The 106,572-nt window shown below is 59.0% G+C and overlaps 2 protein-coding genes across 2 annotated transcripts; one reads left to right on the forward strand and one right to left on the reverse strand.

The window, feature by feature from the left end:
* Positions 1–8,826: 8,826 nt before the first annotated feature.
* LOC125446177 (S phase cyclin A-associated protein in the endoplasmic reticulum-like) lies at positions 8,827–63,613 on the forward strand. The gene is made up of 10 exons (XM_048519730.1): positions 8,827–8,898; positions 10,369–10,419; positions 17,142–17,258; positions 19,896–20,125; positions 26,708–26,863; positions 32,428–32,665; positions 37,147–37,296; positions 57,384–57,575; positions 61,030–61,081; positions 62,806–63,613. Exons 1-10 carry the CDS (start codon positions 8,827–8,829, stop codon positions 62,907–62,909), a joined length of 1,362 nt encoding a protein of 453 aa, XP_048375687.1. The 3' UTR covers positions 62,910–63,613.
* Positions 63,614–72,759: 9,146 nt separating this feature from the next.
* Positions 72,760–105,776, reverse strand: LOC125446178 (basic proline-rich protein-like; the record flags this gene model as incomplete). Its single annotated transcript, XM_048519732.1, has 3 exons — positions 72,760–72,935; positions 76,130–76,334; positions 104,274–105,776. Coding segments are annotated over 3 exons (1,884 nt in total), but the record flags the coding sequence as incomplete, so codon positions are not given.
* Positions 105,777–106,572: the final 796 nt, after the last annotated feature.

Below are 106,572 nucleotides of genomic sequence, written 5' to 3' on the forward strand. Positions count from 1 at the left end.
GTCTGTCGCCAGAGAAAGGGCAGGCTTCTCTCCGCCTCGTGCGGAGATGGACCAAGAGTTCCCATAAGGGTAGCGAAGAAGAAGGAGAAGAAGAAGGAGAAGAAGAAGGAGAAGAAGAAGAAGAAGAAGAAGAAGAAGAAGAAGAAGAAGAAGAAGAAGAAGAAGAACGATGAGGAGTAGTAGTTTGGATTTATACCCCACCTTTCTTTCCTGTAAGGAGACTCAAGGAGGAGGAGGAGGAAGAGGAGGAGGAGTTTGGATTTATACCCCACCTTTCTCTCCTATCAGGAGACTCAAGGTGACTTACAAGCTCCTTTCCCTTCCTCTTCCCACAACAGACACCTTGTGAGGCAGGTGGGGCTGAGAGAGTTCAGAGAGAACTGTGCTTGCCCAAGGCCACCCAGCAGGAATGTAGGAGTGCGGAAACACATCTGGTTCACCAGATAAGCCTCTGCCACTCAGGTGGAGGAGTGGGGAATCAAACCTGGTTCTCCAGATTAGAATTCACCTGCTCTCAACCATTACCCCACGCTGGCTCAGAGGGACACTGCTGTCATTTTCCCTTCCCACTGTGGATCCCCACGCGGCACTGGAGGAAGAGTAGTTTCGCCCCTCTCCATTGCCTGCTTTTGTCGAGGTAGGAACTCCTTGCCGCTAGATATTCCCGCCAGTTGGCCAACTACATCCACCCCTTTGAAGAACCAGAGAAAGACTTCAGCATACGAGTAAAGTCATGCACGGCAAGAATACTATTCTCCCCCACCAATAGGACCGGTGTTTGGGACAGGAGGTCCGTGTTGTACACCTGATAGACAAGACTCGTTTTTGTACAGGTTGGAAATGGACACTCCCCCCGAAGAACTTCTCAAAACTGGAGTCGAGTCTTGCATTAAGATTCCAACGGCGGGACGTGTCCATAAAAGCCTCTATAAACCTATTCGTCAGCTGTCTGGAGATAAATAGCCAGGTCAGGCGGAAAGAGAGCCAGGAAAAGATCCCGAACCGCGGATGCCGTAATTTACTGGCCGCTCCGAAAAGGCAAGCGAAGCGCTGTTACTTACTTCAGAGGGATTCGGGACGCCGCACTGAGGCTGGTAGACGTGATCGCCACTTGAAGGATCTGCTCCAGAGCCGTAAACCCGCCGGCCGCGTGGAACGCCACCTGATCCGCAGCATTCTGGATTTGAAAAGAAATCAGGCAAAATATGTCACTGAGAAATCAAGCACAGGCAGGTCTGATTTCACAAAGTTCAACGTTTGATGCTGCTGCTATGGCAGTTAACAGGCAAGAGCAGGACGGCTACACCTTCAAAACAATGTTGAAACAAGAGGTCCAAACAAACTACTTAGCCAACCCTTCAACATTATGGGGGGGGGGGAAGGGTTATAATGACAGAAATACTTCTGGAAAAGGGTCACTAGCCTACTCTATGTCCCTATTTATTTAGGCAATTCGTTTGTTCAGGTTCTGAGATCTCTTCCATAGCTTATGTTTCATTGGTTGAAAAGCCCAGAGGCCGGAATGTGTTCCAGGGAGTGAAAGTCAGATTTGCAAAATTCTCGTCCTGCAATCCAGAACTTCTCTTTTCGCCGACTGGCTGAGCGCCCCACGGTGCTTTAATGTTCATGCGCAGGAGTGTATCTCCACCTCCACTGGAGACGATGCGCATGTCCACCCGGAGATTTCGCTTTGCGGGTAGGGTGGGGAGTCTGAATCAACGGCAATGAACGAACATTTCATCACAAAAACGGGGAGGGGGATTTACTAGGAAGAGCCAGAGTGTCTGCCTCTGTCTTTATAGGAGCATGTGAGATACTTGAAGCATAGATCCATAGAATCATACAATTGCAAGAGACCCCCAAGGGCCATCCAGTCCAACCCCTCCCTGATTGTAACCATTATTGTATTTTGAAAAACCTTGACCTGCCTTTAACAGCCGTGAAGTTTAACGGGGCCAGTTGGTTAATTATCTAGAACCTGGCTAGCTGTTATATTTATATTGAGATTACATTGCCGTGCCGTTCTAACTTATGTTTATATATATTACTCCAATGGGAGAATGAAAACCATTTTTCCAAAACATTTGGTTACTGTTTGTAAAATTATAAATTTATTTTGGTTACTTAAAAGTAAATTGCTACTCCAGTGGGAGAACTAATTTTTTGAAGTCTTTATTGTAGCCTGTTGGTACAAGTTTTCTTCATTTTCACTCTGTCTTTATAGGAGCATGTGAGATACTTGACGCATAGATCCATAGAATCACACAGTTGCAAGAGACCCCCAAGGGCCATCCAGTCCAACCCCCCGCAATGCAGGAACACACCATCAAAGCACTCCTGACAGAAGGCCATCCAGCCTCTCTTTCAAAACCTCCAAAGGAGGAGACTCCACCACTCTCCGAGGGAGTGCATCCCACTGTCAAATAGCCCTGACTGTCAGGAAGTTTTTCCTAATGTTTAGGTGGAATCTCTTTTCCTGCACCTTGAATCCATGACTCCTGGTCCTAGTCTCTGAGGCAGCAGAAAACAAGCTTGCTCCCTCTTCGACATGGCATCCCTTCAAATATTTTTCTCTCTTTCTCACAATACTAGAACCAGGGGGCATTCATTGAAAATGCTGGGGGGGAAGAATTAGGACTAATAAAAGGAAACACTTCTTCACACAACGTGTGATTGGTGTTTGGAATATGCTGCCACAGGAGGTGGTGATGGCCACTAACCTGGATAGCTTTAAAAAGGGCTTGGACAGATTTATGGAGGAGAAGTCGATTTATGGCTACCAATCTTGATCCTCCTTGATCTCAGATTGCAAATGCCTTAGCAGACCAGGTGCTCAGGAGCAGCAGCAGCAGCAGAAGGCCATTGCTTTCACATCCTGCATGTGATCTCCCAAAGGCACCTGGTGGGCCACTGCGAGTAGCAGAGTGCTGGACTAGATGGACTCTGGTCTGATCCAGCTGGCTTGTTCTGATGTTCTTATTTAAACATGGCTATCATGTCCCCCCTTAACCATCGCTTCCCCAGACTAAACATCCCCAGCTCCCCAAGCCTCTCTTCGTAGGGTATGGACTCCAGGCCTTATACCCTTTTGGTTGCCCTCCTCTGGACCCATTCCAGCTCGCCAACATCCTTCTCCAACTTCAGCTCCCATTGTATATTTTATTGTTCACATTTGACTAAACACGCAGATCTAAACTTGATCCCCAAACGCGCGCGGCTCACTTATTCCCCTACCTGGTACAACACCTTAACAGCTCCGAATCCCCCCCTTATCTTTCCTACTTTAGTCAGAACTAATAGGATTACAGGCTTCCTTCCAATAATACAGCTCAGCTCCATGCCAGGAACGGGGTGGGGGAAAAAAAAAGGCAGCCGAAAACCTGAATTACACGGCCCCGGGAACCCATCCAATTATTAACTGAAGTCACTGTTATTACCTAACCTAATCAAAGCAGAAGCAGCTGTTAATCTTTGGTGGCCCCGCGGAGCACACCCGGTCAAGCTGGATGAACCATCTTTGTACTTGACTGCTCTGCAGACAATAATTATGGCCTTTCTGATCAAGGAGGGAAGGGGCGGCAGATGGGGGAGCAGCGGCTCACGGGTTCACCGGCGGGGCCGAGCGGAGCCCGTCCGGGGGCCGGCACCTGGCGGCCCCTTCCGACAGCACCTTCCTGCGGCATTGTGCCTTGGAAATGTGGTTGGCCTCCAAGGTGCCGCTGGACTTGAATCTGGTGGTTCTGCTGCAGACTGACATAGCTACCCTCTGGATCTGACAACCGTATCTGATGAAGGGACCTTTGGCTCTCAGAAGTTTGTACATTTTGTTGATCTCTAAGGTGCTACGTGGCTTAAATCTGGCTGGGGCGTACCAACCAGGGGGACATATGGGGTCAAATGTCCTCAGGCAAGGGCCATTTAACCACGTGGGGGGGGGTGCAGAAAATGCCCCCATACCCCTCCTCCCCCCCGGGTCCATACACTGACTTCAAGGCCTGGTGCAAACCCCCCCCAGTTATTTGGTTGTGGTGGGGAAGGGGGCCGCCCATACGGGAGGGTGGGGGGGCAGAAAACTCAGATTTTGCACCGGGCTACATTTTCTCTAGATACGTCTCTGGCTGTCCCTATTGCATCGAGACTCATGGAAGATACAGGGACCTGGAAAAATTGGCTAACTTCCATTTCCTTTGGATAGTCTTGCATCGTCTTTAAGGAGTTTGCAAACCCAAACGCTAAAAATCGGTTCACAAAGGCTTCCCTTTTGACTACAGTTAGATCTTGCAGCAGTGGCGTAGGAGCAGCAGTGACGTAGGAGGTTAAGAGCTCGTGTATCTAATCTGGAGGAACCGGGTTTGATTCCCCGCTCTGCCGCCTGAGCTGTGGAGGCTTATCTGGGGAATTCAGATTAGCCTGGGCACTCCCACACACGCCAGCTGGGTGACCTTGGGCCAGTCACAGCTTCTCGGAGCTCTCTCGGCCCCACCTACCTCACAGGGTGTTTGTTGTGAGGGGGGAAGGGCAAGGAGATTGTAAGCCCCTTTGAGTCTCCAGCAGGAGAGAAAGAGGGGATATAAATCCAAACTCCTCCTCCTCCTCCTTCTCTGAAATTACAGGTAGCTCTGCGCTGGTCCCAAGCAAGATCCAAAACACAGAAGCCAGGGAAATCGTCTATGAAGAATAATCACTTCACACACTCACAAGTTTGCTGAACCGCCACGCTTTCCAAGCCAGAGCAGAGGACAATATTGCCAAGTCAATATATACAAGAGGCAAATAAAAAGCTTCCGGCAATATTTAGAGGTGTACGTGTATAAGGCAGTAAAGATCAGTGAGAAAATAAGAACGATAGATTTACGAAACGCTGCATGGCATGTTATTAATGCAGATAAATACATGCCGTCTTCTCTCCCTGACGCCATTTCTTTCCGCCAGACCTCCCGCAAAGTGAATCTTTTTGACAGATGGAAAAAAAACGAATACAAATATTTTTGGAGAACGCGGACGGATTTTAATTCCTTCTGGAAACGCACATCCTAGCTGTTGGGTGTTCTTTTGGGGAACGCACAGAGAAGAGACTGAACCATTTCACCTTATTAGCGTATCCCTGCCTGCAGATTAGTCCGCAGGTACAGTCAAGTTTTCTGTCTGTGAGCAGAAAAGAACCTTGGATGGAAATTTTTAAGACCACGGTCTTGTAGGTAAATACTCTTAACTTGTCTTGAGAAGCTCTGTTCGTTTTCCACTACAAAGGTGAGGGAAGGTGGAATGGGCTCCATCCTACCAGCAGGCACCAGAGGTCAGCAACAATACAGAGGAAATTCTCACACTTGCTCGCTTCAATGTTCTCCCCTCCGCTTTATTGCGTGGTAGATTTAACAACTTGGAAATGAGCGAAAGGGTCTGCTCTTGTGGTGAACAACAAATTGAAACATTGGCACATCAACTGCTTTGCTGCCCTAAATCTGCTAATATCAGATCAAAATATTCCAATATTCTTTCTAGGATACCTAGTGTAATGGGAGAATCAGGTAGACTTCCTTTCCTTCTGGACAATTCTGACAATGAAACTTGTGAATTGGTAGCACGATTTTTACTGGAGGTGATGCACAATCAATAATTTATATTCTATCTTAAACCTTTGTATTTGTGTACCTTTTATCTCAGGTTTTTTTATTGTGTTATGATTATTGTTATGCCAAATAAAGGCTTATTATTGTTATTACAGAGGAAATTTTGCTCAGAGGATCCAGTCTAATCAGAGTCCAGTTCTAAATTTCCAGTAGGAATTTGTGCCAATCTTGTTGGATCTCCGAAACTATGCAGGGTTGGCCCTGGTTAGTACTAGGATGGGAGACCACCAAGGTAGACCATGGTAGCTATGCAGAGGGAAATGGTGGCATACCACCTCTGAGTATCTTTTGCCTTTTAAAAACTATAGGGTTGCCATTAAATCAGCTGTGACTCGATAGTTCCTTCCATCACCATGCCTAGCATTCATCAGAGCTCTCATTCATTGAGAGTAGTGGTTAAGAGCAGGTGGATTCTAATCTGGAGAACCCGGTTTGATTCCCCACTCCTCCAGCTGAGTGGCGGAGGCTTATCTAGTGAACCAGATGTGTTTCCGCACTCCTACATTCCTGCTGGGTGACCTTGGGCTAGTCACAGTTCTTTCAGAACTCTCTCAGCCCCACCGACCTCACAAAGTGTCTGTTGTGGGGAGAGGAAGGGAAAGGAGCTTGTAAGCCACCTTGAATCTCCTTACAGGAGAGAAAGGTGGGGTATAAATCCAAAACTCTTCTTCTACAAATTCGGAGAGGGGAGTTCAGAACTTCTGGAAAGCAAACAGGGGCATTTGGGATCTTGGGCAGTCCCCTCCCCACGCCTGCAATGGTTTCCGACAGACAGAGAAGGTGGGGGATTTTTCTTACTGTTCGCCCTGCCCCGAGGAGACGATGAAACCCCAGATTTCTCCTCCGGGCCTTTAAAAAAAATGGCACGCGTCCCAAAACAGAATCCAACCTAGCATTAAGGTGTTGGCTTTTGGCCATCAGGAACAAAAGTCCCATTGAGTGCATGGCTGAGATGTGGGTATCACATGCTTATATCGTAAATATCCTGCATAAATAAAACTGCCTTCTCTGGCATGCTATTTGGGGGTGGGGGGGCTGTTACTAGAGTCCTTGGGGGAACATTCAGCAATAATGTCACCTAAACCGGTGGGTGGGACTGTGCCTAAAGGTTCAAAAATCACTCTAACCCCGTGGTGGTGAACCTTTGGCACTCCAGATGTTATGGACTACAATTCCCATCAGCCCTTGCAATTGGCCATGCTGGCAGAGGCTGATGGGAATTGTAGTCCATAACATCTGGAGTGCCAAAGGTTCGCCACCACTGCTCTAACCCCTACACAGCACTGTCTCCGCAGTACAAGACAGAATGGAATTGAGTATGTTTACAAAGGCAAAGTCACGCTAGATGGGGGATCTCCCAACTGGTGCTGAGTCAGAGTAAGGACTCTGAGTCAGAGTAAGGACTTTATCTTCAGCCCAATGTGGCTGAGCGTAAGTCGAGGAAGTCATTTTAGGTCTGGCTCCTCCTCCCGTGGCAGCCATTTTGTGGCTTCACCCCCACACCATGACCAAATTCCAAAGGTGTCCGCAGGCTCAAAAAGCTAGGCAAATTGCCTCCTTCTCCAGCAGTGGCGTGGTGGTTAAGAGCTAGTGCACTCTGGAGAACGGGGTTTGATTCCCCACTCTGCCACTTAGCCGTGGAGGCTTCTCTGATGAACCAGATTAGCTTGAGCGCTCCAACACATGCCAGCTGGCACCAGCTAGTCAACGCTCTTTGGAGGCTCATCCCCACCCACTTATTGGTGGGTGTTGTGGGAGGGGGGGGGGAAGGAGCTTGTAAGCCACCTTGAGTCTCCTTACATGAGAGAAAGGGGGGATATAAATCCAAACTCTTCTTCTCTTCTTCTCCCAGCCTAGGGTGACCGCACAGATTTTGGCTCAGGTGTCAAACAGGGTGGAGATGGGTGGATTTTTCCTTTGCAGCGAGCAGCAAACCTCAGCCAGGACCCAATCCGGCCAGCAGCCGAGCAGTCAAGCATATTAACACCCAATAAACACGAAGGAACCATCCACCGAGTTCGAGACATTTCAGTCCTTCAGTTTCTTTCTTTCTTTCTTTCTTTCTTTCTTTCTTTCTTTCTTTCTTTCTTTCTTTCTTTCTTTCTTTCTTTCTTTCTTTCTTTCTTTCTTTCTTTCTTTCTTTCTTTCTTTCTTTCTTTCTTTCCATCCCCAAGGCAGACTTTCCCCTCAGACGTATATCCCTACTGCTTGGAGGCTCGAGGATTATTCTTGGCAAGGATCCTAGACCAGCCGTGTTCTAAATAAAAAACTAATTCAACACCGTCACCGCAGCCAGTAATAAAACCACTTATCCTCGGCTTCTCTGTGCCAAGAAAGACGGGGGGTGGGGGGGTGGGAGGGGGGGAACTCAGCCCAAAAGAAACGAGGCCGAGCCAATCGTGTATATTCGGCAATGCTTATTTTACAAAGAACTACCAATGAGGCACATTATGTTCAGGGCTTATTTCTGTTTGGGCGGGCTTTGGAGCTCCCCTGCCCCCTACCAAGGGGTAAGTAGCTCAGGAGCCGGGAAGACACATGGGCAAGGGGCGTTGGGGGTATATTTAGGTTCTGTATTGAGAGATGATGAAAATTGACATCGTTGGGGAGATACAGACAGGGATGCGGGGGCGGAACACGCTGCCCCAGGACCCCACAGAGCTGGGGCCCCCCGCCCCCATGGATTGCTCTTGAGCAATGCATGGAGCCGCAAGGTATTCATTACAGTTCATGAGTATTATACACGGTGCCTTCACTCCCATGGCTTTCCTCCAGATGTTCATGGACTACAAATCCCATCGGCCCCTGCCAGCACGGCCAACTGGGGCTGATGGGGATTGTAGTGCACGAACATCTGGAGAGCCGCAGGTTGCAGACCCCTGATTTACACCCTGCCTTTCTCCCCAACAGGCAGCCAAAGTGATCCTCGGTGAAGTAGACCAGGCTGGTGGAGCGTGACCGGCACAAGGTCACCCGGCGAGATTCTACGGCCCAAGTGGGAATTCGAACCCAGGTCTCCCAGATACCAGTCCAACACTCTCAACTGCTACACCACACTGGTTCTAGGGGGCAAACATGTTTGCTTTTCATCTCTGATTTTCAGGGTAGTAGCTCACAGGGTAGTATTCCTGGGGTTAGGGGAGTGGCGCCCCCGCCATCTGGAAATCTGCATTAAAAATTTTTTCACCCTCCCAGCATGGAGGAGTGGTTAAGAGCAGGTGCAGGTGAACTGATGGATCTAACTATCCTGAGGAATGTGTCGCCCAAAGTACGTAGCCTCTGAATTTGGCAACTTGCATGTAAGATAAGATTCAAAATTATCAGAGCAATTGCTGAATGATTCCCAAAGGAATGGTTCCCAAATCCAACAGGAACCGCAACACTGCAAGACATCATACAAACCTAGGTGAAGACATGGCAGCCAACACCAAACCTGGCATCTTTTCCCATATATGTTTTGCCTGGATTTGGGTACCAAACTATGGCAATCCCCACCCACCCCCAAGCCAAGTTAGTGTGAACTCTCTATCAGCACTCGTCCTAGAATTTAGGGCCCGATGCATCTCGGGTCCCCTGGCACTTAAAACTCCAACTCCGTTTAAATTAACAAACTGCTACATTAGAGAGAATGATAATTTTAGTGTTCTGCCAATTCAAATAAGGAAGCCTCGAGTTAGGCAGGATTTGGGCGTGCATGGAACAAAAGCAACCCCCCCCCATGCAAAAAAAACCCCTTCCCACCTTCAACAATCCAAGTTTCAACCCCAGCACAAAGAAACTTTGTCGCACGCAAACTTTCACCAAAGTCACAGCAGGTGACATTGATGCAATAATATATACAAGATTATGGACATTGTTGGTTTAACAAATACATGATTATGGACTTGAGAGAAGGTTGTCTTGTAATAAATTGTGTTGCATGAATTGGTTTGAAAAGTGGAGATATATAGATTAGATAGACAGACAGACAGACAAGACAGACAGACAGACAGACAGATAGATATTTTATTAGGCTTTTATACCGCCCCATCCCCGAAGGGCTTTGGATAGATAGATATAGATAGATAGATAGATAGATAGATAGATAGATAGATAGATAGATAGATAGATAGATAGATAGATAGATAGATAGATAGATAGATAGATAGATGTGTGTGTGTGTTATGGAGATATAATAGTTTGATAAGTCTAATACCCAACAATTTGGCATACTTTTCAAGTAACTAATAGGTAAAATAAACAGGGCAGGCATTTAATTCTTTTCTTTCTCAACATGGCCCCATCTAGCACTGTTTTTGCACCCTCTAGTGGATAACGTGGCGATTTTTTTCCAAAAAGAAACCCGACGTTTGGATGTTGCCCGGGCAGACAACAACTTGCATTGCTTTGTTTAGGAATCCCACTCTGTTCCGGCATTTTCAGCTAAAACAGGGGTGACCAACTCTGGTCCTCCAGATGTTCATGGACTACGATCCCCATCAGCCCCTTCCAGCGTGGCCAATTGGGGCTGATGGGAATCGTAGTCCATGAACATCTGGAGGGCCACAGTGGGACACCCCTGAGCTAAAAGGATCTCCATTAACGGTAACTAGGGAAGACCGGAGACCTTTTTAAACTGGAAATGCGGAGGAGTCATCCTGGGATTTTAAAAAAATGCACAGCACTAAGAAACCGGTTAATTTAGAAGCAGCTCAGGTTGAGGGCCCGCCTGTGCTACCTTTCGCTGGAAATGCTGCAGATTGAATCAAAGAACCTCTACCTGCAGAGGCAGAGATACAAGGGGGCTGGGGTGCGCACGTTGCACCGGGCGTGCGCCTGGGGGCAGCAAACGTTTCAGGTGTGTTTTTTGTATTTTTTAGTGTTTTCCAGCTTTTGGTCTGCAGGGGCACAGCTTTTAGGCTAGCAACACCACAATTTCAGGGAGTTTTCGGGGGACTCTCCTGATGATACCACCCAAGTTAGGTGAGGTTTGGGTCAGGGGATCCAAAGTTATGGACTCCCAAAGGGGGTGCCCCCATCCCCCATTGTTTCCAATGGGAGCTAATAGGAGATGGGGGCTACATCTTTGACAGTCCATAACTTTGGACCCCCTGAACCAAATGTCACCAAACCTGGCTCATATTATCAGGACAGTCTCCTAAAGATACCCTGAAATCTTGATGCTGCTAGCCTAAAAACTGCGCCCCCTGCAGGCCTGAAACTGAAAAAAAAACACTAAAAATACAAAACACACACACAAACATGGGGGAGGGGCAGCAAAACTCAGATTTTGCACCGGGCTCCATTTTCCCTAGCTATGCCTCTGTCTACCTGCCTGGTGATAAATGAAGGCCCCTTCTGCACATGCAGAATAATGCACTTTCAATGCACTTTGCAGTTGTGGGGAATAGCCAAATCCACTTGCAAACAACTGTGAAAGTGGACTGAAAGTGCATTATTCTGCATGTGCGGAAGGGGCCCAAGGTCCCTTTCCCTCAATAAGTGCAACACCTCCCATGGCCACAGCTGTGCTGATACAAGAAGCTGGGCCTGCTAAAATCTATCGCCTTTCCTGTATATTTCGAAGCAGGCAAACGTTGAACGCTGCCATTAATGTCAGCCGCTTGTTTTCGAACACTTAGCCCATCCTCAAAACCTGTTAGTCAAAAACCGATTCGTACATGTCAGAGTCAGGCATCCCCTGAAAAAAGAACCAAATTTATTTCAACATGAGCTTGCATGGAGTCAGAGGTCATTCCTTCCAATGCAGAGAAGGGGACAGACACCCTTTTAAAGGTAAAGTTTCCCCTTCGGTCATATCCGACCCTGGGGTACCCCTGCAAGCAGTGATTTCATGGGCAAGCCGTTTTTGTGGGGTAGTTTGCCATTGCTTTCCCCGGCTATTCTTTACCCCCTAGCTATGAGCTAGGTACTCATTTACAGACCAAGGAATGGATGGATGGCTGAGTTGACCATGAGCCAGCTGCCTGGATATCTGACCCACAGGGGGCTCGAACTCCTGACCGTGTGAGGGGCAGTGCAAGCACTTAATCACTACGCCACACGGCTCTTGACACCCTTTTAGGCCTTGTTAAATACCTAGTATGCATGTGTGGTCGGGGGTGTTGGAAAGGGCTGGTGCCAAAAAACCGATCCAGCTTCCCGACTGGTATGGAACCAAACCTAATCGATATATATTTCTATGCATCTGAGGAAGTGAGTTCTGCATCACGAAAGTCTGCACAGAAATAAATTCGGCTCGTCTTTAAGCTGCTATCACACTCCTGCGCAATTTTGCTACAGTGGACTAACACGCTGACCCCTCTGGAACTCTCTAATTCTGAGCTCCCAAAGGCACCTGGTGGGCCACTGCGAGTAGCAGAGAGCTGGACTAGATGGACTCTGGTCTGATCCAGCTGGCTTGTCCTTATGTCCTTTTTTTTTAATTAAATGAGGTTTCGTATACCCCCAGCTGTAAGAGATCGGATGAAATAAAGTTTTTCTTCCTTCCTAGTTTTCAAACGCAAACCTCTGGCGCAAAAGCCGCACGCGTGGGACAGTTGTGCCACCAACGGGTCGCTTGGTATGCTGTAAACAACATGCCGATCTAATGTAAACAACAGAGACGGACTCTACACTGTTGAGGCCAGCCGGTCTTGACTGTCTCTGGGTTGCGATAAACACTGTCTGCCCGGCGTCCCCCCAGTATTTGAAAGCTACGACAAACACTGGCCTGAAATGTAAATAGCCAACGTCAGGACTGGAACGGCAGCGGGCTGCAAATTTATCTAAAAATAAAAAGAAAGCCCCCAAAATGTTGTTTGACACGTTAAAAAGAAAACCATTAGCGGCCCCAGAGGGAATGGCTGTTAGAGCTGAGGAGTGCGGTGATACAATCTTATAAAAATATGCACCGAGGAAAGATAGCAAGGTCACTTAATGGTTTTTTTTTCCTTGGGTCTGAAAAGCTGTTCTTTTCCTCTGTTGAGCTTCTGTGTTAAGAAAGTATCACGTTCCCCCCTCCTTGAAAACTGAAACCATACTGGTAAGGCTAGTTGGTGGCATCTGAAATATTTCTACGCTTGCATCCCGAAGATACATGAAGTGTATTTATTTCACGTGTGTGAAATGTATTTATGTAAAATTATTTCGCGATGCTTCCAGAGCACGTACCGTGTTTTCCCGAAAATAAGACAGTGTCTTATATTAATTTTTGCTCCCAAAGATGCGCTATGTCTTATTTTCAGGGGATGTCTTATTTTTCTGTGTTCTGTTCGTCGGGCATGCTTCCAAACAAAAACTTTGCTACGTCTTACTTTCGGGGGATGCCTTCTATTTTGCACTTCAGCAAAACCTCTACTACGTCTTATTCTCAGGGGATGTCTTATGTTCGGGGAAACAGGGTAAGAGCGGTTACGTGGGATCGAGCCGAGACGTGAGTCCAGAACCAAATTAAATAACAGCTGGATTTCCAGGCCGTTGAATAAGATTTCAATGCTCCCTTAGATATCAAAGGTCCAACTTCTCAACAACGGCCAGTCAGGCTCACATACAAGACCAGCTGACTGCTCCTGATATTCGTAGAGATTCTTCTGCTGACCATTAAGTTCCCTCCTAGACAGGCCATAAATCTTTCCAGGCCCGTTCTAAAATCCGTCTAAGCCCGGAGCCATCCCTATGGGTGGGAGTTCCACAAGTCACCTATCACCAGGTATGAAGGATAATTATGGCAGATGAGACACAAATATTGCTTGACTGCAATGCAATTTCAAAACAGAAAGCGCAGGGCTGGATCGCTCAGATCCATTCTGCTATTAGAATCCGGGGGACCGGGTTTGATTCCCCGCTCTGCCGCTTGAGCGATGGAGGCCTATCTGGTGAACTAGATTAGCTTGTGCGCCCCAAAACATTCGTACTGGGTGACCTGGGGCTAGTCACGGTTCTTCGGAGCTATCTCAGCCCCACCCACCTCACAGGGTGTTTGTTGTGGGGGGGCGTGGGGGGGAGGGAAAAGAGATTGTAAACCCCTTTAAGTCTCCTTAGAGGAGAGGAAGGGGGGATATAAATCCAAACTCCTCTTCTTCTTCTCAAGAAGAAGGTTGGGCCCTAATTCCATCTTGGGCCCTGCCTACCTCCTCCCCTTTCTTTCTTTTTTTGGCCTTTCGATCGGGCGCCTGTGTGTGTGTGTGTTTTACACAATCTTGTAGTTTTAATGTATTTATTGTTATTAACTGCTGTTGAGTTTTAATGGGTTAAGTTTTTGTGTTGTATTAATTTGCTGTTTGGAAACAGCCATGGTTGTAAGCCGCCTCGAGCCCTTCGGGGATGAGGCGGCCTATAAATTTAATAAACAAACAAACAAACAAACAAATAAATAAAGATGGATTCTTGCAACGCAACTGTGGACGAAGGCGGGAAGCGCTGTTGATAATAGAACAGACCCACGCAGACCTTAAATTTTCTCCCGCCATGCCTTGAATCAGAGCACCTGCCCTGCAAATATTATTGCTCTTTTCAGAAGACAATGTTTTCGCGAAATATAAGTTTGGAAAGGTTTTCAGTAAGTGGGATGGAGCTCCTGCGCTGAACTCTGCCCTCCCTTTGGGCGATGCCTTCTCCAGACCGGGCCATTAGCCGAGTTAAATCAATTGTGAGCCCCCCACCCCACGCTAACAGCCTGTGTGGTTCCTGACCCCCTCCCCTCTCCGGCTTTTGTTTTTTATGTTCTCCGGGGAAATTCAATTAACGGTGTCGGTCTCCTCCTCCCAGGCAGCGAGTGAGGCTATCAAGATCCTTTTTCACCGCCCTTCGACAAGCGGAGATGTGTCTGCTGATTTTTTGACTGGCGAGTTAACAAGAGCATTACGGGCCTCCGTTCTAGAAGTGACTGGATGTGATCTCTGTCATAAACAGCGTGACAGTTACGGGAATCAATCTTTCGTGACCCTATTGATTGGGACGCTCGGAAATAAATGAGACTTCGCTTGGAGGCGGAATAAATGCTTCGGAAAGGGGGCCGGAGAAAGAAGAGGAATTCCGCCCTTGTGAATTTTACTGTATTTGCCTTTCTTTTGTTTTTCTCCTGATGTGTTATCTATTAGGCCAGTGATGGCATACCTATGGCACGGGTGCCAGAGGTGGCACTCAGAGCCTCTCTGTGGGCACATGCAAACAGAGTCCCCCCCCCCCCCCCAACATCTAGGCTGGCCTGGGCCGCTGGGCTCGATTATTAGCATTAACCTAAAACCTAGTTTTGAGGAAGCAGTGTAGGTAACCCTGTTAAGCGCTGTTAAACCCCACTGATTTTCATGCGAAGAACTAAAGCTCGATCCTTTACCTGGGAGTAAGCTCAGTTGCTGGCAGTGGAGCTTGCTTCTGAGTAAACCCTCGTGACTCACCCGTTGGAAGAGTTGCACGGTTGCTTCAAAGCAAAGCCATCGACTACCACCAAGCTTACTCCTGAGTAACGCACACCTCGGAGCCAACCGTTTTTTCTAAACGAAAACCTCAGTATTCAGGTTAAATTGCCATGTTGGCACTTTGCGATAAATCAGTGGGTTTTGGGTTGCAATTTGGGCACTCGGTCTCGAAAAGGTTCGCCATCGCTGTACTAGGCGTTGTTGGGTTTCCGTCTCTCTCTCTCTCTCTCTCCCGCCTTCATGCCTTAAACACGATTTTAATAGCGCCCATTTTCAGGGAACAAATAGCGCTGAATGTAACAGCTCGGCATTTCAGTTGACAGACTTGGAAGATCCAGGATTAAAAACCGTCCCCTATGCCTGAAGATAAGTTCGGACAATTTTGATCTCTGATGAGTCACTGATACAGTTCAGAACTTAGATGATTTATTAATAAGTCACAGGGAAAAGCCAGGAAACATGTTTTCTGTTCGTAAGAATTTTTAAAGAAAACATTAACAACATTACAATGATTTTTTTTTTGGAATTCTGTGGAATTCTACAGCATTTTTGGCTGCTTCAAGTTGTTTATTTCTGTCCAGTTTTTATGCTACGGCTCGTTTACACGCTGCGGTTTTACGATTTCATTGCACTGTTCCGCTTGACAGGCACCTCGATCCAAAAGTGGCATATAAGTTTTCAGAATAAAAGAAGTGGCATATACATTTTTCAAGATACAAAAAAATATATCAAGCACTGCAGACACTTACCAGGGGTTCTGCAATCTAATCTGTCGTTTGCTTGTGTGCTCACAATTACAGATTATTATTATTATAAGAAGAAAAATTTGGATTTATACCCCACCTTCCTCTCCTGTAAGGAGACTCAAGGTGGCTTACGAACTCCTTTCCCTTTTTCTCCCCATAAGAAGAAGAAGAAGAGTTTGGATTTATATCCCCCCTTTCTCTCCTGCAGGAGACTCAAAGGGGTTTACAATCTCCTTGCCCTTCCCCTCTCACAACAAACACCCTGTGAGGTAGGTGGGAGCTCCAATAAGCTGTGACTAGCCCAAGGTCACCCAGCTGGCGTGTGTGGGAGTTTACAGGCTAATCTGAATTCCCCAGATAAGCCTCCACAGCTCAGGCGGCAGAGCTGGGAATCAAACCCGGTTCCTCCAGATTAGATAACAGACACCTTGTGAGGTAGGTGGGGCTGAGAGAGTTCTGGGAAAACTGTGACTAGCCCAAGGTCACCCAGCAGGATTGTAGGAGTGCGGGAACACATCTGGTTCACCGGATGAGCCTCCGCCACTCAGGTGGAGGAGTGGGGAATCAAACCCGGTTCTCCAGATTAGAATCCACCTGCTCTTAACCACGCTGCTCTTAACCACTGCACCACACCGGCTCTCATCTACTAGTACTAGCTATAAATACACATATAACGCTAGTTCAGATCAAGTCTGACCATTGCTCAGTCTAGCTCAGTAGGATCTCCTTTGGCCAGTGGTGACTTTCTGGGGTCTCAGATGGACACGTTTCTTTACCAAATTCCTTTCAAGTGGAGAAAAAGGAGAACGAACCGGGGAACTTCTGGATGGCCAAGCGGGCGCTCTGCCACGGAGCCACAACAACCTCTCTTCTCCCACGTCATGCCCTTCCCAACAACCATGGTGACACCATCATAAGAACATAAGAACATAAGAACAAGCCAGCTGGATCAGACCAGAGTCCATCTAGTCCAGCACTCTGCTCCTCGCAGTGGCCCACCAGGTGCCTTTGGGAGCTCACATGCAGGATGTGAAAGCAATGGCCTTCTGCTGCTGCTGCTGCTCCCAAGCACCTGGTCTGCTAAGGCATTTGCAATCTGAGATCAAGGCAGATCAAGACTGGTAGCCATAGATCAACTTCTCCTCCACAAATCTGTCCAAGCCCTTTTTAAAGCTATCCAGGTGAGTGGCCATCACCACCTCCTGTGGCAGCATATTCCAAACACCAATCACACGTTGTGTGAAGAAGTGTTTCCTTTTATTAGTCCTAATCCCCCCCCCCCAGCATTTTCAATGAATGCCCCCTGGTTCTAGTATTGTGAGAAAGATCCCAGATCCTCAAGGTAAAACTGCCCTCCTTTCTGGCAGCTGATGGACTCGTCTCCCACAGAGAGCCGAAGAAACCTCGCACTAGAGCACAGTTTCTGGTATTCAACGGATTATGAATTACTAAAGGAAAGACACGGCTACTGGATGGGGAGGGAGGTACATTTATATCACTGACAGTTTATTTCCTTTCTTGTTATAATAAAGTGGTTGCTGTTGGCAGCATCGGTCTGGACGAGAAAAATAACGTGCTTAAAAATGTACGGCACTCTCTTAACTTCGCCGGTAAAGAGGGCGATGGGCCATCCGTCACGGAGCATCTTCCGTCGTGACAACAGTTATGAGGCGCGCTCTACTGATAAACTATCCATGAAAGCTTTGGTCAGAGCTCGGATGTGGGAGGGGCGCCCTTGGGAAAGGGTTGTTCCCTCAATGTACCAGCAGTATCTTCTCTGTGTGACTCTGAACATAAGACCATAAGAACTAGCCTGCTGGATCAGACCAGAGTCCATCTAGTCCAGCTCTCTGCTACTCGCAGTGGCCCACCAGGTGCCTTTGGGAGCTCACGTGCAGGATGTGAAAGCAGTGGCCTTCTGTTGCTGCTGCTCCTGAGCACCTGGTCTGCTAAGGCATTTGCAATCTGAGATCAAGGAGGATCAAGATTGGTAGCCATAGACTCTGAATCATGAACGAGCTACCCGTCAGTGAAGAATTTCTAATTAACTGGGATTCTGTTCAGGCCAGCATCCAAGTCTCAGTTCTCCAACTAGAATTCCAGTTCCTCTCGCTCCAAATGCAGCAGTGGCGTAGGAGGTTAAGAGCTCATGTATCTAATCTGGAGGAACCGGGTTTGATTCCCAGCTCTGCCGCCTGAGCTGTGGAGGCTTATCTGGGGAATTCAGATTAGCCTGTGCGCTCCCACACATGCCAGCTGGGTGACCTTGGGCTAGTCACAGCTTCTCGGAGCTCTCTCAGCCCCACCTACCTCACAGTGTGTTTGTTGTAAGGGGGGAAGGGCAAGGAGATTGTAAGCCCCTTTGAGTCTCCTGCAGGAGGGAAAGGGGGGATATAAATCCAAAACCACCACCACCACCACCACCACCACCACCACCACCACCCCTCCTCCTCCTCCTCCTCCTCCTCCTCCTCCTCCTCCTCTTCTTCTTCTTCTTGCTATGTGGGTTCTAATCTGGAGGAACCGGGTTTGATTCCCCACTCCTCCACCTGAGTGGCGGAGGCTTATCTGGTGAACCAGATGTGTTTCCACACTCCTACATTCCTGTTGGGTGACCTTGGGCTAGTCACAGTTCTTCGGAGGTCTCTCAGCCCTACCTGCCTCACAAGGTATCTGTTGTGGGGAGAGGAAGGGAAAGGAGCCTTGAGTCTCCTTCCAGGAGAGAAAGGTGGGGTGTAAATCCAAACTTTGCTTCTTCGTCTTCTCTGTGAACTTTTCAGCACTTTTTCCTAGCTGGACAGCTCCAAGTGGAAATTGAGCCGGTCCAGGGACTAGGTTGAAAGCCATCTTTTCCAATTCCAATTCTTTTTTTAATAAACGAAGTCCCCAAAGGTAAGACAGGTGGGACCATTCTGTCCCGGAAGTGTCTCGTTTTAGCGGACCGCTTTGATTTCTAAGCCACGGTTCATTTCTGAATTGGGATCTGTGGATCGAAACGATCCGACTCGACTCCACATGTAACCACACACGAGTCCTGTTCAGGGCCCGCCCCCCCCCCCCCCTGGTCCCGGTGATGAAATGGATGTCTCTTCCTTTTAAAAATTCCAAATGTAAAAGTTGGATCGAAGCAAGCGCTGAATATATTTACATTTGTGTGGCATTTGTGTGGAAGATGCTGCCACAGGAGGTGGTGATGGCCACTAACCTGGACAGCTTTAAAAGGGGCTTGGACAGATTTGTGGAGGAGAAGTCGATCTCTGGCTCCCAATCTTGATCTTCCTCGATCTGAGGTTGCAAAGGCCTTAGCAGACCAGGTGCTCAGGAGCAGCAGCAGTAGCAGCAGCAGGTCATTGCTTTCACATCCTGCATGGGAGCTCCCAAAGGCACCGGATGGGCCACTGTGAGTAGCAGAGTGTTGGACTAGATGGACTCTGGTCTGATCCAGCAGGCTATTTCTTGTGTTCTTACATTCTTATAAGGGGCTTGGTCAGATTGAGGGAGGAGAAGTCGATGTATGGCTACCAATCTTGATCCTCCTTTATCTGAGATTGCAAATGCCTTAGCAGACCAGGTGCTCGGGAGCAGTAGCAGCAGAAGGCCATTGCTTTCACATCCTGCATGTGAGCCCCCAAAGGCACCTGGTGGGCCACTGCGAGTAGCAGAGTGCTGTCAGTGGTGGCGAACTTTTGGCACTCCAGATGTTATGGACTACAATTCCCATCAGCCCCTGCCAGCATGGCCAATTGGGACTAGATGGACTCTGCTCTGATCCAGCAAGGCTCTTTCTTATGTTCTTACACCATTTTTGGCCCCCCCCCCCCCCCCCCCATGCAGCACATAGTCGACTCAAGATTTGTACAGGAAACCATGGTGGTCAGTGAAATGAATGGGTTGAAGGAAGGGCGTAAGAAAATTCATGGGATACCGGAGTTACTTGCGATCTGCCTGAGCTTTTCCTAAAACGTTTACCTGTCAATAGCTAGGATCCGATCGCAAGTCATGAAATACTCCTTTATCGCTCCTTGTGGTTAACTTTCCAAGTAATTTGGACTTTGTTCTTTTTTTAAAAAAAAATTAAGCATATGTTTACCCTGGTCTCGTTGTGTATGTTTGGTACGCAGGTTTACGTCCCGGACGACTTTAACGCCACTTTGGGAAGGACGGCCAACAAGCAAGTGTTCGAAGGCCTGACCACGGGCATCCTGAGAATCGTGGCCGTGGTGCTGGGGTGTCTGATATCCAGCGTGCCTTACGGAAACAATCAGACCTGTGCCCCAAAACTGCTCCAGGAGATGAAAAGCAAGACGTCGCCCGTTGAGGCCTTTAACACTAGGATACAAGACCTCATTAGGTAAGAGAAGGGGTGCCGTGTCGGCGATTTTCGAGTGTTTCCAAAGCTGAAAGAAAAGGCGAACAGTCCGGCCGCAGCATAACTACCTGGCCATAAATGAAATTCATCCTTCCCCAAATTGTGGTTGATGGTTGGGCCTTAAACTGGTCATGTGACAGAGTTTAAGTGTGCCTAGGAGACAGAGGCATATCGGGGGGGGAACGGTGCCCAGAGACAGGCCACGCCTCCCCGAGGCATGGCCCCAGCCTTAGTGCTTATAAAAGCAGGTTTCAGAGGTCGGGGGGATGGCAGTCGCTTCTGGCCTCCCCAGAGGGGAGGGCAGAAGGGACTGCCGGCTGGGAGCCAGGAGCAAGGGGGAGTGGCAGCGGGGGGGACGGCAGCTTGGCGCCCTCGACCCTGCCCATGTCGATGATTGAGGGCAGCGTCTTCCTGGTCATATGGGGGGCAGATATGGGGGGCAGGTCCCCCTTGTCCCTGGGTAAATATGCCACTGCTAGGAGATCACCCAGAGTACAGAAGAAGATGTTTAGGCAGGGGTGGATATCTCTGTTGGAATTCAAAACACTTAGGAGTCTTCTGTTCCAGCTGCAGCCGCCCTGGCGAAATTACTGTGCGCTGTAACCCGAGCTCTTTCTTCAAAGTCACTGACCCAAACAAACGTCCTCACCCTCCCAAGAATGTGCCGCGCACAAACCGGCCGCTTCCTTCCATGCTGTTTTGCGGTTCGGCGCAATCGCTCCATCTTTTAATACCTTGTCAGCTCTTCACTTGATCGAACGGGTCGCGGCTCTGCCACTCCCGCCGGCTTGATGAGATTGCCGTCTTGACACACCGCTCGGGTTTTTTAAAAATTGACTTCAGACTCGCGTCTGCCAGGTTTCTCCATGTCTCGTTCATTTTAGCAAACGCTGAAGGCATGTCTCAGTTAATAAAGAACCTCAAGGGGGTGTTTCTGCTGCTCTTTTGATTCTCTCATGCTGCGGCAGCTCCAAATGTCCAAACTCTTCGACTTTAATCCATGGGAGTCAAATCAAAATGGGCTTTGGCCATTGTCCCGCTCCTTGCACACCCATAAGGAATAGCAAAATCTTCCTGCCTCCATGGTCAGTAATGGAGGACCCTGGTGCGAATTCAGAGCCAAGAAGCTGCCCTGCAGTGCCTCTGTTTAGTTATCAGTGACTTAATCGGGAGCCAGCGTGGCGTAGCGGTTAAGAGCAGGTGCACTCTAATCTGGAGAGCCGGGTTTGGTTCCCTGCTCTGCCGCTTGAGCTGTGGAGGCTTATCTGGGGAACTAGATAAGCTTGTGCACTTCCACACACGCCATCTGGGTGACCTTGGGCTAGTCACAGCTTTTCGGAGCTCTCTCAGCCCCACCCACCTCACAGGGTGATTTTTGTGGGGGAAGGGAAAGGAGTTTGTAAGCCCCTGAGTCTCCTTACAGGAGAGAAAGGGGGGATATAAATCCAAACTACTCCTCCTCCTGCTGCTGCTGCTGCTGCTGCTCCTCCTCCTCCTCCTCCTCCTCCTCCTCCTCTTCTTCTTCTTCTTCTTCTTCTTCTTCTTCTTCTTCTTCTTCTCCTCCTCCTCCTCCTCCTCCTCCTCCTCATGGGGAAGATGCCGTACAGAGATTTTTAAAAAACTGTTTCTTCCCTTCGAATGTTCTCCCCTCCCCCACCTTTGGTCACATCATCTCTTTCCATCGTCTTTTCTGAAGGATATGAAAGGGGCACGTTCAATTTTTCAAGGAGATCTTAATAAATTACATTTTTTTTGTCTCCTCAGAAACCCCTCTTGCCCTGGTCCTGACACCGATTGTCCTGCCTTGACCTCTTTCACTATATATACTTGCGTCTTTCTCTTCCATGGGGGGGGAGCTGGACCAGGTCAGAAAGGGATGAAGGCAAATTATTCCTCCTCCACTACCCTGTCCTGTTGCAAGGATCTCTCAATTCTCAGAGGAGCTTCGGGACAAACAGCGGGGCAGGCGGGTTAAAATCTGCTCTACCAACAGCTTCTCTGAACTATCCAAGTCTCAGGCGTCCGTAGCAGCAAGCCCTGCCGTTTTTAAAATTGTCACCTGCTCCGTTGTTCTAAAGTACACCTTTTACATTTCTTCCCAGTCTCAGGAGTTCAGGCTTCTTAACTACCTAGCGAAATAGAAAATACTAAAATGCTATATTGAATTTGAAACGACCCCCATTAAAATTACGAGTTATCTCGCTTAACATCAGGGCATTGAAAGAGACTTCATTTTTTTAATGTTACCTTAGACAGGAGGGTTTGTGATCCACAAAGCAGTTGTATTTTACTTTGCCTTGTTAAAACAGCTATACCAATACTTTCTTGGGCTGGTCGCACTGGCTAATATCTCAGCCCGGTGGCCAAGTTCCCTGTAATGTCGATGTTACATTATGTTGCATGATAATCAAGATCACCTTACCCAGAGGTGGGATCCAGCAGGTTCTCACCAGTTCCCGAGAGTGGGTTACTAATTATTTGTGTGTGCCGAGAGGGGGTTACTAATTGGGTCTGCTTTTCCGTTAGAAATTCCATTAGGTCCCAAAATCATAAAGTCCTGTTGTTTCCTATGTGGCTGGTTAGCAAAGGTAGAAAACGGGATAATTCTCCCTGTTGGGCTGTTTTAAAAACATGTTTTAGAAATATGGTGAAGTTCCTTGTTTAAGGAAAGTCTCCTTCTTTTGATTTCTAGAAACCAAATTAAGTATTTGAAAGTATTAAGTATTGGACAGGCAGTCAATTAGAGGAGAAGTCGTTGTTTCTGTTGGCAGTAGACGACGATAGGACTTGCTATAATGAGTTTAAATTATGGACAGACAGATACCAGCTGGAAACTAGGAACTTTTTTTTTTTACAGTAAGAGTTTTTTATAGTAACAGAGAAATTATGAATGCCCCGCCCCCGGAATGCCCGGCCACGCCCCCGTCATGCTCCGCCCCGCCCCATTGGCGCTACGCCACTGTTTGAATCCCTCTACCATGGGAACCTGTTACTAAAATCCCACCACTGACCTTACCTCAGATTCAAATCTCTCAGAGCAAATTTCTGCTGCATAGGAAGAGATTCCCCACGCAACGATATTTCCGTATCCTATGAACGTGCCCATTAGTCAAAATCAGCATCAGTGGCCTTGTTCCGAATGCCACCATTGAGGACCACATGAGTAGAGACCAAACGCAGGGCCTTTTCTGTGATGGCTCCCTGACTGGTTAATTGTCCTCCCCACAGCGGGTTGGCAGCACCTAACCTGTTCACTTTTAAGTGCCGAGTGAAAACTTTGTGATTCCTCCAGTTACCCCCGCTGGGTGACTTCTGCTCTTCCCTCACACTTGATTACGATGTTTTGGTTTTCATTTACTGTTGTATTCATTATTTTATCATATTACTCTTCTGATAACTTGTCTTTTTGTTTCTAATTTAGTGTTATGGGATTGTGCTTTAATTGCCTCTTGTGAGTCACCTTTTGTAGATAGACTAGCGACCAATATTTTGAATAAATAACTATAAACACCAAGGATACAAAATAGAAAGCAGGAAGTTTGGGAGGAAGCTCTCTTGAACACGTCAAGGGGGATCCTTTTAAAATGAGCGCGTTTCAATATTGGGGGGCAGGTCTGGTATAACGAAGATGAATCCTAGAGGTGGAAGAGACCCCAAGGGCCATCAAGTCCAACTCTCTGCCATGCAAGAACACACAATCAAAGCACTCCTGACAGATGGCCATCCAGCCTCTCTTTTAAAACCTCCAAAGAAGGAGACTCCACCACACTTCGAGCAGTGGTGGGATCCAAAAATTTTAGTAACAGGTTCCCATGGTGGTGGGATTCAAACTGAGGCGTACCGCTAATGGGGCTGGGCGGGGCATGACGGGGGCGTGGCATTCTGGTGGTGGGGCATTCCTGGGCGGGGCTGTGGCAAGGACGCAGCCACTGCGCCGGTCCTTGGGCGGGAAACGAATGTACGCAGGCGCAGGCTGCCACGCACGCCGGTGCACCTCCTGCTAGACTGCTTCAAGTTCTGCGCCCTACTGCTGAGAGGAGAGGCGTAACTAAGGCAAAAATCACGTGGCAAAATCACCAATTAGTAACCCCCTCTCGGCACACACAAATAATTAGTAACCTACTCTTGGGAACCTGTGAGAACCTGCTGGATCCCACCTCTGACTTCAAGGCAGTGAATTCCACTGTCGAACAGCCCTGATTGTCAGGACTGTTCTTCCTAATGTTTCGGTGGAATCTCTTCTCCTGCCCCTTGACTCCATTACTCCGTGTCGTAGTCTCCGAGGCAGCAGAAAACAGGCTTGCTCCCTCTTCGACATGACATCCCTTCAAATATTTAAACACAGCTATCATGTCCCTCCTCAACCTTCGCTTCTCCCGACTAAACATCCCCAGCTCCCTCAGTCTCTCTTCGTAGGGCCTGGATTCCAGACCTTTGACCATTTTGGTGGCCCTCCTCTGGACACGTTCCAGCTTGTCGCAGGCTAAATTAAGAAGGCGACAAAAACCAGAAGCAGACACCTGGTTATCAAGACCGGCGACCTTTTAAAAATCCGCACACATCCACACACCCAAACAGGTTTTTCAAAGAGTGTGGAATTTCAGTCTGCTGCGTTTTCAAATTGGGAGGTCCGCGGCTGGATATTTTTGTGCCGCTGACACCCGACACCGGCCGAACCAAGTGCAGGCGTCCCCCTCTGCGCTCAGAATCAGGCCGGGCCTCTCACCGGAGGCATTTTCACGGATCTGATTCTAATGGAGGAATGAAAGGCAAGATGTCACGGGAATAGGACAATTAGGTGGCTTTTCAAACGGGGATTGTCAGCAAGAGCCATTTGCTCCGTAGCCAGTTTGTTTCGTGTTTTGGTGCCAGGCTGACGGAAATCGGCACATGCCGTGTGAGTTGGACCACCTTACAGCCGTGGAGGGAAGCGACCAATCGAAGGAAAGATTAGAAAGCCACGCTCATGCATAATTACAGACATTGTAGTCCGGATTTTTCAATATCTTCCCCTAAAATGGAGCAGCAGTGGCGTGGGAGGTTAAGAGCTCGTGTATCTAATCTGGAGGAACCGGGTTTGATTCCCAGCTCTGCCACCTGAGCTGTGGAGGCTTATCTGGGGGATTCAGATTAGCCTGTACAATCCCACACACGCCAACTGGGTGACCTTGGGCTAGTCACAGTTCTTCAGAGCTCTCTCAGCCCCACCTACCTCACAGGGTGTTTGTTGTGAGGGGGGAAAGGCAAGGTCAGCCCCTTTGAGTCTCCTGCAGGAGAGAAAGGGGGGATATAAATCCAAACTTTTCTTCTTCTTCTTCTTCTTCTTCTTCTTCTTCTTCTTCTTCTTCTTCTTCTTCTTCTTCTTCTTCTTCTTCTTCTTCTTCTTCTTCTTCTTCTTCTTCTTCTTCTTCTTCTTCTTCTTCTTCTTCTTCTTCTTCTTCTTCTTCTTCTTCTTCTTCTTCTTCTTCTTCTTCTTCTTCTTCTTCTTCTTCTTCTTCTTCTTCTTCTAAAATAGCATTTATTTATTTATACTTATTTATTCCAAACCTGTATTAGCCACCTTCCTTCCTTATGGAGCTGGAGGTGGCGTATAACGTGGATAAAATACTACACATACACATATACCATTTAGGACCACTCAAATCAAATGTAGTCCTAAATAAAACTTGTTTTAAGGCACCCTGAGTCCATCATTGGGAAGGGCGGCCTATCCATCAAATAATTCAATTCAATTCAATAAGCCTTTATTGGCATATACGATAGTATAAAAATATATACACAATAGTATACACGATAGTATAAAAATACAGTTCCAGTTAAAAAGTGAATAGTAAAAAACTTCGCGTTTCAGTTTACAAACTTCTGACAAAAACTTTGCCACTATAAGGCAACAATGAAAATCCTGACAATTTAAAAGCGTAACTACTTTATCTGATTCAGTATAATCAATCATAGAGTCTATAGCTTGGGATAACAGGTTGGATCGGAGTTCTTGGTATAATAAGCAGTTCAGGAGAATGTGTGGGATGGAATCCAGCTGTCCTATGCTACAGGTACAGAACCTATTATCGCTTGGAAGACCTTTAAGTCTTCCTCTATGTAGCGGAGATGGCATGATGTTAAATCTAGCCGGCATATAGGCTCTCCTGTGTATGGGATTTGTGAACGCTGTAATATAATAGGCTGGGTATCCCTGCGTGAAAGGAATTGACATATTTGTTGGTGAACAAGATTTATTTGCCAAGCTCTGCAGTTGTTGATAGTCCATTGCTAACAGTCTCTCTTTAATGAGGGCAAAAGTTTCAGTCAAGGTTAGCATATTGAAGGCGTCACTGTCATAACCCAGTTCCCCGATCTTTGCTGTAACTATGGTGCACCATTTTGAATGGTGGAGTTCATCAAATAATAAATAAGGAGCGGCCAGGTTTTAAACCAATTTAAGTCGGTCACGTTTACGTTGAAGTTGATTCTGTCGCTCAAATAGCAGAATTGGTCGCCGAAGCGGGCAAGGTGGCTGGCATTGATTCCGTCTGTCTCCCTTCCTCCGTCTCTCTCTTTGCCTAGCTACGTAGGGAACATTGGACTGATTGAAAAGCTGAGCTGCTGCTTCCTGTCGGTCCAAGGCCCGATTGACGAAAATCCCAAAATAGCAGCTTTTTTGCAGAACGCCACCGCTGCCTTGCAGGGCTTGTGCCAGCTGTGTTTTGCCGTCAACGGAAGGTAAGTGGTTTTTGCCGCGATCACGTCAGATTGATGCCGGGCGCGTGTAGAAGAAGCAGCGGGCACCCGCCTCACAGAGCCCGCTGTGCAAAGCTAGATCAGAAGCAGATTAAAAAAAAACCCCTCAGCATTGCCTGTTAAACCCTCACCTTAAAAAAAAAAATTGCCTCATAATTAATTATGAGCCCCGTGGCGCAGAGTGGTAAGCTGCAGTACTGCAGTCCAAGCGCTGCTCATGGCCCGAGTTCAATCCCGAAAGAAGTCGGTTTCTGGTGGGTCATCTCAAGGTCGATTCAGCCCTCCATCCTTCCGGGGTTGGTAAAATGACTACCCAGTTTGCCGGGGATAAAATGTACATGACTGGGGAAGGCATTGGCAAACCACCCCGTAAATATAGTCTGCCCTAGTAAATGTGATGTGACGTCATTCCCATGAGTCAGTAATGACCCAGTGCTTGTACGTCAATTGATCCCAACGGTTTTATCTTTTATTTGCCCGCGTGGTGTAGTGGTTAAGAGCAAGTGCACTCTAATCTGGAGAACCGGGTTTGATTCCCTGCTCTGCCGCTTGAGCTGCGGAGGCTTATCCGGTGAACCAGATTAGCTTGTGCACTCCAACACATGCCAGCCGGGTGACCTTGGGTTAGTCACCGTTCTTTGGGGTTCTCTCAGCCCCACCCACCTCACAGGGTGTTTGTTGTGGTGGGGAGAAGGGAGATCGTAAGCCCTTTTGAGTCTCCTTACAGGAGAGAAAGGAGGGTAGTTTACCATCTAGGCTACCATTTACTGTGGCTCGCCTCCCTCCCTCTCCCCCAATTTCCCCTGGGAGAATTTTAATGAAAAATGGGGTTGGTCGGACGCCTTCCTATTATTATATTATTAGTATAGTGTTACCGCTGTTTTAAAGATTTTAATAACTTATTTATTGTATTTTAAGTTGTTGTACACCGCCCAGAGCCCCTAGGGGATGGGGCGGTATAAAAATGTAAACAATAAATAAATAAATAAATATAAATCCAAACTCTTCTTCTTCGTTTCTCATTGGCCTTTTTTATTGAGACTGTAGTTGAATTAGAACTATAAAAGACAATGTGGAAACAAAGTGGGGCCGCCGTCCCTTTTTGTCACCCAGGTTTTTATGAATTTTAGAAATTGCTTCGCAAAGAAGTTGAAACGAAAGAGCCCGGGGGACCCTGTATAACAATCATGTAATAAGAACGAAGAGGAGGCCCCAACTAGGGTACAGTGAAGCCCTAATTAAGACATTTACAGTCAAGTTAGGATTTTGATTCCCATGGCAACCCTCAAAAACGACGATGGTGCCGTCAGATGTAGCTAAAGGACCTTTGCACTAATCTGACAGCATAAATTCCAATAGTGTTATAGAACTGTTAATATTTGGCTATTGAACTGAAGGAACCCATAACTGTGAAGATCGGCGTGTTCATCATGAAATACAAGCTTCTTTTTTTTTTTCCTTTTATTGGCGTGGTCTTAAATTAGATTTAACGGTATCTTGCCTTTCAGTTTTTTAAAGAGAGATATTACCAACGATAACGGTTCGATTTCTCTTTCTCGTCCCCAAAGAGGGAGAGCTGCCCTTTTCTAACAGTTTTAGTAATTGGAATTTAGTAATTAAAATGTTTAGTAATCAGAATTAGAATTTAGTAATTTAGGAATTAGAATTTAGGAATTAGAATTTAGAAAAGAGAGAAGAAGAGAAAGAAGAAGAAGACATTTAATTCATACCCCCTCCTTTCTCTCCTGTAAGGAGACTCAAGGTGATTTACAAGCTCCTTTCCCTTCCTTTCCCCACAACAGACACCTTGTGAGGCAGGTGGGGCTGAGAGAGTTCTTGAAAGAACTGTGACTAGCCCAAGATCCCCCAGCAGGAATGCAGGAGAAGAGTTTGGATTTATATCCCACCTTTTTCTCCTGCAAGGAGACGCAAGGTGGCTTTCCCTTCCTCTCCCCACAACAGACACCTTGTGAGGCAGGTGGGGCTGAGAGAGTTCTTGAAAGAACTGTGACTAGCCCAGGGGTAGGGAACCTTTAACACTCAAAGAGCCATTTGGACCCGTTTTCCACGGGAAAAGAAAACACTTGGAGCTGCAAATAATTTTTGACATTTAAAATAAAGATAACACTATATATATAGGGGTTTTTTTACCTTTTACTCCACTCATTCTGAGAAGCGCATGGATGTGCCCGGCAAGGATGAAGCCGGTGGCTCAGCCTCGCCGACCGCCGGGAAAGCGCCCGCCCCGCTCCAACGGGGCGGGCGAGAGGGAAAGCCCGCAGCGTGGCCCAGCCGACCGTGGGCAGTTGGTGCGCCCGCCCTGCTGCCTGCAGGGTGGGCAAGGATGGGGCCGGCGGCTCGGCTTGTGGAGCCACAGTGCAAGGGCAGAAGAGCCGCATGCGGCTCTCGAGCCGCAGGTTCCCTACCCCTGGACTAGCCCAAGATCCCCCAGCAGGAATGTAGGAGAAGAGTTTGGATTTATATCCCACCTTTTTCTCCTGCAAGGAGACTCAAGGTGGCTTTCCCTTCCTCTCCCCACAACAGATACCTTGTGAGGCAGGTAGGGCTGAGAGAGCTCCGAAGAACTGTGACTAACCCAAGGTCACCCAGCAGGAATGTAGGAGTGTGGAAACACACCTGGCTCACCAGATAAGCCTCTGCCACTCAGGTGGGGAATCAAACTTGGTCCTTCAGATTAGAGTCCTCTGCTCTTAACCACTACAGGCCAAGCGGGGCTCATCAAATCTTGGAAACTAGTTTGGGTCGGCCCTGTTTCGTATTTGGATGGGGGACTACCGCCCAGCATTGCTATGCAGAGGCAGACCACCCCTAAATGTCTCTTGCCTTGGCAACCCCCTGAGGAGTCTCTTGCCTTGAAAACCCCCAAGAAACAAGGGCTGCTGGGCCAACCTCACCGGAGAACTGCAGCCTGTTTTTCACCCAATAAGTCAAAAAGGCTGGCGGTTTCTCAAGAGCCTCGGATGAAGAGGTGGGATTATACAGCAGACCAAAAGTGTTACGGGCTTGACAACTTCTTGGGCTCGGTCCCAAAATCATTGAAGTGACCGGGAACTGTTCCAAAGGCGTCAGCGGCTTTCACGTCCAGTCTTCTACGAACGTCGCACCGGTGGCTATAAAAGAGGCCTAACGGGAACAGGCCTTGGCAGCGCCGGACAAAATCTCCCCAGCTAGCCGCACACACACAAAACATCCCCCAAACAGTATATCTGCAAGTCCACCCCTGCTTTTGAGAGCAAAAACGCGACTCGGCCGCTGCCTCTTCTTCGGAAAGGGGGGGGGGGGAGGACAGCGCTGGAATCTTCGTCACCGGCCAATTAATCTCAGGGTTGAATTGTTGGCTCGAGTATCCTTGGAATACGCTGAGAGTTTTGTGCACAAGAATAAGGGGAAAAAAGAGGTCAGGTCAGAAAGATGCTATGGACGCGGGCGTCTTTGTGTTGTATTTTATTGCCGCAATTAAGATAATGCCCGTTTTGGCCGCTAACCCAGCAAATAAAACATAAGCAGTGTATGCTCCGGGGACAGGCTGTTCTAGTCCCTTCTGCCAGTGGACGGTATAATCAGTGCACGATGAAGACTGCAAGCGAAAGGGGAATTCGGCAATTGGAATAAGACCTCTCTGTTCCCATCTGTACTTGGCCCGCACGGTCCGTCGCCCCCCTCCAGGGAAATAACACATGTCGTGTTTACGTACCTTGGGTCGGCCACAATACGACATGTCTGCAAGTCTGTTATCGGAGCATATTTGGTATGAAGGCTCTGACTAGGGCCGTGGTGGCGTACCTATGGCACTCCAGATGTTCATGGACTACAATTCCCATCAGCCCGTGCCAGCATGGCCAATTGGACTACAATTGGCCAATTGGACTACAATTCCCATCAGCCCCTGCCAGAATGGCCAATTGGACTACAATTGGCCAATTGGACTACAATTCCCATCAGCCCCTGCCAGAATGGCCAATTGGACTACAATTGGACTACAGTTGGCCAATTGGACTACAATTCCCATCAGCCCCTGCCAGCATGGCCAATTGGACTACAATTGGAGTACAATTGGCTAATTGGACTACAATTCCCATCAGCCCCTGCCAGCATGGCTAATTGGACTACAATTGGACTACAATGGGCCAATTGGACAACAATTCCCATCAGCCCCTGCCAGCAAGGCCAATTGGACTACAGTTGGACTACAATGGGCCAATTGGACTACAATTCCCATCAGCCCCTGCCAGCATGGCCAATTGGACTACAGTTGGACTACAATTGGCCAATTGGACTACAATTCCCATCAGCCCCTGCCAGCATGGCCAATTGGCCATTGGTTTGCCACCACTGGACTAGGGTCTAGGTTTGAGTCCCCACTCTGCCATGGAAGATTGCTGGATGACGTTGAGCCAGTCACCTTCGCTTCACTTAACCTACTTCACTGGGTTTCTTTTGAGAATGTTGTTTTGAAAGCCGGTGTGGTGTTGTGGTTAAGAGCAGGTGCACTCTAATCTGGAGAACCAGGTTTGAGTCCCCGCTCTGCCGCTTGAGCTGCAGAGGCTTATCTGGGGAACCAGATTGGCTTGTGCACTCCAACACATGCCAGCTGGGTGACCTTGGGCGAGTCACAGTTCTTCGGAGCTCTGTCAGCCCCACCTACCTCACAGGGTGTTTGTTGTGAAGGGGGGAAGGGCAAGGAGATTGTAAGCCCCTTTGAGTCTCCTTACAGGAGAGAAAGGGGGGGGGGATATAGATCCAAACTCTTATTCTTCTTCAACAGGGATGGAAGAGTGGGATAGAATTTTCTGCCCTACTTATGACCCCCCAGGACTCTAGATCTGGGGCAGACCAATTTCCCCTTTCTCCGTTTCCCAGCTGCTCTCAACAGTCCAAAAACAGGCAGCATCCTCAGTCCTCATCATATACGTTCAATCCGTCTCTGTCTCAGAGAACTGCAGAAGAAGAAGAGTGTGGAGACTCAAAGGGGCTGACAAGCTCCTTTCCCTTCCTCTCCCCACAACAGACACCTTGTGAGGCAGGTGGGGCTGAGAGAGTTCCCAAGAACTGTGACTAGCTCAAAGCCACCCAGCAGGAATGTGTTGGAGTGCACAAGATAATCTGATTCACCAGATAAGCCTCCACAGCTCAGGCTGCAGAGTGGGGAATCGAACCCGGTTCTCCAGATTAGAGTGCACCTGCTCTTAACCGCTACGCCATGCTGGCTCTCTCCCTTTCCCCCACTTGCCTGTTTATCTGCTTGTATTCCAGTCAACTGGTTTACATGCCAGGAGGTTAATGCCGGACAACATCTATTTATTTTAATTGTGGAAGATCACTGCTGCTAGTGTTTTAATGTTTAATTTATTTATTGTTTTAATTGAAACTATTTGCTGTCTTCAAATGTTGATTGGTTTGTAAACCGCCCTGAGCCCTTCGGGGGTAGGGCGGTCTATTAAATGTAATTAATGATGATGATGATGATGATGATGATGATGATGATGATGATGATGATGATGATCCTTCATTGGCTTCTTTGGCAGATCTTGGAGTATATTTGATAACTCCCACCAGGATCCTACAGGATTCACAGTGGCTCTCGCGGCCACGGACCTGGTTGGGGTTCTGCACATGCTCTACTGCATCCTCTTCCACGGCACCATCGCGGACGCAAGCGCAGCGAGCCCAAAAGAGAGTTACGTGGAGAATACCATCCAAGTGGCCCTTCATAGTTTACGCCTCTTTAATAGTTTCGCCGTCCTCGACCTGCCAGCTTTCCAGGTAATGCGCCTGCACCCCTGTTGAGAATCACAGTGTAGGTTGTTATGCTTCTGTGAACATGGGCTCAAATCCAATAGAATTCCACTTCGCCAACGGCTCTCCCGACACAAGCACCCTCTCCAAGTTCCCAAGAGTCAGGGGCCCCTCTAGGACAGTGGTGGCGAACCTTTGGCACTCCAGAGGTTATGGACGACAATTCCCATCAGCCCCTGCCAGCATAGCCAATTGGCCACGGTGTCAGGGGCTGATGGGAATTGTAGTCCATAACATCTGGAGTGCCAAAGGTTTGCCATCACGGCTCTAGGACAGCGTTTCCCAACATCGCTGGCCTTCTGAACCCCTCTGGAATTCTGACACGCTGCGGCAGGGGCGGCCACAAAATGGCTGCCGTCAAACAACTGCACGTTAGAAGGTGGTTGCCACTCCGGATCACGTTCAAGGTTCTGGTTTTGACTTAAGGCCTTGAGTGGTCTGGAACCCTTGTACCTTCGAAGCCACGTCTCCCCATATTGTCCACGGAGGACACTCCAGTCCTCCAACAGTACTTTACTGGTGGTCCCTGGCCCCAAAGACATTTGGTTGGCCTCGACCAGAACCAGGGCTTTTTTGGCTCATGGAACTCTCTGTCACTTGACACCAGGGCCCTGCGGCATCTTAGTTGATTCTGTAGGGCAGTGATGGCGAACCTTTTCGAGACTGAGTGCCCAAATTGCAACCCAAAACCCACTTATTTATCGCAAAGTGCCAACACGGCAATTTAACCTGAATACTGAGGTTTTAGTTTAGAAAAAACAGTTGGCTCCGTGGCACACGTTACTCGGGAGTAAGCTTGGTGAAGCAACCGTGCAACGCTTTGAATGGGTGAATCATGACCCTAGGAGGGTTTACTCAGAAGCAAGCCCCATTTCCAGCAACCAAGCTTACTCCCAGGTAAAGGATCATGCTCAGGCCAGCCTAGGTGTGTGTGTGAGGGTGATTTTCTGCCCCCCCCCCCACAATGAACTCTGTGAACGGGTGCCCACAGAAAGGGCTCTGAGTGCCACCTCTGGCACCCGTGCCATAGGTTCGCCATCGCTGCTGTAGGGCCTGTAAGACCAAGATGTTCCACCGGGCTTTCGGTTGATGAGTCCAGTTAACTCATTAATCTGATGAGTCATCCCCTCTACCTTGCGAATTTCCCCTTGTAGTAACAGAAGTAAAGTACCCCTCTTCCCCCCCCCCCCAATTGCTAGGACATTATTTATATCAAGAGGGGGGCCCCCGAAATAATTTTCAGGCTTGGATTCTTTATTAAATAGCGCCCCAGAAATAGCGCACCAGAGAAACGTCTGATTTTAGCATCAGATCCCCATTATATTTTGATCCTGTGTTTTAACCTCACCGTTAACCCCTGAGCCCGGCTTCTGCCAGGAACGGGCAGGGTATAAATACAATAAAATAAAATCTTCGGTCACACGGCGAAGAGTCTGGCGCTGTGGCGGCAGCTGCTGCCGATGCAGCATTTTTTTAAAAAATTGCACAGCTGCTAGTTTTCCTCTTTTTGGGAGGGTCGGGGTGGGGGAGACTCGGTTGAATAGTGGAGACAAATTAATTCGTTCACAGGAGGTTTGGGAGCTCGAGCATCGCAGTCTTACGCCGGACAGCCGGCGTGAGAATTAACATGCGCTCAAATAGTCCCATGGTCCGGAGGGTCCGTATTCCATTTATCTCGACAGTCTAAACACATTGGAAGGTGTCAGAGAGAAACAGTGCAGGATCCCAAACCGCCAGAGCCGTTTGTTAGCGGAGGAAATGCTGTTCGGCCTTGAAAAATGGTTTTTAGGTTTTATGTATAAACTTCGTTTGGCCCGTGTTGTTATCGGAGAAGGTTAAATGCAGGAAGCGTAGGCCAGGAGCATGCATGAGCATGGGGGGGGGGGGGGGGGCGTTGAACTCAAGAGGGTGTTCCCACATAATATAATACCCTGTTTTCCCTAATATAAGACATCCCCGAAAAATAAGACATAGTAGAGGTTTTGCTGAAGTGCGAAATATAAGGCATCCCCCGAAAGTAAGACGTAGCAAAGTTTTTGTTTGGAAGCATGCCCGACGAACAGAACACAGAAAAATAAGACGTCCCCTGAAAATAAGACATAGCGCATCTTTGGGAGCAAAAATTAATATAAGACACTGTCTTATATTCAGGGAAACACGGTATCAAGTAATAAACGATGGCGGGACGCAGCCTTCCACGACAGTCAGATCCCAACAAAGCGAATGGGCAGTCTGTACTCACCTGCCCATGTATTCCAACAGCAGTTGTGTAGGTGTTTCTGAGAGGTGTCGCCTATGGCATTACGCAGCAAAGACTGAAAATTATTATTGGGATGCATTCGGGACAGCTACATTTCTGCCCTTCCCCGTAATTTTAAGAGCATCTCTCGTACGCCAGCCCCAAGGCAGGGAGCCGAGGAGACGTACGCAAATGACAGATATTTTTTCCCACAGTCCTGTAGAGTCGTTTCGTCCAACGGAGTCGACTTTGATGTTCGTTCCTCATGCATCACTTTTCCCCTCTGACCCCGGGCCGCTTTTTCTGGCTGACATGTTTATTAAATAGAGGCTGCCGGCCGCATAGATAAAATGGACTTCTCTGGCATCTCCCCACGAGAATCGGTTGGTCTGTTTTCAACAAGGCAGTCCTCCCGCTGCCAAAAAAATATTACAGCCCGGTGGCCAATGAGGATTCCCCCCCCCTTTTGCAATATATCTTACCAAGCAATTATTTTTAAAGGATTACTTGTTGCAGGGAGATGTCTATGCAGAAATCCAAGTCTGAGGTTTTGGAGAGCAGGGATTTGTGATGAGGAGCCGGGAAAAGCCCGGGGGGGTGGGTGGGGGTTGAGCTATAAAATCCTCCAGAATTGGGATGTCACTCCCACTGCAAAACCACAGGAATATCAATGCATTGAGGCGACGCTCTAGCATTCACCCAAAACTCTATGGTAAAACCTTAGAATTTCAGGTGCGTGTGACAGCACTGCCCTGATGCTTCGACGTCACTTCCTGTTCATGCCAGAAAGTGATATTGCAGTGCCAGGGGACATCGGGCAAGGAGATCCCCTTGGTTACCAGCCTGTTTTCCTGTCACATGACCGTGGTGTCATATTAATTCCGTTCACTTAGTTTGCATTTCAGTCGACAAGGTGAGCCCGAGGTCTGGAAGGGTTAAGGAAGGCAGAACTAGGAGCTATGCTGTTTCCCACAGAAAGATCTAAGTGGAATTGTGAATCCATCCACCGCTAGTTCCTCCTCCAACCCTCCCCCCACCCAAAACACCAAGCCACAAGCCTAGATTGCATGAGAAACTCTAGGCACGTGTCTACATAGAAACTTCAGCGTGTCACCCTGCTGATACCCAAGCTCCCTCCAGTCCTCCCCCCTCCCCAAACACCAAGGGACTATTTTTAACTGTGGAAGCACACGGCTCTCTCTCTCTTCTGCTGAAGCACTACTGACCGCACTTAGATCTTTCTGTGGGACAGAGTACATCCTTGCAGTGGCCCCGGCAGCCAGCAGAGGGCAGTTGTTGGATGTTGCTTACCCCACCCTAAAAAGATTCGGGAAGTTTGCCTAGTTTGGTACAGTTTTAATGTTCTAATTTTTTACTTAAGAGGGACATGCAAGAAAAATCTCATAAACTGGCAGCCAATAGTGGCATAAAGTATTTAAAGTCAGCCTAGACCAGTGATGGCGAACCTATGGCACAGGTGGCAGAGGTGGCACTCAGAGCCCTCTCTGTGGGCACTCGCAAACAGAGTTCCCCCCCCCCCCCCCCCATGCACATCTAGGCTGGCCTGGGCCACTGGGCTCGATTATTAGCATTAAACCTAAGACCTAGTTTTGGGGAAGCGGTGTTGGTAACCCTGTTAAGCGCTGGTAAACCTCACTGATTTTCATGCGAAGAACTAAAACACAATCCTTTACCTGGGAGTAAGCTCGGTTGCTGGCAATGGGGCTTGCTTCTGAGTAAACCCTCCTAGGGTCGTGATTCACCTGTTGGAAGAGTTGCACAGTTGCTTCAAAGCAAAGCCACCGACTACCACCAAGCTTACTCCCGAGTAACGCACGCCTCGGAGCCAACCGTTTTTTACTAAACTAAAACCTCAGTATTCAGGTTAAATTGCCGTGTTGGCACTTTGCGATAACTAAGTGGGTTTTGGGTTGCAATTTGGGCACTCGGTCTCGAAAAGGTTCGCTATCACTGGCCTAGACCATAGGTGTCAAATTTGTGGCCCTCCAGATGTTGTGGACTACAGTTCCCATCATCATGGGAACTGTAGTCTATAACATCTGGAGGGCTGCGAGTTTGGCACCTGTGGCCTAGATGCAACAATTCTCAGATGGCAGAGCCTGTGATTCATATCTTCAGCTCCCAGTGGCTTATCTAAGTCCTTGTCTACTGTGAATTGTAATCATTCCTGTGTTTTCCACCTCCCCAGTCAATCGTGGGCGCCGAAGGGCTGTCGCTGGCGTTCCGTCACATCGTAAACTCTCTCCTGTGGCACTGTTCCCAGCACACCTGCGAAGCCCTGCTCCACGAAGTCATCATTTGCGTCGGGTACTTCACCGTAAACCACCCGGATAATCAGGTAAGGCTATCCCGCGGAAGGGAATCCCGCAAGTGCTTGCCTCATCTTTCCCACCTGGATCTCGGAGTTCTTAAGACTCTTGGCCGTGCGGAGCACGTCTGGTTCTCCAAGCGCCGTGACGATCCATTTGGGTTGGCAGACGGTGCAGTGAAACCATCCATTTTTGCAGATTTTTCTGACTTGTTCTCCTTTAGCTCTAGGTATCACCTACATTGGTAATAAGGGGGCTCAATATCTGCACCAGATAACCGTGCCCAGGCTCTGTAGAGCAATGATGTTGGCCCATTGCAATTCCTTTCCATCAGCCGTATCAACAGGGAGATTCACTAAAACCCCTTGCCGTCAACGGCTATGCATATGCAACAGGAATTGTGTTGACTCTATAGACCAGTGATGGCGAACCTATGGCACGGGTGCCAGAGGTGGCACTCAGAGCCCTGTCTGTGGGCACACCCACCCAGAGCTCATCAAGTGGGGGGCGGAAAATCACACACACACCCCACACACACATCTAGGCTGTCCTGGGCACGATCCTTTACCTGGGAGTAAGCTCGGTTGCTGGCAATGGGGCTTGCTTTTGAGTAAACCCTCCTAGGGTCGTGATGCCCCCATTCGAAGTGTTGTACAGTTGCTTCACCAAGCTTACTCCAGAGTAAGGAGCACCTCGGAGCCACCCGTTTTTTTCTAAACGAAAACCTCAGTATTCAGGTTAAATTGCCGTGCTGGCACTTTGCGATAAATAAGTGGGTTTGGGGCTGCAGTGTGGGCACTCGTTCTCGAATAGGTTCGCCATCACTGCTATAGACCATATTTCACTTTATTGTCTACTTTACACAGTACCCAGAGTCAAATACTTGTCACCCCTGCTACTCAAAAAAGAGCATGCATCTGACTTGCAAAAGATTACCTTTCTGTTGGACAGCCCCAGTAGTGATGCAAACGATGCAGTCACCAAATTTTGGGATTTGTATATAAAACAGCGCTTTAGGAGCAAATCCTCAACATCAGCCTTCTCTACCTGTACATTTATTTTAGCTTCCCTCTACTTGGTTAAGCGGATCTGCGTATATAATGTTGTTAAGAGAGCAGCAGTGGCGTAGGAGGTTAAGAGCTCATGTATCTAATCTGGAGGAACCGGGTTTGATTCCCCGCTCTGCCGCCTGAGCTGCGGAGGCTTCTCTGGGGAATTCAGATTAGCCTGGGCACTCCCACACACGCCCGCTGGGTGACCTTGGGCTAGTCACCGCTTCTCGGAGCTGGTATTCAGCCGCTCTCCGGGAGTTTAACCGGAGATGTTGGGGACAGAACCTGGCACCTTCTGCACGCCCCCGAGAAGCTCCTCCCTGACCTCCCTGAGCCATCATCTTGGGGGGGAGAAAAGACTGGGGGGGAACGGGTGATGAGGGGCGCTTGCCTCAAGGCTCTGCTAAGATGTGCTTTCTCAGATGCTGCACTGGGGCACCCAGCCATGGTGTGGTGTCTTAAGAGCAGGTGCACTCTAATCTGGGGAACCGGGTTGGATTCCCCTCTCGGCCACTCTAGCTGTGGAAGCTTATCTGGGGAACCAGATTAGCCTGTACACTCCCACACACGCCAGCTGGGTGACCTTGGGCTAGTCACAGCTTCTCGGAGCTCTCTCAGCCCTACCTACCTCACAGGGTGTTTGTTGTGAGGGGGGAAGGGCAAGGAGATTGTCAGCCCCTTTGAGTCTCCTGCAGGAGAGAAAGGGGGGATATAAATCCAAACTCTTCTTCTTCTTCTTCTTCTTTTTCTTCTTCTTATGCCAATAAAGGTTATTTGTTGTTAAAGACCTGTGGGTTCTACTCGGGAGGCAGCTTGAATAACATCTCAGAGCTGCGAGGCCGTGACGCCTTCGCAAGTAACGTTTTCCAGGGGGGCTTTTGTGGGCTTCTGTACCGCTGCGGCGTTGATATTTTTAAATCCACAAAGGACAGGGCCGGTTGCGCGGAAGCCCCACTGAACCCAGCTGCTCCCCGTTCCAAACAAATGCGAGAAAAAATCTAGAGGAGGGAGTCCGCGCCAGAAAAATATAAGGCACGGTCGTAACGCAAGACTTGGCGATAACAGTGCAAAGGGCTAGAAGAGCCATACAGTCTGTGGGAACTTAATGCAGACAATTTCAGCTAAAACTTGATCCCATTTATTAACTTCTTCTCTCTTTTTTGGGGTAAGGGATTGCTGACCGCGCTGTTCAGTTCTCTGACACCACGGATCAGCGGCACGTCTCGTTCCAGTGCAAACTGGCATTGCATTACCTTATTTGCTTATTATTTGGGGCAGCTTATTTTCTCTTAAGAAGAACATAAGAACAAGCCAGCTGGATCAGACCAGAGTCCATCTAGTCCAGCTCTCTGCTACTCGCAGTGGCCCACCAGGTGCCTTTGGGAGCTCACAGGCAGGATGTGAAAGCAATGGCCTTCTGCGGCTGTTGCTCCCGATCACCTGGTCTGTTAAGGCATTTGCAATCTCAGATCAAGGAGGATCAAGATTGGTAGCCATAGATCGACTTCTCCTCCATAAATCTGTCCAAGCCCTTTTAAAGCTATCCAGGTTAGTGGCCATCACCACCTCCTGTGGCAGCATATTCCAAACACCAATCACACGTTGCGTGAAGAAGTGTTTTGCAGAAGAAGTGTCTTGCAGCGCATACGTCTCTGGGTCCTTTTCCGCAGGATGCTTTTCTTACTAATGCCGAGTTTGCTTTACGAACATCGAAGGCGGTGGTGTTCTGTCCCCCGCGTCAGTGTCAATCAAAAGGCGCCTCTTGAGCCGAGCTGCTGTCTCCTCAAGAGTTGTTCCTTTTGTTGTGGTTTCTTCGAGCATGTAGCGGACAGCGCTTGGAACGGCTTTCCTCCTTAATTATGTCAGGTCGGACAGCAGCAGTGGCGTTGTGGTTAAGAGCAGGTGCGTTCCAATCCGGAGAAGCGGGTTTGATTCCCCGCTCTGCCACTTGAGCTGTGGAGGCTGATCTAGGGAGTTCAGATTAGCTTGTGCACTCCCACACATGCCAGCTGGGTGACCTTGGGCTAGTCACGGTTCTTTGGAGCTCTTTCAGCCCCACCCACCTCACAAGGTGTTTGTTGTGGGGAGGGGGGAAGGGAAAGGAACTTGTAAGCCCCTCTGAGTCTCCTTACGGGAGAGAAAGGGGGGATATAAATCCAAACTCCTCCTCTTCCTTTTCCTTTTCCTCTTCTTCTTCTTCTTCTTCTTCTTCTTCTTCTTCTTCTTCTTCTTCTTCTTCTTCTTCTTCTTCTTCTTCTTCTTCTTCTTCTTCTTCTTCTTCTTCTTCCTCCTCCTCCTCCTCCTCCTCCTCCTCCTCCTCCTCCTCCTCCTCCTCCTTGGCGTAGTGGCGTAGGAGGTTAAGAGCTCGTGTATCTAATCTGGAGGAACCGGGTTTGATTCCCAGCTCTGCCACCTGAGCTGTGGAGGCTTATCTGGGGAATTCAGATTAGCCTGTGCACTCCCACACACGCCAGCTGGGGGACCTTGGGCTAGTCACAGCTTCTCAGAGCTCTCTCAGCCCCACCTACCTCACAGGGTGTTTGTTGAGGGGGGGAAAGGGCAAGGAGATTGTAAGCCCCTTTGAGTCTCCTACAGGAGAGAAAGGGGGGATATAAATCCAAACTCCTCTTCTTCTTCTTCCTCCTCCTCCTCGATACTGCATGATGATTTTTTTTTAAAAAACCACTTCAAAACTTCCTTTGTTTTGGCCGGAGGCCCTCAGAACGTTGTCCAGAGAGAGAGCGGCCTTCACAGGGCAGAGGTTAAAACGCTTGCTGGAAGCTTTAGCGGGATTTCGCTCCACTGCAGCCGAGGTCCCGGAACCCCAACTGAGTTTTGGTAATGCATTTCTTTCCCCTCCCGAGAGGTCGGCTGGAGCTTTTTGGATTCCCACTGCGATCGGACCAGCCTTCTTGGCACGTGGAGGCGCCCGAGAAAATGCACTTTTCCTCTGCAGTTTTGCCATTTTGCGCTTGGCACAGGTTTCGAGACAGATGGGGGAACTCCTCGGAACGGTCCGGGCAGCGTTTGTGTGCCAGCAACGGCGCGTGGCAAGTCACCTGCCTAGCCTGTGGGTGCGTCAGCGAAGGTCTAGGCCAGGGGTCTGCAACCTGCGGCTCTCCAGATGTTCATGGACTACAAATCCCATCAGCCCCTGCCAGCATGGTCAATTGGCCATGCTGGCAGGGGCTGATGGGAATTGTAGTCCATGAACATCTGGAGAGCCGCAGGTTGCAGACCCCTGGTCTAGGCTTATCGTAAGAAGCTGACATAGCTCTCTTATTAATCCTCCCCCAAAAAGGATCCAAATCAAAGGCGCGACCAACACTGGGATCCACGCAGTGGCTAGGAAATACCTAATACCTTGATAAGCAGTGTGAGGGTGCCACTCAGATGAAAGATATAAAACCAGCCACTCATCTGAATAAAGTGGGGTCTCTGAAGAAAACAGACCCCATGGTACCACAGAGGGGCACATAAAAGGAGAGCGTTGCAATCAGAATAATGCCCTGATTAAGCCAGTCGGGGGGGGGGGGTGGGCAGGGGGGGGTCTACTTTAGGATTATACTTCCCTAATTAAAATGTTTTTTTGTTAATGAGCCTTCCCCTTTCAATCGTCTGGGTCTCTTTCCGTTTCCTTCTCTCTGCCCGATCTAATTAATTATCGTGAACCCAATTAGCATGCGTTGCGGACTGCTGGGCTCATTTGCATTTTATATTGGATAATTGAGTGCGGCCCGATTAATTAAATTAACATGAATGACGGATGAGTTGGCGTCCTCCAAGCTGCCAGGCTGAGAATTTAAATTTTTAAAACCCACACACACACCCAAATCTTTGCATATTCATTGTTGCGTGTGGATATTTTTAATTTGGCAGATCTTTGCAAAGGGAAGTGTTTCAATCCACGGCCACGTGTGGCTGGATGCAGAGTTATTTGGCATTTTTCGATCATTCCATGTGTCTCGAATCGTAACTGTGATTCTGTTACTTCCCCCTAATAACATCAGTTGTTTTTTTTGCCTAATTTTTTAATCTATTCTTTTACGCAATTCAAGAAGGCTACTGACAAGCTGGAACGGGTCCAGAGGAGGGCAACCAAACTGGTCAACGGTCTGAAATCCACGAGGAGAGACTTGGGGAGCTGGGGATGTTTAGTTTGGTGAAGAGAAGGTGAAGAGGTGACAGGATAGCCGTGTTTAGATATTGGAAGGGATGTCATCATGTTGGTGAGGGAGCAAGCTTGATTTCTGCTGCTCCAGTGACTAGGACCAGGAGTCATGGGTTCAAGGGGAAGGAAAAGAGATTCCACCTAAACATCAGGAAAAACCACCTGACATTAAGGGCTGTTTGCCAGTGGAATGCACTACCTCGGAGTGTGGTGGAGTCTCCTTTTTGTGAGGTTTTTAAATAGAGGCTGTGTGGCCATCTGTCAGGAGTGCTTTGATTGCGTGTTCCTGCATTGCAGGGGGTTGGACTTGATGGCCCTTGGGGGTCTCTTCCAACTCTGATTCGATGATTCCATTACTCTTAAATTCCGCTGCTTTTAAAATATTGATGGTTTTAACTATCAGTCCATCTTAATATCCATCCAGTTACCTTCATGTCAAAACCCAGCCAAGTCAACTTTGTCATTTAACCCTATCTTCGTGTTGAGGACGATGAACTTCGATCCGCAGCCATTTTGAAAATCATCCTTTGGAATATCTCAGGACAGGGACAGAAATATCCCAACTGTGATCTCCTTCAGAATCGCCGATGGAACGATTTAGTTCGTCGACTGGGAACATGGTTTACAAAGTCAAGGAATGTCCACGATTATAACTCATATTCTCTTCCTGCATGCAAACAAAAGGGTAAAACCCAAGACCGGATTAGCCTTCTTTTATCTTGCAATCTCTGGATTTACTGGTTACTTTGCCACTTAATCCTGTTCGGCTTCTCAGTTTCCATCTGCGGTCATTTTGAACGCAAAGAGCCAGCATTGTGTAGTGGGTGAGTGGGAAACCTGAGAGTCCCTTCTCTGTAGTCCAGCCTCCAAGGGAACAGCGACATCTCAACCCGTGGTTTGATGGTCTGGTCTCAACAATAAACCGTGGTTTGGCAGACTCTACCTTGATGCCCGCTGGTACTAACCTAAGCCATAAATTCTGCTGCTGATTTAAACCAGAGTTAGTTAAGGTTGTTTCCGCACGGCAGAATTATGCCTGTGTACCACCGGTTTCTTAAAATCCAGGTCTGTTTTATCCTGGCTTGTCCGTTCGCATGGCTGCCCGTTTTTTGAAGGAATCCAGTGAAGACCCGGTGGAAATTCTCCGGCAGGACTCCTGTATTTACATTGCAAGCATATCTGAGCATGCCCGGTGTCTCGCGTTCTGATTAGCTGTTGTTTTTGAGGGGCAGCTGCAAGCACATCTGAGCATGCCCAGTGTCCCGCATTCTGATTGACTGTTGTTTTTGAGTGGCAGCTTGAATGAACGTTAGACAGGGAGATCAGGCAGCTGGGCGGGAAAAATAAACTGGTTCTGCTCCCGATTGGGTTTTGCACAGTAGCAGGCTCTAGCAGGCTCAGCCCGGGATTTTTGAAAAACATCACCAAGCTGGTGATTTTTGAATACCCAGGGATGAGGGAAATATCGCGGGGCAAACCAGCTTTAGGACTGGGAATCGTGCAAAATTCTGGACCTCACAGGGATATTTTTCTTGCTCGATCCAGAAAATTTTGACCGTGCAGAAATGGCCTAAGTGTAACTTTAGTATATCCTTTGCCTGAAATACCCCAGAAGAATTGAATGTGGCTTTTGACAGCCGGAATCCACTTGTGGGAAAAGTCAGGAATGCATCAAGCCTAAAGTTATGCAATTTTTTAAAATAATAATTGCATTCCAACCATGTAAATGAACACAAAGAATAATGACGCTCAAAAGACCCTGGAAAGATAAGGCAGGAAATTAGAGAAAGAAAAGAAACGGTGTTCTCACAAAATACTTAGAGCTATGCGGGGCCGTACACTCATTAAGATTTACAATACTTCTTAATCCACTGTGGTTTTCAGGAAAGAAAAGGTGTAGAAGAAGAAGAAGAGTTTGGATTTATATCCCCCCTTTCTCTCCTTGTAGGAGATTCAAAGGGGCTTACAATCTTCTTGCCCTTCCCCCCTCACAACAAACACCCTGTGAGGTAGGTGGGGCCGAGAGAGCTCCGAGAAGCTGTGACTAGCCCAAGGTCACCCAGCTGGCGTGTGTGGGAGTGCACAGGCTAATCCAAATTCCCCAGATAAGCCTCCACAGCTCAGGCGGCAGAGCGGAGAATCAAACCTGGTTCCTCCAGATTAGATACACGAGCTCTTAACCTCCTACGCCACTGCTGTGGTTTAACGTGTAACTCTGGATTGTTGCCGGCATATCAGCTTCTTAAAATAATCACATGGGTCGCAAAGAGATCATTATTTTCAACCCTAGAAAAAAATCTGAAAACTGAATCCCAGCGATGGGCAGAGAGCTGGGAAGGCACAGAGCCCTGAGGAGTAGCTGATGGGTCCTGTTAAAAATGGATCCGTTAGGTGGCCCCTAATTAGTCCTTCCCAGAAAGGCATCCATATTTGAATCACCAATTGTGTTTCTGTACACGTCTGTTTAATAGGTCAGCGTTAGCTAACTTCTTGGGCCCAGAGCGTTAGAGTTTCTGCCATGAAATAAATCTTCGGGGCCCCGCCTCTGCTTCGGTTCCACCTTTTTTTATTCTCAAAAGCGCTCGGATGCCACCCGGTAATTTAAAACAAAACCAGGAGTCTTCAAACTGCTGACACTCACGCAGAGAACCACCATCTGCCCCCCCCCTTTCTGCAGCTTCGTAACCTGTAAATCATGCTCTCCGATGACAGCCCCTTCAGCATGAATAGGAAGGCAGCGGCTTCCTCCATAGCTCGGAACGTTCTGATCCTACGGTCAGTTTGTGGCCTCGCTGTCTAGAGTCTCCGAGTGTTGATTGATAGACCGACAGCTTCAAGGAGAGCCCTTCTATTCTGTACACGGAGTCCTTCCAGGTTGAATTTTGGGCGCCTGTCTAGTTTTGGCCAATTTCTACGAAGCCAAAGGATGTGGAGGGTTGTTGTGGATTTTCCGGGCTGTGTGGCAGTGGTCTAGTTGCTTCTAACGTTTTGCCCCATCTATGGCTGGCATCTTCAAGAGCATGTCACAGCAAGATGTTTGCCACAGAGAGAGAGAAGGAGTTTGGATTTATATCCCCCTTCTCTCCTGTAAGGAGACTCAAAGGGGCTTACAATCTCCTTTCCCTCCTCCCCCACAACAAACACCCTGTGAGGTGGGTGGGGCTGAGAGAGCTCCGAAGAACTGTGACTAGCCCAAGATCACCCAGCTGGCATGTGTTGGAGTGCACAAACTAATCTAGTTCACCAGATAAGGCTCCACAGCTCAAGTGGCAGAGCGGAGAAATCAAACCCGGTTCTCCAGATTAGAGTGCCCCTGCTGTTAACCCCTGTACCACGCTGGGGTCGTCTGAACGCTCCCGTTTCAAATAAAGCACAAACAGCTGGTATTTTTAAATCTTTTTTTGTGACGCCTCCTTAAATCTGGTCACGGGGAGCGTCCGGACAACTATTCGCTCGTCCAGTCCAGAACCGAGGGGAGGACAAGATCGCCTTAGATGGGGGAAAAATGCAAACGAGGCCCACGTGAAATCTATTTCGCTTGAGAAAGCTGTGCAACCGAGCACATTTCACACGCTCTCAAAATCCTGGACGTATTTATGCAGCTCATGGACCTCATTGGAAAAACATGGAACGCAACCACACTGTTTGATAACAGATATGGCCGTGCCGGACGCGAATTCACCCTAATCGTCTCTGCAGCCCTGCTGCTTTTCTGGTGGCATTTGCGCAAGAATTTAGAAAGCAGGACATCTTTAAGCAGGCTTCCTGGGTGCATTAAAACTGGCCAGCCGGAGGGCCTCGTTCTTTCTTTTCCGTTTCCAAGCGCGCGCTCTCTCTCCCTCCCTCTTTTTGTTTGCTGCATACTTTCTTACATCTGTTACTTATATATCCCTTTTTCTCAAACCGGTGTATCTGTTTGGAATGCGGCGTTTGTTTATCCTTCCTAAAAATTCTATTAAGATGGCTATCTAAAGGACATTTGAAAGGTGTCGCCGTTTTCTTTCGTCATCCCGTTTCGAGGGCTCCGGTCCTGCAGGAAATGCAGCTGTTTGAGGTCAAACTGAGCACTTCAGTTCCTCTGAAGATGCCAGCCACAGATGCAGGCGAAACGTCAGGAGAGAATGCTGCTAGAACACGGCCATACAGCCCGGAAACCACACAGCACCCAAACTGAGCACTGTTTGGGCAAGGTCGCATGTTTTAGGGAGTCCGTGGGTTGGTCTGCAAGAGGACAGCCAGAACCGAGTCCACCAGCACCTTAGATTTTGGAGTATAAGTTTATGAGAGTCAACACTCCCACCCACCTTCATCTTTATTCCCTCCCGCCTTCTGACTGAGATCTAAGGCCTCACTTCATTCTGACTCATGTCTGACTAATCGAGACTAATCTCATCCTTGAGAGCCAGCATGGCGTAGACCAGGGGTCTTCAAACCATGGCCCCCCAGATGTTCATGAACTACAATTCCCATCAGCCCTGCCACTTAGCCATGCTGGCAAGGGCTGATGGGAATTGTAGTCCATGAACATCTGGAGGGCCATAGTTTGAAGACGCCTGGCGTAGACGTTAAGAGCAGTGGATTCCAGTCTGGAGAACTGGATTTGTTTCCCCGCTCCTCCACATGAAGCCTGCCGGGTGACAGCTTGGCCCAGTCACCGTTCTCTCAGAACTCTCTCATTCCGACTTACCTCACCAGGTGTCTGTTGTGGGGAGAGGACGGGGAAATGTTTTTAAACCCTGTTGAGTCTCCTTACAGGAGAGAAAGGGGGGATATAAATCCAAACTCTTCTCCTTTGTGTACTTGGAAGGAGGTTTCGTGTAAACTGAATTTTCTTCATAGAGCTCAAACACTGCTTCTATAGGATTGTTAAAAATGCAGAGAACCTGCTAACACCACCGCCACCCAAATTAGTTCTGCAGGAGCAGCAGTGGCGTAGTGGTGAAGAGCAAGTGCACTCTAATCTGGAGAACCGGGTTTGATACCCTGCTCTGCCACTTGAGCTGTGGAGGCTTATCTGGAGAATTCAGATTAGCCTGTGCACTCCGACACACGCCAGCTAGGTGACCTTGGGCTAGTCACAGTTCTTCGGAGCTCTCTCAGCCCCACCCACCTCACAGGGTGTTTGTTGTGAGGTGGGAAGGGCAAGGAGATTGTAAGCCCCTTTGAGTCTCCTGCAGGAGAGAAAGGGGGGATATAAATTAAAACTACTACTACTCCTTTTCCTCTTCTTCTTCTTCTTCTTCTACTTACTCAGTAGTAATTGTTCTTCGGATAGCAGTCTCGACGAAGCAGCACGTGGCATTTAAGGGTTTGGTCAGCGTGTATATGAGCAGGAGCACTAGGAAATGTACATTTTAACATACAGGTATTCCGTTTCATTTGTAACCACCATCCGTGTGAATAAAGTCAAGACAATTAGCCCCCTGCCCTTCTGTCTGAAATTTGTCACAGAGGACAGCGCTAAAGAAGAGATTTGTTGTGAGCAGCCCAGTGGAATGAAGATCAGGTACAAACTTGACTTTCAGTCACATGCTGTGGCAACAACCTTTAAATGTTCATTCCGGACCTTTAAGAGAAGACTGTAGTGAAATGTTATCACAGCCAAACTTGAAATTACGCTTACATCCGCTTGGAGGGGGACAGTGCTCACCCGGAGTTTTAAAAGAGACCAGATGATCCTTTTAAAACTTGAAAATAACCTTTTTTTTTTCCTACGGGAAGGCTGCTATCAGTTATAAATAATAGAAGAAAAGTACTTTTTTTCTCTTTTGCCTGGAAGATCCCTTACTAATGGCAGAGAAAGAAAAACGAAAGCCGGTTTTGCCAGAGTGATGACATCCCCTTCTGATTAAACGCTTACAGTCTGGGATTTGTTTATAGAGTAACAAAGAAATAATGCAGATCTGGCTGGACGGATCGCGAAAGAGGGACGGGCGTCCAGTGCTCTTATCTACCAAAGGACCGGGTTCTTTTGTGTGGTTATAAATAGCCTCCCGTAAACCCAAGTATTCGAAGCATCCCACGGGGTATCATACCTTTCAAATTCGCCTGTTGCCGAAGTTTCGTTCCCACTTGTTTGAAACAGTTCGCCGCTTTACACGGAGCTGAATTTGTCGAATAAATGGAAGGGTACCATCTGGAGTCCCCCCCCCCCCCATGGCAGAGTTCTACCCGCCAAAGTGTTTCTAACGGTCGCGTTCCAATTTGTACGGGAGAATTTGCGGAGCGGCGGCGCGCTGCCTTTTAGACCCATTAGCTTTTTAACCTACGTGTTCCTAAGAGAGTTGGATCTGGGTAAAGAATAAATGGTTGCGGAAAGGTCAAACAGAAAAGAGCAGGATTTTCACACGTCACTTAACACAGAATTCATCTTTGTTGGAAAGAAGACCTAGCTGTAGTAGTTTGCTTGGCCCTCGGGGACTAAGTAGCGTATTTCACATTGAACATCTGTGAGAGAGCCCTAATTGTCTATGATTCTCCTGTAAGGATAAATACACACGTTTATAGTCCTGGTCTAAAGGCATTTCATGTTTCTGATAGGGCTTTTATGATAGAATACGAGAGGGAGAGAAAGCATCCGCAAAGTCCAGTTACTACAATGTCAGTTGCAAAATTTAAATTACTGTTTGTAGAATCTAAACGTCGTTCAAAGTTGTACTATTGCGGTAAGTTTGCCTCCTGCATATTTCTGTCCAGACAGGAAAATCTAAGCTGTGAACAAAGATCTCGTTCATTTAGAAAATTTACAACTGCACCATATCTGTGGATCTCTAGTCGAATATTTGATTAGATGATATAAACAAATTCGGGGGGGGGGGGACTAAATTTGAACTTCATCAAAACTTTATCAAAACTTCTGTCCTCCTTTACATCTGGGGTCCCTTAATATGAATGGGACCCACCATTCCGCCCCCCTTTTTTGTGGGGAGGGTTTTTATGTGGGTTTTAATTGCAGGACGCTGCTAATTTCGCACTAATTGCTGTATTTTAAAGAGTTTTTAGCATTTCTAGTTACTGGAGCCTATATTATTTATTCATCATTTTATTTGGTTTATTTGCTCCATTGGGTTTTATTATCGTATGTTATGTTGTACACCGCCCAGACCCCTTCAGGGGAAGGGCGATATATAAAATTAATAATAAATAAATAAAAACGCGTACATGTGGTTCAGAATCAAAAATCCCACTTTCTGTTGAACCCTTCTCCGATCAAATCACCAGTAATGTGTTTCTATTGTTTACCCTCTGTCATTTGGTGACAAGTTACATTGTCTCTGTATTTGTCCCTATATTTCTGCTGCCTATAGGACAACCCCAAATGGACATAGGGGCTTTTAATAATGATTTCCTTCCCCACAGCTCAAATCTGTGTCAGCCACCTTTCAGGACAGAATGAGATAAAAATGGAAATGCGAAAGAAAACAAAACTGTTGACAGCAACGGTAGCCACTTTATTTTGAAATGGAGACCTCCAATAAAAGTCTGTAGTTTTAGGGTCATAATTGTCCATTTCGCAGGATCCCTGTACCATCTCCCTCTGAGTTTATAATTTTTTTTTCTGAACGTACTTTAAATATTTTCAAATCTGTTCCTTAAGAACGCTAGAGTAAATTAACTTCCCTGGCGCTCCATATTCTATGTCAGTCTGTTCCAGCTGCCAACAGATCATTCGTTATTGTTACTTTTTTTAATGCAGATCATTTCTCTTAAGTTTTAATGGTTTGTTTTTTTAAAAAAAACCATTCATTATTTATCTGCGAGCCATTTTGAAGGTTCTGTAGTGGGGAAAGTGACAGGTAAGGACATAAAATAAAGGTCTACCTCTTAAAGGAATCCAAAGATAACAGGCTACGTTCAGTGTGAGCTAATTTATTCTAAATGTAATTAATATATCACATCACATGGACACACACACTAAGACGTACATGTATTCTCAATATGAAGGTATCAAAATATATTGTGTATATATTGAACAAATGCATCTCCTGTTCTAATGAGGTAGAGAAAAACGGTAGGTAGGTAGGTAGGTAGGTAGGTAGGTAGGTAGGTAGGTAGGTAGGTAGGTAGGTAGGTAGGTAGGTAGGTAGGTAGGTAGGTAGGTAGGTAGGTAGGTAGGTAGGTAGGTAGGTAGGTAGGTAGGTAGGTAGGTAGAAGAGGAAGAAGAGTTTGGATTTATATCCCCCCTTTCTCTCCTGCAGGAGACTCAAAGGGGCTGACAATCTCCTTGCCCTTCCCCCCTCACAACAAACACCCTGTGAGGTAGGTGGGGCTGAGAGAGCTCCACAGTTGTGATCAGCCTGTCACCCCTAGAGTTGTGTGGGAGTGCACAGGCTAATCTGAATTCCCCAGATCAGCCTCCACAGCTCAGGCGGCAGAGCTGGGAATCAAACCCGGTTCCTCCAGATTAGATACATGAGCTCTTAACCTCCTACGCCACTGCTGCTCTCTTTCCTTCCCCTCAGCTCAAATCTGTGTCAGCCACCTTTCAGGACAGAATGAGATAAAAATGGAAATGCGAAAGAAAACAAAACTGTTGACAGCAATGGTAGCCACTTTAGGTAGGTAGGTATTGTGTATATATAGATATCGAGAAAGACTCACAAATCTCTCATATTGCCCTGTTTGTATTTCCAAAGACCAATTCTGCAAAATTGTACATTAAAGGAATTATGGGTAATGGATTATTGCCGCAACTGTTACTCCCGAAGATGAGCGTGATTTTTTTTATTATTATTAATGGACCATGGCGGATGGGAGGGAATTGTCTGGAGAGTTCTTTGATAGATGGGGAAACAACTTGTCTAATTAAGACCAAGCGCTCTTTGCAAATGGACTGTTTTGACCAGCCTCGAAAATCTTGTTTACCCTTTGGTGACATGAAGCACAGCTCCGGATTCTTGCAAAGGCCCTTTTCAGATGGGATTTAGCAGATATGTCCTGAGCAGGCAGTCGTGATGGGTAGCAGGCGACATATTTAGCTGCTCTCTCTGATCAGCGAAATTGCGCGACAATATTGTGCAAGGTTGCCACTTACAGGTGTACAAATAATTCCGATGGGACAACGAACCAAAGGCTACTCCCCAAGCTGGCGACATTTTCGGAGCATTGCAATTATGGGAGAGAAAGGCGACAATTCGCGGACTTGTGGCAATATATAAACCAGGCTCATGATCTTCACAGATTGTGTGTTCCTGCATTGCAGGGGGTTGGACTTGATGGCCCTTGGGGTCCCTTCCAACTCTATGATTCTGTGATTCTATGACAGTGGTGGCGAACCTATGGCACGGGTGCCAGAGGTGGCACTCAGAGCCCTCTCTGTGGGCACGCGTGCACAGAGTTCATCATGTGATAATAGTGTAATTATTTCAGGGAGATTATTAGCATTAAACCTAAAACCTAGTTTTGGGGAACCAGTGTAGGTAGCCCTGTTAAGCGCTGTTAAACCCCACTGATTTTCATGGGAAGAACGAGAGCATGATCCTTTACCTGGGAGTAAGCTCGGTTGCTGGCAATGGGGTTTGCTTCTGAGTAAACCCTCCTAGGGTCGTGATTCACCTGTTCAAAGCGTCGCACAGTTGCTTTAAAGCAAAGCCACCAACTACCACCAAGCTTACTCTTGAGTAACGCGCGCCTTGGAGCCAACTGTTTTTTTCTATACTAAAACCTCAGTATTCAGGTTAAATTGCCGTGTTGGCACTTTGCGATAAATAAGTGGGTTTTGGGTTTGCAGTTTGGGCACTCGGTCTCAAAAAGGTTCGCCATCACTGTTCTATGAGATTCCAGGTTGTTCAAGATGTCTGAAGGCTGCTTGTAAGGTTTCCGTCCATTGGGCTGGGAACCTTAGGTGGAGACAATAGTGGTCAGGTTTTTTTCCTGAGTCATCTGAAAGCAGAATAAGCTCTTGTAACAGATACACACAAGTTACTTCCCGCTCCCCTTCACCAAATTTTTTTCCCCCAAAACTTCTTTGACCTTCATATCCCTTTTCATTCTATTTCCTGGCAAGTGATCGGACAGAGATAGTTGGCCATTGCCTTCCTTCCTGTGCAGAGTTTTCCTCTGCAGTCTTCCAACCCTGCTTAGCTGTCAGGTCTGACAAGATCAGGCTAAACTGGGCTGCCTTCCCTCCCTGTTTCCCACTACTCCTTCTCAAACTTCCACAAGTTGCCTCATGCTCGACAAGCGTGGGGACCAAGCCAGCTGAGCTTAGGTACGGCACAAAAATTGCATATGAGAACAGGTTGTGTCAATGTAATATGGCCGTTGTTGAGACGTTGTTCAACATGTACTATTGGAATGTCCAGTATACGAGTCGTTACGCTCTATGTACGTCTGTCCATTGATAGAGAGCTCAAACGCTGTCAGGCTACCATCTGTTATGAACTTTCTACTCAACGGTTCCTGTGATCTCGTATGTGAGAATGTTGCAAGTTTCCTGAGGCACTATTTGGTCAGGCGCAATCATTGCCTACATAGTAGTAACGGCTAATTGTTTTATATGTGCAGCTTACAAGGCGTGGTTGTGAATGTTCAACGTCGTTTTAATGTATTTTAATGTTTTAATGTCTCAGTTAGTAGATAAATGCCCTTCTTACTAACTCTGTAATTTATAATGCCAATAAAGGCTTTGGAATTGGAATTGGAAATATAAATTGTGCAAACAAGCAAACCAGAAGTTCCCTATCAACGGGTCTACCTTCAAAGGTTGGGAGGAGGAGGAGGAGGAGTTTGGATTTCTTTATGGATTTATATCCCCCCTTTCTCTCCTTTAAGGGGCTTACAAGCTCCTTTCCCTTCCCCACTCACAACAAACACCCTGTGTGGTGGGTGGGGCTGAGAGAGCTCTGAAGAACTGTGACTAGCCCAAGGTCACCCAGCTGGCATGTGTTGGAGTGCACAAGCTAATCTGGTTCACCAGATAAGCCTCCACAGCTCAATTGGCAAAGCAGGGAATCAAACCCCGGTTCTCCAGATTGGAGCGCACCTGCTCTTAGCCACTACGCCACACTGGACGAAAGGGAAAGATTATTCTCAAAAGACCTGGGGAAACCAGTTTTCCTCTGTATCGTTCAGCTTTGCTGGGGACGTTTTGGATGTCCCGGGGGAGCAGTTGAGTTATAGAAGCAGCCAAAACGAAATGGCAGAGGTGCAAAATGGAAACAGGGGTTCGGGGCTTTGAAGAGAGACTCGTGGCGGAAGAACAAAGAGACTGAGAGAGAGAGAGAGCATAAAGAGAAGAGTGCGTTGAAGGGATGGTTTGGAATTTCTCAATAATGCTCCTGTTTGCCATATGGGGCTATACGATCCGGCGAGGCGGGAATGGATACATCTGCAAGCATTGTCTGATAAGAGGTCGTGAGCGGTCCAGGAAGAGGAGGCAGAGCTCAAAGGAGAGGAGCTCCCTCGAGCCGTAGTTCTCAACGTTTTTGAAGGAGAGCCCTTTTCTAAACAATCTGCAGTTTGGGGCGTGTGCCACAGGCCAAGCTTGGGCTCTTGTGGTATATCTGAGGCAGACAATGAGCGAGGGCTGTGCCCGTTGTAGGCTCACCAGCCTCTCTCCGTTGGGCATCTCTGCACAGAGTGACGGGGAGAGAGGATGAGATGAAATAGCGCTGGACAACGCCACAACACCGCTTCTGGCTTTGCCACCGGAAGCGACATCGCCGTGTTGCAGGGCACTCTAGGAATCGCGCAAAAACTCTACGGTTGTTCCTGTGCTGCTTTGGGGGAGTTCTGGATTGCCCCATGACATGGTGACATCGCTTCTGGTTACACAGGCAGAAGATGGGAGCCGTTTCCCTGCTATTTAGTCCAGGGGTGACCACCCTATGGCGCCCCAGATATTCATGGACTACAATTCCCATCAACCCCTGCCAGCACGGTGGCAGGGGCTGATGGGAATGGTAGTCCATGAACATCTGGGGCGCCATAGGTTGGCCACCCCCCGATTTAGTCTTTGAGCACCAGGCTCCCGAATCCTAGTATATTTAAATCAGGGGTCTTCAAACTATGGCCCTCCAGATGTTCATAGACTACAATTCCCATGAGCCCTACCACTTGGCCATGCTGGCAGGGGTTGATGGGAACTGTAGTCCATGAACATCTGGAGGGCCATAGTTTGAAGACCCCTGATTTAAATGGAGCAAATGAAATGAAATATAATCAGGAGCCGCTTAAAATTGGCCGTGTGCTATTTCCTAAGCCCGTGGTGGTGAACCTTTGGGTTCATCACCACTGTCCTAAGCCTTCTCTAGAAAACGTTAAACCAGGAGAGTTTCCTTTCTCTAACTGGTCTTTTTGGTCCATTGCCAAACTGCCTCCCCCCCCCCCCCCCCCCATAATCCCACCTGAATCTTGACACAGCTAGAGCAGAAGCGATAACCCCAAATTCTGCCATTCCCATTGCAGTAGAGCAAACCCAACACTGCCTCGCTTAGGAGCTCTTTGTTCGTATCCTAAGCAGCTAGATGGGGACCAAGGTGCCCAGTGTCAGGCCCAAACATTTTGTTTTTAGCTAAAGTCGTAATGCTGTTTGGATCACTTGGGGACGGAGGTGGGGAAACAGACGCTTTGAGGCACAAACGGTTGGTTCCTGCCGTGTGTCCTGCAGCTGGTTCCGTGGGAAGTGATGCTCAGTGCCCGATAAAATGCACACCCAGTGCCATTTTTGGAGGAAGGCGTTCTTCCTTTCTGACTGTTGTCTGAGTCCCCGTCGCCAAAAAGGAAGGACTGGAAATAACCTGTCTCAAAAAAAAGCCCTAAATGAGAGTCGTGTTGACTTTGCATTACTATGCCATAAATAATGAACTACGGGCATGATGTGTACAGACCACACGCCACTTTTCGCTGCCCTCCCTAACTTGGAATGTCGACATTTCATTGTTCCTCTTTGTTGCCAGCAAAGAAGGGGGTGGGTCCAGTTGCAAAGCACTGTGGGACATAGCAGTTTCTGTCGCCATGTTAGATACGAGTGTGACATAGCGGTTAAAATGTCAGACTGGGGTCTGGGAAGTCCCAGGTTTGAATCCTACTCTGCTGCGGAAGCTTTCTGGGTAACTTTTGGCAACCTAGCCTACCTCGTAGGGTTGTTGTACGGATAGAATGGAACAGAGGGAAATGGTGGTAGCTACCTTGTGTCCCCATTGGGGAGAAACAGAGGGTACCAATGGAAGATAAAGTATGAATTCTGGTACCCGGTGGCTTTGTTTTAGCTGACAGAGGAGTGAATCTTTAGACTCCAGGATAAAGTTATGGATTATTTATTATCAGCCCTCTCGCCAGCATGGACAATTGGCCATGCTGGCAGAGGCTGATGGGAATTGTAATCCATAACATCTGGAGTGCCAAAGGTTCGCCACCACGGCTTTAGGAAGATGCAACAGACAACATGTAGTGGAGTTCTATGAGAATTCTATGAAAAATTAAACACACTCCAAATTACTTTAATGGATAGCTTTTTCTCATATAGCTTGTACATCCTTTAAATCATTTTCCTAATCAACTCAGGGCAAAATATTTCCCTCCCTGCCAAAAAGAAAAATAAAGAAAATAATTGTAGTAAACAGAAACCACAACTAAATGATTAATTTTTTAAAAAAATCAAGCCGGTAACTTTTATCACAGTACAGTTTCAGGGGGAATATGCTTGAATACCTTAATGAAAATCTTTGCTCTTTTGACATCCTGGGGAAACAATGCGGCGTCTTGCCGGCGTGGCACACGGTCGCATTTTTGGTTGTCTTTAAAATTCCATTTGGATTTAAGAGAATTAAGGGGTTCCTAGCTGCAGCCACCGGCGGGTTTTCAATTTCATTTTGGCCATTGAACTGAAAAATGCGAATGATGACCGTGTTGATCTTGTTCGTGACCCGAACTGCATTACCAGCGGAGAATGTATTCTTAACGAATTGTTAAAAGTTCTTTGAAAACTTGTAAATCCCTGTAATTTATGTCCCCGTGGTCTCGGCCGTGGGTTTTTTTCTTTTTTGGTCCTTCTGGTTTTAATTTGAGCGCAGTCTTGTCAAGGGTGTGTGTGTACCTGTAAAATGTGTGTGTGGGTGTTCCCCCAAGTGCAACGTACGATCCTGACCTTTTTCTTAGGTTTTGCAGTATCCCGACGTTTCTGGGGGCTTCCTCCTACGTAGAGAAGCCAAGCTTGCGTCTAGCAGCCTTTATGTGGTTTTGGCCCAATCGGGCTTTTGACAGATGACTGGATGGTAAAGGGTGAAATTGTCAAAAAGGATCCAGTGGGTCACTTAAGAGTTACCCCCAGTCTGGTCGAGGCCTTTGGAGGCAGTCTGTTGCTTAAGATTCACATGGTTATAAATCCAGCTTACCTGACAGCAGTTCCATTTATATAAACAATTCCCCTTTTGAAGTTAGTGGCACCGATAGAAACACAGATAAAAGGACAAACGGGAGGGGGAATCTTTCAAAGCCTGCTTGCCAGGACTCCATGCGGCATACAGACTCCTTTATGTCTCCTTTTTCCTTCTAGTTCTGTGTTGATAGTTGCCGTTTGCCATCTAGGACTCCAGTTGCACACGAAGAATTACTTCATTAGCGCCTCCTCTTCGAGAATCCTTTCTACGGCTTTCTTTTCCCACCTCTGTCCGGGTCTGAAAACCCGTGTGCTGTATTTCTTTGTCTCTTTTGCAAATGGAATAGGCGCCGTCTCTGTTATTATTTTAACGTGCGCAGAATAGGACTTTAATATTCTTGGCGTTGCTGTGGTTGCGCGGTGAAACGAATTGTGGGAATCGATTGTGTTCTTCTCAACCCACGAGCCTGGAACGTTCAGCTTTTAATTTTTTCTTTCACTTTCCATCCAGCTGATTTGGGAGTTGTGTCACTGCGGCTCTAATGTTGGCCCCTCTGTATTTTTCCCTCCCAGGTGATTGTCCAGTCCGGCCGCCACCCCACCGTCCTCCAGAAACTTTGCCAGCTGCCCTTCCAGTATTTCAGTGACCCTCGCTTGATCAAAGTTCTGTTTCCAACGCTCATAGCCGCCTGCTACAACAACCCGCAGAACAAGATTATCCTGGAACAAGAGATGAGCTCCATTTTGCTCGCCACCTTCATTCAGGTATTTTCTTTCCCCGCAAATCGATCGCGGTCCGGCTGCCGAGCCGTCTCGACGGCATCGGAAGATTTTTTTAAAAAAAAAATGCGCTTGCTTCAAATCAAACTAGTGATCCTTTTCCCCAAATGAGACACCGCCCCAAAGTTTAGTCTCTAAGGGCAACAGTTTGCAGAGTAATTTGGGTCCGCCTAAACATTATGTCTTATTTCTTTTATTTTTATCTGTTATTAGACTAATCACACTGCCCGCCCCCGAAGGGCTCTGAGCGGTGTACAAAGAGATGAAAGCACCATCAAATCACAACGATTAAAACGTAAATAATCAACCACAGCATAATTGACATATTTTTAGTGAAACCAAGTGAGCTTTGTGGGCAGGATTTTTGAACTACATTTATTTAATACCGGACGACTTTAGAATGACGATAACATGGAGCCTTCTCCACAGACAAGCACACTGTTTAACAATATCACCCAGAACCAAAAGATTAATACGGCGTGGTATTTTCACCGAAAAGAGTCCTCTTTATATTACAGGTGTTCCCCCTGGTGTGGCAACCTATTCCAGATTTGACCGAATCCTACAATCTCTAGCAAAGCAATTCTTCCCAATTGCTTGCCTTTGTGCAATCTATTTATTATTTAAAACAGTTCAGCGCTGTGCGCTCAGCTTGGCCTGCAAAGGAGTTGCTTGAGTTTTTTATTTCCTCGTGCATTCGTTTGGTTTGTTTTGCCTGCCGGTGTTCGGTTTCGAGGCAATCCGGTCGCATCACAAAATCGCGACGGGACAAGGTTTCGCTGTAGACATTCTTGACGCAGTGAATTTTTTTCCCCCTTTGTTTTGTTGAGGTTCGTTCCTCCCCTTGCAGCTTACAACTGGGCGGCCCGGCAGTGCAATCAGCCATTGGCTCCTCTTGAGTAATTTGCCTCCGTTCCAGTGATGGCTGGGGAGCGGGCCCTACAGAACGACTGTCAACTGGATGAAATTCCTTTTAAAAAATTATCACGCAGAGCGCTCCAAAGAGACGGGCGTCAAGTTTGCTCCTGGCAATTTCCAGGAGGCCGCAAACGCTTCTTGTCACTCAGGATATTAAAAATATAATAATATAATGTGCTAATAACCGGGATATTTTTACCTCGGTGACTTGGTTTTTTGTGTATTGTCAAAGGCTTTTGCGGCCAGATTCAACTGGTTGTGGTGGGTTTTGCGGGCTGTGCGGCCGTGTTCTGGTAGCTTCTGTTCCTAACATTTCGCCTGCATCTGTGGCTGGCATCTTCAGAAGGAAGTCTGTTACACACTGTGTCCAGTGAGTAACAGTGTGTAACAGACACTGGACACAGTGTGTAACAGACTTCCTTCTGCAATACACCTCTGAAGATGCCAGCAACAGATGCAGGCGAAACGTTAGGAACAAGATCTGCCAAACCACGGCCGTATAGCCCGGAAAACTCACAACAACCAGTTGGGGGTTTGTGTTTTGTCAATAACAGGTGCTTGCAGAAAGCGCACTGCAGTGTTGCTGTTGCTAGGATTGTGGTAAAAGATAAGGACTGGATCCCCTGGATCCATTCTGCAGATGGTGGCATTTCTCAGACACACAAGGAATCTCCCACCGTTGCATGAGATCCTTGCCCCTGCAGAAGGCTACTTGTGCATGAGGGAAAACACCACATCTGGGACACACATCCCCAGGAGCCGTGATCCTTAGTGGCCAACAAATCATACCCTTCCTTTCCAAAAAGTAGCTGGCGCAGCGCCGTTAACATCAGAGCGCACGAGCATGTTTGATTTTACCGGGCGATCGGCGGAGCGCTTGGATTTCTGGTTCGCATGAACGGGCATCTGACCTGACAGCCCGAAGACATGCGCGTTTCCGCTTTTGGAAACCGTTCAGTTGTCAGATTTTATTTATTTTTTAAATCTAATATAATAAGATTAAACAAACAAACAAGCGGGCTGCTCCAGAGGCAGCGTCTCCCGCCCCCAGATCTTGCAGAATGAGAAACACATTTGCATTTGTACGTACATTTCCACTCGCTATCACGGAGAGACGCAATCTGGCTCAGACAAATATCCTATTCGTTTCAGGGAAGGGTTTTTCCTCCGTGGGGGAACGGTTGGACGGGACGGGAGATATCTGACCCAGGGATTGGAGAATAAATGTTTGCCATATGGGAAAGTGGGGGGGGGGGGTGGTGAGAGGGAGAGAAGAAATCGATGCTGTTGCCCGGAATGTAAGAGGTGTAAGGACGAAGCTGGAAAAAAATACAGAAAAGAACAGCTATTGTTATTTGTTCAATCTAACCACCCCGCCTTTGGATTCAAGTTCAGTAGCGTCTTAGGGACCGAGAAGATTTTTTTGCTGCAAAATATGTGTGCCTGTTGTGACAGAATTAAGGAAAGGACGCCCAAAGGTTGGGGCGAGGGGTTTGCCCAGCTATTTCTGCGTCCCTCTTTGTCCAGAGCCTTGCGTGTGGGGTGACATCTCACCCAAATGATGCCAGCAGGAAGCCGGAGGACGGCTTCTTTGAGCAGTGTGCCCGAGACAAAAGGGTCTTTGGTTGATCGGCCACACGGCGTTATTTGTGCTAAAAAGGAATTAGAACATAGGCGTTAAACTCACGGCCCTCAAGATGTCATGGACTACAGTTCCCATCATCCCCTGCCAGCGTCATGCACACCCCCTCCCATCCCCTTGGCGCTACGCCACTGGCAACTTGGCTCTGCAGAGGAAAGCAACTGGCAAACCACCTCTGCTTCTGCTTTGTCTTGTCTTCTGTGGTCGCCATAAGTCCGTGGTGGTGAACCTTTGGCACTCCAGATGTTATGGACTACAATTCCCAACAGCCCCTGCCAGCATGGCCAATTGGCCATGCTGGCAGGGGCTGATGGGAACTGTAGTCCATAACATCTGGAGTGCCAAAGGTTCGCCACCACTGCCATAAGTCGACTGCGACCCGATGACCCTTACATCGGTAGCTATTAAATCAGGTTGAGCCTCCTGCGGAACAGCCAAGCGCTCGTAAAACGCTTCCAAAACGTAAAAACGAGGCGTTTTCAGTTCATTTCCAAGGCTCGCCGAGATCTTTGGGATTGGGGTTCTCTGTGTGAGCCACAGCCCAGCCTCGGTTCGATTTGGACAGCTGTTTTTGCGGGCATCAAAATCACAGCTCGCTTACGGAGGCCCCGTGAGGCTTCCGAGGCAAGAAACATTCAGCGGTAGTTTGCCATCCCCTGCCTACGAATCAACCCAGCGGTCTTCTTTGGTGGTCTCCCATCCAGAGATCAACCCTGCTTAGATCTAACAGGGTTAGATCTGCTTAGATCTTCTGAGATCTAACAAGATCAGGCTAGCCAGGGGCGGTCAGGTCAGGACAATTGCGTGAAATGACATATTTTTCCAACCGTTCTTTCGAAACCTTCCGTCTCTCAGACACTGGTGGTTTTGTTTCCGTAGGATTTCACACAGAATTCCAACCAAGCAGACAGACAGCTTTCTCAGCAGAAGGGTGAGTATGTTCTATCTGTTTTTATCAAATCAACCACTGTGCGGACCTGGCCTCTGGGAGGTGAACCTGGCCTCTGGGAGGTGAACGGCACCTGGGAGGTGAACCTGCACCTGGCCTCTGGGAGGTGAACGGCCCGGCAGTTTGGTCGTATCCTGCTTACCGGTAGAAGGCTGTTCTTGGGAGGCAGTGCCATAAGGCTTGGGCGAGCTCCCTGGGGCGGATTAAATTGTGACGTAGGTAGAGAAAAGGGACTGTTCTTACATGTGTTTGATTTTGTGTGGGGAAATGTCCGGTGTTCTCAGCAGGAACGGGAAGAGATTTTTATCTTGCTGTCATCTGCTGAAGAAAGCAGACAACAGGAATTCAAACTGCCCCCTCCTCACCGTGTGCCCAAAAAAGGAGGAGTTCGGATTTATATCCCCCCCTTCTCTCCTGAAGGAGACTCAAAGGGGCTGACAGTCTCCTTTCCCTTCCCTCCCCCCCCAAACAACAAACACCCGGTGAGGTGAGTGAGGCTGAGAGAGCTCCAAAGAACTGTGACTAGCCCAAGGTCACCCAGCTGGCATGTGTTGGAGTGCACAAGCTGATCTGGTTCACTAGATAAGCCTCCAGAGCTCAAGTGGCAGAGCAGGGAATCAAACTACAGATTAGAGTGCACCTGCTCTTAACCACTACACCCTTCCTGGGCTAGGCGTCTCGGCACGAGGACCCACTTGCTAAGCGGAGTAAGACTAGTGGCGTCCCACTCATACGTGGCCCTTAATTGTCACTAAGTGAAATCACAGTTGATGAACCACGACTGAGCATGACGTCTGTGGTGTTGTGGTTGGGAGGGTCAGGCTAGGTCCACAGTGGTGGCAAACCTTTGGCACCTTTGGCCACTTGGCCATGCTGGCAGGGGCTGATGGGAATTGTAGTCCATAACATCTGGAGTGCCAAAGGTTCGCCACCACGGGGCTAGGATCTGGGAGATTCAGCTTTGAATTCCTGATTTGCCCTGCAAGCTCACCGAGTGACCTTGGGCCCGTCACCTACACAGTCCAACCTACCTCACAGGGTCGTTGTGGGGCTAAAATGGAGAGGTGGAATGATGGCAGCCTCTTTGGGTACCGGTTGGGGAGAAAGGCAAGGTTGAATGGGGTGGGTGGGTGGGTGGATGGATGGATGGAGCGATGGATGGAGCGATGGGGATGGAGCGATGGATGGAGCGATGGATGGATGGAGCCTATGTGGACTTCCAAATCAAACTGAATTTTGTAAAGCTCTTGTAAAGGTTTTTGTGAAGCGGCAGGCAAGGGCGTGAAGAAATCCTCCTCTGTCATTACTCCACACACTAGTTAACAGGGCAGAACTGGTTCTGCAGTAAAACCAATGCTGTTGTCCCATCAAGCAATCTTAAGGAATCACACATGAACATATTAGGGAGTTTTGCCTCCGTAAAGATGGTTTAAACTTCTAGGGGCACATGTTATACAATGCTTTGTGGAATGGTCTGTACATGGGTGGGGGTGGTGGGTGTGTGTGTGTGTGTGTGTGAGAGAGAGAGAGAGAGAGAGAGAGAGAGAGTGAGAGAGAGAGAGAGAGAGAGAGAGAGAGAGAGAGAGAGAGAAGAATGGAAAGGGTGTGAAAATACATTTTTAAATATCTGGCCCTTTCTGCTCAAATGTCTGGTTTCATTCCACCTCAAACCACTTCTGGGTGTCTTTTCTTTCTCTACTGAACAGAAAAGATCTTCCTCTTCCAAGATTACCTCGAGCTCGCCAACCGGTTCCCTCGGCAGACGTGGGAGGAAGCGCGACAGTTTTTCTTGAAGAAAGAGAAAAAATAAGTTTTTTTTAAAGAAGAAATTCCAACATATCTATCTTTGTAAAATATGACAAGGTTTTTTTTACGTTCTTTAAGCATCTGTTCTAAAAGCCTGTTTTATACTCAGAATGCGAATACTGTAGATATATATTGAGATACATATATATATATAATTTGCACTACTTGTGTTCATATGATGTGTACATAGTTAAGACTTGATGTTGTCATTTTGAAAAGGGTTTTGGGGGGTTTTTTTGGCACTAATATATTTGATATTACGGATCCTGGCACCTTCAACACCTTGAGGTATAACATCCCTTGCCCTGTAAAACTGCTGATACTCGGGTCTAAGGCTAGAGGGTAGGCCAGATCCGCAGGGAATTTCTCCTTCGTGGACTCCGTTAAATGGAGCGAGAATGCTACATGAGGACTTCCCTCTAGCTTGGACCGTCCATTTCACTAAAACGGTAATAAAATAATTTATTCTGTGTGTGGCTTCCTGCTTTTCCCCGACATTCCCCCCCCACACACACACACACACTACGTTCCGTTATACATTAAAAATTAATCTGAACACTAGAACATGTGACCTTGTTGGGACACGGCGTCCCGTTTAAATTTGGCAGGAAGATCTGTACAGGTTTACAGTTTACGGTTAGCTGTTTTCTTCCACCGTTAACCGGTGGGTCTCCACCGAATTTATTAAAAGAAAGCATTTCAACTTGCCGAGGCTGTTTCGTTTGTTGTTTCGCTGCAACGTTTGTCCGCGTTCTTCTCCCGGCCTTGCCGGGACTCGACCCGGAAAAGCCCAGAACGGGAACGAGTCGGAGCGAACTATCCTTCAGAGGAGCCGGATCAAAACAGACCCAATTGTAGAGTGTTGTGGGTTTTCCAGGTTGTGTGACCGTGTTCCGATAGCATTTTCTCCTGACGTTTTGCCTGCCTCTGCGGCTGGCGTCTTCAGAGGATCCGAATTGTACTCAGTAATGCGGGAAATGGGCACTGCATCCTGCTTCCACCTTTCTTTTTTAGCTACGGGGTGAGATGAGGCACCTACATCAAACAGCAAGTTAGCGCTGCGATAAGAACATAAGAACATAAGAAAGAGTCTGCTGGATCAGACCAGCGTCCATCTAGTCCAGCACTCTGCTACTCGCAGTGGCCCACCAGGCGCCTTTGGGAGCTATCCTCTGCCATTACCGCACAACACCAGTTAACAGGGTAGAACATAAGAACTAGCCTGCTGGATCAGACCAGAGTCCATCTAGTCCAGCATTCTGCTACTCGCAGTGGCCCACCAGGTGCCATTGGGAGCTCCCATGCAGGATGTGAAAGCAATGGCCTTCTGCTGCTGCTGCTGCTGCTCCTGAGCACCTGGTCTGCTCAGGCATTTGCAACCTCAGATCAAGGAGGATCAAGATTGGGAGCCATAGATCGACTTCTCCATAAATCTGTCCAAGCCCTTTTTAAAGCTATCCAGGTGAGTGGCCATCACCACCTCCTGTGGCAGCATATTCCAAACACCAATCACACGTTGCGTGAAGAAGTGTTTCCTTTTATTAGTCCTAATTCTTCCCCCCAGCATTTTCAATGAATGCCCCCTGGTTCTAGTATTGTGAGATAAACTGGTTCTACAGTAAAACCAATGCTGCTGTTCCGTCGAACAATCTTAAGAAATCACAAATGAACACGTTAAAGAGTTTGGCCTCCGTAAAGACGGTTTACAGCGATTTACAGCCTATGGAGCCCTGATTGTTCAGACCCACCTGAGATCAGGGTTCTCCTTTCTCTTCACAACAACCCTGCAAGATCGATTAGGAACAGGAGTAGTGATTGCCTCAAGCTGAGCTTTGTGGCTGAGTGGGACCTGATCTGGGGTCTCTCTGGGCAAAGCCTAGCATCTCCAAACCCACTACACCAGAGGTCTGCAGCCTGCGGCTCTCCAGATGTTCATGGACTACAATGGGCCGTGCTGGCAGGGGCTGATGGGAATTGTAGTCCATGAACATCTGGAGAGCCGGTTGCAGACCCCTGAACTACACAGCGCAAGCCGGAATCCATTCAGGACAATACAGCGATATACCCCAAACCACCGTGGCGTTTCCGCCTTGAGAAAACACAACAGGGATGTCTTGTGTTTGACTGCAGAGTTGATTTCCCCAGGAGTCGGCCCCGGGCATATTCTCTCCATCTCCCTGATGATGATGATGATGATGATGATGATGAAGAAGAAGAAGAAGTTGGATTCATATCCCCCCTTTCTCTCCTGTAAGGAAACTCAAAGGGGTTCACAAACTCCTTCCCCTCCTCACAACAAACACCCTGTGAGGTGGGTGGGGCTGAGAGAGCTCCGAAGAACTGTGACTAGCCCAAGGTCACCCAGCTGGCGTGTGTTGGAATGTACAGGCTAACCTGAATTCCCCAGATAAGCCTCTGCAGCTCAGGCGGCAGAGTGGGGAATCAAACCCAGTTCCTCCAGATTAGAGCGCACCTGCTCTTAACCACTACGCCACTGCTGCTCAGTTCGACAGGAACATCTCGGAAGTGCCCTGCTGGATCTCTTGAAAGGTCTGATCCTGCCCGTCAAGCTGACAGACAGCCAGGGGATTCATCTCTCCCTCCTTGAAAGAGAAATAGTACAGAACAAGTAGGGGCAGAGGATAGGGAAGATGAAGAAGAGTTTGGATTTATACCCCACCTTTCTCTCCTGAAAGGAGACTCAAGGTGGCTGACAAGCTCCTTTCCCTTCCTCTCCCCACAACAGACACCTTGAGAGGCAGGTGGGGCTGTGAGAGTTCTGAGAGAACTGTGACCGGCTCAAGGTCACCCAGCTGCGTCACAGCCCGTCCTGCATTTATTCTGTCCTCTTGTGAAGCAAAGCTGCCTTACCCTGGGTCAGTCCGTCAAGGCTGGTATTTCCTGCTCGGGCCGGCAGCCGCTCTCTGGGAGTTTAACCGGAGATGTTGGGGACAGAACCTGGCACCTTCTGCACACCCCCGAGAAGCTCCTCCCTGACCCCACTGAGCCATCATCTTGGGGGGGAGAAAAGACTGGGGGGGCGGGACGGGTCATGAGGGGCGCTTGCCTCTGTTAAGATGTGCTTAAGACGCTGCACTGGGGCACCCAGCCATGGTGCACTCTTAAGAGCAGGTGCACTCTAATCTGGGGGACTGGGTTGGATTCCCCGCTCGGCCACTCGAGCTGTGGAGGCTTATCTGGGGAACCAGATTAGCTTGTGCACTCCCAGCACAGGCCAGCTGGGTGACCTTGGGCTAGTCACAGTTCTTCGGAGCCCTCTCAGCCCCATCCACCTCACAGGGTGTTTGTTGTGGGTGGTGAGGGAGGGAAAGGAGATTGTAAACCCCTTTGAGTCTCCTAAAAGGAGAGAAAAGGGGGGGGGGATATAAATCCAAACTCCCTTCGTTCCTTCCACCGCGTGCCCCGGATCGTGGCCGTCAGCCGCACCCTGCAGAGGAGGCGCGGGGCTGCTTGGGGGGGGCGCTGTCCGTCCCCCGCCCTCCGCCCCCCCCCCCGATCGTGTGAACGAGTTACGAGCAACAAGCCCTACTCCTCAGCAAGAGCTGCTCCTTTGCGCGCACCGGAGCTTGGAGAGATCCGGGGGAGGGGGTCTGCCGGGGAGAGGCCAGGGGGACCCCGTGGGTGGGTGGGTGGGGAGCTGCCAGCCCCCACCTCGGCTCCCTCCCCCCCTCCCTGGCTGCCCCCCCCCCTTGCGCTCTAGCAGCCGGCTGGCTTGCAGGTGATGCCAGGAGCTGATAAGGCGCCGCCTCCGCCGTCTGGCCGGCCGCCTTTGCCGCAGGGAGCCCAGCCCGGACGAGGGGGGAAGCCCACCCCCCCCCCCCAGATCAGCGACCGGCTCCCCCTGGCCAGCCGGGAATGGATAGCCCGGGGGGGGGGGAGCAGAGCGCCCCCCCCCCCCACTCCGGAACGCAAAGCCTCGACTGGAGGCGCAGGGTGGGTTTGCGCCCAGGCTAACCCGGGGCCAGCTGCCAGCCGGGGTGGGGGGGGGAGCTGCTCATGGGGACCTCCCTGGAGGTATGGGGAGGGGGATAATGCCAAAAAGCCCCCTGCCAGCGTGGCTAGTCCCCCCACCCCCTTCCAGGGAACTGATCTCTGCTCCGGAGAGCAGCTGGAATCCTAGCGCTCCAGCTCCTCCCTGGAGGTTGGCAACGACGGGTTGGGGACAGGGACATATCAGCTTTGCCGCAGGGCCTTTGTTCATCATCTATGGACTGTTTGCCCTGAACTGCCCTTCTAAGAAGAAGAAGAGGTTGGATTTATATCCCCCCTTTCTCTCCTGTAAGGAGACTCAAAGGGGCTGACAATCTCCTTGCCCTTCCCTCCTCACAACAAACACCCTGTGAGGTGGGTGGGGCTGAGAGAGCTCCAGAAAAATGTGACTAGCCCAAGGTCACCCAGCTGACGTGTGTGGGAGTGCACAGGCTAATCTGAATTCCCCAGATAAGCCTCCACAGCTCAGGCGGCAGAGCGGGGAATCAAACCCGGTTCCTCCAGATTAGATACACCAGCTCTTAACCTCCTACGCCACTGCTGCTCCCTTTAACCTTTTCCACTGGGTTGTTTTTATAGTGTCAGTGGATTGGTTCTTATGGGGAATGATTTCAGCGGTTGTATGACTTTTATTATATGGGGACCGCCCCTGAGCCCTGCAGGGATAGGTCAGGATACAAACCCAACCAGTCAATCAATCAATAGCCACAGAGAGCCCCCCCTCACCAGCCCTTTATCTCCAGGTGAGCAGATCTCTTGGAGATCGGTGGTCAATTCGGAAGGATGGCCAGTCCTCCCCTGGAGGTTGGCAACCGAGCCTTGGGCCTCTCCCCCACGGCTACTGGGCAAAGGTTTTGTCCTCTCCCCCCCCCCCAGCCCTTTGACATTTGGAGTACAGGACTGGAGGGGGGAGTACTCACAGGTGGGTGAAGGAGACCAAGGGATTATTAAGCTGCAAATTTAGGATATTTCTTGGGGGCCCCCCCAGCTCAAGGTGCGCTGCAATTAGAAAACCACAGTATGTAGGCCTTGTGCGTTCTTCAAAGACGGCAATTGGCAGAGGGGATTTATCAGCCCCTCATGTGGTGGCGGTCACGGGCTTTTAAAATAAGGCGTGGGATCTTGAAGCGTGGCACGTGGCACCCTCCGTATTATTTATTTATTTATTTATTTATTTATTTATTAAATTTATAGGCCGCCTCATCCCCGAAGGGCTCGAGGCGGCTCACAACATGGCCGTTTCCAACAGCAATTTAATAAAGTATAAAAACTAAATCCAATTAAAACACAGCAGCAGTTAAATAACAATAAGTAAATTAAAACAAAAATTGTGTAAAACATACACATACAGGCGCCCCATCTAAAAGGCCAAGAAAAAAGAAGAAGGGGAGGAGGTAGGCAGGGCCCAGGATGGAACTAGGGCCCAATTAGACGCATGCGTCTACCTGCTAGTGCCTTCTGTGCCCTTCTAGGCCCCTTCCACACAGGCAGAATAATCCATTTTCAATCCACTTCCAACGCACTTTGCGGCTGTGCAGAACGGCAAAACCCACCTCGCGAACAAGTGTGAAAGTGGATTGAAAGTGCGTTATTCTGCCTGTGCGGAACGCTTTGCAACTTGGTGAGGTTTAACGCACAGGTCCGCTTAGATCTCAGTCGTGTACCTGGGATCATAAAATTACCCCCTTCTGTGGCAAAACTGCCTGGAACCCATCGCATCCTAAACAGATCTACCTCCTCTGATCTGGCGATCCTTAATAAATCTTTCCTCAGACCATTTTATCCAGGAATGAACTCCCCTCCCCCCCCCTCTTTTTTTTAAATAAAAGCAACTTTAGAAAGTCGCTGTTCTGGTTTTGCAAGCCATCAGTAGGTGCACAAATGAAAGCCCGTTCAGCCTCTCATGAGATTGTCCATACACCCCATGTGCGCAAAACCACTAAAGCTCGGGAAACCGTACTGCGAGATCTCCTCATTCCTATCTTGTGTAGACGAACGTGTGTGAGTGCAAGAGAGAGAGGTTACAGAGGGTGATATGATTTAAACAGGCGTGTCATCGAATCCTTCCCCGTAGCGTAAGAAATCAGACCCCGGGCTTAATTCAGCGCCGCAATTCACGTAGGCCAACCCCGGCGCAATTTATTTTCTTTGCACTGGCAGGCCCGGAGCAGAGCGCGGGGGGGGGGGGGGATTGAATGGCCGCTTTTTATAAGATGGGGATCAGCCAGGATTCTTCTCCCCCCGCTTCACCTTGTTACAGTTCTCAGAGGACCCTGGTATCTATGCCGGAGAAGAAGAAAACCGGACTCTTGCACTCCTGAGACCCCGGCACTGTACGGTTGGTGCAACTTTGCAGTTCTTAGCAAGGTGTTATTTCTGCCCCGGAAGGCGGCCCTTCATTTAAAGCAGTGGTTCTGAAATCGAGTGCCATTAATCTGCGTGAAATGCTAGGCAAGAATTGGCGCCCACCATGTTGGAAACGTTTTTAAAAGATCTGTAGGAATGAGGCCTTCTCCGGGAGTTTTTTCCGGTATTAATAGAGCTAATCAAATTCTCTATTCTGTCTTCCTTGCTGGGGAAAGCACATATCATGAGGAGCAGCATTTATTGGGGGGGGGGGGAGGAAGAGGAGCAGCAGCAGCAGCAGCAGCAGCAGCAGCAGAAGAAGAAGACGAAGACGAAGAAGACGAAGAAGACGAAGACGAAGAAGAAGAAGAAGACGAAGAAGAAGAAGAAGAAGAAGAAGAAGAAGAAGAAGAAGAAGAAGAAGAAGAAGAAGAAGAAGAAGAAGAAGAAGAGGAGGAGGAGGAGGAGGAGGAGGAGGAGGAGTTTGGATTTATATCCCCCCTTTCTCTCCTGCAGGAGACTCAAAGGGGCTTACAATCTCCTTTCCCTTCCCCCCCTCACAACAAACACCCTGTGAGGTAGGTGGGACTGAGAGCTCCGAAGAACTGGTAGTAGCCCAAGGTCTTTTTAAAATTTTATTTTATTTAGTAGCCCAAGGTCACCCAGCTGGCTTGTGTTGGAGTGCACAAGCTAATCTGGTTCACCAGATAAGCCTCCAGAGCTCAAGCGGCAGAGTGGGGAATCAAACCCGGTTCCTCCAGATTGGAGTACACCTGCTGTTAACCTCTACGCCACACTGGGCTCTCTTCATAGTCCAAGAGTGGTCCAAATACCTTCAGCTTGAAACGCTGGATAGCAGTTGCCAGCCAGAGTAGGAAATACAGCTCTTCACAGCCCGAGAGTGGCCCAAATACCTTAAGCTTAGGACTCAGAGCAGCCAGAGGGCCAAAGGGGAATCAGAGATTTGAGGAAAGTGCGTAAGCCAAGAGTCTCCGGGATCTGTGCGTTTATTGTGAAGCAATGAGAATCGGTTCCGGTTAAGACCAATCCACGGGCTTCCTTTTTCTCAGCCACAGCCTGAGCCAATGCTTCCCATTGGTGTCTAGCCTATTCTTTTTTCTTCAGCCGAAGCAGAGATTTATGCTGCGTTAACACAGTTGTTACTGGGCAGATTTTAACCGGTAGGGCTGTAAGCTGTGGTCTGTTTGCTTTGTTTTTAAAAAAAGGTTTTGATGGTAGATGAGGAACAAGGAGGTATTGAGGGGGACTCTAAACATAAGTGGATTAGGGGGGAGAGTTAAATTGACAACTATCAAGCGTTGCGTTGCTACTGAATCGGACTGTTGGGACTGTGAAGAGCTGGATTTCCTACTCTGACCCGCAGCTGCTATCCAGCGTTTCAAGCTTAAGGTATTCGGGCCACTCTTGGACAGAGAAGAGCTAGATTTCCTACTCTGACGGGCAGCTGCTATCCAGCGTTTCAAGCTTAAGGTATTCGGGCCACTCTTGGACAGTGAAGAGCTGTATTTCCTACTCTGACGGGCAGCTGCTATCCAGCGTTTCAAGCTTAAGGTATTCGGGCCACTCTTGGACAGTGAAGAGCTGGATTTCCTACTCTGACCGGCAGCTGCTATCCAGCGTTTCAAGCTTAAGGTATTCGGGCCACTCTTGGACAGTGAAGAGCTGTATTTCCTACTCTGACCGGCAGCTGCTATCCAGCGTTTCAAGCTTAAGGTATTCGGGCCACTCTTGGACAGTGAAGAGCTGTATTTCCTACTCTGACCGGCAGCTATCCAGCCGTCAAGCTTAAGGTATTCAGGCCACTCTTGGACAGTGAAGAGCTGGATTTCCTACTCTGACCGGCAGCTGCTACCCAGCGTTTCAAGCTTAAGGTATTCGGGCTACTCTTGGACAGTGAAGAGCTGGATTTCCTACTCTGACCGGCAGCCGCTATCCAGCGTTTCAAGCTTAAGGTATTCGGGCCACTCTTGGACAGTGAAGAGCTGTATTTCCTACTCTGACCGGCAGCTGCTATCCAGCGTTTCAAGCTTAAGGTATTCAGGCCACTTGACAGTGAAGATTGTATTTCCTACCTGATCGGGCAGCTGCTATCCAGCCGCTTCAAGCTTAAAATGTGGGCCACCTTGGACAGTGAAGAGCTGGATTCTACCTGACCTAGCTGCTACCCAGCCGCTTCGCTTAAGGTATTCACACTCTTGGAGTGAAGAGCTGGATTTCCCATCGACCGGCAGTCAGCTATCCAGCTGCCAAGCTTAAGGTATTCGGGCCACTCTTGGACAGTGAAGAGCTGGATTTCCTACTCTGACAGGCAGCTGCTATCCAGCGTTTCAAGCTTAAGGTATTCAGGCCACTCTTGGACAGTGAGGAGCTGTATTTCCTACTCTGACCGGCAGCTGCTATCCAGCGTTTCAAGCTTAAGGTATTCAGGCCACTCTTGGACAGTGAAGAGCTGTATTTCCTACTCTGACCGGCAGCTGCTATCCAGTGTTTCAAGCTTAAGTTACTCAGGCCAATTGTGCCTCATAACAAATTCCCTCCCCTTTATGATGCTTCTTTAATTTTCCTATGCAGCCATCCTATTTTAGAGTAGCACCCAGTGGTGGGATTCAAATAATTTAACAACTGGTTCTGGTGGTGGGATTCAGATCATTTAGCAACTTGTTATTTACAAGCACCGTTTTAACAACCGGTTCTGCCGAAGTGGTGTGAACCGGCTGAATCCCACCGCTGGTAGCACCCCCCCTACCCTATTTTACATATTTTAGAGTAGCACCCCTTCCCCCATAACACCACACAGTGTGACATACACAAGGCAGATGGCTTTCCGATCAAGTATTTGTTCTTTTATTAGTAAGGTCAAAATATCGATCCCACCGTGACCTGTTGCCGCGACAATAAATAACAATAATTTACTTTGGTCTGCGAAGGTTCTAGCCGCCTCTCCTCCATCCGTACGATAATTTAACATTGGCAAAAGGAGACGGAAACAAAAAGTTCTGCAAATAGTTTTCCAGCAATCATGCGGATCCGGGGGGGGGGGGGAGAAAGAGTTCTGCTCCCCCCTCCCCCCTCTTGGGCCACTGAGCGAAATAAAATGAACTTGGAAAAAAGTTGAAGGTTTCTCCGGACATCCGGTGTCAAGTGTCAAGACGAGAAGAAGCCGCGTGGTGATTGGTCAGGAAAACGTCGACTTGGTTCTGATTGGCAGAGTCGGTTCATCGAGGCGTCCTCTTCCGAAAGGAAAGGGGAATTTTACTCTACCGTTTATAGGATATAGGGCTAATTTTAGTAAAAACCCAGAGGGGGAGGGGATTGCGTTGACTCTTTTGAGAGGCCTCGCCCTGTTCTTTTTTCGCTTCTGGGTCGGCTCAGACAGTGGAACCCAGAGAGGTGACCGCCCGAACTGCATGAGGGAAGAACCACGTGTTTTTTTAAATAAAGGTAAATAATTTAAAGAGTCGAGTTCTGCTCAGAGGTCAGGAACTCATGCAGGGGGGCAGGAGCATGCGCAAGTCCGTGGGAGGAACAGGTGGCTTCACGTCTCCACCGGGCTGGGGACCATGCTGTTGGGGGTATCGGGGAGCTGGGAAGACAAAGAAGTCACATCGCTGCCGGAGGAGTTCCCCAAGGAGCCGGATTCCGAAAAGGAGACCTGAAGGGAAGGAAAGGAAAAGGTAGGTCATCTAATATTGTTGGGAATGGCTCCTTTTTGGAGGATTTCCCAGCTGTTTCAGAGTATGGGGTAAGACCATAAGAGCTGGACTGGATCAGACCAGTGGTCCATCTACTCCAGCAACCTTTCTCACACAGATGCCAACCAGTTCCTCTGGAGGTCCAACAACAGGGCATAGAGTCCAAGGCCTTCACAAGGACTTCAGAAGAGCCCTGCTGGATCAGACCAGTGGTCCATCTAGTCCAGCATTCCTGTCTCACACAGAGGCCAAACAGTTCCTCTGAAGGGCCAACCACAGAGCACAGAGGCCAAGACCTTCATGAGAACATCAGAACCCTGCTGGATCAGACTACCAAGGGACCATGTAGTCCACCATCCTATCTCACACAGTGGTCAACCTGTTCTGGAGGGTCAAACAACAAGGCATAGCGGCTGAGGCCTTCACAAGGACATCAGAAGAGCCCTGCTGAATCAGACCAGTGGTCCATCTAGTCCAGCATTCCAGTCTCACACAGAGGCCCACCAGTTCTTCTGGAGGGCCAACCACAGAGCATAGAGGCCAAGACCTTCATGAGAACATCAGAACCCTGCTGGATCAGACTAGCAAGGGACCATCTAGTCCACCATCCTATCTCACTCAGTGGTCAACCAGTTCTGGAGGGTCAAGCAATAAGGCATCGAGGCTGAGGCCTTCATAAGGACATCTGAAGAGCCCTGCTGGATCAGACCAGTGGTCCATCTAGTTCAGCATCCTGTCTCACACAGAGGCCAACCAGTTCCTCTGGAGGCCCAACAACAGGGCATAGAGGCCAAGGCCTTCACAAGGATTTCAGAAGAGCCCTGCTGGATCAGACCAGTCGTCCATCTAGTCCAGCATCCTATCTCACGCAGTGGCCAACCAGTTCTTCTGGAGGGCCAACCACAGAGCACAGAGGCCAAGACCTTCATGAGAACATCAGAACCCTTCTGGATCAGACCAGCAAGGGACCATGTAGTCCACCATCCTATCTCACACAGTGGTCAACCAGTTCTGGAGGGTCAAACAACAAGGCATAGAGGCCGAGGCCTTCACAAGGACATCAGAAGAGCCTTGTTGGATCAGACCAGTGGTCGATCTAGGCCAGCATCCTATCTCACACAGTGGTCAAACAGTTCCTCTGGCGGGCCAACCACAGAGCATAGAGGCCAAGTCTTCATAAGGACATCAGAGGGGACCTGCTGGATCAGACTAGTGGTCCATCTAGTCCAGCATCCTTTCTCACACAATGGCCAACCAGTTCCTCTGGAAGTCTGACAACAGGGCAGAGAGGCCAAGACCTTCATGAGAACATCAGAAGAGCCCTGCTGGATCAGACCATTTTATGACCCCATTTTGTGGACCCCATCTTCCTCTAATTGTGCCAGTGGGGGATCAGGAGAAGCCTCACAAGTGGAATAGCCTAGGGCCTTTCTTCCTCTAAATCTGGCACTGGCTGCAAGTCATCATGGCTAGTAGCTGTTGATGGACGTCTCCACAAATCTGTCTGCCCTCCCCACTTTTAAAACCATTTGTGTTCATAGCCATCCCTACATCTTTTGGAATAAATGGCAGTGTTTAATTGCTTGTGGGATAAAGAAGAAGAGAAGGAGAGTTGGATATCTATCTCCCCTTTCTCTCCTGTAAGGAGACTCAAAGGGGCTTACAATCTCCTTTCACTTTCCCCACACAACAAATACCCTGTGAGGTGAGTGGGGCTGAGAGAGCTCCAAAGACTAGCCCGAGGTCACCCAGCTGGCGTGTGTCGGAGTGCACAAGCTAATCTGGTTCACCAGATAAGCCTCCACAGCTCAAGTGGCAGAGTGGGGAATCAAACCCGGTTCTCCAGGTTAGAGTGCGCCTGCTCTTAACCACCATACCATGCTGGCTCTCAAATAAATGTTTTCATTTTCTGCTAAATTGTGCCCATGATTTCTAGACCTATGGAGCAGGAAGGGGGGAGGGGGATGCCACTATCTTGACCACCCAGACAGACAAATGAGGGGCAGGTTGCAATGGTAGATTCTCCCACAGCCAGCGGTGGGATTCAGCCGTTCGCACCACTTCGGCGGAACCGGTTGTTAAAATGGTGCTTGTAAACAACCAGTTGTTAGTTGCGTTAGGAGTTTTTCACAAGCAGTGTGGACATGGTCTGGTGGATTTTGTTTGAGGAACAAAACCCACCAGACCACGGCCACACAGCCCGGAAAACCCTCCAGAACCAGTTGAATCCGGCCGTGAACGCCTTTGACAAAAAAAACCAGTTAGTTGTTAAATTCATATTTTGAATCCCACCAATCGCAACTGGTTGTCTCAATCCAATCCAAAACTCCTTTATTAGGCATAAACCAGGGAAGTACCTATACTAATTCCAAATACAAAAATATTGTGGGATAATTGTTATATATCAAGTGTATTGAACATGGATTAAAATGTGTAGCAACTGGCTTCCAGAAATTTCTTTGCATTAGGGCTGTTCAATAGCTTTAGACATTTTTGTTTGCTTGAGTAGGAAACATAAATTCCCTAGAGGTAGTGGTAAGCTCCTGGGATCGGTTCTAATATCATTATACCTCGAACAGTAAAGCAGGATATGAGGGATTGAGTCCATAGCGTTGGGACAGTACCGACAGCAACGCTCACTTTGTGGGATGTTAAGGAAACGACCTTGAAGATAGACAGAGGGGAATGAGTTGCACCTTGCTCTGGTCATGACCCATCTGCACTTATAATTAACAAGCTGTTCTAAGTATACAGCAGGGCTAGATTTCACGGGGTGGTGGTGGTGGTGGTTGTTAAATTATATGAATCCCACCACTGCCCACAGCCTATGATTGTTTGTATCCATCTGGGATCAGGGCTATCCTGACCAACTGATGCATGAAATACCACTGCAAACCCATAACGCTGCCCATTTTTTCCACTTCCAGCCTCTCAATCCATCCCCGCAAGATTCAGGGACACAGTGAAATTTCTCCGACCCTCCTTCCCAGACTACGCACGGGCCCAGAGACAGCCACAGTCTCCATATTTCACAGTTTGATATACGGGACACATATTTCCTCCCGTGTCGCCGAGTCGCATTTGCAAATGATCGTTTAATTATGCGGCCAGCTCTCCCCGCCATGCTTTGCCATTCTATTAACTAAACACGGGCCCAGGATTCGTTTTTGATGATGCTTTCGAGGAAAGCATTCTCCATTAATTTGGAAGCGAAGGGTCAGGGGGACGCCAAAGCGCGCATCGCAGATATTCCGCTGCGGTTCGTGCTGCGGCAGCAGGCAAACGCCGCCCGCAAGATGGTCGGGCCTATGCTTCCAAGCCACATTTATCGCCTCGAGTGGAACGTCGTCGTACTTCGTCTGCACATAATTTCAGCCTCGTCCACATTTCCAGATGCAAAATTGGGCACGCGATCAGCCAGCCAGCCGCCGACAAGCAAAACTGGGCAAGATGTCAAGCAGCACGCCATCAACAATTTTAGGAGTGTGAATTAGCTTGTCACTGGTTAACACTTATTTGAGTGCGCGGCCACCGCAACCCAAAGGGTCTGACAATCGTGCGCTAACTTGTGCCCTTGTGAGGCTGCAGCTAGCAGGTTTTAGGACAGAGATGTACCTTAGTTTTAAAGCCAAGGCCCATATGAAGAAGAAAAGGAGGAGTTTGGATTTATCCCCCACCTTTCTCTCCTGGAAGGAGACTCAAGGTGGCTGACAAGCTCCTTTCCCTTCCTCTCCCCACAACAGACACCTTGTGAGGCAGGTGGGGCTGAGAGAGTTCCAAAGAACTGTGACTAGCCCAAGGTCACCCAGCAGGAATGTAGGAGTGCAGATACACATCTGGTTCACCAGATAAGCCTCTGCCACTCAGGCGGAGGAGTGGGGAATCAAACCCGGTTCTCCAGATTAGAATCCACCTGCTATTAACCAATACACCACGCTGGCTCTCTACGGTATATCAGCTAGATTTGCGTTCAGCATACTCCAGAGGCCCAACACGATTTTCAGTCTATGAGGTTGGTTTGCTCGCTCGCTTGATTTTTACCCCACCACAGTGGGCCCAGAGGGGCTTCCAGCATGCCACAAAATTTAAAACAGATGCAATAAAACCCATCCAAGATATACAATAAAGCATAGAAATCCCATGACACCTAACCAACCAAGGTTGGAGCCATTTCAACAGTACCCCAGACCTGTCACTCAGCACGCAACTCCAAGCGTCCTTCACCCTTCATAACAGTCCATACCCCAACAACGTTGTTTATAAGGTGCATCTGGACTCAAATGTCGCTATTCTACTGCAGACCGACATGAAATTATCTCTGGAATTATCGCACATTGGAAACGTGCATCCCTCCCCAAAAAATTCACACTGTTGTGCAAATGATTAAGAGGACGGGATTTGATAAGCCACAAGTATTGCGTGAACCACTTGTCTCTTCCTAGGCCCGTGGTGGCGAACCTTTGGCACTCCAGATGTTATGGACTACAATTCCCATCAGCCCCTGCCAGCATGGCCAATTGTAGGGGCTGATGGGAATTGTAGTCCATAACATCTGGAGTGCCAAAGGTTCGCCACCACTGTCCTAGGCTCTGTTCCACTTAAAGATGATTGATTGTATATTCCTCTGACACAGAACAAACATACCGGGCCTTCTTGGTTGTTCAACGCTCCGCCTAAGTCCAAGTGCCTGCCTAGCCATGCCCCACCCACCCCCAATCCATTTGAAAGAAAAAATACATTTTGACCTAAATGCTCTTGTATCAAAGTACCATGTTCAAGAATGCACAAAATATTGGCGACGTCAAAGGCAGTGTGTAAAAATGAATGATAATTCTCATACTCATTCGGGACTATATTCCAATGAGGAAGAATACATTCTCGACCGCTGCACCTCAACCCCGAACTGTCATCTTCATGTGGAACGGAATACAGGGCGCACCATCACCTGGTCCCATAACACACCCAAGACCGATCTGTATTCTGATTCCAGACGGCCCTTTGACCTTTCCAATTCCATCCAAAGTCAAAAAGTACCGGGCCTAAACTAGTACTGCACTGTCGAGAGAAATATGCTGTTTTCCTTACAGTACTTCAGATTTGATTCAGTGGTTCCCAAGGTTGCTGCTTGTCTTTCAAAAACATCAGACGCCTTAGCTCAGTGGTGGCAAACCTATGGCACGCGTGCCAGAAGTGGCGCTCAGAGCCCTCTCTGTGGGCACGTGCGCACAGAGTTCATCATGTAGGGGGAGCAGAAAATCACCCTCCACACATACACACACATCTAGGCTGGTCTTACTTCTGAGTAAACCCTCCTAGGGTCGTGATTCACCCCTTCAAAGCATTGCACGGTTGCTTCACCAAGCTTACTCCCGAGTAAAGCGCGCCTTGGAGCCAACTGTTTTTTCTAAACTAAAACCTCAGTATCCAGGTTAAATTACCGTGTTGGCACTTTACGATAAATCAGTGGGTTTTGGGTTGCAATTTGGGCACTCGGTCTTGAAAAGGTTCGCCATCACTGACTTAGCATTTCTGAAATATTGCGAACAAAGGACATCTTGCCCATGAGGTGATGGGTGACTTTGGTATAGAAGAAGAAGAAGAAGAAGAAGAAGAAGAAGAAGAAGAAGAAGAAGAAGAAGAAGAAGAAGAAGAAGAAGAAGAAGAAGAAGAAGAAGAAGAAGAAGAAGAAGAAGAATTTGAATTGAAATCCCCCCTTTCTCTCCTGCAGGAGACTCTGGGGCTTACAACCTCCTTTGCCCTTCCCTCCTGACAAACAAACACCCTGTGAGGTAGGTGGGGCTGAGAGAGCTCTCGAGAAGCTGTGACTAGCCCAAGGTCACCCAGTTGGCGTGCGTGGGAGTGGACAGGCTAATCTGAATTCCCCAGATAAGCCTCCACAGCTCAGGCGGCAGAGCTGGGAATCAAACCCGGTTCCTCCAGATTAGATACACGAGCTCTTAACCTCCTACGCCACTGCTGCTCCTAGAGCTCCCAGACCGGCCTCCTCTCTGGCCCCTTCCGCACCTGCAGAATAATCCACTTTCAATGCCCTTTGCAGCTGGATTTTACGGTGCGGAAGAGCAAAACCCACTTGCAAAGAATTGCGAACGCGGATTGAAAGTGGATTATTCGGCATGTGCGGAAGGGGCCTCTGTTTTTAAGATGGGGACAGATGTGAAAGCTCCGTTTCAGTGTCAGAGGCTGCTATATAGCTGCAAGCAAATTATTTTGTGATTTTTTTCCCCATAGGCAGACTTTTCCTATATTTGTTTAACATTTGGTCTAGGTTTGAGTGTGCAAACAAAACATTTGCTCCTGGGTGGGGATTTTGTAATGCGGAACTGACATATTTCCTGATGGATAGGTTTTATACCAGAACTGCATTAGGATTATTTTTATTCTGCTTTTCCTCCAACAAGCTCAGCACAGTGGGGGGGACATATGCCCCCCCTTGGCCCCTTCCGCACGTACAGAATAATGCACTTTCGATCCACTTGCTCAATTGTTTGCAAGTGGGTTTTGCTCTTCTGCACGGTAAAATCCAGCGGCAAAGTGCATTGAAAGCGGATTGAAAGTGTAATATTTTGCGTGTGCAGAAGGGGCCTTTATCTTTACTTTAGTCCTATGATGCAGGATCGGCTGACAGACAGTGACCTGCCAGGTCAGAGCAGAGAAGGGATTTCAATCTGAACGTTCCTGACTGTAGTCTGACACTCTGACCATTATACCGCAGTGCCTATTTTGCGGTTGCTGTGAAAGCCAAATAGACATACACAATTCTGCATATAAGCAACATACAGGTCGGTGGTTTTATTCTGGGTTCGCCGAAGCAGCTCAGTTTGAATTTGCCTCTGTTTTCCATTTTACGCCCCTAAAGGGAGAATGGCAAACAAGTACACATTGCCGATTTGCACTGCCGTCGCAACGAGAGAGCCCAAAGCAAATAACTTGGGGATCACGGCTTACGTGCCAGTTAAACCTCCTTTGAATCTGCGGCAATATTAAGCAAAACACTACGTGAAGGCTCAGTTTCTAGATAGTGTATGGGTTAATACCAAAAGCCAGGAGTTTCACTATGGCCCCTTCCACACATGCAGAATAATACACTTTCAATCCACTTTCACAACAGTTTGCAAGTGGATTTGGCTATTCCGCACTGCAGCAAAGTGCATTATTCTGCATGTGCGAATGGGGCCAAAGACACTCTTAAGCCCTATTGGCCTATAAGCAGAGGTGGGATCCAGCAGGTTCCCACAGGTTCCCGAGAGTAGGTTACTAATTATTTGTGTGTGCCGAGAGGGGATTACTAATTGGTGATTTTGCCATCATGGTTTTGGCCTTAGTTACTCCCCTCCTCTCAGCAGTAGCACATAGAACCTGAAGCAGTCTAGCAGGAGGTGCACCAAGGCAAGCGTACAGCCTCCGCCTGCATGCACTGGCTTCCTCGCCCAAGGGACTGGCACAGTGGCTGTGTCCTACACAGTTCACTCAGGAATGCCCCTCACTGGAATACCCTCGTCCCACCAGTCAAGGCCAGTTGTGCCTCGCCTAGCCCCATTGGCACTATCGCCATTGCTCTTGAATCCCACCACCATGGGAACCCATTACTAAATTTTTTGGGTCCCCCCACCTGCCTATAAGGTGTCCTCTCTTCAGGGTGGCCCCATAAACCAGTTATACAAAAGTGCCTTCAAAATTGTAGAAGAAGAAGAAGAAGAAGAAGAAGTAAAAGAAGAAGAAGAAGAAGAAGAAGAAGAAGAAGAAGAAGAAGAAGAGGAGGAGGAGGAGGAGGAGGAGGAGGAGGAGGAGTTTGGATTTGGGGGGGGGGGTGGGGGGGGGGGGGGGTGGGGGGGGGGGGGGGTGGGGGGGGGGGGGGGTGGGGGGGGGGGGGGGTGGGGGGGGGGGGGGGTGGGGGGGGGGGGGGGTGGGGGGGGGGGGGGGTGGGGGGGGGGGGGGGTGGGGGGGGGGGGGGGTGGGGGGGGGGGGGGGTGGGGGGGGGGGGGGGTGGGGGGGGGGGGGGGTGGGGGGGGGGGGGGGTGGGGGGGGGGGGGGGTGGGGGGGGGGGGGGGTGGGGGGGGGGGGGGGTGGGGGGGGGGGGGGGTGGGGGGGGGGGGGGGTGGGGGGGGGGGGGGGTGGGGGGGGGGGGGGGTGGGGGGGGGGGGGGGTGGGGGGGGGGGGGGGTGGGGGGGGGGGGGGGTGGGGGGGGGGGGGGGTGGGGGGGGGGGGGGGTGGGGGGGGGGGGGGGTGGGGGGGGGGGGGGGTGGGGGGGGGGGGGGGTGGGGGGGGGGGGGGGTGGGGGGGGGGGGGGGTGGGGGGGGGGGGGGGTGGGGGGGGGGGGGGGTGGGGGGGGGGGGGGGTGGGGGGGGGGGGGGGTGGGGGGGGGGGGGGGTGGGGGGGGGGGGGGGTGGGGGGGGGGGGGGGTGGGGGGGGGGGGGGGTGGGGGGGGGGGGGGGTGGGGGGGGGGGGGGGTGGGGGGGGGGGGGGGTGGGGGGGGGGGGGGGTGGGGGGGGGGGGGGGTGGGGGGGGGGGGGGGTGGGGGGGGGGGGGGGTGGGGGGGGGGGGGGGTGGGGGGGGGGGGGGGTGGGGGGGGGGGGGGGTGGGGGGGGGGGGGGGTGGGGGGGGGGGGGGGTGGGGGGGGGGGGGGGTGGGGGGGGGGGGGGGTGGGGGGGGGGGGGGGTGGGGGGGGGGGGGGGTGGGGGGGGGGGGGGGTGGGGGGGGGGGGGGGTGGGGGGGGGGGGGGGTGGGGGGGGGGGGGGGTGGGGGGGGGGGGGGGTGGGGGGGGGGGGGGGTGGGGGGGGGGGGGGGTGGGGGGGGGGGGGGGTGGGGGGGGGGGGGGGTGGGGGGGGGGGGGGGTGGGGGGGGGGGGGGGTGGGGGGGGGGGGGGGTGGGGGGGGGGGGGGGTGGGGGGGGGGGGGGGTGGGGGGGGGGGGGGGTGGGGGGGGGGGGGGGTGGGGGGGGGGGGGGGTGGGGGGGGGGGGGGGTGGGGGGGGGGGGGGGTGGGGGGGGGGGGGGGTGGGGGGGGGGGGGGGTGGGGGGGGGGGGGGGTGGGGGGGGGGGGGGGTGGGGGGGGGGGGGGGTGGGGGGGGGGGGGGGTGGGGGGGGGGGGGGGTGGGGGGGGGGGGGGGTGGGGGGGGGGGGGGGTGGGGGGGGGGGGGGGTGGGGGGGGGGGGGGGTGGGGGGGGGGGGGGGTGGGGGGGGGGGGGGGTGGGGGGGGGGGGGGGTGGGGGGGGGGGGGGGTGGGGGGGGGGGGGGGTGGGGGGGGGGGGGGGTGGGGGGGGGGGGGGGTGGGGGGGGGGGGGGGTGGGGGGGGGGGGGGGTGGGGGGGGGGGGGGGTGGGGGGGGGGGGGGGTGGGGGGGGGGGGGGGTGGGGGGGGGGGGGGGTGGGGGGGGGGGGGGGTGGGGGGGGGGGGGGGTGGGGGGGGGGGGGGGTGGGGGGGGGGGGGGGTGGGGGGGGGGGGGGGTGGGGGGGGGGGGGGGTGGGGGGGGGGGGGGGTGGGGGGGGGGGGGGGTGGGGGGGGGGGGGGGTGGGGGGGGGGGGGGGTGGGGGGGGGGGGGGGTGGGGGGGGGGGGGGGTGGGGGGGGGGGGGGGTGGGGGGGGGGGGGGGTGGGGGGGGGGGGGGGTGGGGGGGGGGGGGGGTGGGGGGGGGGGGGGGTGGGGGGGGGGGGGGGTGGGGGGGGGGGGGGGTGGGGGGGGGGGGGGGTGGGGGGGGGGGGGGGTGGGGGGGGGGGGGGGTGGGGGGGGGGGGGGGTGGGGGGGGGGGGGGGTGGGGGGGGGGGGGGGTGGGGGGGGGGGGGGGTGGGGGGGGGGGGGGGTGGGGGGGGGGGGGGGTGGGGGGGGGGGGGGGTGGGGGGGGGGGGGGGTGGGGGGGGGGGGGGGTGGGGGGGGGGGGGGGTGGGGGGGGGGGGGGGTGGGGGGGGGGGGGGGTGGGGGGGGGGGGGGGTGGGGGGGGGGGGGGGTGGGGGGGGGGGGGGGTGGGGGGGGGGGGGGGTGGGGGGGGGGGGGGGTGGGGGGGGGGGGGGGTGGGGGGGGGGGGGGGTGGGGGGGGGGGGGGGTGGGGGGGGGGGGGGGTGGGGGGGGGGGGGGGTGGGGGGGGGGGGGGGTGGGGGGGGGGGGGGGTGGGGGGGGGGGGGGGTGGGGGGGGGGGGGGGTGGGGGGGGGGGGGGGTGGGGGGGGGGGGGGGTGGGGGGGGGGGGGGGTGGGGGGGGGGGGGGGTGGGGGGGGGGGGGGGTGGGGGGGGGGGGGGGTGGGGGGGGGGGGGGGTGGGGGGGGGGGGGGGTGGGGGGGGGGGGGGGTGGGGGGGGGGGGGGGTGGGGGGGGGGGGGGGTGGGGGGGGGGGGGGGTGGGGGGGGGGGGGGGTGGGGGGGGGGGGGGGTGGGGGGGGGGGGGGGTGGGGGGGGGGGGGGGTGGGGGGGGGGGGGGGTGGGGGGGGGGGGGGGTGGGGGGGGGGGGGGGTGGGGGGGGGGGGGGGTGGGGGGGGGGGGGGGTGGGGGGGGGGGGGGGTGGGGGGGGGGGGGGGTGGGGGGGGGGGGGGGTGGGGGGGGGGGGGGGTGGGGGGGGGGGGGGGTGGGGGGGGGGGGGGGTGGGGGGGGGGGGGGGTGGGGGGGGGGGGGGGTGGGGGGGGGGGGGGGTGGGGGGGGGGGGGGGTGGGGGGGGGGGGGGGTGGGGGGGGGGGGGGGTGGGGGGGGGGGGGGGTGGGGGGGGGGGGGGGTGGGGGGGGGGGGGGGTGGGGGGGGGGGGGGGTGGGGGGGGGGGGGGGTGGGGGGGGGGGGGGGTGGGGGGGGGGGGGGGTGGGGGGGGGGGGGGGTGGGGGGGGGGGGGGGTGGGGGGGGGGGGGGGTGGGGGGGGGGGGGGGTGGGGGGGGGGGGGGGTGGGGGGGGGGGGGGGTGGGGGGGGGGGGGGGTGGGGGGGGGGGGGGGTGGGGGGGGGGGGGGGTGGGGGGGGGGGGGGGTGGGGGGGGGGGGGGGTGGGGGGGGGGGGGGGTGGGGGGGGGGGGGGGTGGGGGGGGGGGGGGGTGGGGGGGGGGGGGGGTGGGGGGGGGGGGGGGTGGGGGGGGGGGGGGGTGGGGGGGGGGGGGGGTGGGGGGGGGGGGGGGTGGGGGGGGGGGGGGGTGGGGGGGGGGGGGGGTGGGGGGGGGGGGGGGTGGGGGGGGGGGGGGGTGGGGGGGGGGGGGGGTGGGGGGGGGGGGGGGTGGGGGGGGGGGGGGGTGGGGGGGGGGGGGGGTGGGGGGGGGGGGGGGTGGGGGGGGGGGGGGGTGGGGGGGGGGGGGGGTGGGGGGGGGGGGGGGTGGGGGGGGGGGGGGGTGGGGGGGGGGGGGGGTGGGGGGGGGGGGGGGTGGGGGGGGGGGGGGGTGGGGGGGGGGGGGGGTGGGGGGGGGGGGGGGTGGGGGGGGGGGGGGGTGGGGGGGGGGGGGGGTGGGGGGGGGGGGGGGTGGGGGGGGGGGGGGGTGGGGGGGGGGGGGGGTGGGGGGGGGGGGGGGTGGGGGGGGGGGGGGGTGGGGGGGGGGGGGGGTGGGGGGGGGGGGGGGTGGGGGGGGGGGGGGGTGGGGGGGGGGGGGGGTGGGGGGGGGGGGGGGTGGGGGGGGGGGGGGGTGGGGGGGGGGGGGGGTGGGGGGGGGGGGGGGTGGGGGGGGGGGGGGGTGGGGGGGGGGGGGGGTGGGGGGGGGGGGGGGTGGGGGGGGGGGGGGGTGGGGGGGGGGGGGGGTGGGGGGGGGGGGGGGTGGGGGGGGGGGGGGGTGGGGGGGGGGGGGGGTGGGGGGGGGGGGGGGTGGGGGGGGGGGGGGGTGGGGGGGGGGGGGGGTGGGGGGGGGGGGGGGTGGGGGGGGGGGGGGGTGGGGGGGGGGGGGGGTGGGGGGGGGGGGGGGTGGGGGGGGGGGGGGGTGGGGGGGGGGGGGGGTGGGGGGGGGGGGGGGTGGGGGGGGGGGGGGGTGGGGGGGGGGGGGGGTGGGGGGGGGGGGGGGTGGGGGGGGGGGGGGGTGGGGGGGGGGGGGGGTGGGGGGGGGGGGGGGTGGGGGGGGGGGGGGGTGGGGGGGGGGGGGGGTGGGGGGGGGGGGGGGTGGGGGGGGGGGGGGGTGGGGGGGGGGGGGGGTGGGGGGGGGGGGGGGTGGGGGGGGGGGGGGGTGGGGGGGGGGGGGGGTGGGGGGGGGGGGGGGTGGGGGGGGGGGGGGGTGGGGGGGGGGGGGGGTGGGGGGGGGGGGGGGTGGGGGGGGGGGGGGGTGGGGGGGGGGGGGGGTGGGGGGGGGGGGGGGTGGGGGGGGGGGGGGGTGGGGGGGGGGGGGGGTGGGGGGGGGGGGGGGTGGGGGGGGGGGGGGGTGGGGGGGGGGGGGGGTGGGGGGGGGGGGGGGTGGGGGGGGGGGGGGGTGGGGGGGGGGGGGGGTGGGGGGGGGGGGGGGTGGGGGGGGGGGGGGGTGGGGGGGGGGGGGGGTGGGGGGGGGGGGGGGTGGGGGGGGGGGGGGGTGGGGGGGGGGGGGGGTGGGGGGGGGGGGGGGTGGGGGGGGGGGGGGGTGGGGGGGGGGGGGGGTGGGGGGGGGGGGGGGTGGGGGGGGGGGGGGGTGGGGGGGGGGGGGGGTGGGGGGGGGGGGGGGTGGGGGGGGGGGGGGGTGGGGGGGGGGGGGGGTGGGGGGGGGGGGGGGTGGGGGGGGGGGGGGGTGGGGGGGGGGGGGGGTGGGGGGGGGGGGGGGTGGGGGGGGGGGGGGGTGGGGGGGGGGGGGGGTGGGGGGGGGGGGGGGTGGGGGGGGGGGGGGGTGGGGGGGGGGGGGGGTGGGGGGGGGGGGGGGTGGGGGGGGGGGGGGGTGGGGGGGGGGGGGGGTGGGGGGGGGGGGGGGTGGGGGGGGGGGGGGGTGGGGGGGGGGGGGGGTGGGGGGGGGGGGGGGTGGGGGGGGGGGGGGGTGGGGGGGGGGGGGGGTGGGGGGGGGGGGGGGTGGGGGGGGGGGGGGGTGGGGGGGGGGGGGGGTGGGGGGGGGGGGGGGTGGGGGGGGGGGGGGGTGGGGGGGGGGGGGGGTGGGGGGGGGGGGGGGTGGGGGGGGGGGGGGGTGGGGGGGGGGGGGGGTGGGGGGGGGGGGGGGTGGGGGGGGGGGGGGGTGGGGGGGGGGGGGGGTGGGGGGGGGGGGGGGTGGGGGGGGGGGGGGGTGGGGGGGGGGGGGGGTGGGGGGGGGGGGGGGTGGGGGGGGGGGGGGGTGGGGGGGGGGGGGGGTGGGGGGGGGGGGGGGTGGGGGGGGGGGGGGGTGGGGGGGGGGGGGGGTGGGGGGGGGGGGGGGTGGGGGGGGGGGGGGGTGGGGGGGGGGGGGGGTGGGGGGGGGGGGGGGTGGGGGGGGGGGGGGGTGGGGGGGGGGGGGGGTGGGGGGGGGGGGGGGTGGGGGGGGGGGGGGGTGGGGGGGGGGGGGGGTGGGGGGGGGGGGGGGTGGGGGGGGGGGGGGGTGGGGGGGGGGGGGGGTGGGGGGGGGGGGGGGTGGGGGGGGGGGGGGGTGGGGGGGGGGGGGGGTGGGGGGGGGGGGGGGTGGGGGGGGGGGGGGGTGGGGGGGGGGGGGGGTGGGGGGGGGGGGGGGTGGGGGGGGGGGGGGGTGGGGGGGGGGGGGGGTGGGGGGGGGGGGGGGTGGGGGGGGGGGGGGGTGGGGGGGGGGGGGGGTGGGGGGGGGGGGGGGTGGGGGGGGGGGGGGGTGGGGGGGGGGGGGGGTGGGGGGGGGGGGGGGTGGGGGGGGGGGGGGGTGGGGGGGGGGGGGGGTGGGGGGGGGGGGGGGTGGGGGGGGGGGGGGGTGGGGGGGGGGGGGGGTGGGGGGGGGGGGGGGTGGGGGGGGGGGGGGGTGGGGGGGGGGGGGGGTGGGGGGGGGGGGGGGTGGGGGGGGGGGGGGGTGGGGGGGGGGGGGGGTGGGGGGGGGGGGGGGTGGGGGGGGGGGGGGGTGGGGGGGGGGGGGGGTGGGGGGGGGGGGGGGTGGGGGGGGGGGGGGGTGGGGGGGGGGGGGGGTGGGGGGGGGGGGGGGTGGGGGGGGGGGGGGGTGGGGGGGGGGGGGGGTGGGGGGGGGGGGGGGTGGGGGGGGGGGGGGGTGGGGGGGGGGGGGGGTGGGGGGGGGGGGGGGTGGGGGGGGGGGGGGGTGGGGGGGGGGGGGGGTGGGGGGGGGGGGGGGTGGGGGGGGGGGGGGGTGGGGGGGGGGGGGGGTGGGGGGGGGGGGGGGTGGGGGGGGGGGGGGGTGGGGGGGGGGGGGGGTGGGGGGGGGGGGGGGTGGGGGGGGGGGGGGGTGGGGGGGGGGGGGGGTGGGGGGGGGGGGGGGTGGGGGGGGGGGGGGGTGGGGGGGGGGGGGGGTGGGGGGGGGGGGGGGTGGGGGGGGGGGGGGGTGGGGGGGGGGGGGGGTGGGGGGGGGGGGGGGTGGGGGGGGGGGGGGGTGGGGGGGGGGGGGGGTGGGGGGGGGGGGGGGTGGGGGGGGGGGGGGGTGGGGGGGGGGGGGGGTGGGGGGGGGGGGGGGTGGGGGGGGGGGGGGGTGGGGGGGGGGGGGGGTGGGGGGGGGGGGGGGTGGGGGGGGGGGGGGGTGGGGGGGGGGGGGGGTGGGGGGGGGGGGGGGTGGGGGGGGGGGGGGGTGGGGGGGGGGGGGGGTGGGGGGGGGGGGGGGTGGGGGGGGGGGGGGGTGGGGGGGGGGGGGGGTGGGGGGGGGGGGGGGTGGGGGGGGGGGGGGGTGGGGGGGGGGGGGGGTGGGGGGGGGGGGGGGTGGGGGGGGGGGGGGGTGGGGGGGGGGGGGGGTGGGGGGGGGGGGGGGTGGGGGGGGGGGGGGGTGGGGGGGGGGGGGGGTGGGGGGGGGGGGGGGTGGGGGGGGGGGGGGGTGGGGGGGGGGGGGGGTGGGGGGGGGGGGGGGTGGGGGGGGGGGGGGGTGGGGGGGGGGGGGGGTGGGGGGGGGGGGGGGTGGGGGGGGGGGGGGGTGGGGGGGGGGGGGGGTGGGGGGGGGGGGGGGTGGGGGGGGGGGGGGGTGGGGGGGGGGGGGGGTGGGGGGGGGGGGGGGTGGGGGGGGGGGGGGGTGGGGGGGGGGGGGGGTGGGGGGGGGGGGGGGTGGGGGGGGGGGGGGGTGGGGGGGGGGGGGGGTGGGGGGGGGGGGGGGTGGGGGGGGGGGGGGGTGGGGGGGGGGGGGGGTGGGGGGGGGGGGGGGTGGGGGGGGGGGGGGGTGGGGGGGGGGGGGGGTGGGGGGGGGGGGGGGTGGGGGGGGGGGGGGGTGGGGGGGGGGGGGGGTGGGGGGGGGGGGGGGTGGGGGGGGGGGGGGGTGGGGGGGGGGGGGGGTGGGGGGGGGGGGGGGTGGGGGGGGGGGGGGGTGGGGGGGGGGGGGGGTGGGGGGGGGGGGGGGTGGGGGGGGGGGGGGGTGGGGGGGGGGGGGGGTGGGGGGGGGGGGGGGTGGGGGGGGGGGGGGGTGGGGGGGGGGGGGGGTGGGGGGGGGGGGGGGTGGGGGGGGGGGGGGGTGGGGGGGGGGGGGGGTGGGGGGGGGGGGGGGTGGGGGGGGGGGGGGGTGGGGGGGGGGGGGGGTGGGGGGGGGGGGGGGTGGGGGGGGGGGGGGGTGGGGGGGGGGGGGGGTGGGGGGGGGGGGGGGTGGGGGGGGGGGGGGGTGGGGGGGGGGGGGGGTGGGGGGGGGGGGGGGTGGGGGGGGGGGGGGGTGGGGGGGGGGGGGGGTGGGGGGGGGGGGGGGTGGGGGGGGGGGGGGGTGGGGGGGGGGGGGGGTGGGGGGGGGGGGGGGTGGGGGGGGGGGGGGGTGGGGGGGGGGGGGGGTGGGGGGGGGGGGGGGTGGGGGGGGGGGGGGGTGGGGGGGGGGGGGGGTGGGGGGGGGGGGGGGTGGGGGGGGGGGGGGGTGGGGGGGGGGGGGGGTGGGGGGGGGGGGGGGTGGGGGGGGGGGGGGGTGGGGGGGGGGGGGGGTGGGGGGGGGGGGGGGTGGGGGGGGGGGGGGGTGGGGGGGGGGGGGGGTGGGGGGGGGGGGGGGTGGGGGGGGGGGGGGGTGGGGGGGGGGGGGGGTGGGGGGGGGGGGGGGTGGGGGGGGGGGGGGGTGGGGGGGGGGGGGGGTGGGGGGGGGGGGGGGTGGGGGGGGGGGGGGGTGGGGGGGGGGGGGGGTGGGGGGGGGGGGGGGTGGGGGGGGGGGGGGGTGGGGGGGGGGGGGGGTGGGGGGGGGGGGGGGTGGGGGGGGGGGGGGGTGGGGGGGGGGGGGGGTGGGGGGGGGGGGGGGTGGGGGGGGGGGGGGGTGGGGGGGGGGGGGGGTGGGGGGGGGGGGGGGTGGGGGGGGGGGGGGGTGGGGGGGGGGGGGGGTGGGGGGGGGGGGGGGTGGGGGGGGGGGGGGGTGGGGGGGGGGGGGGGTGGGGGGGGGGGGGGGTGGGGGGGGGGGGGGGTGGGGGGGGGGGGGGGTGGGGGGGGGGGGGGGTGGGGGGGGGGGGGGGTGGGGGGGGGGGGGGGTGGGGGGGGGGGGGGGTGGGGGGGGGGGGGGGTGGGGGGGGGGGGGGGTGGGGGGGGGGGGGGGTGGGGGGGGGGGGGGGTGGGGGGGGGGGGGGGTGGGGGGGGGGGGGGGTGGGGGGGGGGGGGGGTGGGGGGGGGGGGGGGTGGGGGGGGGGGGGGGTGGGGGGGGGGGGGGGTGGGGGGGGGGGGGGGTGGGGGGGGGGGGGGGTGGGGGGGGGGGGGGGTGGGGGGGGGGGGGGGTGGGGGGGGGGGGGGGTGGGGGGGGGGGGGGGTGGGGGGGGGGGGGGGTGGGGGGGGGGGGGGGTGGGGGGGGGGGGGGGTGGGGGGGGGGGGGGGTGGGGGGGGGGGGGGGTGGGGGGGGGGGGGGGTGGGGGGGGGGGGGGGTGGGGGGGGGGGGGGGTGGGGGGGGGGGGGGGTGGGGGGGGGGGGGGGTGGGGGGGGGGGGGGGTGGGGGGGGGGGGGGGTGGGGGGGGGGGGGGGTGGGGGGGGGGGGGGGTGGGGGGGGGGGGGGGTGGGGGGGGGGGGGGGTGGGGGGGGGGGGGGGTGGGGGGGGGGGGGGGTGGGGGGGGGGGGGGGTGGGGGGGGGGGGGGGTGGGGGGGGGGGGGGGTGGGGGGGGGGGGGGGTGGGGGGGGGGGGGGGTGGGGGGGGGGGGGGGTGGGGGGGGGGGGGGGTGGGGGGGGGGGGGGGTGGGGGGGGGGGGGGGTGGGGGGGGGGGGGGGTGGGGGGGGGGGGGGGTGGGGGGGGGGGGGGGTGGGGGGGGGGGGGGGTGGGGGGGGGGGGGGGTGGGGGGGGGGGGGGGTGGGGGGGGGGGGGGGTGGGGGGGGGGGGGGGTGGGGGGGGGGGGGGGTGGGGGGGGGGGGGGGTGGGGGGGGGGGGGGGTGGGGGGGGGGGGGGGTGGGGGGGGGGGGGGGTGGGGGGGGGGGGGGGTGGGGGGGGGGGGGGGTGGGGGGGGGGGGGGGTGGGGGGGGGGGGGGGTGGGGGGGGGGGGGGGTGGGGGGGGGGGGGGGTGGGGGGGGGGGGGGGTGGGGGGGGGGGGGGGTGGGGGGGGGGGGGGGTGGGGGGGGGGGGGGGTGGGGGGGGGGGGGGGTGGGGGGGGGGGGGGGTGGGGGGGGGGGGGGGTGGGGGGGGGGGGGGGTGGGGGGGGGGGGGGGTGGGGGGGGGGGGGGGTGGGGGGGGGGGGGGGTGGGGGGGGGGGGGGGTGGGGGGGGGGGGGGGTGGGGGGGGGGGGGGGTGGGGGGGGGGGGGGGTGGGGGGGGGGGGGGGTGGGGGGGGGGGGGGGTGGGGGGGGGGGGGGGTGGGGGGGGGGGGGGGTGGGGGGGGGGGGGGGTGGGGGGGGGGGGGGGTGGGGGGGGGGGGGGGTGGGGGGGGGGGGGGGTGGGGGGGGGGGGGGGTGGGGGGGGGGGGGGGTGGGGGGGGGGGGGGGTGGGGGGGGGGGGGGGTGGGGGGGGGGGGGGGTGGGGGGGGGGGGGGGTGGGGGGGGGGGGGGGTGGGGGGGGGGGGGGGTGGGGGGGGGGGGGGGTGGGGGGGGGGGGGGGTGGGGGGGGGGGGGGGTGGGGGGGGGGGGGGGTGGGGGGGGGGGGGGGTGGGGGGGGGGGGGGGTGGGGGGGGGGGGGGGTGGGGGGGGGGGGGGGTGGGGGGGGGGGGGGGTGGGGGGGGGGGGGGGTGGGGGGGGGGGGGGGTGGGGGGGGGGGGGGGTGGGGGGGGGGGGGGGTGGGGGGGGGGGGGGGTGGGGGGGGGGGGGGGTGGGGGGGGGGGGGGGTGGGGGGGGGGGGGGGTGGGGGGGGGGGGGGGTGGGGGGGGGGGGGGGTGGGGGGGGGGGGGGGTGGGGGGGGGGGGGGGTGGGGGGGGGGGGGGGTGGGGGGGGGGGGGGGTGGGGGGGGGGGGGGGTGGGGGGGGGGGGGGGTGGGGGGGGGGGGGGGTGGGGGGGGGGGGGGGTGGGGGGGGGGGGGGGTGGGGGGGGGGGGGGGTGGGGGGGGGGGGGGGTGGGGGGGGGGGGGGGTGGGGGGGGGGGGGGGTGGGGGGGGGGGGGGGTGGGGGGGGGGGGGGGTGGGGGGGGGGGGGGGTGGGGGGGGGGGGGGGTGGGGGGGGGGGGGGGTGGGGGGGGGGGGGGGTGGGGGGGGGGGGGGGTGGGGGGGGGGGGGGGTGGGGGGGGGGGGGGGTGGGGGGGGGGGGGGGTGGGGGGGGGGGGGGGTGGGGGGGGGGGGGGGTGGGGGGGGGGGGGGGTGGGGGGGGGGGGGGGTGGGGGGGGGGGGGGGTGGGGGGGGGGGGGGGTGGGGGGGGGGGGGGGTGGGGGGGGGGGGGGGTGGGGGGGGGGGGGGGTGGGGGGGGGGGGGGGTGGGGGGGGGGGGGGGTGGGGGGGGGGGGGGGTGGGGGGGGGGGGGGGTGGGGGGGGGGGGGGGTGGGGGGGGGGGGGGGTGGGGGGGGGGGGGGGTGGGGGGGGGGGGGGGTGGGGGGGGGGGGGGGTGGGGGGGGGGGGGGGTGGGGGGGGGGGGGGGTGGGGGGGGGGGGGGGTGGGGGGGGGGGGGGGTGGGGGGGGGGGGGGGTGGGGGGGGGGGGGGGTGGGGGGGGGGGGGGGTGGGGGGGGGGGGGGGTGGGGGGGGGGGGGGGTGGGGGGGGGGGGGGGTGGGGGGGGGGGGGGGTGGGGGGGGGGGGGGGTGGGGGGGGGGGGGGGTGGGGGGGGGGGGGGGTGGGGGGGGGGGGGGGTGGGGGGGGGGGGGGGTGGGGGGGGGGGGGGGTGGGGGGGGGGGGGGGTGGGGGGGGGGGGGGGTGGGGGGGGGGGGGGGTGGGGGGGGGGGGGGGTGGGGGGGGGGGGGGGTGGGGGGGGGGGGGGGTGGGGGGGGGGGGGGGTGGGGGGGGGGGGGGGTGGGGGGGGGGGGGGGTGGGGGGGGGGGGGGGTGGGGGGGGGGGGGGGTGGGGGGGGGGGGGGGTGGGGGGGGGGGGGGGTGGGGGGGGGGGGGGGTGGGGGGGGGGGGGGGTGGGGGGGGGGGGGGGTGGGGGGGGGGGGGGGTGGGGGGGGGGGGGGGTGGGGGGGGGGGGGGGTGGGGGGGGGGGGGGGTGGGGGGGGGGGGGGGTGGGGGGGGGGGGGGGTGGGGGGGGGGGGGGGTGGGGGGGGGGGGGGGTGGGGGGGGGGGGGGGTGGGGGGGGGGGGGGGTGGGGGGGGGGGGGGGTGGGGGGGGGGGGGGGTGGGGGGGGGGGGGGGTGGGGGGGGGGGGGGGTGGGGGGGGGGGGGGGTGGGGGGGGGGGGGGGTGGGGGGGGGGGGGGGTGGGGGGGGGGGGGGGTGGGGGGGGGGGGGGGTGGGGGGGGGGGGGGGTGGGGGGGGGGGGGGGTGGGGGGGGGGGGGGGTGGGGGGGGGGGGGGGTGGGGGGGGGGGGGGGTGGGGGGGGGGGGGGGTGGGGGGGGGGGGGGGTGGGGGGGGGGGGGGGTGGGGGGGGGGGGGGGTGGGGGGGGGGGGGGGTGGGGGGGGGGGGGGGTGGGGGGGGGGGGGGGTGGGGGGGGGGGGGGGTGGGGGGGGGGGGGGGTGGGGGGGGGGGGGGGTGGGGGGGGGGGGGGGTGGGGGGGGGGGGGGGTGGGGGGGGGGGGGGGTGGGGGGGGGGGGGGGTGGGGGGGGGGGGGGGTGGGGGGGGGGGGGGGTGGGGGGGGGGGGGGGTGGGGGGGGGGGGGGGTGGGGGGGGGGGGGGGTGGGGGGGGGGGGGGGTGGGGGGGGGGGGGGGTGGGGGGGGGGGGGGGTGGGGGGGGGGGGGGGTGGGGGGGGGGGGGGGTGGGGGGGGGGGGGGGTGGGGGGGGGGGGGGGTGGGGGGGGGGGGGGGTGGGGGGGGGGGGGGGTGGGGGGGGGGGGGGGTGGGGGGGGGGGGGGGTGGGGGGGGGGGGGGGTGGGGGGGGGGGGGGGTGGGGGGGGGGGGGGGTGGGGGGGGGGGGGGGTGGGGGGGGGGGGGGGTGGGGGGGGGGGGGGGTGGGGGGGGGGGGGGGTGGGGGGGGGGGGGGGTGGGGGGGGGGGGGGGTGGGGGGGGGGGGGGGTGGGGGGGGGGGGGGGTGGGGGGGGGGGGGGGTGGGGGGGGGGGGGGGTGGGGGGGGGGGGGGGTGGGGGGGGGGGGGGGTGGGGGGGGGGGGGGGTGGGGGGGGGGGGGGGTGGGGGGGGGGGGGGGTGGGGGGGGGGGGGGGTGGGGGGGGGGGGGGGTGGGGGGGGGGGGGGGTGGGGGGGGGGGGGGGTGGGGGGGGGGGGGGGTGGGGGGGGGGGGGGGTGGGGGGGGGGGGGGGTGGGGGGGGGGGGGGGTGGGGGGGGGGGGGGGTGGGGGGGGGGGGGGGTGGGGGGGGGGGGGGGTGGGGGGGGGGGGGGGTGGGGGGGGGGGGGGGTGGGGGGGGGGGGGGGTGGGGGGGGGGGGGGGTGGGGGGGGGGGGGGGTGGGGGGGGGGGGGGGTGGGGGGGGGGGGGGGTGGGGGGGGGGGGGGGTGGGGGGGGGGGGGGGTGGGGGGGGGGGGGGGTGGGGGGGGGGGGGGGTGGGGGGGGGGGGGGGTGGGGGGGGGGGGGGGTGGGGGGGGGGGGGGGTGGGGGGGGGGGGGGGTGGGGGGGGGGGGGGGTGGGGGGGGGGGGGGGTGGGGGGGGGGGGGGGTGGGGGGGGGGGGGGGTGGGGGGGGGGGGGGGTGGGGGGGGGGGGGGGTGGGGGGGGGGGGGGGTGGGGGGGGGGGGGGGTGGGGGGGGGGGGGGGTGGGGGGGGGGGGGGGTGGGGGGGGGGGGGGGTGGGGGGGGGGGGGGGTGGGGGGGGGGGGGGGTGGGGGGGGGGGGGGGTGGGGGGGGGGGGGGGTGGGGGGGGGGGGGGGTGGGGGGGGGGGGGGGTGGGGGGGGGGGGGGGTGGGGGGGGGGGGGGGTGGGGGGGGGGGGGGGTGGGGGGGGGGGGGGGTGGGGGGGGGGGGGGGTGGGGGGGGGGGGGGGTGGGGGGGGGGGGGGGTGGGGGGGGGGGGGGGTGGGGGGGGGGGGGGGTGGGGGGGGGGGGGGGTGGGGGGGGGGGGGGGTGGGGGGGGGGGGGGGTGGGGGGGGGGGGGGGTGGGGGGGGGGGGGGGTGGGGGGGGGGGGGGGTGGGGGGGGGGGGGGGTGGGGGGGGGGGGGGGTGGGGGGGGGGGGGGGTGGGGGGGGGGGGGGGTGGGGGGGGGGGGGGGTGGGGGGGGGGGGGGGTGGGGGGGGGGGGGGGTGGGGGGGGGGGGGGGTGGGGGGGGGGGGGGGTGGGGGGGGGGGGGGGTGGGGGGGGGGGGGGGTGGGGGGGGGGGGGGGTGGGGGGGGGGGGGGGTGGGGGGGGGGGGGGGTGGGGGGGGGGGGGGGTGGGGGGGGGGGGGGGTGGGGGGGGGGGGGGGTGGGGGGGGGGGGGGGTGGGGGGGGGGGGGGGTGGGGGGGGGGGGGGGTGGGGGGGGGGGGGGGTGGGGGGGGGGGGGGGTGGGGGGGGGGGGGGGTGGGGGGGGGGGGGGGTGGGGGGGGGGGGGGGTGGGGGGGGGGGGGGGTGGGGGGGGGGGGGGGTGGGGGGGGGGGGGGGTGGGGGGGGGGGGGGGTGGGGGGGGGGGGGGGTGGGGGGGGGGGGGGGTGGGGGGGGGGGGGGGTGGGGGGGGGGGGGGGTGGGGGGGGGGGGGGGTGGGGGGGGGGGGGGGTGGGGGGGGGGGGGGGTGGGGGGGGGGGGGGGTGGGGGGGGGGGGGGGTGGGGGGGGGGGGGGGTGGGGGGGGGGGGGGGTGGGGGGGGGGGGGGGTGGGGGGGGGGGGGGGTGGGGGGGGGGGGGGGTGGGGGGGGGGGGGGGTGGGGGGGGGGGGGGGTGGGGGGGGGGGGGGGTGGGGGGGGGGGGGGGTGGGGGGGGGGGGGGGTGGGGGGGGGGGGGGGTGGGGGGGGGGGGGGGTGGGGGGGGGGGGGGGTGGGGGGGGGGGGGGGTGGGGGGGGGGGGGGGTGGGGGGGGGGGGGGGTGGGGGGGGGGGGGGGTGGGGGGGGGGGGGGGTGGGGGGGGGGGGGGGTGGGGGGGGGGGGGGGTGGGGGGGGGGGGGGGTGGGGGGGGGGGGGGGTGGGGGGGGGGGGGGGTGGGGGGGGGGGGGGGTGGGGGGGGGGGGGGGTGGGGGGGGGGGGGGGTGGGGGGGGGGGGGGGTGGGGGGGGGGGGGGGTGGGGGGGGGGGGGGGTGGGGGGGGGGGGGGGTGGGGGGGGGGGGGGGTGGGGGGGGGGGGGGGTGGGGGGGGGGGGGGGTGGGGGGGGGGGGGGGTGGGGGGGGGGGGGGGTGGGGGGGGGGGGGGGTGGGGGGGGGGGGGGGTGGGGGGGGGGGGGGGTGGGGGGGGGGGGGGGTGGGGGGGGGGGGGGGTGGGGGGGGGGGGGGGTGGGGGGGGGGGGGGGTGGGGGGGGGGGGGGGTGGGGGGGGGGGGGGGTGGGGGGGGGGGGGGGTGGGGGGGGGGGGGGGTGGGGGGGGGGGGGGGTGGGGGGGGGGGGGGGTGGGGGGGGGGGGGGGTGGGGGGGGGGGGGGGTGGGGGGGGGGGGGGGTGGGGGGGGGGGGGGGTGGGGGGGGGGGGGGGTGGGGGGGGGGGGGGGTGGGGGGGGGGGGGGGTGGGGGGGGGGGGGGGTGGGGGGGGGGGGGGGTGGGGGGGGGGGGGGGTGGGGGGGGGGGGGGGTGGGGGGGGGGGGGGGTGGGGGGGGGGGGGGGTGGGGGGGGGGGGGGGTGGGGGGGGGGGGGGGTGGGGGGGGGGGGGGGTGGGGGGGGGGGGGGGTGGGGGGGGGGGGGGGTGGGGGGGGGGGGGGGTGGGGGGGGGGGGGGGTGGGGGGGGGGGGGGGTGGGGGGGGGGGGGGGTGGGGGGGGGGGGGGGTGGGGGGGGGGGGGGGTGGGGGGGGGGGGGGGTGGGGGGGGGGGGGGGTGGGGGGGGGGGGGGGTGGGGGGGGGGGGGGGTGGGGGGGGGGGGGGGTGGGGGGGGGGGGGGGTGGGGGGGGGGGGGGGTGGGGGGGGGGGGGGGTGGGGGGGGGGGGGGGTGGGGGGGGGGGGGGGTGGGGGGGGGGGGGGGTGGGGGGGGGGGGGGGTGGGGGGGGGGGGGGGTGGGGGGGGGGGGGGGTGGGGGGGGGGGGGGGTGGGGGGGGGGGGGGGTGGGGGGGGGGGGGGGTGGGGGGGGGGGGGGGTGGGGGGGGGGGGGGGTGGGGGGGGGGGGGGGTGGGGGGGGGGGGGGGTGGGGGGGGGGGGGGGTGGGGGGGGGGGGGGGTGGGGGGGGGGGGGGGTGGGGGGGGGGGGGGGTGGGGGGGGGGGGGGGTGGGGGGGGGGGGGGGTGGGGGGGGGGGGGGGTGGGGGGGGGGGGGGGTGGGGGGGGGGGGGGGTGGGGGGGGGGGGGGGTGGGGGGGGGGGGGGGTGGGGGGGGGGGGGGGTGGGGGGGGGGGGGGGTGGGGGGGGGGGGGGGTGGGGGGGGGGGGGGGTGGGGGGGGGGGGGGGTGGGGGGGGGGGGGGGTGGGGGGGGGGGGGGGTGGGGGGGGGGGGGGGTGGGGGGGGGGGGGGGTGGGGGGGGGGGGGGGTGGGGGGGGGGGGGGGTGGGGGGGGGGGGGGGTGGGGGGGGGGGGGGGTGGGGGGGGGGGGGGGTGGGGGGGGGGGGGGGTGGGGGGGGGGGGGGGTGGGGGGGGGGGGGGGTGGGGGGGGGGGGGGGTGGGGGGGGGGGGGGGTGGGGGGGGGGGGGGGTGGGGGGGGGGGGGGGTGGGGGGGGGGGGGGGTGGGGGGGGGGGGGGGTGGGGGGGGGGGGGGGTGGGGGGGGGGGGGGGTGGGGGGGGGGGGGGGTGGGGGGGGGGGGGGGTGGGGGGGGGGGGGGGTGGGGGGGGGGGGGGGTGGGGGGGGGGGGGGGTGGGGGGGGGGGGGGGTGGGGGGGGGGGGGGGTGGGGGGGGGGGGGGGTGGGGGGGGGGGGGGGTGGGGGGGGGGGGGGGTGGGGGGGGGGGGGGGTGGGGGGGGGGGGGGGTGGGGGGGGGGGGGGGTGGGGGGGGGGGGGGGTGGGGGGGGGGGGGGGTGGGGGGGGGGGGGGGTGGGGGGGGGGGGGGGTGGGGGGGGGGGGGGGTGGGGGGGGGGGGGGGTGGGGGGGGGGGGGGGTGGGGGGGGGGGGGGGTGGGGGGGGGGGGGGGTGGGGGGGGGGGGGGGTGGGGGGGGGGGGGGGTGGGGGGGGGGGGGGGTGGGGGGGGGGGGGGGTGGGGGGGGGGGGGGGTGGGGGGGGGGGGGGGTGGGGGGGGGGGGGGGTGGGGGGGGGGGGGGGTGGGGGGGGGGGGGGGTGGGGGGGGGGGGGGGTGGGGGGGGGGGGGGGTGGGGGGGGGGGGGGGTGGGGGGGGGGGGGGGTGGGGGGGGGGGGGGGTGGGGGGGGGGGGGGGTGGGGGGGGGGGGGGGTGGGGGGGGGGGGGGGTGGGGGGGGGGGGGGGTGGGGGGGGGGGGGGGTGGGGGGGGGGGGGGGTGGGGGGGGGGGGGGGTGGGGGGGGGGGGGGGTGGGGGGGGGGGGGGGTGGGGGGGGGGGGGGGTGGGGGGGGGGGGGGGTGGGGGGGGGGGGGGGTGGGGGGGGGGGGGGGTGGGGGGGGGGGGGGGTGGGGGGGGGGGGGGGTGGGGGGGGGGGGGGGTGGGGGGGGGGGGGGGTGGGGGGGGGGGGGGGTGGGGGGGGGGGGGGGTGGGGGGGGGGGGGGGTGGGGGGGGGGGGGGGTGGGGGGGGGGGGGGGTGGGGGGGGGGGGGGGTGGGGGGGGGGGGGGGTGGGGGGGGGGGGGGGTGGGGGGGGGGGGGGGTGGGGGGGGGGGGGGGTGGGGGGGGGGGGGGGTGGGGGGGGGGGGGGGTGGGGGGGGGGGGGGGTGGGGGGGGGGGGGGGTGGGGGGGGGGGGGGGTGGGGGGGGGGGGGGGTGGGGGGGGGGGGGGGTGGGGGGGGGGGGGGGTGGGGGGGGGGGGGGGTGGGGGGGGGGGGGGGTGGGGGGGGGGGGGGGTGGGGGGGGGGGGGGGTGGGGGGGGGGGGGGGTGGGGGGGGGGGGGGGTGGGGGGGGGGGGGGGTGGGGGGGGGGGGGGGTGGGGGGGGGGGGGGGTGGGGGGGGGGGGGGGTGGGGGGGGGGGGGGGTGGGGGGGGGGGGGGGTGGGGGGGGGGGGGGGTGGGGGGGGGGGGGGGTGGGGGGGGGGGGGGGTGGGGGGGGGGGGGGGTGGGGGGGGGGGGGGGTGGGGGGGGGGGGGGGTGGGGGGGGGGGGGGGTGGGGGGGGGGGGGGGTGGGGGGGGGGGGGGGTGGGGGGGGGGGGGGGTGGGGGGGGGGGGGGGTGGGGGGGGGGGGGGGTGGGGGGGGGGGGGGGTGGGGGGGGGGGGGGGTGGGGGGGGGGGGGGGTGGGGGGGGGGGGGGGTGGGGGGGGGGGGGGGTGGGGGGGGGGGGGGGTGGGGGGGGGGGGGGGTGGGGGGGGGGGGGGGTGGGGGGGGGGGGGGGTGGGGGGGGGGGGGGGTGGGGGGGGGGGGGGGTGGGGGGGGGGGGGGGTGGGGGGGGGGGGGGGTGGGGGGGGGGGGGGGTGGGGGGGGGGGGGGGTGGGGGGGGGGGGGGGTGGGGGGGGGGGGGGGTGGGGGGGGGGGGGGGTGGGGGGGGGGGGGGGTGGGGGGGGGGGGGGGTGGGGGGGGGGGGGGGTGGGGGGGGGGGGGGGTGGGGGGGGGGGGGGGTGGGGGGGGGGGGGGGTGGGGGGGGGGGGGGGTGGGGGGGGGGGGGGGTGGGGGGGGGGGGGGGTGGGGGGGGGGGGGGGTGGGGGGGGGGGGGGGTGGGGGGGGGGGGGGGTGGGGGGGGGGGGGGGTGGGGGGGGGGGGGGGTGGGGGGGGGGGGGGGTGGGGGGGGGGGGGGGTGGGGGGGGGGGGGGGTGGGGGGGGGGGGGGGTGGGGGGGGGGGGGGGTGGGGGGGGGGGGGGGTGGGGGGGGGGGGGGGTGGGGGGGGGGGGGGGTGGGGGGGGGGGGGGGTGGGGGGGGGGGGGGGTGGGGGGGGGGGGGGGTGGGGGGGGGGGGGGGTGGGGGGGGGGGGGGGTGGGGGGGGGGGGGGGTGGGGGGGGGGGGGGGTGGGGGGGGGGGGGGGTGGGGGGGGGGGGGGGTGGGGGGGGGGGGGGGTGGGGGGGGGGGGGGGTGGGGGGGGGGGGGGGTGGGGGGGGGGGGGGGTGGGGGGGGGGGGGGGTGGGGGGGGGGGGGGGTGGGGGGGGGGGGGGGTGGGGGGGGGGGGGGGTGGGGGGGGGGGGGGGTGGGGGGGGGGGGGGGTGGGGGGGGGGGGGGGTGGGGGGGGGGGGGGGTGGGGGGGGGGGGGGGTGGGGGGGGGGGGGGGTGGGGGGGGGGGGGGGTGGGGGGGGGGGGGGGTGGGGGGGGGGGGGGGTGGGGGGGGGGGGGGGTGGGGGGGGGGGGGGGTGGGGGGGGGGGGGGGTGGGGGGGGGGGGGGGTGGGGGGGGGGGGGGGTGGGGGGGGGGGGGGGTGGGGGGGGGGGGGGGTGGGGGGGGGGGGGGGTGGGGGGGGGGGGGGGTGGGGGGGGGGGGGGGTGGGGGGGGGGGGGGGTGGGGGGGGGGGGGGGTGGGGGGGGGGGGGGGTGGGGGGGGGGGGGGGTGGGGGGGGGGGGGGGTGGGGGGGGGGGGGGGTGGGGGGGGGGGGGGGTGGGGGGGGGGGGGGGTGGGGGGGGGGGGGGGTGGGGGGGGGGGGGGGTGGGGGGGGGGGGGGGTGGGGGGGGGGGGGGGTGGGGGGGGGGGGGGGTGGGGGGGGGGGGGGGTGGGGGGGGGGGGGGGTGGGGGGGGGGGGGGGTGGGGGGGGGGGGGGGTGGGGGGGGGGGGGGGTGGGGGGGGGGGGGGGTGGGGGGGGGGGGGGGTGGGGGGGGGGGGGGGTGGGGGGGGGGGGGGGTGGGGGGGGGGGGGGGTGGGGGGGGGGGGGGGTGGGGGGGGGGGGGGGTGGGGGGGGGGGGGGGTGGGGGGGGGGGGGGGTGGGGGGGGGGGGGGGTGGGGGGGGGGGGGGGTGGGGGGGGGGGGGGGTGGGGGGGGGGGGGGGTGGGGGGGGGGGGGGGTGGGGGGGGGGGGGGGTGGGGGGGGGGGGGGGTGGGGGGGGGGGGGGGTGGGGGGGGGGGGGGGTGGGGGGGGGGGGGGGTGGGGGGGGGGGGGGGTGGGGGGGGGGGGGGGTGGGGGGGGGGGGGGGTGGGGGGGGGGGGGGGTGGGGGGGGGGGGGGGTGGGGGGGGGGGGGGGTGGGGGGGGGGGGGGGTGGGGGGGGGGGGGGGTGGGGGGGGGGGGGGGTGGGGGGGGGGGGGGGTGGGGGGGGGGGGGGGTGGGGGGGGGGGGGGGTGGGGGGGGGGGGGGGTGGGGGGGGGGGGGGGTGGGGGGGGGGGGGGGTGGGGGGGGGGGGGGGTGGGGGGGGGGGGGGGTGGGGGGGGGGGGGGGTGGGGGGGGGGGGGGGTGGGGGGGGGGGGGGGTGGGGGGGGGGGGGGGTGGGGGGGGGGGGGGGTGGGGGGGGGGGGGGGTGGGGGGGGGGGGGGGTGGGGGGGGGGGGGGGTGGGGGGGGGGGGGGGTGGGGGGGGGGGGGGGTGGGGGGGGGGGGGGGTGGGGGGGGGGGGGGGTGGGGGGGGGGGGGGGTGGGGGGGGGGGGGGGTGGGGGGGGGGGGGGGTGGGGGGGGGGGGGGGTGGGGGGGGGGGGGGGTGGGGGGGGGGGGGGGTGGGGGGGGGGGGGGGTGGGGGGGGGGGGGGGTGGGGGGGGGGGGGGGTGGGGGGGGGGGGGGGTGGGGGGGGGGGGGGGTGGGGGGGGGGGGGGGTGGGGGGGGGGGGGGGTGGGGGGGGGGGGGGGTGGGGGGGGGGGGGGGTGGGGGGGGGGGGGGGTGGGGGGGGGGGGGGGTGGGGGGGGGGGGGGGTGGGGGGGGGGGGGGGTGGGGGGGGGGGGGGGTGGGGGGGGGGGGGGGTGGGGGGGGGGGGGGGTGGGGGGGGGGGGGGGTGGGGGGGGGGGGGGGTGGGGGGGGGGGGGGGTGGGGGGGGGGGGGGGTGGGGGGGGGGGGGGGTGGGGGGGGGGGGGGGTGGGGGGGGGGGGGGGTGGGGGGGGGGGGGGGTGGGGGGGGGGGGGGGTGGGGGGGGGGGGGGGTGGGGGGGGGGGGGGGTGGGGGGGGGGGGGGGTGGGGGGGGGGGGGGGTGGGGGGGGGGGGGGGTGGGGGGGGGGGGGGGTGGGGGGGGGGGGGGGTGGGGGGGGGGGGGGGTGGGGGGGGGGGGGGGTGGGGGGGGGGGGGGGTGGGGGGGGGGGGGGGTGGGGGGGGGGGGGGGTGGGGGGGGGGGGGGGTGGGGGGGGGGGGGGGTGGGGGGGGGGGGGGGTGGGGGGGGGGGGGGGTGGGGGGGGGGGGGGGTGGGGGGGGGGGGGGGTGGGGGGGGGGGGGGGTGGGGGGGGGGGGGGGTGGGGGGGGGGGGGGGTGGGGGGGGGGGGGGGTGGGGGGGGGGGGGGGTGGGGGGGGGGGGGGGTGGGGGGGGGGGGGGGTGGGGGGGGGGGGGGGTGGGGGGGGGGGGGGGTGGGGGGGGGGGGGGGTGGGGGGGGGGGGGGGTGGGGGGGGGGGGGGGTGGGGGGGGGGGGGGGTGGGGGGGGGGGGGGGTGGGGGGGGGGGGGGGTGGGGGGGGGGGGGGGTGGGGGGGGGGGGGGGTGGGGGGGGGGGGGGGTGGGGGGGGGGGGGGGTGGGGGGGGGGGGGGGTGGGGGGGGGGGGGGGTGGGGGGGGGGGGGGGTGGGGGGGGGGGGGGGTGGGGGGGGGGGGGGGTGGGGGGGGGGGGGGGTGGGGGGGGGGGGGGGTGGGGGGGGGGGGGGGTGGGGGGGGGGGGGGGTGGGGGGGGGGGGGGGTGGGGGGGGGGGGGGGTGGGGGGGGGGGGGGGTGGGGGGGGGGGGGGGTGGGGGGGGGGGGGGGTGGGGGGGGGGGGGGGTGGGGGGGGGGGGGGGTGGGGGGGGGGGGGGGTGGGGGGGGGGGGGGGTGGGGGGGGGGGGGGGTGGGGGGGGGGGGGGGTGGGGGGGGGGGGGGGTGGGGGGGGGGGGGGGTGGGGGGGGGGGGGGGTGGGGGGGGGGGGGGGTGGGGGGGGGGGGGGGTGGGGGGGGGGGGGGGTGGGGGGGGGGGGGGGTGGGGGGGGGGGGGGGTGGGGGGGGGGGGGGGTGGGGGGGGGGGGGGGTGGGGGGGGGGGGGGGTGGGGGGGGGGGGGGGTGGGGGGGGGGGGGGGTGGGGGGGGGGGGGGGTGGGGGGGGGGGGGGGTGGGGGGGGGGGGGGGTGGGGGGGGGGGGGGGTGGGGGGGGGGGGGGGTGGGGGGGGGGGGGGGTGGGGGGGGGGGGGGGTGGGGGGGGGGGGGGGTGGGGGGGGGGGGGGGTGGGGGGGGGGGGGGGTGGGGGGGGGGGGGGGTGGGGGGGGGGGGGGGTGGGGGGGGGGGGGGGTGGGGGGGGGGGGGGGTGGGGGGGGGGGGGGGTGGGGGGGGGGGGGGGTGGGGGGGGGGGGGGGTGGGGGGGGGGGGGGGTGGGGGGGGGGGGGGGTGGGGGGGGGGGGGGGTGGGGGGGGGGGGGGGTGGGGGGGGGGGGGGGTGGGGGGGGGGGGGGGTGGGGGGGGGGGGGGGTGGGGGGGGGGGGGGGTGGGGGGGGGGGGGGGTGGGGGGGGGGGGGGGTGGGGGGGGGGGGGGGTGGGGGGGGGGGGGGGTGGGGGGGGGGGGGGGTGGGGGGGGGGGGGGGTGGGGGGGGGGGGGGGTGGGGGGGGGGGGGGGTGGGGGGGGGGGGGGGTGGGGGGGGGGGGGGGTGGGGGGGGGGGGGGGTGGGGGGGGGGGGGGGTGGGGGGGGGGGGGGGTGGGGGGGGGGGGGGGTGGGGGGGGGGGGGGGTGGGGGGGGGGGGGGGTGGGGGGGGGGGGGGGTGGGGGGGGGGGGGGGTGGGGGGGGGGGGGGGTGGGGGGGGGGGGGGGTGGGGGGGGGGGGGGGTGGGGGGGGGGGGGGGTGGGGGGGGGGGGGGGTGGGGGGGGGGGGGGGTGGGGGGGGGGGGGGGTGGGGGGGGGGGGGGGTGGGGGGGGGGGGGGGTGGGGGGGGGGGGGGGTGGGGGGGGGGGGGGGTGGGGGGGGGGGGGGGTGGGGGGGGGGGGGGGTGGGGGGGGGGGGGGGTGGGGGGGGGGGGGGGTGGGGGGGGGGGGGGGTGGGGGGGGGGGGGGGTGGGGGGGGGGGGGGGTGGGGGGGGGGGGGGGTGGGGGGGGGGGGGGGTGGGGGGGGGGGGGGGTGGGGGGGGGGGGGGGTGGGGGGGGGGGGGGGTGGGGGGGGGGGGGGGTGGGGGGGGGGGGGGGTGGGGGGGGGGGGGGGTGGGGGGGGGGGGGGGTGGGGGGGGGGGGGGGTGGGGGGGGGGGGGGGTGGGGGGGGGGGGGGGTGGGGGGGGGGGGGGGTGGGGGGGGGGGGGGGTGGGGGGGGGGGGGGGTGGGGGGGGGGGGGGGTGGGGGGGGGGGGGGGTGGGGGGGGGGGGGGGTGGGGGGGGGGGGGGGTGGGGGGGGGGGGGGGTGGGGGGGGGGGGGGGTGGGGGGGGGGGGGGGTGGGGGGGGGGGGGGGTGGGGGGGGGGGGGGGTGGGGGGGGGGGGGGGTGGGGGGGGGGGGGGGTGGGGGGGGGGGGGGGTGGGGGGGGGGGGGGGTGGGGGGGGGGGGGGGTGGGGGGGGGGGGGGGTGGGGGGGGGGGGGGGTGGGGGGGGGGGGGGGTGGGGGGGGGGGGGGGTGGGGGGGGGGGGGGGTGGGGGGGGGGGGGGGTGGGGGGGGGGGGGGGTGGGGGGGGGGGGGGGTGGGGGGGGGGGGGGGTGGGGGGGGGGGGGGGTGGGGGGGGGGGGGGGTGGGGGGGGGGGGGGGTGGGGGGGGGGGGGGGTGGGGGGGGGGGGGGGTGGGGGGGGGGGGGGGTGGGGGGGGGGGGGGGTGGGGGGGGGGGGGGGTGGGGGGGGGGGGGGGTGGGGGGGGGGGGGGGTGGGGGGGGGGGGGGGTGGGGGGGGGGGGGGGTGGGGGGGGGGGGGGGTGGGGGGGGGGGGGGGTGGGGGGGGGGGGGGGTGGGGGGGGGGGGGGGTGGGGGGGGGGGGGGGTGGGGGGGGGGGGGGGTGGGGGGGGGGGGGGGTGGGGGGGGGGGGGGGTGGGGGGGGGGGGGGGTGGGGGGGGGGGGGGGTGGGGGGGGGGGGGGGTGGGGGGGGGGGGGGGTGGGGGGGGGGGGGGGTGGGGGGGGGGGGGGGTGGGGGGGGGGGGGGGTGGGGGGGGGGGGGGGTGGGGGGGGGGGGGGGTGGGGGGGGGGGGGGGTGGGGGGGGGGGGGGGTGGGGGGGGGGGGGGGTGGGGGGGGGGGGGGGTGGGGGGGGGGGGGGGTGGGGGGGGGGGGGGGTGGGGGGGGGGGGGGGTGGGGGGGGGGGGGGGTGGGGGGGGGGGGGGGTGGGGGGGGGGGGGGGTGGGGGGGGGGGGGGGTGGGGGGGGGGGGGGGTGGGGGGGGGGGGGGGTGGGGGGGGGGGGGGGTGGGGGGGGGGGGGGGTGGGGGGGGGGGGGGGTGGGGGGGGGGGGGGGTGGGGGGGGGGGGGGGTGGGGGGGGGGGGGGGTGGGGGGGGGGGGGGGTGGGGGGGGGGGGGGGTGGGGGGGGGGGGGGGTGGGGGGGGGGGGGGGTGGGGGGGGGGGGGGGTGGGGGGGGGGGGGGGTGGGGGGGGGGGGGGGTGGGGGGGGGGGGGGGTGGGGGGGGGGGGGGGTGGGGGGGGGGGGGGGTGGGGGGGGGGGGGGGTGGGGGGGGGGGGGGGTGGGGGGGGGGGGGGGTGGGGGGGGGGGGGGGTGGGGGGGGGGGGGGGTGGGGGGGGGGGGGGGTGGGGGGGGGGGGGGGTGGGGGGGGGGGGGGGTGGGGGGGGGGGGGGGTGGGGGGGGGGGGGGGTGGGGGGGGGGGGGGGTGGGGGGGGGGGGGGGTGGGGGGGGGGGGGGGTGGGGGGGGGGGGGGGTGGGGGGGGGGGGGGGTGGGGGGGGGGGGGGGTGGGGGGGGGGGGGGGTGGGGGGGGGGGGGGGTGGGGGGGGGGGGGGGTGGGGGGGGGGGGGGGTGGGGGGGGGGGGGGGTGGGGGGGGGGGGGGGTGGGGGGGGGGGGGGGTGGGGGGGGGGGGGGGTGGGGGGGGGGGGGGGTGGGGGGGGGGGGGGGTGGGGGGGGGGGGGGGTGGGGGGGGGGGGGGGTGGGGGGGGGGGGGGGTGGGGGGGGGGGGGGGTGGGGGGGGGGGGGGGTGGGGGGGGGGGGGGGTGGGGGGGGGGGGGGGTGGGGGGGGGGGGGGGTGGGGGGGGGGGGGGGTGGGGGGGGGGGGGGGTGGGGGGGGGGGGGGGTGGGGGGGGGGGGGGGTGGGGGGGGGGGGGGGTGGGGGGGGGGGGGGGTGGGGGGGGGGGGGGGTGGGGGGGGGGGGGGGTGGGGGGGGGGGGGGGTGGGGGGGGGGGGGGGTGGGGGGGGGGGGGGGTGGGGGCGGGGGGGGGTGGGGGGGGGGGGCTGTCTGTCTGTCTGTCTGTCTGTCTGTCTGTCTGTCTGTCTGTCTTATATACCGCCCCATCCCCAAAGGGCTCTGGGCGGTGTACAACCAATAGAACAATCACATTAAATTATGAACAATAAACAACATTTTAAAATACCGGTTAAATGCAATTAACAACCAGCTCCAACCTCCATCTTAAAATCAGATGATGACATAAACAACGGACTCATTGGGCGGGTGGCATGATATGGACAAGCCCCCAAGGTGGAATAGGGGGCGCAGAGGATTTAACCCCAGCACACGACTCAAGGGGCCCAGGAACTGTGACTAGCCCAAGGTCTCCCAGCAGACTTCATGTGGAAGAGTGGGGAAAGAAATCCAGTACACCAGGTGAGCTAGAGTGGGGAATCAAGCTCAGTTCTCCAGATTAGAGGCCACTGGTTCTAACCACTACACCATGTGATGGTCAAGGTGAGACCAATAAGAACCAGGGAGGTGGAAGAGAACAAAGGAAGAATAGGCTTTAATAGCAAGAAATAAGGGGGGGAAAAACCTTTGGGAGATTAATAATCCCCAAAGTGATCCATTAGAGTTCATTAGCCCGAGCCTCTTAAGGAAATGAACGCTAACGGCGTCCTATCAGTTGGGATTAATAAATAAATGGGTCCACCCCGAACTATGCAGGACTTTGATATTTATTTATGCTTCTCCGACCTGCCTCTTTAATATGGTTGCCGTCTCGCAGGCCCTTTATTTATCATCGTGTCTCCTACTAGGGTTGCCATGTTTAATTGAC

The sequence above is a fragment of the Sphaerodactylus townsendi genome, linkage group LG17, assembly GCF_021028975.2.
Source record: "Sphaerodactylus townsendi isolate TG3544 linkage group LG17, MPM_Stown_v2.3, whole genome shotgun sequence".
Lineage (NCBI taxonomy): Eukaryota > Metazoa > Chordata > Lepidosauria > Squamata > Sphaerodactylidae > Sphaerodactylus > Sphaerodactylus townsendi.

Excerpts from the sequence above, each read along its gene's own strand:
- LOC125446177 (XM_048519730.1), top strand. The coding sequence starts at position 8,827 with ATGGAGGAGTGGTTAAGAGCAGGTGCAGGTGAACTGATGGATCTAACT. Across the intron at positions 17,259-19,895 it reads GCTACTGGATGGGGAGGGAG|GTTTACGTCCCGGACGACTT; the intron begins GTACATTTATAT and ends TTTGGTACGCAG. Across the intron at positions 20,126-26,707 it reads AGGATACAAGACCTCATTAG|CTACGTAGGGAACATTGGAC; the intron begins GTAAGAGAAGGG and ends CTCTTTGCCTAG.